The sequence below is a fragment of the Mizuhopecten yessoensis genome, unplaced genomic scaffold (assembly GCF_002113885.1).
Source record: "Mizuhopecten yessoensis strain PY_sf001 unplaced genomic scaffold, ASM211388v2 scaffold9253, whole genome shotgun sequence".
Taxonomy (NCBI): domain Eukaryota; kingdom Metazoa; phylum Mollusca; class Bivalvia; order Pectinida; family Pectinidae; genus Mizuhopecten; species Mizuhopecten yessoensis.
Genome location: NW_018407955.1, coordinates 371,125 through 515,303, shown reverse-complemented (window position 1 = coordinate 515,303; position 144,179 = coordinate 371,125). Strand labels below are relative to the sequence as shown.

At 35.9% G+C, this 144,179-nt stretch overlaps 5 protein-coding genes across 17 annotated transcripts in view; 3 read left to right on the top strand and 2 right to left on the bottom strand.

Moving 5' to 3' along the window:
- LOC110457597 (gamma-butyrobetaine dioxygenase-like) overlaps positions 1-9,661 on the top strand; it is a 21,145-nt gene extending 11,484 nt beyond the window's left edge. For both annotated transcript variants that reach the window (XM_021508933.1, XM_021508934.1), the window contains exons 7-16: positions 1,355-1,413; positions 2,153-2,228; positions 2,767-2,814; positions 3,382-3,506; positions 3,746-3,886; positions 4,457-4,517; positions 7,241-7,294; positions 7,640-7,708; positions 8,459-8,563; positions 8,813-9,661. In XM_021508933.1, the coding sequence (XP_021364608.1) occupies positions 1,355-1,413; positions 2,153-2,228; positions 2,767-2,814; positions 3,382-3,506; positions 3,746-3,886; positions 4,457-4,517; positions 7,241-7,294; positions 7,640-7,708; positions 8,459-8,563; positions 8,813-8,920 (846 nt within the window). In that variant the 3' untranslated portion in view covers positions 8,921-9,661. The remainder of the gene's footprint in view (positions 1-1,354; positions 1,414-2,152; positions 2,229-2,766; positions 2,815-3,381; positions 3,507-3,745; positions 3,887-4,456; positions 4,518-7,240; positions 7,295-7,639; positions 7,709-8,458; positions 8,564-8,812) is intronic.
- An 8,376-nt stretch (positions 9,662-18,037) lies between these two features.
- On the bottom strand, positions 18,038-41,645 carry LOC110457598 (gamma-butyrobetaine dioxygenase-like). Of its 4 annotated transcripts, none has more exons than XM_021508938.1 (16): positions 41,562-41,645; positions 37,593-37,711; positions 36,454-36,533; positions 36,254-36,345; positions 33,348-33,475; positions 30,442-30,578; positions 29,884-29,942; positions 27,812-27,887; positions 27,118-27,165; positions 25,111-25,235; positions 23,600-23,740; positions 21,915-21,975; positions 21,593-21,646; positions 20,795-20,863; positions 20,145-20,249; positions 18,038-19,423 (listed from the first exon to the last, which is right to left on the bottom strand). In XM_021508938.1, exons 2-16 carry the CDS (start codon positions 37,669-37,671, stop codon positions 19,316-19,318), a joined length of 1,362 nt encoding a protein of 453 aa, XP_021364613.1. In that variant the 5' UTR covers positions 37,672-37,711; positions 41,562-41,645; the 3' UTR covers positions 18,038-19,315. The 4 variants fall into 4 exon arrangements, with proteins under 4 accessions (XP_021364613.1, XP_021364611.1, XP_021364612.1 ...); XM_021508936.1 differs by lacking the exon at positions 41,562-41,645 and adding an exon at positions 39,254-39,358; XM_021508937.1 differs by lacking the exon at positions 41,562-41,645 and adding an exon at positions 39,260-39,358.
- Positions 41,646-55,478: 13,833 nt separating this feature from the next.
- LOC110457612 (serine/arginine repetitive matrix protein 1-like) lies at positions 55,479-75,377 on the top strand. Of its 6 annotated transcripts, XM_021508957.1 has the most exons (15): positions 55,479-55,588; positions 58,100-58,189; positions 58,779-58,904; positions 61,778-61,948; positions 64,205-64,323; positions 64,608-64,757; positions 65,018-65,194; positions 65,362-65,655; positions 65,790-65,862; positions 67,234-67,384; positions 67,961-68,060; positions 69,411-69,527; positions 70,304-71,975; positions 73,075-73,194; positions 73,954-75,377. In XM_021508957.1, the coding sequence occupies exons 1-15, from the start codon at positions 55,565-55,567 to the stop codon at positions 74,056-74,058; spliced, it is 3,489 nt and encodes a 1,162-aa protein (XP_021364632.1). In that variant the 5' UTR covers positions 55,479-55,564; the 3' UTR covers positions 74,059-75,377. The 6 variants fall into 6 exon arrangements, with proteins under 6 accessions (XP_021364632.1, XP_021364633.1, XP_021364638.1 ...); XM_021508958.1 differs by lacking the exon at positions 55,479-55,588 and having other exon boundaries at positions 58,779-60,526; positions 61,243-61,948; XM_021508963.1 differs by lacking the exon at positions 55,479-55,588 and having other exon boundaries at positions 58,779-61,354.
- Positions 75,378-77,761: 2,384 nt separating this feature from the next.
- LOC110457609 (solute carrier family 35 member F1-like) lies at positions 77,762-87,326 on the bottom strand. 3 transcript variants are annotated; one of them, XM_021508955.1, is made up of 9 exons: positions 87,284-87,326; positions 86,335-86,514; positions 85,401-85,507; positions 83,214-83,407; positions 82,855-83,026; positions 81,470-81,626; positions 80,703-80,758; positions 79,988-80,142; positions 77,762-79,586 (listed from the first exon to the last, which is right to left on the bottom strand). In XM_021508955.1, the coding sequence occupies exons 2-9, from the start codon at positions 86,469-86,471 to the stop codon at positions 79,416-79,418; spliced, it is 1,149 nt and encodes a 382-aa protein (XP_021364630.1). In that variant the 5' UTR covers positions 86,472-86,514; positions 87,284-87,326; the 3' UTR covers positions 77,762-79,415. The 3 variants fall into 3 exon arrangements, with proteins under 3 accessions (XP_021364630.1, XP_021364629.1, XP_021364631.1); XM_021508954.1 differs by having other exon boundaries at positions 87,208-87,313; XM_021508956.1 differs by lacking the exon at positions 87,284-87,326 and adding an exon at positions 86,941-87,114.
- Positions 87,327-87,534: 208 nt separating this feature from the next.
- On the top strand, positions 87,535-127,728 carry LOC110457613 (brefeldin A-inhibited guanine nucleotide-exchange protein 3-like). Of its 2 annotated transcripts, XM_021508964.1 has the most exons (33): positions 87,535-87,624; positions 91,301-91,469; positions 91,620-91,753; positions 92,711-92,845; positions 93,619-93,687; positions 98,924-98,966; positions 99,240-99,321; positions 99,693-99,803; positions 100,044-100,199; positions 100,837-100,969; positions 102,046-102,167; positions 102,435-102,607; positions 103,324-103,755; positions 104,213-104,388; positions 108,476-108,632; positions 108,809-108,928; positions 109,323-109,541; positions 110,066-110,300; positions 110,757-110,870; positions 111,558-111,746; positions 112,481-112,745; positions 113,103-113,282; positions 115,281-115,536; positions 115,944-116,118; positions 117,329-117,840; positions 117,955-118,125; positions 118,259-118,379; positions 119,818-120,046; positions 120,654-120,787; positions 122,255-122,418; positions 124,561-125,142; positions 125,852-126,168; positions 126,364-127,728. In XM_021508964.1, exons 2-33 carry the CDS (start codon positions 91,385-91,387, stop codon positions 126,583-126,585), a joined length of 6,213 nt encoding a protein of 2,070 aa, XP_021364639.1. In that variant the 5' UTR covers positions 87,535-87,624; positions 91,301-91,384; the 3' UTR covers positions 126,586-127,728. The 2 variants fall into 2 exon arrangements, with proteins under 2 accessions (XP_021364639.1, XP_021364640.1); XM_021508965.1 differs by lacking the exons at positions 87,535-87,624; positions 91,301-91,469; positions 91,620-91,753; positions 92,711-92,845; positions 93,619-93,687 and adding an exon at positions 95,197-95,347.
- Positions 127,729-144,179: the final 16,451 nt, after the last annotated feature.

Here is a 144,179-nt window from a genome sequence, read left to right as displayed (position 1 = left end):
GGAACATAGAATTGGAAAGAAATCTCGTTTGTTTTTGACAAATCTCGAGTAAAGGGTCCCAAGGGGTCTAGAAACCGTACCGGTGCCCAACTTTTGAAAGATTGTGCGAACAAGGGGGTGTCATAGAGAGTATTCACATCAAGTTTGATTAAGATTAAAATAGGCATTCACCCTGAGCCAGGACCAGGAACATAGAATTTGAACGAAATCTGATTTTTGACAATTCTCGAGTATAGGGTCCTAGGGGTCTAAAAACCGTGACGGTGCCAAATATTTGAATAATTGGGTGTACAGGGGGTGTCACAGAGAGTATTCACACCGAGTTTGATTAAGATGGACAAGGAACACAGAATTTGAACGAAATCTTATTTTTGACAATTCTCGAGTATAGGGTCCCAGAGGTCTAGAAACCGTGCCAAACTGTTGAAAGATTTTGCGTACAGAGGGTGCCACAGAGAGTATTCACATCGAATTTGATAAGGATTGATATAGGCATTCACCCCGAGCCAGGACCAGGAACATAGAATTTGAACGAAATTTGGCACCGGCACGGTTTCTTGACCTCCTAGGTCCTACTCGATAATTGTCAAAAATGTGATTTCGTTCAAATTCTTTGTACCTGGTCCTGGCTAGGGATGAATACCTATTTCTATCTTGATTATACTCGTTGTGAATACTCTCTGTGTCACCCCCTGTACGTGCAACCTTTCAAAAGTGGGGCACTGGCATCCTGTTTTTTCTGTTTAATTTTGAATAACGAATAACTTTCTAACTTTACTTTAAACCCCCGGAAAGTAAAATTAGAAAGATAATCGTTATTCTGAATAATGAATAACGAATAACTGTGCAACTTCACCTTGCTAAAATGCAATTTTTAAAAAAATACTTTGTAATTAGTTTTTGCGATAATGCGAAATCCTAATATGCTTTCATATAGTAAATTACTACGGAATATGTACTTTCGCAAAAGATGAACCGTCTCCTTTATGTTCAATAAAAAAAAAACATTTGCTATATGTTCTATAGCCTTAAGATTTATCATTCATCTTCTTAAATGAATTTAACTCACAACTAGAGATTTGAGACTCATCGTTTTCTAAATACGTTTAAATAAGGTTAAATTAATCGCGCTGTGTCATTTGCTGGATTTCAAATATACTCATCACAAAAAATATACCCGAAAAATGCTTTTGGTGGTTTAAAAAACCTCTGTCGTTATTAAGGGTTTACGGCTGGAATGTGCAATTGAGGACCGTTCCATAAGTTTTATAAACCAAACCTACCAATGTTATGGTGACGTTACATTAACAACGCTATATGTCCATGTTCTCACACAAATTTGCGTTTAATCTAGTCTGTCTTGCCGAGTGTCACGTATGCTGACTGCGAGGCAGATGAAAAACACGTATATAGGTAAGTACTTCAACTATAAAGTATATACTTGTTTTTATCAGGTTGGTATGACTATAACTTTCTCAAAAACTGATCGTGACAGTCATATACGCATACATTAGCCTATTATTATGTAACTGTCGTACTGTCGATGATATGATAGATACACTAACTAGTTAATTCGAGGGTGGTATATATTGGGATGATCTGTTGAGTATATTTGTGGTAATGGTACTTTATTCATTCGTCAATGGTGTAGTAGATGTTACGATTTGGGTTCATTTAATATCATGATGATAGGTTTTAAGTGATAATTTGACACGTTCTCAACTCGCAGACTCTATGCAATATGGATATTCTGAATTGCAAACGACGAAAAATAAAAATGCCTTGAAATTCACTGTAATAAAATATGTTAGTATGAGAGAAGAAGCAATTACGGCCACTAATTTGTTCAGTTTAGTTGTTCCAAAGTAACTTCAACAACGATAATTGAGGATAGCTGATTCTCGTCTCTTTGGGGCGAGAATACGACACAACGAAACTGTACAAATCAGCAACCAATTTAACACATTTTTAGATTTGTTAATCTAAAAAGAAACATTCGCGCGTGCAGATATTTTCTCGCTAATTTCCTCGAAGCAAAAAACGGTTACATGTCACACCGCGAATATATTTCACTCGTAACGTATTTGAACGATGAGGCGCCTTTCGGTGACCTGCGAGATGTAATGTCTTTTTCTTTAACGATCTTTTTCAGATGGTTAAAATATATAAATGAGCATGGCCTGGCAATGATTAAAGAGGCTCCAGCAACAAGGCATCTGTTGGCAGAGGTACATGTAACATGCAAAGAACGAAGTATAACATGTTCTACCAATGTAAAATTCTATTCTTGCCATTATTTTTCATTTATGATTTACAATTTTTATTTTCATTCCCGATGTTATAAGATAAGAAGATAATACAGGGTAAAGGACAAATGTATCCCTACGTAATTGCCACATGATGTAATTATATAGTTTTAGGATACCCACCTGCATTTTACTTATCATATGCTGCCCTAATTTAACCGGTTATCAGTTGAAACTACCGTTTTATTCTCAGTTTGGATGATTATTTTTTTCAGCCTTTAAGGACACTACTTTTTGTATCTATGAATTTTCTGCCTTTATTTTTGTCTCGTTCTTCTTTTCTCTCAACACCTAAGCTCGTTATTGCATTTTGACCATTTTCCTTTTATGATCTATTGTAGATTGACTTTTTAAGATATAATGAACGTGAGTTCGTTCGTCTCATCAAATGTCTTTGCCCAAACCATACCTTCTAATCAGCTCAATTTGCCTTAACGAAAAACTTATTTTTGAGTTGTAGTTCATCCCAAAACACGTGGCGCCTTTGTTTGATAATACATATGGAAAGGTATGGACATTTTAAAAGCTATTGCCATCCACTGATAATAAAACAATATTTGAAAAATGACTATATATATATATATATATATATGAATAACGATTAACATAATCAAATTGATAGATTGATATCATAAACTTGACGGAAGAAACCAGGAACCACATGTGGTCCAGATAAACACATTTAATTTCACATCCGGTTTGTTGTGGGTATTTATAATGTCTATTTGTTTTGTTGTGTTTTTCCTGTGTTATCTTTTCGTAAGACATTTTGACGATGGGATTTTCTTTTGATAAAGCCGCATACGCATAACATAAGATCAGATTTGGCGTAGTTTAAGTTTCATCGAAATATATTTTTTAATTAATATTTTCCAAATTAATAAATAAATGGAACAAAAATAAATAAACAAAAATAAAAAAATTCAATAAAAATGAATAAATAAAAATGAATAAATAAAACACATAAATAAACAAATATATACATGAAAAAATAATAACATGCCTCTTTTTACCTTATTCAAAAACAAATGATTATAGAAAAAAAGGGACTTGTGTTGCTAATTTTCGTTTCAAGGTTCAGGACGTGCTTGTCCTGGAAAAACCGACTAACCTGGCGTACACGCAGGATAAAATACAATTCCATATGGATTTAGTATACTACGAATCAGTGCCCGGAATTCAGGTTCTTCATGGCCTTAGGTATGTGTTGCAATTTTTACTTATTCTGGTGTGACTTTTGCAAAAAGTCGGCATGTCTTTCAAATTCTGTATATTGTACTGTAGCTCAGTAAGAGCACAACATCATAAAATCAACTGAAGGCTTAAAATTTTATTTGAATTAGTTGACGTATCATGGTATTATTCGTCATAAGTATTCAACTTAAACTCAACTAAATTGTATAGTGTTAAATGCTTGAAATTTTCTTTTTTTATTGCAGTTTTGACGATTGTATCATAGGTGGAGAAACATTATTTGTTGACATGTTCGCAGTTTGTGAAGAATTCAGACAAACAAATCCAGTCGAGTTTAAGACTCTTTGTACCGTCCCGTGTACATTTTCCAGGGAACATATGTCAAGGTAGGGTACTAGTTGCGCCTGGAGTTTTAACATAGAAGTGTTTCAATTAGAATGTTTATTTAATGCAATACTTATATTTACCTTTGTTGAGAATTATAAACTTAGCATCATGATAGAGAAGTTTGCTATTTTTATCGTGCAAAAATAACATTAGTTTTGTTAATGTGGTCATGTAATATCAAACATAACAAACGGACGTCGATGGCACATGATCATGACAACGAAGTCACAACATGGATTTATGAAACTATTAGCATGTTGATTGTCAACTCATGATTATTGTGCGGGAACTCAATGTCGTTGGAGTAATTCCAGATCAGCTGATTTTGAGCATACTAAGAAATAAAGAGACACAAAAAACAAGGAAAGACATTATGATTCGTATATAAAAGCAATGATTAAAGGTAAATCTGTAACAAGTGCTCTAGAAAGATAATGGTTATGTATTTGATGTAAGTAAAATAAAAGCCACAAAACCAGAGACATCATTTATAAATGTTGTTTTGTTGCTTTCGATGATGTAAAAAGCAAGTACGACTTAATTTTAAATGTATTGTCATCTATTCGCAGGGCCATCCCCATCCACCTGCTGATACAAAGACCAGTCATTTCTCTGAACAACGAGAATGAGGTTTAGATACGAGTCAATATAAAACTGACAAATTTGTAATACGACATTAATTCTAAAAAGAAAACTACTATTTTAAAACATTGTGATTTAACATGACCATTTATTTGTAGGCTCACATGAAATACTTTTGAAGGGTAAATGTTGTTTGCACCAAATATTATTAAGTAACGTTATACAGGTTTGTAGACGAATTTTCCTCTTTTCGACGTATTCTATCTTTATTTAACGAAACACTTTGGACTTCGATTCTTGATTCTTTTGACGTAGAGTATCTCTGATAAAGTGACGAATGGGTATATGATACAGTATAATGTTGGCTTCAACTCTCTGTATCTGATAAAGTGACGAATGGGTATATGATACAGTTTAATGTTGGCTTCAACTCTGTATCTGCTAGAGTGACGAATGGGTATATGATACAGTATAATGTTTGCTTCAAATCTCTGTATCTGATAAAGTTACGAATGGGTATTTTTACTTATTCTGGCGTGACTTTTGCAAATAGCCGGTATGTCTTTCAAATTCTGTCTATTGTACTGTAGCTATTGTCTATTGTAGTATATTGTTTGCTTCAACTTTCTGTATCTGATAAAGTGACGAATGGGTATTTGATACAGTATAATGTTGACTTCAACTCTCTGTATCTGATAATGTGACGAATGGGTATATGATACAGTATAATGTTTGCTTCAAATCTCTGTATCTGATAATGTGACGAATGGGTATATGATACAGTATAATGTTTGCTTCAAATCTCTGTATCTGATAAAGTTACGAATGGGTATTTTTACTTATTCTGGTGTGACTTTTGCAAATAGCCGGTATGTCTTTCAAATTCTGTCTATTGTACTGTAGCTATTGTCTATTGTAGTATATTGTTTTCTTCAACTTTTTGTATCTGATAAAGTGACAAATGGGGATATGTTCAGTATAATGCTGGCTTCAACTCTCTGGATCTGATAAAGTGACGAATGGGTATGTTTTCTTATTCTGGTGTGACTTTTGGAAATAGCCGGTATGTCTTTCAAATTCTGTCTTTTGTACTGTAGCTATTGTCTATTTTAGTATATTGTTTACTTCAACTTTTTGTATCTGATAAAGTGACTAATGGGTATATGATACAGTACAATGTTTGCTTCATCTCTCTGTATCTGATAAGGTGACGAATGGGTATATGGTACAGTTTAATGTTGGCTTCACCTCTGTATCTGATAAAGTTACGAATGGGGATTTTTACTTATTCTGGCGTGACTTTTGCAAATAGCCGGTATGTCTTTCAAATTCTGTCCATTGTACTGTAGCTATTGGCTATTGTAGTATATTGTTTTCTTCAACTTTTTGTATCTGATAAAGTGACGAATGGGTATTTCATACAGTATAATGTTGACTTCAACTCTCTGTTTCTGATGAAGTGACGAATGGGTATTTCATACAGTATAATGTTGACCTCACCTCTCTGTATCTGATAATGTGTCGAATGGGTATATGATACAGTTTAATTTTGGCTTCAACTCTCTGTATCTGATGAAGTGACGAATGGGTATATTTACTTATTCTGGTGTGACTTTTGGAAATAGCCGGTATGTCTTTCAAATTGTGTCTATTGTACTGTAGGTATTGTCTATTGTAGTATATTGTTTTCTTCAACTTTTTGTATCTGATAAAGTGACGAATGGGTCTATGATACAGTATAATGTTGGCTTCAACTTTCTGAATCTGATAAAGTGACGAATGGGTATTTCATACAGTATAATGTTGACTTCAACTCTCTGTTTCTGATGAAGTGACGAATGGGTATGTTTTCTTATTCTGGTGTGACTCTTGCAAATAGCCGGCATGTCTTTCAAGTTGTGTCTATTGTACTGTAGCTATTGTCTATTGTAGTATATTGTTTACTTCAACTTTTTGTATCTGATAAAGTGACAAATGGGTATATGTTCAGTATAATGTTGGCTTCAACTCTCTGGATCTGATAAAGTGACGAATGGGTATATGATACAGTATAATGTTTGCTTCAACCTTCTGTATCTGCAAACAAGATTTTCTGTTAGGTGCTTCCTTTTTTGTATCCATAGTGATAAGCGTACGCAATAAAGTAGATACCTGTGTTGCTGGACTATCAGTCCCGAGGTAGGCCGTAGCCTTGTAGCTGGGATTTATCATTCTCTATGACGGAAATTGCTGACGGATCCCGAATGGTAACGATAAAGTCAAACCTGACCTGTAAGGGCTCACCTGCATTAAGAGACTATTTTTTTCGGAATTCCCTAGAGTGGTCAAGTCTAACCGTTTGACTAGGGATATGATGTACATAACGTTGGTTCATACTGGCGTAATAATTCAATGAATGTTGAGATGGTACCTTCAGCCTGTATATAACGTGTCAACTTCCGGTTTTAACATTTGTCGTGTTTCAAAATGTCACAATATTATACAAGGATCCTCTTGATTTCACTAAGGTCACTTATGGAAAGAGTAGCTTTGGTGCAACTATACGAAATATTAGCTGAAATTCATTTTATTCATTTTTTAAGAAATGAAACTGACAGGAAAGCTGAAAGTAGAAACAGAATTTTCGTCTAAATAATTCAATGCGATTGTCTTAAAAATGCAAATGTAATTCATTGCTTTTTTCACATACATTTATTTATAACATATTTTCTAAAAATAAAGATAAAAATAATGTATTATTTCTATATGACTAATTAATATCTCTCCTGTAGATAATCGGAGTGTTCTGGAACCCTGGTGTAGTTGGTGTATTGGAGATACCAGAGGCGAGTTTTATTTGTTTGGCTAATACCCAAATGAAAGAAAGTCTTATACTTTAAACAAACTAAAAACTTGAGGATAGCAATGCCAGTATTGTCTACGGATATCTTTTTTCCATAGAGAAGAAGTATTTCATCGCTTGGCTATTTTGAGAGTTTAGCTCCTTTCCGGTAATCTTATTTATAATTTACTATGCTTTTTTGAATAAGAAAAAACTAATTGTACAAAGTTGCACTTATAAGTAGTAAATGATCATGCTTTTTAATACTATTGTGAGAGCAATTTGTTCAATTAACATTAAATATATATATAAATATACATTTAATATGTATCAACATCTTGTCCCACAGCATCACGTGACCGATTACTACAGGGCATACCAGTTGTTCGCAAGAGCAGTATCCAACTTTCACACAAAAGTAAGTGTTTTTGTATTAAGAACAAATTACATTTAAAACAAGAGGCCGATGCGGCTAACACTACTTCTAGCTCTAGTATCGCTGGTTATGTTCACCAGATCTGAATGGAGAAATGTCGTGCAAATGTGAATGTTAGTGACAGCAGGTACGCTGACAGTATCTATTCATTTTGACCAGGCTGCAGAGGTCAAGTTAATTAATGAGCATACTATAAAACAATGTATGGCCTACAATTTAGGTTTAGTCTTGTCTAGCCTCATTGGACCGGTCCCAAATTTTGGTTTGGTTTGGTCTGGTCTCATTGGTCCGGTCCAAAATTTCGGTTTTGTCATTTCCGCTTTCAGGGATCAGAGACCAGATAATCATTTCTATTTAGTCTTTTTGTTACATCATTGGCTATGGAATCGAGGTTTTGTCCTGTTTCCTTAAAACGGGAGATTCGCTTCATGTTCTGTGCTAAAATACTTACTGCGTTCCAACATATAGGCATAGAATGAACGAATGCTTCACCGGAATTAACCGACCATAATTCCCATATCACAACTTGTTTTCAGAGTATGAAGTCTCTGCCGAGAAGGAATAAAAAGCAATATTTGCAAGAAAAACTAGTTGTGTACATTTTTTAAGTTATCGTCATTTTATTGAAAAAAAATGAGAGATCACAAAGGAATATCAGATGAAGTGTAAATTAAAAAAAAAACACATAAATGGAAACTGCATTTTTCTGGTTGATTCATTAATATCTTTCAGCATGAAATTCGCCTCCAGCCTGGAGAAATCATTGCTTTCAACAACAGAAGAATGGCACACAGCCGGAGAGCGTTTACTTGCAGAGGTGGTGAGCGACACTTTCAGGTAAAAAAAAATTCATGCATTTTTTATTATATGTTCAGTAACGTGTATTCATTGGGAATCACTTTGAGGTTTATAACGTTTTTTTCAATGTAATTATCGACTGTACATTCAAAATACACATGACTAGTTCAGACCTCCTGATGTTGATAACTGCGAAGGATTACAAACTGTTTATAATGTTATGACGCTTTGATTTTAGTTGACGAAAACAAATAATTGTTTTTATTTGGTTTCTTTGTTATGTTTCAGGGGTGCTTTGTTAACATATGTGAATACAAAAGCCGTCTTGTCAGTCTGACAAGGAAGTACGGTGATGTATCAACCATCAAACGTGTCGGTAACATGGATTGGATGTAGAAGTTGATCTTACTTTGCACATGGGGCTATCCTTTTCTATTTGAGAACATCCACATATGTTGTTTTCAACTCAAGTTTATGAAAAAAAAGTCGTCATCAGCTTTAACAAGGATCTTTGATACGTGATACGATTACCATATATATATATTTTTTTTACCGAAAAAATAATGAAATAAAACCAGAAAAATACTTGTACATTCCAATGTCGGCAATTGCGTAGTAATCATTTTTGCTAAAACATATATTTTCCCTCTATATCTGATTATTGTAGTCCAATATTTGACACATTATGTTTAATTATATTTAATGTCAATAATGTAACATGATAGATACAAAACAAAATTCTGTACATTGAATTATAAAGCAATTTCAATCTATCTGAATTTGTTTTTCAGTTCTTCAAATTGAAACAATATGATTTTACATTTTTATCCTATTTTACACAGCTCGGAAGAAGCGTCCGGAAAGTCTTATTCAAATAAAATTTAAAAACATTCAGTCAATCTATCTGAATTTGTTTTTCAGTTCTTCAAATTGAAACAATATGATTTTACATTTTTATCCTATTTTACACAGCTCGAAAGAAGCGTCCGGAAAGTCTAATTCAAATAAAATTTAAAAACATTCACACCAACTAAAGACTCATCCTCACGTTATTCTTATTGCATCCCATTGATATCGACTTTCGCACGTGGTGTTTCGTTAATAATGTCAAAACTGAGAAAGAAAATAAACTGCATGAGATTGTTTAAAAACTGTTTGTTCTTCTTAAAGTTATCGCCATTTAATAAGNCCCCCCCCCCATAATATAACGTATTCAATTGATGTAACATCAACTGATATTTGAGTCTCCTTTTTTCGAAATCACTTCGAGATTAACGTGTTTATTATGTAGCAATATCTGGCATAAACAAGGTTATACAGTCAAGTCAAACTTAACAGCCAGCATGAACCACCGGCAAAATCATGTTTCGTTTCAACCTGGCAAAGCTTCTTTCAGAAGAAATACAATAGGGAATGATAACATAGAAATACTTGGTATTAATTGATCCTTTGTGTGTCAATTTGTTGTAATAAAGTATTTCAAATTGCATGGATATAAATAAATTAACGAATGAACTGTCAACCAGTAGTCTAGCGGTCATGTACTGTGTTTACTGCCATTTAAGTTAAGGGTACCACTGTTAAGGCTAAAATTACAAAGGAGAGTTCCACTACCATTAACATTATATGTGTACTGAGCAATAACTATTTCTGGATAACAGTGATGAGATATGTGATCGGCAGACGATACAGGTTCGCACACTTTCTAACATTTTATTGTTTTGATTACTCAAAATATGAACAACTGTAATTTTTTGAAATGTATCGATATTTTTGATTTATTGAGAAAACATTTGTTGAAAATGACTTCAATAATATCATTATAGAGAAATCGGCAGATACAAAAGTATATTAACTTGATGGTATTAATATAAGTCAAAAGGAAACATATATATTGATATCTCATTTTTTTATTACATATCTGGTGAACCTTTATTAAGTGATACAATCTTGTTGTTAATGTTAGTGGAATATCAGTTTGAAGTGCGACCCGGGCGCGGGTCGCATATTTCCCGCATATTATAGAGGGCCGGAGTTCTGACGTTAATCGACGACAGAACGATATGAAAAAAGTCGATAAAACGTCAGAATAATTCGGACTACATTCTGCCATTCTGTCATCGACGTCATTTGTCCACAATTGCTATTCAGATCAAGTTTCCGGAAAGCATAGACATCTCATTAAGAGATAATTGTAAGCAATGTTTTGAAGATAATTAAAAAAAAAACTTGACACGTTTAACACGTACATGGTTTTTGTGTAAAGAATTATTACTGCACAGATTTGTTCATCTGACAACCCAGAATGCACCTGTTCATCGGCGAAGGGAAGTAATTTGCAAAAGGAGACGTCATACATGTCGTATCATCTGCATGTACATATAAAAGATTTATAAGAAAACATAAACAGACCGATACCTGGTACACAATGAGAAGTGTAAACAATATTTAACTAACCTGTAACAAACAAGACACGTAGGACAGATACTGTTTACGTGTGCAAAACAAGTTATCGTGATACAAAATTAAATTCTCTATATAAAATATCTCTCTTTTATACAATTGTGAAATAAGTTTTTACTTATATTAATATCATTTGGCCAGGTGGAAGCGTTCTGGGGGTCTTCATGTTGGAGGAAACCAGACTATCCTGAGAAAACTCAAGTGGCGTGGTGGGATAGGTGACTTTATGCTTTTCACGTCCGATAGGAGACAAACGCCAACCGTCTTGGTGAAAGACGATTTCGCTATCTTTGATTGTCTTTTGTGATAACATAGTCGATACTTATATGTTCACTGTTCATTAATTGCATGGTGTTTGCTTTTGATTTGCATTAAAACATAATTATGCATGACGATACTTCTTTGATAAGTATCACACCACCTATAGTGGAGGAGGTCTAACGAGACCCCTTTACCTGTGAGTTTTCGAGCTTAAGCGAGTTTCATGAATTTCATATATAATGGAATTTATTAGTTACTCAAACATAACGCGCTCAATAAAACATTTTGCTATTATAAAAACAGGAAAAAGAAAAGGTAAAAATCACGAGTTTTACCATTGTTGTAAATGTGTGACGTCATCGTAAGGGGGATTTTAAGATAGGCTACACATTAACAACAGCAGTGTTAAAGTACCACTATAAGAAAATACACATTCCAACAAATCTCCCTATATGATATGCTATAATTTTTATACCTGATTATGATATAAAATGACTAGAAAATTACCAGGCTTATTGAACCTTCAACCAAAAGTATAAATACTCGTGTATGACGACATCCCCACGTCCCCCATCTCTACCTACGCACTCCTTCTTACAAGGTGGCTTAGTTCGTGGTTCTTTTTTAGCGAATTAATAGGTACTCATTTCTTTACTGAGAATTTAATTCAAAAAGGAATTTCATAGTATCAAATGATCAGTTCTAGATATCTCAATACACGGAGAATTCCTTTAACCTTTTAATTAATAAAGGTGACACAGCTATCGGTGCGTAGCATTATAGTCAATACGAAACATGTATTGTGTATTGTGTGCATATCTTAATACAGCTATTGTTTTAACATATGAGGTGACGTTTGTGACACAAGGAAAAGGTCGTCTCTAGCTGTTTGGTGAAACAAGTTAATATGTAAACAATGTGTGCGTGTTCTGTTATCAGGTATAACAAAACTTAAAGCGTTATTGAGGTAATACAAATTGTACCCGGATGTTCATACTACAGGCGTCATTGGAGTTAGTTGTGTTATAGCAAAGTAGACATGTAGGTTATAGATTCAAGTATGGCTTCCGAAAGCAGTACCCGACCACATCTACAGCCTAACGTGGAACCGGGATTCTACTGTCGAATAGCTAAGCTTCTTCCGTCTGTGTGGACACACAGGCTATGCTAGTTGTTTGTCCATGTTGTTGGAGACGTCGGCGCATTACTACGGGATCGACAGATTGTAAGGAAGTTAAAAGCAGCCAAGTATGTTTCTCAAGATGACAGGAAAAAACTATTTCCTTCGGGAGCTGAAGCTGACGTTAGGGAATTTGATATCACATTATTATCAGCCCTGCTTTTCAACGTTCGCAATTTATCAGATGGGCATAAGAATTATATCAGAGATATACACATAAATTATCTGTGTCATTCCCATGATGCCTGTATCACAAAGGCTGATTTTGACACAAAATGGAAAAAAGTTGCCGAAACATTATGTAACATCGCCCTGCTTTGTATTTCTGCTTTCCAAGACGGAATAAAAAGGAAGTTGCAGATTTAAAGAGCGCTCCAATAGATGTGAGCAGTGAGCAACATCACTTCCAGTTTTCACTAGAACACTGTGTGATTGATAGAGAGTTTCAACATGAAATCCGAACCAAACAAACGGAAGAAAACAGAATGTATCTTCAACAGATAATCAACCACCTTAGTTCAGCGTCTGGAGTCAAGTCATCTTATACAAATGCTCATTGAGTTAAACGATGCGATGGGGAACAATGTCCGAAGTAGCGAGGATAAACTTGCAATATGTTCTTCACTGAACGAAGACATGACTAGCATGTCATCATCACACAAAGGTGAGCGCCGTATGATATCGATGATTCATCATTCTTTAGGCATTTAAACCGCGTGATTAAACATCGGGATTAAACATCGTGATGTACTCATTACTTACACGTGGCAAGAATTAACAAGCATGGCATTGTCAGCTGTATATAGTCTATTTGAAAGATGTGTCGTTGATTGGACTTTAAATACCATGCACCACGAAACATTATTCTTAGCGTATTAATACAACACCGATCGGAACTAAAATATCCAATGTTAATAAACATGACAGCTGCTGAAATATCGTTGGGCATTGTGAGACTTGAAAATGTAATTGTTAATGTGTAAAAACAAAAAATATCAAAAAAAATACAAAATGAAAAAACCCCACCAAGGTCTGCAATATTGTACAAAATGCACATCGGTTAAAATAACCAAGGGAAACAATTTTAACACTCATGCAATTTATCAGAAATGTCTTATGTTACTGCACTGATCCACAAGGGTTCGTTACAAATGTCTACTGATATGAGTTACAGCACACGTAAACATACACAAGGCATATGTATATTATTTTAGACATTTGTAACGAACCCCTGCGCTCTGTCGCAAGATGTATGTGTGTATGTTTGCATGTATGTATGTAACATCGATATGCGCTGTGATTCTGTTTAATTGGAAGACAAAAGCTTAAAAAACCTTCCCAAAAGGCAGATGAAAAGAAGGAACCTGAGGGGAGACAACAGAACATGGACCACACAATGACGATCAACAGCTCGAATGTAAGTTTGAAATGATTTTGTAAAAAAACCCATAAATTATCAATAAATGAAATTTTGACAACCGAAGGAGCCGAAACAGGTTGTAATATGTGTTTATTGGCGGTTCATATGATTTTGGCTTGGACATGATCAGGTTGATCGCCAAACAGAATGAATGAAAATTACTAAGAGCGGCCGTTTCAGCAAAAATAATATAATGGCAAAAACCTTCTCATTTTAGTGCAAATTTGTCTGTATGTAGTAATCTGTTTACGTAATATACCTTAAAAATCATGTTCTAATGCTTTTTTTTTTTAAATCTTAAAAATTATTTAAGATTTCTTCATGTCCCTCTCGTCAAATGGTACATTGCGCATTCCCCGGATGTAATTTCTAATTCCAATATGGCGGCAGAGGTTAAGGTGATACCTTAGGCTTTTTTGCCTATGTTACTACGATTATCATGGGAATTGTCACCCAGGAAATCTTAACAGACGTCAAAAGGCAAACTTGGTGCGTCCATGGTCCACGATATATATGTGATGGATGTCAGCGTATTTATTGGTAAACTACACAATCTCACGAGGACCACGCTGACGGAGTTAGTCTGAATCTTGCGTCATACGAAGATAAATGATGTCACTTTACCGGGGTATTAGCAACAATTGGTTACTACCATTATGGCAACTTGTGTTGCTCTTTTTGTGGACGAAAAAACTGCGATAACGAAGCTTTAGACGACGAGACACGTATTATGATGTGCGGGACAGAGAAGGCCAGCCAGGATTTAAGTACTCCGGAAAAAGCGCAGTTCGACTGTTACATGTATAAAATTGTAAGTTGTAAATAAACTTGACGAACCAGCAAATGCAATGCCGTCCCTAAAATTCATTCCAATGCCGAACAGTCTGAACAGAGAGCAAATCAGTCTTTATAAGGTCGAGTTTAATATGCTAGTTAGTTTTTTCCCACTTAAGTGTTATTTAAAGGTCATATTTGCACTTCCACGCATACATTTTTTACTTCAGGGTTTTCACTTAAGTATGAAAAAGGCCTTTTTTTATAATTTAAAGCACAAACAAAGTGTAAGTCTCTTTTCATTTATGTATTCAAAAAATTGATTGTGCACTTAAGTACATCATTTTTTATTTTCTAAATGTTAAAAGTCATATTTTCACTTAGTGCAAAAAGGTTGTTCTGTTTATGTAATAAGTCTATTTTTCATTTAAGTATAAAAAGGGTTTTTACACTTATGTGGTTTTGTTTTCCTTAAGTGTTGAAAGTCTTTTTTCAAATCAAGGATCCCTGTCTTACTGCACTGTTGGTTTTCGTATATACAGTAACCTATATAATTTACGTATACTGTATTCTTCATCCAATAGATCACCATATTGCTTTGGGTGTTAGGTACCAAGAGTGGAGGCAGGACAAGTAAATGAATGAGGAATACAGAGAAGAAATCGAAACTGGTAAATAATGAGATAAATCAAGTAGATTGAAATTAAGAGATGCTATCATTTCAATAACTGTCATCGTCTGTTACAGCGTATTGCCGTGAGAAAGGGAGAAAAAGAAATGAAAACCGTAACATAACACAAGAGATTGACCCTATTGGTTCCCAGTCTTGATACATTACTGAATTCAATTGTGTTGACCTGAATACCAGTCATTATCCATTCAAGCCATGTTTAACTTTACTTTGAAGCGTCCGACATTTTGTATTGTTTGTATGTATATTTTACTTTTACAGGTGCTGCATTGGACCTGGCTCGAGGTGTTGGACCAGACACAGTGCTAATTCTGGACGTTTCTTGTAAATTGAAACGAGATGGAAATTTCTCAAACATGATGAAATTAACAAGACAAATTATTCAAGGTATCTAGTTAACGTATGTTGGATCTGTTTAAATATTGCTGATTCGCACAATGTGTTAAAATATATTGAATATTTGAGGAAGTTTTAATTGGAATAGTTATACACTACTTTTCAGGTATAGGCAAAGAAAGTATTCCGGGATTCTTATAAGAAAGCATCGCCATAGTAACATTTGGATGCGTGACAACTATATGGCAACACCTCACGAACAAACAAGACTACTGGGAGACTTGCTTAGGTATCGGTATATAAAATGGGAGCTTTTAAACTTCTTTTCAGATCATTCTTGTCATATGTATAAAAGCAATACCATGATGTTAACATACTGTTACACAATGCAAAACAGAAATTGTTACGCATATTGATTTAAACATATTTTATTGTTGAAACAGATGGATGATAGAGACAAGTTCTAACAACTTACAAGCTCTTCTCCACGAATACAGCATATGAATTACATTTACATCACGTGACGTACTATGTACACAGAGATAAATTTACAAAAATAATAATATGGTAGATATATTTGTTGTCTAAATCAACTTTATCACATAAAGTTAAGGGGATATACGCATATGCAAAACCAGTAAGCGCGCAGACACCGAAACAACAAAGAACAATACATCAGAAAAAAAAACCTAAAAGTAAAAAATGCAAGATTTCTTATGTCTTATCTAAAAATTATATAGATCTTCAATGATCTAAATCACAGTGAATACAGCCTCAGGCACGGTGTTTAAAGTCTTTTACTCAGTGAATATCGCTTCATACAAAGTGAACATAGCTTTTGACATAGAAAATATATATTTGAACATAGTGATTATAGCTTTAGACACCGTGAATATAGAGTGAGTATTGACTAAGATATAGTTAATATAAATTTTATACACATAGGCTTAAGGTTTTGGGCACAGTGAATGTAGCTTTAGACACAGAGAACATAGAGTTACGATCTGTATTATGATGAAATTTCTCTGAAATCTTAAATCTGACGTCAGAAATGTAAAGTAACATGTGATCAGAAAACACTTTTCTATTTTGTAGAGACACACACGTTACCGTTATAATTCATGTTTCAGACAATAGATTTTCATAAAGAACTTACTTTAAAGGTGATTTTGGTAATACTCCGAGAAACACAGCAGAGCGAAAATATGTTAAAAAATGTTTTGTGCCATATTTTAAACTTTCAAAAACGTGTTCTGCATTTTGTATATTTAATGTAGTTTGTATTGTAAACAACAAACATAAGTTCCGAAAAACATATGAAAAAAACCCAGTCATAAAGTTGATTGTTAAACAATTCATATTATGTGTTCAAATGACTTCTTTATTTTCCATAAACAGATCAAATTGAGGATGTGAGCCCGGATGTTCCTACATATTCATGCCAAGGACAACGCATGTGTGAAGCGCTGCATTACAGGTTAACAGGGAGTATTCACTGTACCACGAGCTTTTACCATGTAACGTAAATTATCTTAGCTATTTATTGCAGTTGAATGATGAAAGTATATATTTAAAATAAGATACATATTGACCTGCTGTTTGTTACAAAAATTAAGACCGAGTTAATATCACAAATCACCGAACTCCACGTGATTATGCTCCAGCCAATGAACATGTAGGGAGAATGTGTGTCATCTAATATTTCTTTTTATTACGTTCTTACTCGTGAAATATCAAAATGTATTAGTGTGATAAAATTATATACGATGTTTTTGCGTCAAGTATAAATATATGATATACAGATTCGTGAAAAATATCGATACTCGTGAAAAATATAATATTGTATTCATGGGGAAAACCATTAATTATTATCTATATACATTTGCTACACACTTTTTGAAATAGTAAGATTCGAACAGTAACTCAATAAGTAAAAGTGATTATAAAAATAATATAAGAAAACATTTACAGAAAATTTACATGCATGTTTTCGGAAAATTTTGTTCGATCTCAAACATAAATCAATAATTGAGCTTCCATTTATACCTTTATACATACATATGTTTATGAAAAATCACATTTAAGAAAAAAAAACATGGTCTTCGCATATCAACACGGGTAATACTGATATCCGATGGAAATATCTCCGACACATTCGATCCTTCAGAATTGTTTCAGGTATGTACGTTTGTAACATATTTTCAAGACTAAGCTAATGCATACAATATGAAATTCTTTTATAATATAAGAAAAAAATAATTATTCAGTGGTAAAGATTTCATTTATCCCAGAACGATAAACAAAATTGATATTTTTGACCTCTGAAATTTTATAAAATTGATAGCATTTTGAAAAAAAACCTCACAATTGTATATAACTGGACAAATAATTATGATAATAAATATATCACATTTTTTTTGCGAAGGAATTTATTGTATTAATTTGTTTTAATGATCGCAAAAGTAGATACATTATACCTTGTGTTTATATATTTTTAACAATATTTCGAATCATTATATTTTCGAGGAATGTATATTTATTCAAGAAAATTCCTTCGTGAGTATAAATCTTTACCGACTATTAGTTCAATCGAAAGTACTTTTAATATCTAAATTACATCGTCACAACCACAAAGTCAGCCAAAGAATGCGAAAATAAAGTATTTCATTGTATATCTGACTTTTTGCATTCCTTAAAAGGTGTTTTTCATTCTGATTAAATCTTATTTTTGTGCAAATCCATCACATTTATTATCTACAAAATTATTTAACATTCTGCAAACACAGAGTCGGAAGGATTCCCAACTGCTCGTGCATCAGATGGCCAGTAATAACCATAAAGTATTTTGTGTGCCGTTTTGCAATCATGGGTCGCCTTCATATGTAAGTCAAACGTTGCTATATCGCTTATTTAACTTCATGCTTTAAACTACTTAAGTTGTTAGGGTGTGTCGAGTACGTTAAACAAGCCGAGGGTCATTACCTTGATTGCTTTACCTGTGACTTGGCTGATCACTTAATCTACCTGTTCGCCTTAATGAATACATCATATGACAATCGAACGTCAAACACAAGGCAGGTCATTGTGGTCAGACTTTAGTCTGTGCTATTTGTTTGATATTTTCGTAGCTTTGTGATATGTGGTCTAAAGGTTACATGTTTGATAAACTTTTAAGTAGCAATTTCTGTTTAGAGTATGGTTGGGTCCACAATCAAAACAGCATTTATTTCACTATCATAACTGCAATTCACGTAGTTTGTTTATAACTTTTATGGACAAAGACACATAATGTATTAAATGAGTTGAAGTGCTTTGTAAATCTATTAATACATAGTAAAACACTTTCCTGATAGATTTGAAATTTGTGTCGAGGTTTAAATGAACATTTTGCCTGTTGTGTTATCTAAGTTTTGCGATACGTAAATGAATGTTTTACATGTATCGGTTTTTAAATGTTATAACCATGATAAGCCAGAAGCTTGAAAGTATTCTTAAAAAATATTTATATCGAATTATTAATATTTCCGTTTGACTACAGTTTGTCGTACTTAAAGTAAAGGTCACTAATGCATTAGCTTACATTACCAAAGAAGAATACCATTTTAGAGATGTATATTAAGAACTGGGGTATTATTCCTCCTATGTGTCGTCCATTCAGCACCCATTCTACATCCAATCCATGTTACCGACACGTTTGATGGTTGATACATCGCCATACTTCCTTGTCAGACTGACAAGACGGCTTTTATATTCACAGATGTTTACGTAGCAGCCCTGAAACATGACAGAGAACTTAATCAAAACATTCTTTAAACCATCTTATTAACATAGAGTCAATTAAGCAATTAACTATTTTAAGTTGGATTAATAGTCAATTTCCAAGCCTACTGGATATGACAAATTCCACGAAGCATGCTAACGTTTCAAGTTCAGTTTGTCCTGTCCATTCATATTGACTATGACTGCCATCTGGAAGCTGTTCAATACCATTTTTATTTAAATATTTAATTAGATAAATTTGTTAACTTTAGCAGTTATTTCAAATAAGTGTATGTATCTTGAATACTTGTTTATTAAATGGAACCACTACCTTCAAAAAAAGCCAAGTGGCAACATACGCATCCAGTACAATCCTTAAATATGGAGATTATTTCATAGCTGATATGAATGTTGTTCTCAATTTGTAGGGTTAATTCATGGCAGTTCCATAGAATTGTAAATATACTAAATTGTAAAAAAACTGTATACTTTTACCACCATCGTCAAAAATAGACCGATCATTTTCCTCTGAATTCAGTGGGAACTATCGCCACCTTGCAAATGAAGCACAGTAGTGAATAGCGACTTTGATAATATTTCTATCACGCTATATTTAACGTGTAACGTCATAGAGGAAGAAAATTACGCTTAACTATAAACGTTCTCTTGTTATGATTTTGCCTGTTAATATTACTTGAAATTAGTTTTGTAGGTTTTTATGAAAATGCAGGTTAACCTGAAAATGCCGTTCACCACTTCCATCAGTAAATGAATTACGACTGTGTGCCATCCTTCTGTTGTTGAACGTTACGATATCTCCAGGCTGAAGGCGAATTTCATTCTGAAAATTGTTAAGAAATAATTGTCTTTAGAGCATTTGAAGAAACATATTTTATGTTAGAAAAGTAACTAAATAACTGATACGGCATCATATTTAACTGACAGAAGAAGCATGTAAAGAACCTGAGGTCAGAACCAAGATCAGTATGAAAATGTCTTATGTAATTTGTTTGGTAATCTAAATCTTAATTTACAAGATGTATATCTTATATCAGTAACATTCAGTGAATTTATAAAAAAAATGGCGACCACTTTCCAAAACCTAACAATCACTTTAACAAGTAATTAAGTAATACTGTATCCGGGAAAATTTCGCCCAAAAAACTATTCGCCCATTTACGATAAAATCGATGTTCGCCCAGTGTCAATTTCGCCCGCCAGGTGTAATTACTATATATATTGCATGTTGCATGCTAAAAGTCGCTGTCATGACAAAATCGACTCATTGGGGAGGTCAAAATAGGCAAAAGTTAAACTGCGGTGAAAATTTTCCTGTATACAGTACTGTTATATTCCTCCTCCTTGCGGTAATAGGTTTACACTCACTTTTGTGTGGAAGTTAGATATTGATCTTGCAAACAACTGGTACGCCCTGTAGTACTCGGTCACGTGATCCTGTTAAGATAAGAATCGTCACCCATATATTTTGTATATCATGAAAAATATTGAAGATAAAAATAATAAACAAATAATCAATAATCTTTTCTCCCTTACCAAACTGAGCGTCATGCTTAATAATAGTACCATGACCAAATCGTGGACAGTTTAGTGTATGTGCGTCAAACTACATAACTAAAAGCCTTCCTTACATGGGGCGAACGCTCATCAAGGGAGACATTAGGTAGAAGAAAAATGTTAAGAAAGAAGAGAAAAGATAAGATCCCAAATATAGTCGCCTCTTACGATCATGCAATGGGGGCTACATTTCTTGCGCCCTACCTGAAGGGACATTAATGCAAGAATAAACATGGTTATTTATTGACTCAAGATAAAAGCATATCAAAAACTATTAAAAAACATAAATGAAGGGTGCCGATTTGGGCTTTCTGGTGGCTATATCCATTTTTTTTCAAATTTTGCATATACATTCATTGGAGTTATGCCGTCATGATATGATATGAAATTAATGTCAGCTTTAATTTGGGGATTTGAGGGGTTAAGTCGGGGTCTAAAATCACAAATGGCAATGGTATTTTCTTCATGCATTGATTCAAACATTTTTATTCATAGTTGCCAATTTATTTGGTCACAAAAGCCACACAACAACTGCAAACTTTGGTCACGCATTTGACAGCCCAGTTATCTGTATATTTGAAAGTTAGATGCATAAAACAAAATGTTTACCTCTGGTATCTCCGATACGCCAACTACGCCAGGGTTCCAGAACACTCCGATTATCTACAGGAAATAAAAGAACGTAGATGCATAAAGATTCACTTCAAAACAGATATAATATACTTGTTTTAAAGAAGACTGTTAAAGGTTACATTTATAATATGACGTCATAAGCAAACTCAAGCGGCAAAATATTGAATATAAATAAATGTATATTTAATAGAATTTATGCTTGATATTACATGGCAAATCGGTCTCAATTGTTGTGTTGTTTCAACTTGTTTTTGGTTTTTTTATTATTTATTAGGAGTTGTTTATAACTGGACAATACCTCTTTCTCATTGTTCAAGTTAATGACTGGTCGTCGTATCAACAAATGAATGGGGTTTTCTCTAGAAACAGAAAATGAAAAATGAAATAATACGAAAACAATTATCAGGTATACCTACATATATCAACAACGAAAGTAACCAATCATTATTGTAAAGGTGTGTTATAAAACAGTATGTGATGGTCTTGGTCCGGACTTTAAGTCCGGAATTCCGCAAATAGTTTTGTTTACAAAGTTCCTATGTCTACTATGTGGAAGCGTCACAGTCACGCTGCTATTGTGTTGGCTAAATGCGGGCCTCCCTAAGGCGTAAGTGTTTATAAAAACTGTATGATTTATTGCATAATGTATCTTTGATGCTAGTTTTTATGTTATATGCATATGTTTATTCTGTACGTTTGGTAAATCCGATGGTTTTGTTGGGCTTGGGTGAGTCCCGCCAAATTTCAATCGGTGTCGTCTGCTTGTTTGCTCGACACAATAACGTAGTCAAAAAGAATATATTTTTATTTTGTACTTCATTACCAGGTACCAACTGTATTAATATAAATAAAAGTTATGATCATATCGTGCAACTAACCATAATTTCGTCTGGTATGTGACTTGTGTTTTGAAGGATCTGGTTAGCACAGGGTCCTGTCTAATTTATTATCCGGTGGTATGGAGCAAATATAATTTTACTCTGTATGTAATTTTGATGGCATACTGTTCATATAAAAGAAGCCTAAACTTATAGATAAAGTGATATGGTTAATTTGTACTAGTAAAATGGCTATTGTTCAGCTCGGAACATTTATGTCAGTTTGAGATAATTACCATTGTTTGACCTAGTTAATTTTCAGTAATTTTATGAGTGTTTTATCTGTTTTTCTTTGAAGTTTTTCACCCTCTCTCGAGGTATGTGAAGTAAACTCCTCTACGAGATGGAAACAATAAAGGGAGTCTTCGTCGACTTTATTCGTCCTTTATTTATTAAACATCACACAGTATGAATGAATTGTTTTCAATTACCAGACATTGCCTTATGAAGAACTTCGTTTCACCTCTGGTCCTTTCTTGTACGAGCTCAAAAGTGTCCTTATTTACTTTGAGCCTGATTAAATATTTGTGTATTGAGATCGTTTTTTTCTGTTTTAATTTAACCCAAATGAAAGTTAACTGTTCAAATACTGTTTGAAAAAAACAATCTTTTATGACCTTTTCCGGCATTTTGCTTTACAATGATTTTCACTAACTTTTCATTTAGTATATTTCAAAAACCCATTGAAAATGTTTGTCTGCTAAAATACAATGATTCTTTTTGAACAAGTTAATAAAGTATTGAAAACAAACAGTTACCAACCATCAAGGCAAATATCTGACTCTAATTCGATAAAAAAAACCCACAACAAGATTAATGTTGGAGACACCATAACATAAACACCAGAGGAAACGGATTGCTTAGCTATTAAGCATTCATGCATTTGCTTCCAAACACATATTTACTAGTTACCAAATTGCATGTTAAATATCGCATAGCACTATTTTGACGTCATCATAGCTATCACGTGGTATCGACGTCAAAGGTGTAATATTGGATATGTCTGTGTACGTTGTCTGCTGCAATGGTAAATGTAACACGAAAAACATATTCTGCTTAAAGCAAACTTATATGTGTGCAGTATTTGTTTAGATTTTGATCTTACCTTGATAAATGATTTCTGGAAAATGTACAAGGAACAGAACAAAGGGTTTTAAACTCGACTGGATTTGTTTGCCTAAATTCTTCACAAACCGCGAACATATCAACGAAGAGGGTTTCTCCCCCAATAAGAGCATCATCAAATCTACAACAAATATAAATAATTCAACTAATAAGTATTATAAAACAATAATCAACAATTAATTTAGAAATATTCAAAAGCACATCCTACACATAATAGCAGTTCATTTAACAAGAACCAAAATTACCTACAACACATATAATTAGTTGATTTGACAAGTACCAAAATAAACAAAGCGCTTATTAATAGTTAAGTTGACTGGTACCAAAGGTAACTGCAGCACATATTAATAGTTTTATTAATAAATAAAAGTATTCTCAAACATTTAACATTCTAGCGGTATGATATGATACCGTAGCGTTTCACCAATCTGTACGCATATGTTACTACACGAGTTATGTCGCGCCAGCATGCAATTTGTATACCGGTAGTACTGGGTATATCATATGCAGCAAATGATTTATGATTGTATTGTATCCTCAGCGGTTTAAAAAAAATGTATGCAAAACCCCCCATAAAATTGTTGAATTAAAGAGATAACAATAACCTAAGATAAAAAAAATAATAATTATGCTATAACATTGTAGCATATGGTATTTTAGCCTAAATAAGTTTCATTTGAAGTACAATACTAAATAAGTTAAACGAACGTCATAATTTCAACATAAGGACCTTTTTTTGAGAGACTTAACAAAAAAAACAGGTGCTTTTGGAACAAATATTTGCATTCATGTGCAAAAAAAGTATCTTTCAAAAGGTTCAAAGTCATTTATATGAGAACCTAGAAATTAGATAACATTTGCATTTGTTTATTTTTGCAATAAGGAAGTCAATACAACGAACGGTAGCTTTAGACAATCATGAATTCTTATAACAGATATTCATGTATGTAGAAAATAAGGATTTATCAATTTCTTATCCAATTCAGTCAAACACTAGAAAATACGGCAGTATTTTTCGTACATCTTCATCAAAAATATAACCATGCTGGAAAAAATTTCAAATACATACTCACAATTTTTACAGAGAATGTTTGATTCTTCAAATCTACGCAATCTATGTTAGACCATTGTTTACTGTTGCGTATTTGTTGGCAAGGAATATAATTTTAGAATTATAGCTCCTCTTGTTATAGTCTGATATTCACAAGACAGCTATATGTTAGCTCAAATCTAGCAGAAATTAAGATTGCATTTGTATTCAACCAACATATTAATCATTAAAACTATAAGGTATGCAGAAAAATCAAAAGGTGAACATTGCGAAACAATATAGCACACTACGGGATTAAATCTTATTTTTTTTATTAATGATAATTATGATATTGTTGTGTTTTTCTTTAGCTGTCCCAGTTTACAAAGCACAGTAAGGTAAAAGATATGGCAGTCATTTGCAAGCACGTTTGGTCGGCAAATGTAGAAATTAACTCGTACTTAAGGCAGTGAAGAAACTGTATTCCAGGCATTGACTCATAGTAGGGCAAATCCATGTGGAACTGTAACTTATTTCTCGTGTATGCCAAATTGGTTGGCTCTTCCATCACAATCACGTCATAAATCTGAAAACAATATGACAAGCAAGATAAACAAACGGAAACAAAATCGAAAGTTATTGTGATTGTTAAAGTAAAGACGTACCACAGTGTCCACGATCGAAGGAAAAACTGAAAGTTAGCAATTGTACAAGATTAGACATATCACAGCGTCAATAAAGGACTCACACAACTAAATCAGCCAATAAGCAAATGTTTCCTACGATTGTAATCCCTTCCTAAAATTTGTTCCGGTTAGATAAAGTGCCTCTGAGTAATTTTAATAGGTAGTTGTAGACATATTTTAAATTAAATGAAATCTACAGATATTGATCTTTTGGAAAATTTATAGTTTTAATAGATTTTATAATATGGTGGCGGATTGATATGGGGTCAAATGTCAGGGGCAGTTCCTGTCTCGCTTTGCCGGTTTGGCTTATACACTTCCGGTTATCAAAAGCAGACGCCTGTAGCGCTCATACATGCCACCACACTCAACAAAAAATGCCTGTTGAAGCCTTTGTCAGGTATGTATCTGTGAATCTAGACAGTTGTCACTAGTAATGAACTTCAAATATTAAGGCTTTTAGCTCAAAAGCGTAGTAATAACATATACTAAATTATTTAGTTGTGCGAGTCCTAAACGGGAACGAAAAAACCGAAAGTGACATCAGATGCGTTCCCTACCCCACATGTTGTACAGGTTGTCCTCTGTCAAATCAAGAAAAGTGTGTCGGTCACAAACGATCGAACAAAAGGTAGACATTAAGATGTGTCTATTAGAACTCTCAGGTCCCGATGTAATTGAAATATAAGGATTGTTTGGCACTAAGGTACATATTACAAACATAAACGATTTTACGCGTAGTTTTAAATATCATGAGTTCATGGTTTGTTTGGTTTGTTTGGTTTGTTTGGGGTTTAACGTCATCGCAACAGCCAGGGTCATATAAGGACGGATGACTAAGGAGACACCGCCTGATACAACACGTGGACAGGAAAAGTCAGGAAAGATTGGAAACGAAAAGGATCCTAAGTGTTACAATGGGGGCAGCAGATCAATTTTAGTCTTTTCCATGTCCCCTTCGTAGGAGATACGGAATAAAACCCTCGATTCTGCCCCACATCAGTCCACATGCAGTGGGATATATCAGCTCTATTCTTGATTTCTTCAATGTCCCCTTGATAAAAGACAAGGAAGAAAGCACCACCGAATCTCCAATTAGTCACCGCTTACACTCATGCAGTGGGATACAGCAGACCTATTCTTTTTTCTCTATCAAAAATAAGGTTTTCATTTTTGAAATACCATTCTGTTTAACAAATGTAAATTGAGAGGATATTTAACCAAAGTAGTGTAATCAACTAGTGTTCACACATTAGTTTCGGTGTTTATTAATTTTCAGTTTGAAACCTGTCTTAGTCAGTCCCTAAGAATTTTCAACATAATTTGAACCTTGATTCCTGGTTAATATGACTTATTTATTCCAGCATCCATACTTATATGTTTTGTTCCAAAATGCTTCCGATAAGACAGGTTAATCTAACCAATATGTCGTGTTCCACAGGGCGTCAGGTTTAAGAAGTTAATCTAACCAATATGTCGTGTTCCACAGGGCGTCAGGTTTAAGAAGTTAATCTGACCAATATGTCGTATAACACCGGGTGCTTGATTAGCAAAATTTCATTGTTCATGTAATGATCTAATTATGGAAATATTCGCAGTGTGTAAAATATTCGCGTTGAGTAGAAATTAGCGCGAATATATCCACTCGCAAATAAAAAGGTCAATTTCAGACTATTGCCAACGCGAACATTTCCACACCGCGATTAAAAGGTCACAACGCGAGCATTTCCACAAGTAAAATTTTGTGAACTTTTACAGCAAAATACCTTTAACTATTCATACCTTTCCATACGTATTGTCAAGCAATGGCGCCATATGTTTTGGAATGAACTAAAAATAATAAAAAAGAAACAATGTTGAAGTTTCATGAAAACAACTTCAGACATAGACACAATATGAGACGGGATGAACAAACCAACGTATCTCCGATGGTTGCTTACAGCAAACCTTATTTTGCTTCTTATTTTTCATAATATCATTCGACTTTAAAGTTCCATGGTTGGCTATTGGTTGACTGAACATGATTTATTTGTGACATCCATGGAAACACAAAATGGATTTAAGATGACTTTAGCATATCGCAATAAAGATGCTGAATTCAAATGATTAAAACATACGGACCACAAATACTGATTGACTGTCTTTTTTAAATCAAATTTTGTAGTACATACAGTATGTATCCCTTTCAACAGTAAGTTGTGTAAGAGGTTCATGACCCTCCACAAATTATTATGGTTACACGCTTACAAAGATTAAAAAAAACTGCCTATATTCTTTAAATGTCTTATTGTTTGCAATAATTCTTTATACATTTTCGTTTGACTACTCCACTTTAGTTCATTTCAAAGTTTTGACATTAAAACCTACTGTCCTTTACTATTGGAAAGTAATAATGGTTTATCAGCTGAAAATGTTATAACAAGAATAACGTTTCATACACTGTAGATAATCTGTATGCTAAGCGCATTGCCTTTACCTCTGTCAAAAGGTTATTTGTGACTGGAGCTCCTTTAACCATTGCTAGGCCATTTTCATTAACATCTGTCAACCACCTGCAAGAAACATGCATTACTGAAGCAAAGGAGGGCGAAGATGTATATATATGTATAGGTTTCCTCACACATGACTCATTGGATATAGGTTTCCTCACACACGGCTCATTGGATATAGGTTTCCTCACACACGACTCATTAGATATAGGTTTCCTCACACATGACTCATTAGATATAGTAAGTAACACCTTGCCCGTGATATCATTTGGTAACATTCTAATTATGACGTTTTGTGAAGTCTTCGTCCATTGTGACGTCATAGTTCATGGCAATTGTTCCCCGATCGGAAACAGGAATAATGTATTCCGAAGAGAAGCATATACAAAATGTAGTTTTCTAGGTATAATATCTTAGCGTTGTGGGAGAAATAGGTCCACACACTCGTGATGGTTGATTATCATGTTTATCTAAATCTCGTTAGATAATTACAAACTGTAAAAGACACTCGGTAAACCTCGTGCCCAATTCAAGTAACCTCCATATACATTATCACTTCAGTTTAACTTAAAGGTAGATACTAATATTTTGTGTTATCTTTGCTCACATTATATCACTTGAATATTTGCAAGAGCTATTTGAAATATTTGATATCAATTTATTAGTATAGATTTGTCTTACACACCTTCTAATTAGGACTATTACGTTAAAGAAAAAATATTGAGGACGACTTGGCGTAATTCTAAAACATATTTAAATAAGATTTTAATAATGTCTTTTGTTTTGAGTTGTAGGTCAACATTTAATTTCAAATACTTGAACCAGATCATCCATTCACTATAGCACCCATAAATTGAATATATAGATAAATAAACAAAATATTTTGATAAATATACAAAATATCATTTTCTATATGTTCATTTAAAAAATTCACAAGATAATTTGATTTACAAAAAGTATAACCATTTTTAAGACATCACATTTTGTGGATTCAAAATCATTTGCCATTTATTATCATGACCTTGCATAATTGTTATCACTCATCTAATTTACCATTGACCAAGGACCGGGGATCAGAATGTTAAGGACTAATACAACTAAATCAAGTGTTTCTTACGTAGATCCCATCTTAAACCTTATAAGTTACTGTGCCACAGAAACTTTTAATTAGGAACAGAGACAGATGTTTAAATTAACGAAATCTTTAGGTATTTAACATTTGAAAAAAGTTTTCTATTGATACATTTCAATACATGTGAGTGGCTTTGCACAGGAGCAAAACGTATTTGGGCATTTGTTTGGTCACCTTTTTCTTGTATACTTCCGGTTGTCAACTTCATGACATTGTGACACTCCTATATGCCATAAAACCAGCATGACAGCCATATAACTCTGTAGTTTCGTTTAATAGCTTAAACAGTATTGAACATTATATAGCCGAAAGGGATAACATATGTTGTGCATAGGTACATGGGGTCAAGTTTTTTTGCATCACCTGGAGTGCATCGCTGCATCAAAAAAACAATAGAAGAAAATCATTTCTTTTGTTTTAAAAAAACCCTGTTTTTTGTGATTGTAGACATTTTGTTGCCTTTCTAAGTTATATATCTATGCACCTGGGTAGTTGTTACTGGTGTTGAACTTCAAATATTAGAGCTATTATCTAACATATTCAGTAATAGCACATAGTAATTGCTTTCTTTGTTTGAGTCTTTTTAACGTTGTATAAAATGTATTGCTGCATCGAAACAACAGTACAATCACAAAAAACAGGTTTTTTTTAAAAACAAAAGAAATGACTTTCTTCTATTGTTTTTTTGATGCAGCGATGCACTACAGGTGATGCAAAAAAACTTGACCCCATGTACCTATGCACAACATATTTTATCCCTTTCGGCTATAAAATGTTCAATACTGTTTAAGCTATTAAACGAAACTACAGAGTTATATGGCTGTCATGACATGTTAACAGGAATTTTACTTGCATACGCACGTTGTTAAAGATGATTATGTACCCTGCTGTTGGTTGTATTGTTCAGTGATATAATGAAGTACTTACTTGTACACGTGCTTCTCATCTGCCTCACAGTCAGCATACGTGACACTTGGTTTGACAGACTAGATAAAAAATGAAAACTTTGTGAGAACACGTGCGTATACGTTACAGTATAACGTTCCAATACAATTGAAAGATTTGGTTTATGAAGCTTGTCAAAAGAGTCCACGAACGCACATGATGTCGGGTGCACTTATCCTAAAAATGATACACAGTTTTCATTCGAACCTCTCGATATCGCCAATTCTGTTTATTCTATCTGATAAACACGTACTGAACTTAAATACCAAATCAGAAACAAAATATCCGAATACAAGGGACTTGATATAGATTTAATACCCCCTCTGTTTGTCACAAACGAAAAAGAAATGAACTGAATACCATCATAAAACTTAGTAAATTAAACTCGGACTATATTAGTCCCAAAACAGTGTCAAGGTACGCGACAATTTTATGTCGGTTGAAGTGAACGGGACAGCAAGTTGAGGAAGCCGGAGAGAATCTAGAAATCGGTTGTTATTTTAGTGATGTGAGAATAATTTAATTAATTAGAACCAGTACCTCCTTGCACAACATCGTCTTCATGGAATCTTTCTTCTGTTGTAAACTGTTTTGTGAGTAACAATATTTCTTCAGGAAGGCTGAGCTAAACTCTCCAGCATGATTGTCATCCCACTGTATCCGAACTCTGCCATTTTCTGCAAAGGTGTATTCAGTTATATAATAGGGCCTAACAGAATCCCGAGAGCCAAGAATGGCTTAGTTGGAGAAACTTCTTTTTGAAATTTAATTTTTGTCATGGTAACAAAAGTTTTATTGTTTTCATTTTTTACGGTTGTAATAGGATGTGAAAGGACTTTTAACACGTGCGAAAACCTTCGTGATATTTGTAGAGAGAAAAAAGGGGAAAAAGAGAAAAAGGGAAAATGTAGAAACGGATAAAAAGACCACTTTTGACAATTTTCAAGGAAGCACTGTTTAAGTCATGATCACTCTCTTATATAAACCCTTTACAAAGGAAAAATTAAATTTACTTTCTCAGACACGTATCCGAAAAATACAAGACTTTTTGTTTGGCTTAACCTTGGTCTAAAAAGGATTTGAATTTATTGTTTTTATTAAATAACACCCACAATTTAAACATCAAACTGTATTTATTTATATGGATTCGAAAAAGAAAATTAAGGTAAATAGGTATGGGCTCGACAATTTATTGTCTTCAAACTACATAAATACACTTACAATGGGAAACCATAATAGGAAAGATACGAGATGTTATTGTCTTTTTAAAGCGTAATATATTTATAAAGTATGGCTTTTGATGTATTGAGTGTTACTTTGATATTTTATGTGATACTATTGTATATTACCTGTTACTGTTACGTCCGTTACTTTGGTATTTTATATTATACTGCTGTATTTTATATGTTACTTTGACGTCTGTTACTTTGGTATTTTGACTTTTCGTTATACCGTTGTACATTACCTGTTACTGTGACGTCCGTAACTTTGTTATTTAACGTTATACTGTGGTATATTACCTGTTACTGTGACGTCCATTACTTTGGTATTTTGACTTTTCGTTATACCGTTGTATATTACCTGTTACTGTGACGTCCGTTACTTTGGTATTTTGACGTTTCGTTATACCGTTGTACATTACCTGTTATTGTGACGTCCGTAACTTTGGTATTTTGACGTTTCATTATACCGTTGTACATTACCTGTTATTGTGACGCCTGTAACTTTGTTATTTTTCGTTATACTACGGTATATTACCTGTCACTGTGACGTCCGTAACTTTGTTATTTTACGTTATACTTTGGTATATTACCTGTTATTGTGACGTCCGTAACTTTGTTATTTTACGTTATACTACGGTATATTACCTGTTACTGTGACGTCCGTTACTTTGTTATATTACGTTATACTGTGGTGTATTACCTGTCACTGTGGCGTCCTTTACTTTAATATTTTATGGTATACTGTTGTATATTGTCTGTTACTGAGATGTTCATAACTTCGTTATTTCACATCATTCCGTTGTATGTTACCTGTTAACGTGACGTCCGTTACGTTGATATTATATGAAGTACTGTTGTATATTACCTGTTACTGTGACGTCCGTTACTTTGATAATTTATGTTATACTGTTGTATATTGTCTGCTACTGAGAAGTCCGTTATGTTGATGTTTTATTTTATACTATTGTATATTACCTGTAAATGTGATTCCCGTTACTTTGGTAATAATGTATTACTGTTGTATATAACGTGTTACTCTGATGTCCGTTACTTTGATATTGTATGTAGATGTGTCGTAAATTACATGTTACTGCGAAGTTCGTTACGATGCTCTTTTATGTTATACTGTTGTANATTTTGACGTTTCGTTATACCGTTGTACATTACCTGTTATTGTGACTTCCGTAACTTTGGTATTTTGACGTTTCGTTATACCGTTGTACATTACCTGTTATTGTGACGTCCGTAACTTTGGTATTTTGACGTTTCATTATACCGTTGTACATTACCTGTTATTGTGACGCCTGTAACTTTGTTATTTTTCGTTATACTACGGTATATTACCTGTCACTGTGACGTCCGTAACTTTGTTATTTTACGTTATACTTTGGTATATTACCTGTTATTGTGACGTCCGTAACTTTGTTATTTTACGTTATACTACGGTATATTACCTGTTACTGTGACGTCCGTTACTTTGTTATATTACGTTATACTGTGGTGTATTACCTGTCACTGTGGCGTCCTTTACTTTAATATTTTATGGTATACTGTTGTATATTGTCTGTTACTGAGATGTTCATAACTTCGTTATTTCACATCATTCCGTTGTATGTTACCTGTTAACGTGACGTCCGTTACGTTGATATTATATGAAGTACTGTTGTATATTACCTGTTACTGTGACGTCCGTTACTTTGATAATTTATGTTATACTGTTGTATATTGTCTGCTACTGAGAAGTCCGTTATGTTGATGTTTTATTTTATACTATTGTATATTACCTGTAAATGTGATTCCCGTTACTTTGGTAATAATGTATTACTGTTGTATATAACGTGTTACTCTGATGTCCGTTACTTTGATATTGTATGTAGATGTGTCGTAAATTACATGTTACTGCGAAGTTCGTTACGATGCTCTTTTATGTTATACTGTTGTATATTACCTATTAAAGTGACTTCCGTGACGTTATTATTTTATGTTATACTGTGGTATATTACCTGTAACTGTGACGTTTGTTACTTTGTTATTTTATGTTATACTGTTGTATATTACCTATTAAAGTGACTTCCGTTACTTTATTATTTTATGTTATACTGTGGTAAATGACCTGTTACTGCGACGTCTGTTACTTTTATATTTTTTGTTATACTGTGGTATATTACCTGTAACTGTGACGTTTGTTACTTTGTTATTTTATGTTTTACTGTTGTATATTACCTGTTACTGTGACGTCCGTCACTTTGATGTCAAGCGGCAGTTTGTCTATATCTATTAACACCTGGCTGATTTCGTCGGAATAACATTCTCGACAGGGACAATGATGTCTCAGCCACACTGCATGGAATCTGGAAGGAAAAATATGATCCATGATTATCTATACAGTTACTTTTATTTAATTCATCATTTCCTGATATAGGAGAAAACTTGTCGGGTCCCCAAACATTAGAACTGTATTTCAAAATATGTTTACTCAAAGACAAAATATGATTCATTTGATGGCAAATATAGGTACGTTCAACCAACTATTCCAGTTATCACAGCAAACATGTTTTACTGTTTGTGTTTCATTTGAAATAATACCAAGCTTATGAGCTACTTACTTTTTAAAATTTAGGTGAACGTTTCAGGTTCTAGTGAATTGGAATAACGAGCTTTATTATAGTCATATCATTATATTGATATGGGTATTTAAATGAAAGAAAATGTACATTTGCTTTATTTTTTATTTTTCATTAAACATCAGTAAATATCTGCAAGTACTTTTTTTGTATCTTTGATTGGAAAGATAAGATGTGCCATGCAATCTTAGTAATCCCAGAATTAACTTCAAGAAGGAACGAAGAAGATTTCTTTTTAATTAACACAGACATCGTTTTCATCAGGTGATAGAATGCATTTTGAATAAAGTTGTTAAGGTAACAACCTTACACATTAACAGGTATGTCCTGTTTAACATATACCACTTAGTATCTAAGTCTAACAAGATATCATTATAAACAAAACGTGTTCGCTTTATACTGTATTCAGTTTTGTAAAAATACACATGTATAATTTGTGTCAGCGTAAGTTATTATGTCTGTGTGTCAATGTATACTATAGTATACACAAGCGTGTACTTGTATCAATGCATACTATTATATATATGTATCATTGTATACTTTTATATATATGTATCATTGTATACTTTTATGTATATGTATCATTGTATACTTTTATGTATATGTATCATTGTATACTTCTATGTATATGTATCATTGTATACTATTATGTATATGTATCATTGTATACTTTTATGTATATGTATCATTGTATACTTTTATGTATGTGTATCATTGTATACTTCTATGTATATGTATCATTGTATACTATTATGCATATGTATCATTGTATACTTTTATGTATATGTATCATTGTATAATTTTATGTATATGTATCATTGTATACTTTTATGTATATGTATCATTGTATACTTTTATGTATATGTATAATTGCATACTTTTATGTATATGTATCATTGTATAATATTACATGTATATGAGTCATTGTATATCAGTATGTATATGTGCCATTGTACGCTATTGTTTATCTTTGTCAATGCATACTATAATGTGTATGTGTCAATGTATACTATTATGCATATGAATCAATGTATAGAAGTATGTACATTGTATATGTGTCATGTATGCTTTTGTTTATTTTTGCCAATGCAAACTATTATGTTTAAAAATATATGATAATGTATTTGTGTTAATGTATATTATTATGTGTTTGTGTTAATGTACACTATTGTGTCTATGTGAGAATGTATACTATTATGTATATGTATCAATACAAACTATGCATATGTGAAAATTTATACTATTATGCATATGTATCCCAGACTGCAGTGATCTCGACCTTGTTCCAAAGAGGCCCCCGAGGTGCAACTGTCAGCTACTTGCTTTTATACGCTTTGTGCGACTACTGAACAAAGTGAGTTATGTTTTCGAAAATAATGAAAGTGTTGGGTTGATTATCCAACATACATTTCTATACTTTGTGCGTGATATAATAAGACTTCTGAGTACAGTATATTATGTTTTCGGTGACATTCAAAGTGTTAAGTTGAGACCGCAGCTGCAGAGATCAAAGTCACCATGGCGGATTTCGTCAATATCGACTATGAAGTTATTAACACGACGGAGATGTGCGATATTGAGGTTGATCAGGATTGACTCAATTTTTTCTAACAGTGAGGAGGTGGAGGAAGTGGAGGTTTAGGGAGAGGAGGTAGTAGATTCGGTAATCAATGTCGCTAGCGCGAGTGCTAATACTAACGAAATGCCTTGTTTTCCCGAGGCCGTGGTCGGTACAGGTATAGATTTTCCGTTGTTTCAAGTTGTTTCAAGCGATAACAGACTTGTTCAAATATGTACCATGCTGTGAGGATAGTGTGCAAATAAGATATGTAGAGATAAAAAAATCACTCCCGATGAGTTGTGTTTACGTTGTTAAATATATATATAAATTATATTCATACAGCGATGTTTTTTTTTTTTTTTTTAAATAACTTAAACGTTTGCATTACACTAAATACGAACTACCTTTATAACGAAATGATTCAGTGGGATTTGTTATAACCGTGTTTTGCTGTATTTTGTATATCTGTCAATGTTTACTATTATACATGTGTATCAATGTATCCTTTTTAAGTACACGTGTTTATGTACATTATTATACATGTGTATCAATGTATCCCATTATGTACACAATTATGTCAATGATACTATTATGCATTTGTGTTAAAGCATCAATTTATCCTAGTATGTACATGTGCCAAAGTATACCTACATGTATATACATGACTGTATGTTTTTATGTGTGTGTGTCATTAAGAAAAAAAACTATATTTTTTTGTGTTGTCTGCTTTCGTCTTTCAAAAATGTATTATAAAATATTCAAATGTGCAATGGTATTTAGAAGCAATATTTAATATCTTATCATTGCTTGTCTAAAATCAGTTTCAAAACATCAATGTAGACACCAAAAGTAATGAAGGTTGTGAAAAGATAACAATAATAGCTGTATATTACTACATTGTGTTACCTGTTCATACCTCGAGATTGTTTATGTTATATACATACCTCGACGATTTGCCATCATTCCAAACAATTTCCACTTTTCGTCCGTCGTCGACAGCCCTGACAGTTTCGGCAACTGTTTCAGATACAATTTTCTACAACAAAAGTCTCATAGACCGTCATGATACATTATTCCATGGAATACTTTTGTGAAATTTTCAAATGCATTCAACTTAGGACATATGACCAGAAAAGATACGTACCCGTGATGAAAACGACTGATAACGGTTGAGACGTTGCCCAAAAACACAGGTTGGTGAGGTGTTCAAGGGAACAGCAGGGCCTTTGGAGTACACAGAGTTCAGTGCATAACAAAAATGGTTCTAACATTTGTTAAAAAAAATGTATATCGGCCAAAAACAATTGTCTCTTTGTGATATATTTAGTACTTAAAGAGAGAATTATTTTAAATGACTGCACAGGTAAATGTAAATGCACTTCAAACAAATATTTGTTTGCTTATTTATTTCAATGACAGTAAGAATTTAAAACTTAGTCTAGGCGCATGTTTACGGTAAGAAACGTCTTTCTTTTATCCTGGACANAAAACAAACATAATCATATTTAAACATAAGTTTAGCAAAGATCACTTACTTTGAAATCCGGACAATGTAACGGTAGAGATAGCCCAAAATATGTTACTTCTGAACGGCAATCAATTTCTTCGATGTTTGAAGCGGCGGGTTTTTTCCCCGAATCACGTAAATTCTCACGCTTTCTCGTAGTTTCTCGCAACATCAAGTGCACGGCACATATTTCATATGCCGAAGAGGCAGTTGCCTTTCCCTCTATTCTAATTCCGTGGTAATAGGTATGCTGGTTACAAGGTAGTAACAGATATTTTTATATATTTGCAACTGTAGTATAGTTATAATTAAGCTTACAGCACAGGGATCCTTAGAAGTGACTAGGGTACGGACCCCGGAACGTTACAGATGTACGGCCAATCTGATTAAAAGCATCTGTTACATTGCTCCGCCTGAACATCGTTCAGGCGTAGTACGAAGTTAACGAAGCCATGTAACATATGATTTTAATCAGATTGATGTACGGCCTTCTTTTAATGTGTTTGTGGGAGCTCGTTGTTGAAAGGGGCCGCATACTAAAATTTAAATGATTTAATAATTTAAATTTAAATGACAGTCTTTATGAGATTCCTGTACAGTGAGTCGCCGTGGAAAGTTTCAACACGTCACTGATGAGCGGTGTTGTATGACACAGAGATCCAGAATACTATTGCTTAACACTCATATTTTTACCTTGAAGTAGATCTCTCTTGTACAGAGAAATAGAGTTCCAAATAACAGTTTATCAACTTCAATCATAATGAACAAAATCTCACCTTTCTGTAGTGAAAATCCAACAGATGAACATCTAGAAATCATGGTCAACAGACGTTTACGGCAAAGACTTTTCAACATTTTGACTCCCGGTCACAATCTGTGTTATCCTCTCTGTCTGCTGTGTAGAAATGATAACATATATCTTGTGTATCATGTACACACTAGACTTTCTCAAGTCCCTATGTTTGAATGTAATGCGACATACTCCAACAGTAGTCTAGGACATACATATAGGTCATTTTTCCCTTCTTAGTCTTTGTATGGCCGCCATTTTGTTTGGGAGGAGAGAAACCGGAAGTGATAGGTTTTGATATGAAAATATGGATTATGGGTCAATTGTAATGATGTGTGATTGTTTGTAATTTAAAGGTCCCTTTATGAAAAAACACACCTGTTCCGGGTGATTGATATCATCACTATTGAAAAGAATTCATTTTGGCGGAAGAAATAACAACAAGGTATAAAATACAACCCAAATTAAGTAAACAATCTTTTGAATGTGGACTGATATGGGACATTGAATACAACTTCAAATCAGTAAATATAACAAAGCGGAAGTGAATATGACTACAAATAATTTTGACATGTACAAGTTAGTACAACCACTATTTATTATAATAAATAAGAGCTATGCATGCAAATATTAAACGATGAATACAACTTCAATGCATTAAATATAACAACAAATACTTGTCAACAGCTACAACCACAATTCAGTTAGAATAACTGGGAGTTATGTACAACTATGAGTGCGATGAATACAGCTTAAGGTTAGGAAATCCAAACACAGATCAGAAGCGGTTGAATACAACTACGAGACGATGAATACAGCTTCAGGTCATTCAATACAAGCACGTTGATAGCAGCAGTCGGGAACAGTTTTCCTTGAATTACTTTGTATAGACGCCCTCTTCAATACGCGGTGAACCGAAAGGGTTAAGTGGTACAATGTAATGAAAAGTAAAATAAAGTTCTATTAATCAAAATATAAAGAATACTTTGCATCGAACATTCTACAGTAATTTTGAGTATTATTTTGTATTTTTCTGATGCCTTTGTTAATTATTATTATTTCTTTCACTTCAGTCGTTGCTATTGGATTGGTCTCATGTAAAAACACCTGACCAATCATTAGGCTGATACCTGTCCTTTGAAGATCACAGAAGAACGACGTCCGACTTTATAGCCAGTATTTTTAACCGTTACGCGACCGCAAGATTCTGTTGATGTACATTAAAGGATCGAACTATTATTCTTGTCTCATCAACAAGGTGGCGCACACCGAGCCTTTAATTGTGCTATGATATATTCTAGGGGTGAAGAGAGCGTAAGTGGGCGTAACCCCTGGATATCGATGATGTGAATGACCGGGTAGAGAGCAAGCCTGATAACCTCTGTAAGGTTCGCGCGGAGGTCGTGAAGAGATCAAGCCGATAGATGACAGTGTTTATGAGAGTTCCGGTACAATGAATAGCAGTTGAAAGTTTTAAACATGTCGGTGTTTTATGACATCCCATAATAAAGATATTTTGTGGAGAGTTCATGAATGCTATTGCTTATATTGCTATATAGTGTACATGAACATTGAAGTAGATATTTCATACATAGAGATATAACGAGTTTAAAATATTTAAATTGACTATTATTATAACAAACAAACTTTCACTTTTCTGAAGAGTAAGTCCAATAGATGAACATCTAGAATCCAAGGTCAACAGACGTTAGGGCAAAGACTTGTTAGCATATCGCCTCCCGGTCACAATCAGTGTTGTCAATCAACTATCTGTAGCTTGTGTATATATACTACTATGGCGATGAACTCTGACGTCCTATTTCTGTAAACACTTTAGTCTGTGTATCATGCACAGTGTAGTGTGTACTCGTATATTAGACTTGTTCTAGTCCCTATGGATTGGTTGTATTTGTTATGTCCAAAATATAATACGACAGACAACGACTAATGACCGAATCTATCACCAATTAACCTATATAGAGGTTGTTTCCCTGGTTTACTATTATCGATACATTGATAACTCATCAAAATGCAACAAAGAGGCAGCGAAAATAACAATAAAGAATTATAGACTGTTCCGAGTAGTACCTATAGCCCTGGTCGATACCACCATGCACGAGGCGGTGAATACAACCACAACGTTTTAAAACAACCAAAATACAGTAAAGAAAATTTGTGCGAGTACATAAATACAAAAACACAGCGATTGATATTACAACAAAGAGTTGAAAGCAACTACAAGTTAGAAATATAACGAAAATACATTAAAATCAATATAGGAGCGAGGCAGTGGCTAATGTTTGAGGTCAGACAACTTAATCACAGGTTAGAAGCAGTTGCACACAATCACGAGACAATACAACTTCAAGTCAGTTGATACAAAGACAAGTGATTAAACGTAGCAGTCTTGAATACTTTTCCTTCAATTACTTTGCAAAGGCATTAGCTTGGATTTTCGTTGACTTCTGAAGCGGTTAATTGATTCAATGAAATAACTCCAAAAAAATGATCACAGCATCACCAGATAATTTTTCATATAAATTAACGATATTTAATATTAATTTCTTTTTATGATTATGTTATCCGAATGATATTCTATAGCTTGCGTACGAATCTATGACAATACAATTGTAGGAGTGTCAATCAAATGTCTGGTAAAGTATATACCGTGAAACCTGTCTAAAGAGACCAACTTTATTACTATATTACCTGTCTTAAGATACCACCTCTATAACTAGATCGACTGTTTGAAGAGACCACCTCTATTGCTATATCACCTGTCTTAAAAGACAAACTATATTACTAGACAACCTGTATTAAGAGACCCCACAATTACAAGATCACCTATCTTAAGGGACCACCTCTATTACTAAGCAACCTGTTGTAAGAGACCATCTCTATTTCTAGAACACCTGTTTTAAGAGACCACTTTTGAAACTTACCTTTGCAATTTTCAAGCAAACTAATCCTGTAATAAGAGACCACCTTCAATAAGAGGCCACCTTCTATAAGACACCACCTTCAATAAGAGACAACTTTATGGACTTTTAAAAGGTTGTCTCTGAATATTGGTTTGAATGTACGTTTACCAAAAGCTAGAACGACCAGGTAAACAAAGAAAACTATTTTTTCGCCAAAGTAACAAATTACCTATATCACGTTTCACGTCGACTCATTGTTGTCAATTTTGCTTTTATACAGTAGTATCTGGTTCACATTCCATAATCCTAAAGTCTGTAGCTAACCCCGTCATTCAGCTGATATTTTGAAATAGCCATTCACAGATATATGTCAATGTCTTCGTTAGTGCGTATAGGTTATAATATAATGTATCACAATATTGCTGCCTTTGTGTTTAAGAGCAGCAAATACTCACTGACCCGCTACACGAATTTTGAATCTGAAAATCTATTTTGTTTGCTATCTGTTTTACCTTTTATATCAATATACAAATAAATCTGACTATGTTAGTTTTCCTAGACTGTACATGTGTGCCAGATGTAGACAAGTGATAAAATATCACTTGTGTTTAATCGTAATTTAAAAAATAAATAAATCTAAAATTCAAAGTAAGTTACTTTTGATTTATCGCCAGGATACATAAATGACAGTTAGCTATGTTATGTAATGGCCATCTGTGATAGCAGATATCATTACCATCCATCGGAGCCGGAAAGTTCGGAGTCACTGTTAAAAGAAACACAATTTTTCCTGGTATACATCCTTACCTTTTATTATTAGACTCTGCGACGCGTGACACACGGGAAAATACTATATTACGATACTGCTTGACAAATCATGAACAGAAATCTGTAACAGTATATCATTCAAATCATTTAAACCCCTGTTATCTATTTGAAAATTCATTGGACAAAATATTATGCAAACCTGATAGATAGATATCACCAATACTAGAATTTGTGCTACTTATCCTTACAAGCTTGGGAGTACTTACCTGGTGTTGATATTAAAGTTGTTACTCACTTCAAGATCATTTTTAATCCATCATCATCTGATCAACTGCCCAGTCCAATGTTATTGCTGTTGTTCACAAAGCTTGTCGTTTCCAGCTATTTTTAGTGAAGTCAGTGTCACGTAATGTCTGTTAAATGAGGTCACTGTGATATACATTTGTGTATAGATTTATTTTCTATATATTGCATATCCTTCAATACTCTAATAACAGCTCTATAAACAATTTTCTATTTACACACAAAATGTAAATTTACATTCACATGATTTTTTTTAATTTTTTTTAATCAAACGATGGTACAATAAACGCTATTATCGCTTGTACTTACCCATAAACTTATCTTTTTTCTTTGCTTTTGTGTCCAGCTATTCCCTCTGGCCATTTTCACAGATATTAAATGTGCCTCGTCGTCTTTGTCATAGGTTACATCGGATATTACAGCAGCGGTTTCTATCTGTCTCATCTTCTTCCAACACAACTGTACGCATCATGAGCTTTATGAGTGCACTACTTTCATTTAATAGACAATTTCCATAAGCTCTCTGCAATACACAATGTCTGTGATGATGTAATTTTAATGATATCATGTTGTGAATATTGTACATCTAACTGTCGACCACTTGTTAGAAGAGTCTTTGACTCAAAGTGTTATCGACCTGAAATAAAGTCTTTTATTATTATTATTATAATTCTTGGACACAACTTCATTCGAACATTACACCAGAACCGTCACAGGTGTACATATCTGACACTTCACATAGATAAGTTCTCAGATTCTGTTCTAGTGTTACATATATAATTATGCATCTGCAGAATTGATGGTATTTTCGCAGGTTGATCAATATCTATCGGAGGCTGTTCAGAAGTAGGCAACATGTTCAGGGGGGACCCAGGAATTAATTTTTGGTGTTGCCCAAAATTTTCAACTCAGAAAGAGACTCAAAAAAACCGAATAAATTATAATTGTCATGTCGGTTGTACATGTATACTACTTTCTGGCACCAAAGATTATGACAATCATAATTTCCCTGCTGAGCAGAGCGAGTCGATTTTTTTTCTGAAGATGTAATACTAAACTTGTTCAAGCACTGCTAAGCGTAGAAAGCTAGAATTTATCGGACATTATTTCCATTGTCAAACAGATCGAATAAGGCATAGAATAGTTTTCTGAGTTTGCGGTATTATTCCAGGTTATATTTTATAATATAGAGTATTTATATTTTATGATGGCCGAGTGGAGCGAGTGTTAACAAATTCTCCGAAACAATGGTAGAAATGTAGGTTTTTGGTTAAAATGTTGATGTTTGTGTCATGCCTTTCATGTGCATGTAGTTTAGGCGAGTATTTTGGCAATTAAATATTGATTTATTTTGTCATAAATATGAATTATGATTTGATTGTTTGTCTTTTATTGTTAATTTGTATGCATGCATATGTACAAGGGCAACACCTGTTAAAAAGGATATATATATACATGCCAGGCTTTTATGTTAACATTGGTTATTATTCACCTGATAACGTGATGCTAAGGCGGATGCTTTATTGTCTTTGAAATTTTTGAAATTTACATTTTTTAACAGGTATAATAAATAATTCCTGGTGATCATGTGTACATGAAACCACAGGTGAAAATACAGGTTTATCTATCATGAAATGGACTCTACCTTTGAAGTAATAATTAACATATATACCTAATTCCAACAGATGGTTTTATCCTTTAAAGAAGAAAAAGAAGCTATATTGTTGTTTCATAGATTAAAAGAAAGCTTTCGATTTTGTTAACAGACAGAATTTGTGGTTTAAACTAATTAAGGAAGGAGTAGAAGGTAAACTGTTAAATATGATACGTTTTTTATAAAACGATGTAAAATGTTGTGTTAAATTCAACAATTCAATGTCTAATTTCTTCGAATGCAGGAATGGTTTGTTCCAAGGCGAAATATTGTCACCGATTTTATTTTCTCCTTGTTTTCTCTTTAATAATTCAATAATCAATTAAACATTCATGTCTAAATCTTGGATTTTATGTCTTCTAGATTCCATGCAGTGTGGCCGAGACATCATTGTCTCTGTCGAGAATGTTATTCCGACGAAATCAGCGAGATGTTAATAGACATAGATAAACTGCTACTTGACATCAAAGTGACGGACGTTACTTTAACAGGTACAGTAATATACAATAGTATAACATAATATACCAAAGTAACGGACGTCACAGTAATAAGTAATATACAACAGTATTACATAAAATTCCAAAGTACATACGTCACAATAACAGGTAATATACCACAGTATTACATAAAATACAAAAGTTACGGATTTCACTGTGACAGGTGATATACAACAATATTGCATAACATACCAAAGTAACGGACGTCACAGTAACAGGTAATATACAAAAAGAATACCGTAATATACCAAAGTAACGAATGTCATAGTAACAGATGATTTACAACAGTATTACATAATATACCTAAGTAAAACGTTTTTCTTAAAAATAAAATAAAATGACGTTGATAACCATTATTGCTGAAAAAATAACATACACATCATATACATTTCTGAAATTTATTTGATTATGGCATATTTTGTGGCCACGGCTGTAGGTGAAATATTTTATGTTTAGGAGCCACACCAGTTTCATAAATTTAAACACCACTTGTGGAGCCACACCACTCCATGCAAGCATCAATTGTTCAAAGTCACACAATCTGTGAACATATATACACAAGTCATTGTTTCATTTTCACCAAATTCCGAATATTGTGAAATATAATTGATGTGCACTAAACCCCGGAAACGGCGATAAAGTGCATCTTAAGGTAAACTGATTGGATATGCCGCGCGAGGCCAACTGATCCCAGCATGAAACCTTTTGTCATGTTGGGAGCACCGCCACCTTTTAGGGGGTGGGCGCGGCCACATTATCCTACATGCCGGGTCACAATATTTCTAGGACTCTGGTGGAAACACTTTCCCTCCTTTTGACAATACCCATTCTAACCCCCCTTTTGACAATACCCATTCTAACCCACCTTGCAACCCATTAATGAAAATATCATTCCCGGTTTCGGACAAATGTATACCATCATAAAAGAGTTCTGGATATTTAGCTTTGATGTTTGGATGCTTAATGTAGGCTCCACCAAAACCCAGAACAGCCTTCGCACAAATCCCATTTAATTTCGGACGTGCCCTCTCAATCGCCTTGGTATTTGCAGAGTATCTATAATGAAGGCGATGCAAAATCTGGGACCAAATAATAAGACTGTCTGGGAATTGCTCCTTCACCCAAATAAACGTGCTTTTTGCCAACCTGCATAAGTCACCAATAGCCATCATCCCGATGTCATTTCCACCGCAGTGTATCAACAAGACAGATGGGGTATCCCTCACCTTTAACAACACATTCAGTTTTGCCTTCATTTTCTGTAGGGTCAAACCACAATACCCCCTGCCACCAGATATGGACACCAAGTCTACAATCCAGCGTCAGATTTGGTTCCCCATGTATAGTGCAAGCCGCCAGATGACCATACCGTACAAGCGAGGATCCAACAAACCAGACTGAAAGGCTTAAACTTCCAATGAGTATTTCTTCAATGAAAAATTATCAGTGCTATTATACAACTACAATGTGATAGTTAAGTCGATATGGTACCCCACTTTCCCGAAATCTGAAACTTTAACAGTTAATATGTTCAATGGAATGGACAACCGGCATGCGATTGTAAGTTTTAAACGCCCCTGAACTCCATCTTCCGGCTGTCTGAATATACGAGTCTGAATACCATGCAACAGCTGCAGCCGAAGCTGCCCTAAACGAAAGGAAAGGAATGTGATGTATATCGTTGAGACCATTTACCTTAAAATGTCAAGGTCTTACACAACACCGTAGAAAATTGATACCTTGTACAAACCAATGACGTAACAATCCATACCTGCTCCCAAGAGAAGATAACTCTGCATTACACAAAGACGGAATAGCGAAAAGATAAAGAAATACGTGAAGAAAATCGGTGAAGTTCAGACATACCTATGATCAGTGATCAGTATGTGGAAATTGATGTTGATGGTGATCAGCTTCCCGTAATTCTACTAACAGATGGACATTGGTACCACTCGCCTAGTTCACCTTTACATGACGAGCTGTACGGATGGAATGCTGACGCTCGTTCGGTGGGGCTGTATAGTTCGTCAGACACCTTACCAGCTAGCTTGTGACGGGTTTTTTCACAAAGGTGTCAGTGATTATATTATTTGTGAGAAAGCACTGAAATATTGGGAACATAAAACTTTTCTGTAGAGTGCAGTGATCGTCATTCCATCCTATCCTCCAAGTGTGATAGAAAGCACATTAGCATGGAGCGTGAAATGAATGCTACACTTTTGAATTAGTCAGTCGTCAGTATGGACAACGTATTAGAACTGACATATGCAAACCATATTCGAGAAATCACGAGTGAAAGACAATGTGATGTAAAGGACGCATTTATTTATGTAGATGACGTCAGAGTGATTCGTGACTTTATTCGAGAGACTGTTTGTTTTGAAGTCCAGAGAAGTGTTAGAAATGCTTTCATATCACATTATGTAATGCCGAATGGAGAGTAAATGAACTAAAAACAGGAAAATGGAAAGAGAGAGTTGGTAAAATGGTCACGTCCATGAATCGTGTAGAAGACTGGTTTCATAAAACATTATAATAAAAGAGTGTATATAAATATTTTGTCTGTATTGTCATTTAAAATGTTGACCGAGGAAGAGAAGCGACTTGTTGACGTATTACAATTTCGAGAACGGAGGTAGTTTTATGAGTCCAACGAAAGTTCTGCAAGTATTGAAATACCGATGATTCACCTCGCCAGGTCTATACAAGATTAGAAGAAATATCCAGAGATTAGACGATTATAGCTTACAAAAACCTGTCAAACGTTCTTTTAAGAGAGCACGAGTAGAAGTCTCGGGTCCTTACGAGTAATTCCAAGCCGATCGTGCAAACATGTCGAACGTCTCTAAACAGAATGGTGGTATTCGGTTCCTTCTCGTTGTCATAGACGTATTCAGGCGCTTCTTATTGGTGGAACCTACAAAAACGAAAACGACAAAAGACGTGTTAGATGCTTTTAGAAAGATCGTCAGACACAACAAAAAAAACCGTTTGTGTACCGATGCAGGTAAAGAATTTACTGGGAAATTGATGAGACAGTATTGTGAAGACAATGACATTAAATACTTTACTAGCCACAATGAACAGAAAGCTTCTGTGGTCGAGCGCGTCATAAGAACGCTAAAGACCACGATGTAGGGGTATTTCACGAAATACAGAACCTATGTCATGCAGACAAATTGCACGATTTCGTCAAGAGTGACAATGCTACACCTCACAGATCGTTAAATGGTACCGCTCCCAAAGAGTTAACCAAAACCAACGAAGCCTATCTCTTCGCCTAAATGTATCTCAGAAATAAACAGAAAAGGGAAACAACCGTCACGTTAAAACAGAAACAAAAGAGTTTATGTTTAAAATTGGAAGCCTGGTGAGAATCTCACACTTAACCGTTTAAACGAGCTTATCAAAAACAATGGTCTTCAGGGTATACCAGAGTACCAGTTAATAGATTTTTTAAACGAGCCAATCACAGGGAACTTTTATCAATCCGAACTACAGAGAGCGGACAAGGACGAAAACGCGTTATGGTTCATCGAATAAAATTTGAAAAAGCGTAAGAGAGCTGACCAAATCGAATGGTTGGCAAAATTCGAAGGGTGGCCGTCTAAATATAACCAGTGGATAGCAGAGAAAGACATCAGAGACGTAAGCAAAGTCTAAGATGTCACATTACGTAGTAATTCACAGTGATGAAAGTAAGAATTACTTTCCACAAAACAAACCTTACCATTTCGGTGCACACTTCTAAACACCGCTAAATCTATATACATGGAAATCGGAAAGTGGCCTTAGTCGACATAACTACGAGTGGCAGGAAGACGAGACAGAACTTATACCTACACAGCGACGTATGTGACGAAAGCTTTGTTGATGGTGTAACGGAAATTCTTCTCCATCTGAAAAGAGCCTTGAAAGTAGCAAACTGGTCCCAATCGTTCGATGTTCCATACTATGTACCTGTGAAAAAGTCAGAAGTTAGAGACATAGAATTGCATATAAAGACGGGAAATGGTGATCCAGCTTCATTTTTAAAAGATCAATCGACGATCACACTTCACTCTAAACAATATCCTTTTCTATCATAAACGTTTCAAAGATGTACGTTCCCAACGGGGGGAAATAGATTAAACATTATCAGGAGGTGGCACGTGAAAAGGAAAATGCTTATGAAGACAATACGAAACGAAACGTGAAGCAATTCGGTGGAGGATTGTCACAGAATTCGAACGAATTCATGATTCCCATTGACAAAAACGACAAAGTGGGAGAAAAATCCTTACCTTCGAGAGAGGTAAACGTAAACATGAGCTCTCCAGCTCAACAAGTTGTAGAACAATCCAAATCCAAGATGAAAAGGAAACGGACTCCAAATCGTCGTCAGTCTGCCAGGAAACGCCGACGTCTAAACACTCCACGAACGCATCTGAAGAAACGAAAAACAAATAAAGCAAAACGGAAGGCGAGTAAAGTGAATAGAAAAACAGTGAAAAGGAATTCAAACAAAAAGAGGATTCATAAGAGTCTAATATCACAATGGCTGCGTTAAACAAAGATTCTTCAGAGAAGCACAACCGTCAGAATTAGCGGTATTTGACCTTCCACCGACAAAGACAGCAATAGAACACATTTACTATCAAGACGTGTTACCGTTATCTCAGATCACGAGTGACTCCGTCATAGAATTCGTCGTTTCCGGACAAAACGGATTAGAATTACTAGATTTACGGAACAGTCTAATCTATGCAAAGGTGAAAATAACAAAAGCAGACGGAACCGCCATAGCCCTTACAGATGACGTGGGACCCGTCAATTTGTTTTTACCTTCGTTATTTTCACAAGTGGACGTTTACTCTACAGGGAAGACTAGTTATTATTCATACAAGGCTTACATACAGAGTCTTTTGAAATACAGTACTGAAGCAAAGACGACTCAGTTGACTACCCAAATATAGAATCGGGACGACGAGGGAGCTATGGGTGAACATAGTCCTAGGACCGGATCAAACAACGCGCTCTTGAAAAGACCTCAAATGTTTGAAGGTGGAAAAGTGGAAGATGTGATCGGTCCGCTTTATCACGATTTGTTCAAGATGGACAGATATATATTGAACCAAGTCAATGTCAACGTCAAACTTTATCGTTCCAAACCAAATGTTTGTCTCCTGTCCGGTACAAGGTAGCATTCGAAGACATTCGATTACGTGTGAGCAAAGTCAAGGTCAACCCAGCCGTCATCTATGCACAAAGTCAAGCTCTCGACGTGACCAATTTACACAGACCATGGTCAAGCAGATGACCATCCCTAAAGGAACCACAAATTTCACTTACGATAATATATTCCAAGGGATTAGACCAAACCCCATCGTAGTTGGATTCGTGAACACCACCAGTACCACCGGTGACTACGAGCAGAACCCCTGGTTTTTCAATCCTATGACGTCACATCCATAGGAGTCTACGTAGATGGAATACCAGTCGGTGGAAACCCCCATAAAACTCAAGTACGGCACTACCGGTGATCAGACTACCATTCCCGGGAACAAACAAGGGAACGTCAGACTAGAGGCCATCTTTGGGACGGCATTGACGACAGCAGTGTCCTGCATCATTTACTGTGAATATCCGTGTTACTTCGAAATCAACGCCGCGAGTGATATAGTGTTGCCATGAACACCTCACAGTTGCGTTGCATCATAGACTGAGATCCTGTTATGAGAGAAACCGTGATAGGGGTTTACGCACGTGACGAGGTACCGGGTGAAATGGAAACATTTCCAATTGGCTACATCGTCAAGACGGACAATAGCGATAGTCCGGGAAGACGCTGGTTGGCTTTCTATTGTGAATCAAAGGAAAAGAAGGAATTCTTCGACAGTTATGGACATTCACCGAGTTATTTCTAATTTGAAACTAACAAGTACAACGACAGACGGTTGCAGAGCAACACATCGAGAGTGTGTGGGCAATATTATTTGTATTATCTATTGAATCGCTGTAGAGGGGTACCGATGGAATCCACCCAAAGACCTTTTGGAAATAACTTAGAAGCAAATGACAATTATGTATACGAATTCATCCAGAGATCCTTTCCTTACTGTTTTCATAACATAAATAGTCATCAAACATGTTGTACGGAATTGAAAATAGTCCGTAAAAGTATACAAGAAAAAATGTTTATATTCAGACAAAAAAAAGTTGTAGAAAAAGAAAGAAAAAACTTGTAAATAGCAAGGTATCGTGTTTGTGTTGTCATTTTACAATTAACGATGGCATGGTATACCAGAGAAAGTCTCATCAAATTTCAATCCCCATGGCCCATGCAGAATTATGATATGTGGCGCATCCAGTTCCGGAAAAACATTCCTGACCAAAACGATATTGGAGAACGTCAGTGGTATGTTAAGCGACCCACCCCCACCCCCAAAAAAACATTCTATGTTACGACACGTGGCAGCCCACATTTGACGAGTTAAGGCAAATCACGTTTCATCAAGGTTTACCAAACGAAGATCAGTTTAACGAATGGGGGATATAGAAGTTCATAAACTTTTGGTGAAAGACGACTGTATGGCAGCGGGAGTGGACAGCCCACGTCTGATGAAAATGTTTTGCTTGAAATCTCATCATCAAAACTTTACCGTCATGTTTTTAGTACAGAACGTATTCCAGAAAAGGAAAAGTCAAGCGCACATTGAGTCTAAATACGCAATATTTCGTTCTGTTTAGAAACTACATAGATCAATCGCAAGTAGAGGCATTGGGGCGACAGATATTTCCTAGACAGAGCCTTATTTCAGAGAAGCCAATCAATTGGCAACGTCAAACAGATTCGATTATTTGTTAATCAATGTCTCACCTTCCACTCCAGACGTAAATACCATCGACCTACGCTCCGAAGTTCCACCACTCCGCACCAGGATCTTACCGGGAGAAGATACGGTGTTGTATTTCCCTAAAAAACAATGAAAAGTTTAGTGGAATTCTGGTCGATAGCATCGGACAAGCAGAAGAAAGGCATCTTGTTGACCTTAACAGATCAACAACTCAAGTTTCTGATAGAAATAATTCATAACGTTGCAGTAGATAGCATTACAATTTCTGACAGGATAAAATGAATATAGCTAAACATAAAGTGGTCATACGTGGCGTATTGACGGAGGGATCAGTAGACGTCAGAGAAGACGGAGACTACTTGCAGTGAGTAAAAGATTACCCGTATTCTTCGGAAATTACTTGACATGGCTAGAGCAATGATATTGACATCAAAGACAAAATATGACGACATCATCAGACATGAAAAACCCTACGATTCATTGATCACCCCACCGGATACCGATATTACCTCTAATAAGTCGGAGGATGATGTCACCCCATCTAATGAAAGTCGGTAAGTCCATAAGTCCAGTGTGGATCAACCAATCAGGCGGATCAACCCACGTCACTCAGACGGAGCATGCGTAGCAAAGCAAAGAGTCAACGAGGTGTAAAACTTTTTGTGAAGACCACGCCTCTTCAATTTGAGAACAAAATGAAACAAACCAAGCGAAAATGGTTGCCATTCAGGATATAAAACCTTTACATTTGGACGAAAGTGAGGGAACACTTGAACGAGAAGCATGACAGTACGATATGTTGAGGATTTACTTAGTCCAATGTCCAGTGGAAACGAAAATGCCATAGAAACTGCGAGAAAGTTGAAAAGGATATTGGATGCAGTGGATTTATCTCCGACTAAAAAATTCAGACATGAAAATAGTGGTGAACAAAATAACGTGCTTAAAGACAGTAATAGTGACGTGTGTGAGAAGTCATTTCCTACATAAAACAAACTGGATAATCACATGAAGACGCATTACCAACAGTTAAGGTGTAATGTATGTGGGAAGATGTTTAACGATTCAAGTAACCTGAGGATACACGTGAATAACGTGCAAAAAAAGAGAAATCACAAATGTCACGTATGCAATAAGACGTTCAAAGGGAAATATATCATGAAAGCACATGTGAACAAGAGTCATGGGTTAACACAGACTGGTGGTAAAAGCTATTCAATCATCTCTACCTGAACCCTCAAGGACACCACCACCAATGCGAGATCAGTCGCCGCTGCCGGGGCCTTCCGTTGTTCAGTCGCCGCTGTTGGGATCATCTGTGCAAGAAGGACATACTTTTTCGGACGATGTGAGTTTGGGAGGAAATGCTAATGTCAGATATATTTTTCCGAATTTCGAGGACAATACTGACATACTCACATTTTTTACTATTTCAAAAATGGAAGTGATGGAACATGTACAAAATCTGTGTGAGAGTTTGAATGGGATTAAATGGAACTTAAACATTCGTACATCATTGGAAAAAGAAGATCGAGAATGTAATGTAGTGCAGACCACACCACATTTCTTGAGTAAAACATACATATTGATGCCAAATGAATCGGGTCTAGAACACGATATTAATGACGCTTATCAGAAAATGTTGCCTCATTGGAGGAATTCGTTCGACAAGGGTCTGCATGGGTACTCAAGAAAATCATCAAGCTAGAAATACACGTTGCAAATTACTCACCTCTGAATAGTTCCTCTTACATACCGCCTCCATCCACTTTTCATACACACCATTTGATCAATGTCCTTAATCGTGACGAAAAGTGCTTCTTATGGTCGGTTTTGGCGTCTCTCCATCCGGTCGTTGCCCTACCCGAACGCGTTTCTCATTACGAGAAGTACGAATGTGAATTAGATATGACAGGTATCAAGTATCCCGTCTCCATTTCTCAAATCGACAAATTCGAAAGACAGAACGATATAGCAGTAAACGTATTTGGGGTTGAGGATAAAACCGTTTATCCCATGTACGTGACAAAGACGAAACAGTCCCGTCATCACGTCAATCTGCTCTTTTTACAAGAAGGTGTAAAAACACATTACTGCCGCATTCCAAATTTAAACACATTTTAAGTAGAACGAAAAAAACGAAACATCAAACACATTTTTGTCAGCATTGTTTGCAATGTTTCACAAGTAACGTACTGTTAAACAAACACGTGGAACTATATTCCAATCACAAAACACAGAGAATAGAATTTCCCAGTGAAGACGATGCTCTCTTATCATTTCAGGACTTTCAGAAACAAATGAAAGTACCTTTCATCATCTATGCCGATTTCGAAACATGTGAAGATCAAATGGATTCTTGTGAGCCAAACCCAGACTATTCAAGCACGACCAAGAGTGCAAAATTCGAACCCTGTGGGTTTGGATACCAAGTGGAAGACAGATATACGAAACCACCCGTCATTTACAGGTGGGACAACGTTAGTAAAAAGTTTTTTTGTAATGTATCATAGAGGAAGAAAAACAAATCAAAGATATTTAGATCATCCAGAACCGCTCGTCATGACTCTTCAGGACGAGCAGTCTTTCATGACAAGTAGTCGATGTCACATATGCGGCAAACACTTCACGGACAGCAGTACAGTGATGCGAGATCACTGCCATTTGAGTGGTAAATTTCGCGGCGCTGCCCATACCGAGTGTAATTTGAAGTACAAATATCCTAGTCACATACCGTGTGTTTTTCACAACTTAAAACGGTTCGATGCACACATTCTAACGGAAAGCGTAGTGAAATTTAAAAAAACAGGTAGCTAAGGGTGTTGCAAAGACGACCATCAGACGCGATCTAAGGCAAGAAATGTACATGGACTGTTTATTCGAAAACAAAATTGAAATATGTAAAATGAATTCGATTAGAAGCGATAAATACCAACTGTACGTTTATGCCGTCAACAAGTTGGGTCTGTGTGCCTTCGATGACAAACGTTGGGTCTTGCCAAATCGGCGTGATACGCTTGCGTTTGGTCATTACATAATTTCTGCAATGAGTTGGCATTAAAAAATGAAACAGAAGTGAAGTTTTACAAGTATTTATTCAAATGTGTTATCATACAGAAGTCGTCATGAATGATAAATGATTGAAAAAATATGTTCATATGTATACAGATTACATGGTAATTGTATATTGTTGAATTTCAAATTGAAAAAAAAATAGAGTTTAAAAGTCAAAGTTAAAGCGACTTCATACGTACATGTTGATATATTGTCAAAACTAAATTCAAGTTTAAAATTATTTTAAGTTGTAAAACTGAATTTAAAGTGGAAGCATGAATTGTACCTCTATCCCCCAAGAGTGACCAGCTATTTGTTTGTTGCCCTTGGCTTCTGACATACTGACCACCCTTAGGTGTAGTCAGTTGCATAGTGGCTGGATTAGAGGTCTTCTTTGGAGGCGAGGCAGCCATGCTCTCTTCTGATTTTTTAAGAGCCTCTGTCTCCAGTGTTACCACTAAGTCTCTAAACTGGACCTGCAGCTCCTTAAATTGATGCTGCATGTCCATCACTGCGTCCTCTTGTCTATTAAGCCTATCTGCCTGTGATGAGGTTGATAGGCATGGTGATTGCACCTCTACGGGAGCGGTGACCATTATGCCCGTGATAACCCCATCACATAGCCATTTCTGCCACCTTTCCATGCCTATCCTCGAAAGAGACACCAGTTTTTGTAGAGTGAGGTCGCCCTCATCTCTCATCTCCAAGACTTTCTGTGCCGTCGCAGGGCCTAAACCCTCCAACGTGCACCAAGGTCATCCTGTGTAGCTGACCGTAAATTGATAGCAGCCATTCTCAACTATGAGACACCGATCAAGATACGGAAAAGTTTCTAAGTTATAATAAAGAAACAAGTCAAAACACTTAACTAAACATTTACAAAATTATGCACAAGGACAGTATACTAACGTTGCTACAAGTAGACACGTGTATATGTCCCGTACAAAATTCAAACGACTACAAATTAACAGTTTACAAAACGATTTCGAATTCCTAAAATACTTAATTCCTAATCTAATGTAATATATAACTAGCTGTATAAAGCTAACAGTACATATAATAAATATCCTACAATATTATTTTACTAACAGTTCTAACCTAACGAAAACTCAAGTCTCGCCTGTCATATGTATTCCGCCAATATGGGAGGCCCTCAATACAGGCGAATGGAGCTCCGTACAAAGTACAAAGTAACAAGTAAACTAAATTAAATTAAATATAAATATCAGAACGGCAGCGAACCGCCGACTCTGAATTATCCCTAATAAATAATTAAATAAATAACAATAAACCACGGAATATCTGTTATCTAAGTCCGTGAATAAACTAATAGAACTGTCCCAAATTCTCTCACTCGTAATTCGCGCACTGGTCAATTAGGCTAGCACACGTGGCGAGCCAGAGGGAACTTTGACACCAAATGTCGTGAATTTGGTGTGTGGCTACACACCGTCACAACATGTTGTTGGGAACTGCTCTCAGGTTCCAAACTATAAGACTATGCGGAGGAAAATCACCCACGTGTCATCAGTTTGATTTCAGGATGTTAAGAGACCGCGCCGAGATTAACGGTCTAAGGGAAATAACTCTCCCCTAAATTCACCACACTGTCTAGCTGTTACTTATTATTTTAATGTAAAATAAATCAACTGCTTGCAACATTATCCCTCGGGTCTATAACAACCTTTATGATTTCACATTAGCCTTTACCAACGTTTTCGGAGCTAGTGGTATAAAATTAAGTCTTTAATTTGCGAGAGATTACAGAGCGATACAGGCCCATATGCCTCTTCTTCATTTGGAGTTGCCACGTGTTTTCTGTACATCCGGTATATTGCATTGTGGGACACGCCGAATCTTGTCGCCATATTATTCCCGATTCCTGGCGTACAAGCGAATTGCACAGCGTAAACGCACCTGCAAATATGACAGACGCAGGGTTCTTCAAGGTAGTGTGTTATAGCCAGAAATAGGCAATTGAAGTATTTTGTTAAAAAGAGAACCAGTCGCTTGAAATGTACGACACAAAATATTGAAATATACTTCGCAAAATTTCAGTTTCGATTCCATGTGCAATACTGTATCGGATATTCAGTGTAATTTGTATCAATCAGAAGACATGCTTTTTCGAACGAATATCCCCTGATATAAACTATATTAGCACTTTTGATTCTAATTTGTCAATTAAAAACATGTTGTGTCGGCGCTGACGTTGCAGTCGCATAGTCGGATCAGAAACAAGACAAAAAAAACCGCACGTCTCACGATTGATATATACAAAATTCAAAACGAGCTTGTAGCAATTGATCCTAGTAACAAGTTACAACCAACTCGACTATCTAGAAATGATGACATGTTTCTCCACTCCATCGTTCAATTCTGCCCTACAAAATTTCCCAAAACCTTTAAAAAGAAATGTTTGTTTTTAATCATCTGAAAAATCCAGAAAAAAACATTACTCTGTTATTATATGCACTATAGTATATGCGCACTCACCAGTGTCATAATATTTGGTACGTCGAATGAGGACACTTAATTCGAGCATTTCTCATCAGTCGGCACAATCAATCAGATAATAAAATCGGCTGGCCTCTTATGCTACACGAGTAGGTCATTTAAACCGATTATCGATCTTGAATATTTGACCGATTCCCAGCACTAGTAGCACAGAGGTCAAGCAATTGCGACAGCCCCTTCCTGCAAGACCATCTGCCCTGGTAGCGTTCATTTTGGCTGTTAAATTAATATACACGGTAAAATGCTCATTGACAGTACACACATAAGGCATGTATACACATAAATAAAAGCACAACCATAGCGTGGATGGAAGTGGTTAGGCCAATCCCTACCAGCAAGCCCTCATGTTTTGATAAACGCATTGCACATTCATTTATAGCACTATCTACTATGCACTTATTTGCTAAAGCACATACATAGCATGGATGGCCAGCGGTTTGACCAATTCCTACCAGCAATTCCTCCTGCTTTAATAAACACATTGCACATACATAGCAGGGATGAAGAGATGTATGGCCAATCCCTACCAGCAAGCCCTCCTGCTTTGATAAACATATAACACAACTATCTACCATGCACTTTGCACATACATGTAGTCATATATATAACGTTATAGCACTAGATTAATAAAAAAAAATTCGAAGAAAGTACACAACACGCATAAACCAGACTATATTTTGTTAGAAAATTTACAAGATGAACTTTTACAGGAAACACCATTCCAATCTTCCAAACACTTTTTGAAACTGATGAGATCTACTGCGTGTCTTGCATTTTCAGGTAGATTTTGCGCAAGTTTTGCTGATAGGTATGAACAGCTGTTTCGGTCGTACCTTTCTGTTCTTACCGATGGTAATTTCAGCATATTTCCGTATCTAAAAGAGAAGTTATCATCATAAACATGAATTGGATCTGTCGGATAATTCTAAAAGTTTCTATTGCTTTTTTTCGTAATCTGTCTATGTAACATTTATATTGGGCAAAAATTGGAAATTTGACAAAACGAAGGCATTGTGAAATTGCTTTTCTCCCTTTGAAAGTGAGGTGGTGACCTATTCGTTTTAGAACATTTATCATTGTGATGCCTTTGAACAAATATTGGAAATATGTTTTGAAAAATCTATCAAATAATCAATTTCCACCCCAAAAAGTTTGACTGATTCTTCACATTTTATGTCAGTTTCTCCTATAGAGAAGATTGGTTTCTGGTTAGAAGTTTTTTTCCCTAACGAAAGCACTTGAAACTTATCTGGGTTAGCTTGCATCTGGTTGTCATCAAACCATTTTCTAATTTTAGACTTTCTCTTTCAAGAGTTTGTTATGAAACTTGATAACATTAGTGAATATATGAAAGATTGTTATCGTCTGCATAATTAAGAAGGGTAGTGTCATTTATGGAGTAAAATATATCATTGCTAAAAATGTGAAATAGTAGGGGACCTAGGATATATCCCCGAGGTATTCCCTTTGTAAGCGTACGTGTGATGTACATGTCTCACGATATCACTGAAAGTCTCCTGATTTCGAGCTTCAAAACAGCCATCACTTGTTTTGACATGAGAGTCTCTCAATATTTTTCTGCGTGTGGCGTAAGCCATTTTCGACCGGTTGGTTTTTCCCTGACTAACCTAAACAAAGAGGATGGCATTTACTCCGTTTGCTTCAAATGCATAAACCGAAAAAGAGGGGACACCGTTTACATACGAAGAATGTCATAAAATCAAGAACAATGTAGTTGTGTGGAAGTATTTATTGTTTTCGAAACATTGTGAATGTAACGTTAGCTTAAGCTAGAAACTTAATTAAATTAAGCATTAGAGTTAATCATACTTGCCTGCCTTATTACTTTTTGGAAAAATGGCCTGAAAAACTAATTCATGAAATTTGACCCAAAAAATGAAATTTTCAAGATTAACTTAATTTTGTTATTTTATGTGTTTTAGGGTACTAGTGCCGATCAGGATAACAGATTCTCAGACAAAAAGAAGAAGCTGATGAAATCTATGAAGTTTTCAGATGAATTGGAAAAGAAGGTATGTTATGATTATAAATTTGCTGCATAAAATGAACGGTGGTAAATATTTAAATAGATGTTATAAAGTCACTTTATATAGTTGATATAACATCAAAATAGTGTTGTGATGTTGGTGTCCTTACATCTAAACAATATTTTGGTTGACAAAGATACAGGCAGAACTACTTTTACATAGAAAATTCAAGGCCCTCTACTAGTACTGTACCTTGATAGTAGTTCTTGTCTAGGGCCTTGAGAATAGACTATTTCTTCTGTTTTGAGTTTTGTAAGTGCCCAATATGACTTGAACGAACTAACAATAGACCACAAATATAGGCCCTTATATAATTAACAGTTTTAAACAGGAGAACTCACTCAGGCTCTTACTGGTAACTGTAGACCATCTACACCCTTAACAGTGTAGAACTCACCTGGTCTCTAAACTGTAGACCTAATCTAGGCCTCGTACTGTGTATCTAATCTCAACATTAAACAGTAGACAGAGCTACCCAAGGTGCTTAACTGTAGTTGAAGCGTAGATCCATAAACCTATTATTTGGGGGGATACAGTTAAATTGTTCAGAAATATAACGCAAGGTATTTTGTAGGTGGACATGTCCAAAGTGAATGTTGACATCATCAAGCCCTGGATAGCACAGAAAGTCACAGACTCGCTCGGTGGATACGAGGATGATGTCATTGTGGAATTTGTTTACAACCAGTTGGAAGAAAGGGTAATGAATAGTCGTCGATATTTTGTAATATTAAACAGAATGTCTTGCCTTCAATTTGGTAACATATGTATATATATGTTTGTAACAATGTGAAAACATTGAAAAATAATTGTAACCTTGCTTGTTTGAAATATTGTTTTTGTTTTGTGGGATGGCCTTGTAGCAAACTACATACCAATAATTTAGGTTCACTTGATCTTGGAAGTGTTATGGTTCCAATAACAACTTTGAATTGTGATATAAGTTTTACTTCTGTTTATTAGTTTCTTCTTTTCACTTTTTGAGGGTTCATTTGTGAGTGGTTTTTAATGTTACCTTAAGTGCAGTATTTACAGATAAATATAATCCGTCATTTGCTATTGTAATGTGTTGATTCTTTCTGAATTGTATATCACTAGAACCAGAATTGACTTGTTGACATTCAGGGTCAAGTTGTTCAATAACTGATATGTTTGCTTTAAAAAGTGTTCTAATTTCAAAATAGTTAAAAATGTATGTCGATTCAAAATATTGGACAGAAGATTTGTCAGAAACAAAGGTACCAAACAACTCGTTCAAGAAATTTTAAGAAAAAGGAAATTGTAAAATTGCAGCTAATGATTTGCAAGAAAAGTTTTGAACAACCAGGTCTTGGAAGTAATTAATGATATGAATGTACATGTATGCAAGGGAACTTTGGAGTATTGCACATATGGGGTGGGGAAATTAACATTTGATGTGAATAGGGAGTGATACGTATACAGGGTACGTTCTTGGGTGTGGGGGCAGAATCGACATCAAAAGTATGTATGTTGCAGGTCCTTTGTGAAATTTGTATTTTATTGATGCACATGTTCAGATTTTATATGATCAATTTGCTTGCTTGAAGGTTGTTAAAATATTCTACTTGTCATTTTTAAAATTATAATTATTTGTTATGCTATCCTTTACCTATAAGGCAGTATATACACATGTATTTGTTCAGTTATTTTTTACCAGTACTATTGGTTCAAATTTCACAGTTTTCCATCAAATTAATGTTTAAAAAAATGATCATGGTATCAGTATGGTATTATTTATGATTTGTATTTTAAGAAACGAGTGAAAGCATTTAAGCCAGGTATAAACATATTTATTGCTTTCTATTTTTAAGTCATTTGAGGGTGTTTGCTTGCTACATTTGGAAAAGGTATAGATCTAGAGTTAACCAATATCTGATGTGTCAGTTAAAAGTCATACATAAAATGTAGGAGTGATATCTATCATTTCAATAAGTCAGATATATTGTAGCATATTTTTTCTTTAGAATTGTTTGATTGTTTTTGTTTTTGTTTTTTGTTGTTATTTTAATATACCTGTCACATACAAGTCTGAGTTGTTTGATAAAAAGTTGTGTACATTTTGAAATGAAGTATGTGCCATTTTCTTGTGTCCAGTAACTTATACGATCTGTTTCCTCTCACAATCAGAGATATCATTAAAAAATCGCCTCCCCTGATTGAAATCAGTCAAAGAACGGCTTCGTAGCAGGGTACACTCTACGGGTAATAAGCTAAAATCTTAAATGTCTCGGAACCAAAGGATCCAAGAACAGGCCCATGAACGCACTCACAAATGAGTGATTGCTCATAAGAGGTGTTTTGGTTAGTATTCCTTTCGTAAAGTTAAGTATATGCAACTACAGAAAATACTATGCTGTCCTTTTCTTGGTCTTGCTGGAATTTAGAATTTTGGGAGGATAGAACAAGATGTACTGTAGTTTATTTGACAAATTGCATGCTCTCTTTGTAAAGACTAAATATAGCTTTTCTGAAAAAGTAATGACAAAATAATGAAACTGCATATTTTGTGCAAGATGATTCGTCAGTTACTGATGGGCTTCTTAGTGTATCACACAAATTTTTCTGTCAGATAGTGTGTTATTTTAGATGCACTTAAATGTAGAATAAAGTTGTAATTTTAAACATTTAAAGCGGTTTGCAGTACTTGAAATGTTGATTTTTTTTTAATGATATTAAATAAATATACCTTCTTTTCTGGAATTTTGAACATGTAACAACTCCACCAAAACGCTTTCTTGTTTTGTTGTACTTGTTTTGATATTTCAGTTTAGATGGCATATACATTAATTTAGATGACACCCAAGTGTTGCTGTATTTAACAAGCACACTCAAATTGAGACTTGGTCTAAAAATGATTCATATACCCTATTTGGAATGAAAGCATGTCCAAGTTTAAGTTGATTATTTAGGGAGTGTAAACAATGATAGTAATGAGTAAGGTCTAAATGTGGTTACATGCTGTCACTATTTGGAGAATATAATCGTGATATCTGATGGTTACATTTCTAATTTTACAGCTTTTGTTCATATTGGGAACTTTTCATCGATTCACGGAGGATTCACCTTCATTGCAGGCAGAGATCTTGCTCCATCGGAAAGGAATAAAGTTCTAACTGAAAGCCTCAAACAGTGTGTTTAATGCACTAAGTGTATTCTATCGGTCAATTCCATGGATTTTTACCGGGACTGTTCATACTTTACAGTCACACTTTCACCTTGAAATACTGGGATTGTTGCCAATTTGTCAAATGTCTTTCTCTTACAATCTGGTTTTGTTACTGGCACAAGATGATGCAGACACATGTGTGCATAGATATCAAGTTAGTTACTTTACAGCTGATAAATTAGTGACTTCATCTGAAAAACATGCAGTTGTCTTTATTAATTTCAAAATTTTGTGAAATTGTTGCATTTCAGTCTCTATTCTATTTAATCTCTTAGAAATAACTTTAAAATAATAACAATAAAATGAAAATGTTTCATTGCAATAATATCAACTCGTTTGAAGCAAATTTGTCTGAACGCCTGGACTTCCCTGTTTGTACACTGCAGTATCCGGATCCAAAAGAAATGCAGATCAACCTGACTGGCTTCCTCAACCCAAAGAATTCCCGTACCTTCATGCATGAATTGTGGGAGCTTCTATGCAGTGCTCAGGAGAACATTGGGGGGATTCCAGAGAAGTTCATAGCTCAGAAAAAGGAGGAAATTAAAAAAAGACAAGTAAGTACATTGGAAGTGAATGTCTGGGTTTTTTCTGCATTCCCTGTAATAAGCTGTGTCATTTGAGAATGACCTGAGAATTTCTGTGTAAATGAACTGCGTCTTATGTCATAAATGAAGTTTATAATCTCTGTTTTCATTTTGCCAATCACATTTGCTGACAAAAATGATTTTAAAATTATCTTTCTGGTGCTTAAATCCGATTTTCCCTAGGCACTGTATTAAGTTCTTAAATTAAACAGGACTAAAATTCAGCTTGAAATACCTATTTTTCCTTCCTACCCACCTTTTTTTTCTGGTCAGTCGCAGGAAACAAGACTATATATTTTTTGGGCCTGTAACCTAAAGATGGCCCAGTATGAATCGGACACCTTTGAGGTTTCCGAAGGGGTAAACTGTCGTATTATACTTTGCTATTTACTGATTCAGATATTTTTTGTCTGACCAACGACTACCGTTAATATTTGCATATAGTGCACACTTTTTTAAGGAAAAATGAAGTGTTAAGAAAGGGGTGTACACGATACTCAAGAACAGTCCAAAACCAGTCCTTGGTCGCGACCATTTCTTGTAAAATTTTCGAGTATTTTTTACGGAAATGTTTTGAAATATGCTCGCAGCAATAAAACTGCTAACCTTTGTTGAATAATCCCCGATTGCATTGCCAATTTAACAATTACAAAAAGTTGCAAGTTTAAGTCATATTATATGATAGGATAAATAAACTAGAGTAAAGTAGGTCCAACTTTTCAGGACGCTACATTGTGAATTGATAAATCCAACGTATCAGGAAACATAACGAAAAATTGCATCGCGTTTATCACTCTGTGGTTAAAATGTCGTTCTTGGGTAAAATCATGCTGAACTCTTCAATCTTGACAGTAGGAATGTGTCAAAACGACATGGGTAAGGTGATGAAGTTAGCAAGTTTGTGTACCGCAAAGAGTCAAAGAATTGCTGAAATCACAATTGTTTGGTTTCTTCGATATCAGCAGAATGTGTACGCTTAAAGGCAGTCACACAAACAGGTTTCAGAATGCATGTACAAAATCTGATGCAAAAACTGCGACGCGTCATATATTGGAGAGACTGGAAGGCGATTTTGGGTCCGTCTTGGTGAACACTGGAAAGACACAGAAACACAAGAAGGTAGGAAATTCACCAGATCTGAAAGAAAACAGTCGGAGTCCCAGATAAATAAATCGGCAATCACAGATCATGCCACACAGAAAAACCATATGATTGACTGGGATAACTCCAAAGTTTTAGACAGAGAGAGCAATCTGTTCAAGCGGCAGATAAAGGAAGCCATCTGGATACGCAGCAGTGGACCAGTTCTAAATTGAGACGAGGGGGCTCAAAGACTCGCGCACATCTATGACCAAGTGTAAACAAAGCGTAGCTGAATTGAGTCATTTCGGTACATATATAACAACTATTGTACCTACGTTTCCAGCTTAGTCGACATCAATTTTATGGACAACTCGTACACATTTTACACCTTTGTGTGCATACGCTTCATGGGTCATTTGTCTGATGAAGGTGACAAGTGTACATATCGTGCTAGTCATCGAAACGTCACATAGAAAATGTTATTGGTTATGTAAAAAGAACTTCTCATAATCCATACTTACCAACCTGAAGAAAATGTTTAGAAACAATTGTTTGGTGTTCTTCATGTCTCGCGAATTCGGCTGTTGGCGGTCCTCGTCGGACCTGTTTGAGTGACTGCCTTTAAGCATACACATTCTGCCGATATTGAAGACCGATTCAGTCGGATTTGCAGACGATCAGAAAACTACTTGGAAAGTGTATTTCATAAGCAAAAGATTTATCCGTATATAAGATTGAATCTTTTCTGAAACTTATTGAACACTGTGAAAACAACATCGTTATATTCAAATTACCTGTTTGCCCAAGCCAGGTGACCGTGTCAGCGCGCAGATCTCCCCGTACTCAAGGTGTCGGTCAACGCTAACGTTATATTTGCGACATGCTTTCTTATTAATTCTATGTGTTGGCATTGCTACCTGAACAGCATGTATGTATTTACACCTGGTTATTGTTTACCATTTTGATTGACATGTGGAAATATATCCGTTGTAGCTTGGTCAATGATTTATCAGAAAATGATCATACAGAATGATGCGGTGACTTTCATGTCATTCTGACATATTTCTAGTTTATTTATATATGTTGTAACATCTATAGGTATACAATATACTGGTTCTTTATGTGAATATTTTTTTATCTAAGGCTGAAAAAGAACGTATTCAGGCCAGTCTAAAGAAGAGTGAAGAACAAATCAAGGAAGCACTGATGAAGGAAAGAAAGGAGCAAGATAACAAGGAAAAAGACAGGTCACCATCACGCAGGTAAGTTTTCAGTAAATCGGACACAGAAAATGCACAATTCAGAATTAAATCGAAGAACTTGCAGACAAATGTTATACTGAATATTGTTAGATATGGCAGCACACAGTCCTACTCATCAAAGTAAATGTGAACAAGGTATTGTGGAAGATACCTCTGATATAATTAATAATCAATATTAATGAGCGTGTTTCACTTTTCATCGTAAAATTGTTACTTTTGTGCGGGATTCTGTTACACAGGTTAGTTTGATTTTGGGTGCTAAAATTTCACAATATATTTCATAGGAAATCAAGAAGCACCTCACCTAAACCAAGTAAAAGTAGCACTGATAAGAATGACTCTACAAACAAAGAATCGGTATCGGAGATAAAGGGAGGAAATGATGCAGCACCATCAGAGATCAAAGCAGTACAGGAAAATGGAGAGAAGAAAGAGTAAGTACTTACGTGAATTGGTTGTCAGCATGTGTCTGAAAAACATCTTTGATAGATTTTTTTTTGATTTTTTTATTATTATGTCTTATCTACCATTATGTTTTTTCAAGGTGAGTTACATCTTGTCTGAAAGTGCAGAATTTTCTGTTAAAGTAAAGTTTTGCTCTTTAGCGGAGGACAGTTTATCAATATTACAGAATCTGATGTCAGAAAACAGTATGTTATACATGAAACATGATTGTCGGACACTTTTTTTACAGTGATGACGACAAGGGGAAAGAAAAAGATGCTGTAAATCATAAAGATGGTGACAAAGAGGTGATTAAAGATGAATCTAAGGAGGCAGAAAAGAAAAGGAAATCCCGAAGTGCCAGTCCAAGCCGCAAGAAAAGGTCAAGATCTGGTGATCGTCATAGGCGAAGAAAATCAAGGTCAAGGTGGGGGAAATCATATATTATTCACTATTTTAAAATAAATTGTTCGTGAAAATAAAGTTTCAATGAAATATCATGACAAAACAGAGATTGTCTTTGATAAGTTTTAAATGTTCCGTAATAGGAAAGACATCATTTTTAAATTCCTTGATAATTTCCAATATTTAAAGGTCAAACAGACGGTCCCCAGGGAGAAAAAGATCCAGATCTCGATCTAGGCATAGATCACCTCGACGTTCAAGGCCATCTCCGAGGCGCAGATCATCCCCCTATCACAGAAGGGGTTCATCTCCAAGGCGCCGACGGTCACTATCACCAAGACGCCGTAGGAGACCATCACCACGAAGATCACCTTCACCCAGACGTCGATCTCCTCGCCGACGCCCTCCATCCCCAAGGAGAGACAGGTCCCCAATTCGGCGAAGGCGCTCACCTAGTCCAGACCGCAAAAAACGTGCCCAAAGGTAAACCATACCAAGAGATGCGTTTCAGAAACCTTTCTCTTAAAGCATGTATTCAATAAGTTCCTGTCGAGTAAATTTGTATACAATTACATAACACTATCTTACCTCATCTTTTTAAAATTTCACTTTTACAGTAACAGCTCTGGTTCCTCCAGTGATTCAGATGATTCGTCGCCTCGTAAACCATCTGGGAGACGATCTTCTTCTGTAAGTATTCACATTTCTTTTCCTGCATTTATCCCTGATAATATATAGCAAAGAAGACTATCACTATTTCTCCGGAAGTACTGCAGAATTTTCTTATTTCATAAGTTTGATCCTCTTGGTCCTTAGGGCTATTCCAGTTAAAATTTCACCCACTAGGGGACTTCCCTTTTTTCAAAGGGGTACCACCAACAGAAGCGATTTCTTTCAGATTGCCAGATGGAATAGAAGTGTTTTATTCCCTTAAAACACCACTCATAGAAGCAATATTTTTAAGTCAATGAAACAACTACCCACAGAAGTGATTTTTTAATCGATGAAGCAACCACCCACAGCAGTTATTTTTTTTATAATCAGATTGTCATTATATGGGTGGTACCACGACTGATATCGCCGTCATTTGGCGACAAACAACTCCAAACTCCAATGGATGAATTTGATTTAGGCCTATGTATTTGAATAGTGTGTGAAAAAGGTATCTTGAAGACATGTAACGTCAAAATATGACACAGATTGGTTTTTATAAATTTTCAGTAATTGTTACCTGGAACAGAAGTGATTTTTTTCATTTTATGACATGGTATATGAGTGATTTTCTGTTGACACCTACCTGGAATGGAAGTTTTTTTCATGAAAGTCTGCTAGTGGGTGACATTTTTAACTGGAATAGCCCTTAGTTGTAAATTTTTCGATTTCGAAACTGATCATAAGAATTCCAAGAAGATAGTATTTTACTAATTTGACTGTTAAAATTAGTTACCTCTATTTCTCAAAGCACTGAAGTGATTTGCCTTGAATTCCTTCTCATAGCAACGAAGCCTCCTTATTGTTCTTAGTTGTTCATGTTTCATTTTTATCGGATTGAAAAAAAGATAAGTACTATGCAGACATCTTTAATTTTATCATTGAAGTAAGCTACAGAACAGATATTTCTGATATTTCATAAGTAGGTTCTTCCTGATCCCTATTTTGTTGGTGCATTTTTAGCTCCAGGCTTCTTGACCAGAATATATAGATGGCTGCCAAAAGTCTCTTCCCTTTTTTTTACAAATCACTATTCTAGTAAATAGGTCAGACAACAACCTCACTTTGAAAGGACAAAAGTGAAATTTTGATATCCAAAATTATATAATATATTTGCTCTTGACTTCTTGACTAGAAGATGAAAGATAAAACTAATGTGGGTACCTGGAACTAACAAATAATTTAAAGTGGTCCCAAAGATTTCTCTTGGGTCTCTTGTTAAAATTTCTTGTGTTCAATTGAAAACAAATTTACTGTTTGGTTATAGCTTTCACACCATCTGATTCATCCATAGTGTTTAAGCTTATCATCTTTTTATTGATGTGATGTTTATGTTTATGCACTTGACAGGCAGACAAAGATGACAGCAGTGCTGACAATGCTGATTCTCCTGGCAAGCAAGGAGTACAAAAACGAAGAAATTATCGCACACATGGCCCAGATGCTAATTCTGATTCTTCCTCATCATCAGATGATTCGTCTTCAGAGGATGAAGCACCAGGTGACTACATAAATCTTGCCGTGAAAATACACTGTTATATACCCAATGAATCTTTATATAGTAAAGTGATACACAGATGGTTTTTATGCCATACACTGTTAAATTCCATACTTTTTGACTGGAACTGATCAGTTATCTACCAATCAAATTGCCAAATTTAAACAAAAATGAGATCCCAAAAGTAATTGTTCAGACCTCAGTGCTTTTTCTGTTGCAAGTTTTACAGAAGCCTCTTGAACATTAATATTGGTTAATGACTAGTAATGCTTTTCAGGAAATATGTTATGCATATAAAGAACAATCCGAGATGTCAGATAACCACATGTGTTGTACTGTTTTTATTGCATAGCTACATTGCACATGGTTGTTACTCATTTGGATATATTTTATTAAGGTTGAAGTCCTTGTGAAATATATCAATATGCTCTCATGCAATGTAAGATGTCCAATGGACATGTGTGGGAATTTTGCATTTCCTCCGTAAACACATTATTGTACCTTGGTTCTTGTTAGGCAAAAAAAGTAAATTTTTATACTTGTGACTTACATGTATAAATTTCTTTCCACTTTGTCAAGCTGTGAGAGGTCAACAACGTAAACGTTCACCACCTTATGGTCGTCCAATGCGCAGGTCAATGTCCAGAGAAAGGAGGCGCCCTTCGCCCTATTCCAGGAGGTAATATATACAGTGGAACCCACTTATTGTGATATTCTATTTGCCAGAGAAAAATAGCATAATAACCGATATATCATAATATTAAACCGATCAAGCTGTTTTCAATCGTTTTTATGTTGTCTGAACCAGAAGTGAGATAATCAGACATAGATTGATATGGAAACATAGAAAAATACAAAGTAATAATTGAAATAATTTGTTCATTGTTATTTATATCAGCGTGTTGGAAAAATTTGAGAAGATTTTGTTTTGTCGTCGAAATGATCAGTTTGTATAAATTCTACTTTCACTTTCAAATAACTAGAGCATATTCCGAAGAACTATATTTATACTACATCCTACACTTGTAGCTAACGATATCGTAATGTTACAGTCAAAAGAATGAAAGAAGTGATATAAATAGTCATGATTTACCTATTTTGCAACGAAGAAGTTGAGTTACATTTTGTCCCATAAGCGTAAAACATTTTGCAGCGTTATGTCAATTACAATCACGTGACAATCACATGCCTCACAAGTCGTGTGGTGAGATCAACATGCAAAGAAACAATTAAAAAAATACAAAATTGTCAAGGCGGTATGTCCCGATTTTGACATTTTATCAACAGAGACATGGGGAGATCAACTTCTAATGCAATAGAGAAGCTATTGCTTAAATTATTCAAAACACATGTCTTCTTTCTGAAGTAATATTTTTTTTGAAATCGGCATGATTTTCACACATGACGTGTTAATGTAGACCGTGAATATTTGTGAAAGGCATGCTCGTTTTCTTATGGGAATTTGTGTTAGAAAATGTTGGTGGGCCTAATTATTTCAGTTTTAGATAGCAATTAACTGCACCACATATTTTGTTAAGACTAAAATGTATGACCAGCAAGCGATGGTCGATCTATCATTTTCCGCTGACTGAGGTGAAGCGAGGTGTGAAAAATTTACCTGGAGTGGACAGGTGATCACCTTGGGTGATGTACAGTCATCCGGACCTATTGTTCAATTGTCCAGGTGTTTCACACGAACAACTTACCTGAGTTTTTACCTTATACAATCCATTCACTGCAGAAAAAAATATAATAAGCGGGGTTCCAACTTTGACCATATCATAATAAACGATTGGTTTTTGCTTAGTTAAAGAAGGAAAAAATTGGTACATGGGAAAAACTATAATGAAATCATGGATGCAGTTTTAAGAATAGGAGTATTTCTACAATTTTCAATAATTGGTGTTATTGCAGAAAGAAAATGAAAAAATTGACAGAAATATTTCTTCGGTATTATTTATGACTCTTCTATGAATATGTTTATATTCTCTTGAGCCAGGAAACGTAATCGTACATTATTTTGTTATAGGTTCTCTCCCCCTAGACGACAAAGTCCAGGTCCTTGGTACGGCAACAGGAGATCTCCACCTCGGTTTTCCCCACCCTGGCGACAGTATCGCAGGTCTCCCTCACCACCTCCTCTAAGGTATCTTATTTCTCTCTCCTTTTCAACCAGTGAGCATGCAAAGAAATAATTCTTGTTCTTCAAAGTCTTGATATAAGTAGAAAAACAATATATTATTATTATTCCTAAGATTAGCTTCATCGTTGCAAGTGATTTATCATTACTGATAGACATATTTATAGTGAAGATAATATTTTGATGTTGTATTTCATTGACAAGGTTAAGCAGTAATTTTTCATTGGAAAATGTGATTTGAGAAGGGTAGAACTCAACTAGTTCATTATTATTTGAAACAAGACATTAATTGCTGTATAGACTGTCTCTTGTGACTTAAAAATATAGATGACTGGTGTATGTGCTTTCAAGAATATTTGGAGTAGGTTGTCGTTCAGAAAAAGTAGTATGTAATTTACAGTGACATTCCAAGACTTTCCAGGTAAAGTGTATAGCTTATGAACCTGACACAAATGTCAAAAGTACTTGATGAGAAATTGCTGGCTGCCTACCTGTATTGACAGCAACGAACTGGATGTATTATGTATTTATTCAGAAACTGATGCAGATACAGTTATTATGAAAATGGTAAAATGCTATTGATTTTTTTGAATTTAAATATTTTGACTAGGGATTTTAAAGCTAAGGGTCACTGATTTGTTAGAATTCAATCCTGTTCAAAGTCTTGACATAGACAAGGGTCTTGCATGTTCTAATATGAATAATAGGGCTTGGGAAAGTACTGATTTACCCAGATGAGCATAGATATTTATAATAAATCCGAAACATTTTTAAAATTTCAGGATGGACAGGCGCAGAATGGGCCACTCTCTCTCTAGATCACCACCTCCCTACCAGGGTAGGAGGATGAGGTCACCACCAGGCAGATTCGGTGGTGAGATGAACAGACGAAGATCTCCGCCTCCTGACCGTCGTCGCCAGTTCTCTCCATCACCTCCACCTCAGCGTCGACGAAGGATGTCCCCTGACTCTCCTCCACGCCAGAGGAGGATGCACCCAGAAGATTCCCCACCACCCAGAAGGAGAGGGAATATATCCAATTCCCCAGAGCCAACCAGATGGCATTTGGACAGGGAAGAATCTTCATCTTCACCTCCTCAGCTAAAGAAGGAACGCTCCCCACCAGCTGCAAGAAGGAAGAGATCCCCAGATTCACCCCCAAGAAAGAGAAAAGTCATCCCGAAAAAAGAAAGAGTCTCTGATTCAGAGTCTCCACCACCATTATCGAGAGAACAACAGTCTGAGTCTGAATCATCATCTTGGTCACCAGAGCCTCAACCACAGAGGCAGAAAGCCTCTACATCACCACAACGTATGGCACGTAGGAAGCCATCACCATCCCCCCAGCAGCGGAAGATCAGAGAGCAAGGTTCACCACAGCAAAAGAGACGTAAACATGAATCACCTCCACCCAAAATGAGGAAGAAAGATTCATCAGATGATTCCTCTTCCTCATCAGAGGAAGGAGAGGAGTCTTCAGTCTCTCCTCCACCACCTCGTCAAACAAAGCGATCTAGGAAGTCTTCATCACCTGGTCCTCAGAAGTCACCAGTTCCAAAAAGAAGGCAAAGATCTCCTTCCCCTGAAGTGCAACAAAGACGTAGACGCTCACCACAGTCAAAGCAACGTTCTTCTCCTCCCCGTAGTCTAAAAAAGCGTCAACAGATGTCACCCAGTCCTTCACCATCACCTCCACCAAAGCGCCGTGACTCTCGTGTAAGAGACTCTCCTGAAAGAACCAGGCATCAAAGACAGCAGTCTCCTAGTCTGAGAAGAAAACAATCAGGATCTCCTACTCGGCAAAGGAGAAAGCAATCTGGATCTCCTCCCCCACAAAGAAGGAGACAATCTGGATCTCCTCCCCCACAAAGGAAAAAACCATCTGTATCTCCAGTTCCGCAAAGAAGGAGAGAATCTGGCTCTCCACCTAGACAGAAGAGAAGACAACCATCTGATTCTCCTTCGCAAAAAAGGAGACAAAAGTCTGGATCCCCCTCCCCTCCAAGGCAAGGGGAGTTGGAATCAGCTCCCTTACAGAGGAGAAGACAATCAGGATCTCCTCCCCAAAGAAGAAGAAAACAATCGGACTCTCCTCCTGCTCAACGAGGAAGACCATCTCTCTCTCCTCCCTATCAAAGAGGTAAACAAATCCGCTCTCCTGCTCGACGACAATGGGAATCGCCCTCCCCAGATGGTCCACGCCAAAGAAGGGGTAGGCCAAGTCCTGAACCAGCACACAGAGGTAGAGGAGATGAGAGAAGGCCAAGTCATGGGAGGGACTGCAGAGATGAGGACGTTCAAAGGACCATCACTATCAACCAATTCAAGAGAGAGCGTGATGGAGAAGCTTCTCCAGGATCACACCAGGGCAGGGACGACAGTTTTATGGATGGTGAGGACAGTCTCAAGAGGAAGGTCAAGGACAAGAGCCCACCATCAGGGAGTGACTTTGAGGTAGTTATTCACATAAATAAAGCAGTTACTTAATATCCAATAACAATATTTTGTCAACACATGTCTTTGTAACACCTCCATTTAAGAAGTAATTTAAAGGTCATGTAATAATTCATTGTTGATAAAAAAAGCTACCAAAAATGACAAAAATTCTACTTGATCAAAACATGTTAGGGATTTGATAATGTGATCTTTGTTGTTTCTGATAATATTTGATTGAATACAAAATATGCATTTTGTTGGTAGATAAATGTCTAGTTCTAAGTTGTATGTAGGAAAAATGTACCAAAACAACCCCTTATTCTATACCGTTGCTTGCATCTGACAAGGAAATAAAAGTGACTTTGGATGCAGTGTAAAGGAAGGACCAAGTGTTATATATGTTACAATGTGAAAGATGTCAGTTTTATAAAATAGATAGAATTCAATATCTCAATTAATACAAAAATGTAATAATAAACATTAGTCATAAAAGAATCAAACTTTCCCCAGATCATGCAGCTAGTACTTAAGATTAGGACAAAGAGGTTTAACCCAAAAGGGAATGTTTTAGACAATTTTTACTAAACTTCTCAAGATCTAGAAAAAGCTGTACTTAGCTATTTATTTTGTGAAAACTTGTAGCAGCAAGAAATAGTTACCTCATATCAAGTCCCTCTGACTTTAAATAGGGCCGCACCAATGAGCCAAAGTTCACATAGGTTTAACATAAATGGAGAGAAATTTGTTGACTGCAAGTATTTTAAATGCAGGAGAAATAATTTTACCAGAGGCCTCTACTGTTTCTGCATTGTGTTGGTTTCAAACCAGACATATAGTTGGGTACAAAAGGGAATAATTTTTGACAATTGTATAAGGCAACTGCTGCAAAAAAAAGTTAATATAAATAAATAAAATAACCTCATATCATGACCCTTCGACTCAAAGTGTGACCTGCCAAACATGAAATGCTTCTTCTTTAAAAACTAGTCAAATTTTAACTAAAACTGGCTCGAAGGGTCCTTGTGACATTGTTATGTGTTAATTAAAAGTATCCCTGTCTCTCAAATGTTCATACCTGTTAATAGCCCTAAGAATATTATACTTTTGAATATTCTAGGGGTCAGACGATGCTGCAGGCAAGAAAAAGAAGAAGAAGGAAAAGAAAAAGCACAAAAAACACAAGAAGCATAAAAAACACAAGCACAAGAAAAACAAGGACGGTGAAATTGAAGATGAGGTAAGATTATTACAGGCAACAAATACACAAAATTTTATTAGATAATTTACACCATATTAGTTATACCCTCTGCTTCAACCAAAGCCAGGGGTCTATAATATTTGCTATGTCTGTCTTTCTTTCAATGTTAACTTGTTTCTGGAGCATATTTATGCAAGAACGAAAATAGTTATTTCTGGAGTATATCTCAGCTGCTGTTTCATGAATTGGCGTCATATGAAATTTAGATACTGTAGAACACACAAGATTTTTGTCCACTGTCACAATGGGTCAATATTGGAAATTAAAGATATAGTATGCCAGACTTGATTTTCATACTGTAGTGTAAAGACCACTTTATAGTAAACTTTATTTTAAAACAATAACAAAACGATGATCATCTTCTATGAATCTTATTGGCTTGGATGGAATGTCAGATGGAAACTTGAGTACCCATATGGTTAGGCATGTGGTACAGTGGATAACACCTTTACCCTCACCAAGTTGGCAACATTTTCACTCCCCAAGTGGATGTGGAAAGGTAATGGATCACCTGCCCAACCACTTGGGGGTTTTTCCGGGTCCTTTGGGTTTCCTCACACATCAAGACTTCCTGGGCGCTTCAATATGGGTCAGCAAGAGTGATTAATGCAAGTTGAGTTGAATGTTCATATTTACTGTGAACATAAGGAATAAGAGAATGCTGCTTTAAAATTATTTTTCATTGGCCAATATGTGCCCACTAATATTTGTAGTGAACATAATATTTGATGTTGACAGGGATCGGACAGTGAGGATGACACTGCTGAGCTAGAGGAGAGAAAGCTGAGGGAGAGAGCTCTACAGTCTATGCAGAAGGCCAAGGCATCTGAATTCTCCAACTGATCATCACTCCTATACATGTGGGAAGATGTTGAAAATCTAGTGCAATTGCTATAGACTTCAATAAGTTTTTTAATGGACTTTTTCCTTGGACTGGATTTCATTTTTCATTTGAACAAATCAATAATGTAACCAATGATCATAACATTTCAAGATCAACGAATAACAACCATGGGATGAAACAATATTAAGTGTAATTTAACTTTATTCATTGTAAAAATACTGTGTATCATATTGCCAATATGCTTTTTATTTGAAATATTATATGTCATGCATCCTTTGCCGACACATATAAATGTGTTAAAACCTTCAGTGCTCTGGTGTACAGCTTTTAGCGTTATAATATAGCCAGATATTTGTAAATTACTATGTGTGCTGGTGGCTCATGATTAAAAAATGTTCATCTAATTTCATCAAAAACTGCACAATTGAAGCATGCATCAAATGCAAATGTTAATTTGAAATTGGATACAAATTCATCTGTAAATGTGATGTAAACTATTTTATCTTTAACAAGAAGAGCTCTTTTCTCATAGAGTGTGTGGAATTATTGGATGTTGAATGTGTATATAGTGCTTTGTCATTTGATATCTTATTATTGTTAGTGATAATTTTGATGCCATACTTGATTATCCCCCAGCTTTTTAATCGATACGGGGGATATTAATTTGGGTTTGTCCGTCTGTCTGTCTGTCTGTCTATCACGCTTCGTTTCCGTGCAATAATTACAACAAATGTTAACCAATTTTCTTCCAACTTGGTCACATGGTTAAATGCCTTAAGGACTCGGCCAAGTTTGACAACCTCTTTAATCGGACTCCATTTGGCAGAGAAATGGCCCCTTGATTAACGAAAAACGTCATTATTTACAGTTTCTGCTTTATAACTCTAGCAAATATTAGCCAAATTCCTTCCAACTTGATAACAATGTTTGTGTTCCTCGGTCTTTTCACCCATCTTGGCCACTCTTGGTTTTCGTGTGACAAATGCTGTAGATATTGTTCAGATGTTTCAACCAAAGTCTGATGCACATTCGACTCCTGCTAAGTTTGCCAACTGATGTGATTTGTGCATATTTACGCATAATCAATGAGGTATAGGGTGTGTTTTTTTCTTCAAGTTTCAAGCTATACATTATGTCTCAACAGCACGATACTCACATGTTTAAACCTAACCTCAATAATGTTAACCTACAATATGTCCTGCAAGTGGGGGATATAAATTGCACGAATTTACTTGTTTGGTTTATATTAGATGAATACCTTTGATAACATACAGAAGCAAACTGATGAAAAAATAAAATAATAAAAAAATGGTGTGAATTTCATGTTTCTGTTTTAATGTTTAAAAAATGTGTTGCTTTTCACCGTCTAATGAAGCGTATTTCTGACAGTGCTATATTGCAATCATTTTACCCATTTTAGTTATTTGACTGGTTAAAATTAAATGCCTGTGAGCTTATGGTATGGTACAGCATCCATCGTCTGTTGGAGTCAATTTTTACTTTTAAAGAACTTTAATACTGGAAAACCCAGGGTCCTGATATTTGACTATTAGTTACCTGGGATGAAGTGCTATAAAGTTTCCTCATATATACTACTTACACTTTGCTAAGGTTCACTTTAATTTTTGGGCATATGTGAAAATAAATATTATATTGGTTTATACTGAGATTATTTTGGAAAAAATGATTGTTCTGTTTATTCATCAGCTTGCAAAAATTCCAAAAATCGTAATTGAGCCACAGAAAAAGGGTTATCTTTAACATTGGTAACAACGAGGTATTCACTAAAAAAGTGAAATTGCACAAACTCATCCTAAATAAACAGAAACTGTTAAAGTATTGAGTGTGTCGCCCATGACCATCAATTACAGCTTCACAACGTCTGAACGTGGCCCGAATGAGATACGTATCCTGTTTTGTGGGTTAGCGTTCCACTCGGCTACCAAAGCTGTTCCCAGCTCCTGGAGCCGCCTTGGCTGAACATTTCTGGCAGAGAGCTGTCTGCAGCATGTCCCACACATGCTCGATGGGATTTAGATCCGGTGAGCGGTCATGCCAATCCATTCGTTGAATAGTCCTTGCTGTAGATACTGCTCTTTGTGGCCTAGCATTATTGTCCATAAGGATGAAGTCGGGGCCGATAGCGCCAGCGTAGGGTCTGACATAGGCATCGAGGGTTTCATCGCAGTAAATCCGGGGCGGTAACAGTACCATTATGGAAGACATTGTTAGTTTTCCCACGAAGGCTTATGCCTCCCTACACCATCACTGAACCTCTGCCATATCGATCACGTTCCCAAGGTTGTCTACATACTCTAACGCGCCTGTTTGTAAAGTCGAGACAAAATCTGGGCTCGTCAGTAAAAAGTACAGTTTCCCATTCCTGAAGTGCTGTGAGCTTGGGCCCAATCCAATCTAATCGGTCACTTATAGGTAGGCAGCTAAGGGAACTTGTATTGCTGGTCTGCGTGACCTTCAACCAGTATCATGAAGACGGTTCCTAACTGTCTGAGTGGCTACCTGGGTACCAGAAGCATTTAGGAGGTTATTTCGTAAACCTGTGACAGTCTGGAACCTGTGACGCCGTGCCTGTATGAGCAAAAATCGCCCTAGAACGACCTCTAGCATGACGTCTGGAAGGGTTTCCGTTAGTTTGGAAACGATTCCAAATTCTTGCCACATACTTTGAATACTGGCCAGGGTCTAATGGGAACCTAGTAAGTGACTTTACAAAACCAACTCCTTTTGTTCGAAAGGCCCAGGGACATGCATGACTTGTAGACCAGTAGTGCAAAGCTTTGCTTAGTCCTTGGAACATAACTTAAAAATGGTTGATGTTCCCATCATATCTTTGCTTTAATTTCTAGGCATAAGAAAACAAAACAAGTATGCTACCAAGTTTAGCTCGGGAATTTGACCCTGCCCGTGGAGAAATAATAGTACTACAGTACTACTTTTAATGAATTTTTTAAGTATCCAAGCCAGTGATGTATCTAACTTGAGTTATCATTATGGACATCATGAGGATTCACAAACACTACCCTACTTGGCAAAACAGACAAGTTTGGACTTACTGTTGTGTTCAAGGACAGGAAAGAATATGTCCAAATACTCAAGGGTACAAATGTTTTCCATTCATGAATACAGTTAAAAATAATTCAATGAAATGTGATGTCTGAATGTCAGAGCTGAGAAAATTATAAAGTTGAACGCTATAGGACCTTAGATTTTGATTTAATTACTAGGCAATATATGCTTGTGGCCGATGAAAGGAAGTTCCCCATAGCACATTCAAAATTACACCAAGCATCGTTTAGAGAGTCTTTTTTATGTATGATTTGTAATGATCATTGATTCACGATTAATTTGGTGTACATCCTACAGGACAGCTACGAGTGATCAGAACCACCATTGCAATAAAGCGGTCAACTATTCACCGGGACACAGTAGTTTGGCAGCACACAAAGCACCTACAAGCCCTTGGCACACACTCCACAGAGCAAGATATCTTAAGATACTAGGCCATGGTGAAAGCAAAACCACTGAGGAAGGTCTTGGGATTCGAATTGTTTCTACCTCTCGTAGTTCTGGCATTCCAACAGGCTAGCTACCATATGGAGTTAGGAATATGCACTGTCTGGAGTATGTTCTATTACAGAAGCTTGTAAGAAAAACAAACAAACACTTGGAAAAAATGTGACTTAAATTTAATGTTTAACATGATAAATCGAATTGAAGCTTAAACATAATTATTTAAAAATTCCTAAAATAAATTACATAAGGTCAGCTAAATTATTCACAATAAAACTTCAAATGAAAAGTGACCTTAAATTCATGAAATGTTATCTACTGGTACTTAAAAAAAAATTGGTAAGATTGTTCATCATTGTATAAAATTTATAGGAATTTTCTGTACTTTGTATTGTCCTTGAGTCTGGTGATTTAACCCCTCAGCAATTGTTAAATGTTCATAAGACCAATAATTAAAATTGAAAGGATTTCATATTACATTGCATATACCCTGAGGTAACCAGCTTGCACCCTCCATACCATGCACATCCACACAAGCCCTTATATTGTTAATGAGAGCCACTCCAACTGAAATTGTTGAATCAAATTTAAAAATTAAATTCAAAAAATTAATCTTTTTAAAAAAATCAAAAAAAGCTTTAAAAAAGCTTTATTATACAATTAATGTATATAAATCCATTATATACACACCTTCGAATATTCATCAATGCCCAAGTCTATCAAAAAATGAAGAGCATAATAAAAATACAGAGTATGTAAACATGAAAAAACTTGGAATAACTGATAAATACAATTGTCAATTACTGTTGAAAAATGTATAACAATTAACTCTTCAAATTCCAAACATGGCTCTTCACAACCTTGAACTAAAAAAAGTAGATTTTTTCAGGTCATATAGGCCAGGTGCATCTGTTACATTAAAATTACAAATAATAAAAACTTGCCCAGAATATAAAGTTGTGGACAGAGAGCACTACAATATTATTAAATGCAAAAAATCAGCATACCATACTAAAATATAACCATTGGAATATATCTCTTGCATTTGAGAATGCATATAATGTATGTAAGTTTATATTTATTTACATGATAGTCTGGTAATATCAAATGATAGATCTGATTAGTATATTTTGTGGTGATCGGTCAAGGTAAAAGATCACACCTGACAACTTTTGAAGTAAAATGATTGTGAAGAAGACATCTCAAGAACCCCTCAACAAATTTAGTTCATATTTACACCTTAGTATGGTAACATTGAGTTCTGCCCCTAACTAAAAGGAGTTTTATCAAAACAATTGTGTCAAATTTGAAAATGACTATATTTAGTGTATCCGAGCAGGCGGATGGGGTGGGGCACATTGGGTTCCTTATAAGGGTGTTCATTATTGTTTCTGTGTGCTCTTTTTATGTAATAAAGTGGTTGTAGACCTTTTTTCATAAAAATTAAAACATATATAATTAAAAGTATAATCGCACTGTTCACATACCAGTGCATGGTATATTACTGACATACACAGTACATGGATATAGTCCTATTGAGCACCAAAGTTTGGATCGACTGAGATGTTTTAAATCCCTTTAAAGCACCAGAATTATTACAGGTAATATTGAACAATTCTCTCCTGGATACAAGGATGAGTGACACTAAAATCAATCGAGGAAATTGTGACACTAAAATACTTGTATAATTTGTGTCTCCTTGCCAAAAGAACAAGTTTCAAGCAGGTTAAAAACAATAAATGAAAATTTCAACAAAGATTAATTAAGTTAAAACATTCAATAATAGTCAATGACAGTACTGGTCTCCAATCAGCTCAGCCTCTCCTCAATCATCCACACTTGATTCTTCCATTTCTTCATAGGAGTCTCTGGAGGGTGTACCGTCTATAGTACGGTTTATAGTGATGTCTGCCCCTTGTGATTCCGTCGACTGGCAAGAATATATAGCGATCCCACTAAGAATTAGTACGAAGGACACAAAGTACAGGATGTGGAACTACAAAGGAAAGAGAAATACTCAAGACATATGATTGGGTTTAAGATGAAAGTTCAAGTTACAGTATTGAAAGAGTCGGAAAGACATTTAAAGTTGTTCAACCTTTGTTTATGTAATGATAACTTTTGATACTACTGTAAAAGGATTGAAACATGTCAGTAATTAACATAATATGTCCTTTCTAGTCTACCCATCTATATAAAAGTAGCAGCATATATAGAGAAATTATCCTGCAAAACACCAGCAGTAAAATATTGACTCCCAGTGGATTTTCACCAGAGATACAAAGTTCAGCATGAGATAGGCGAACCAATAATTTTGCAAATACATGCTCTCTACAGCAAGCTTCTTAATCAAAACAATAAATATAATCAATATGAAATTCCAAATTAAGGACTTACTTCATATTTAAACAGGTAAAGACCAAATAGCAGAGTGTAGAAATCTGCAGACAGGATGGAGATGTTGACGGCCGTGGCGCTAGTCTGTTGAATCACTACAGTCATACAGGTGTACATGAGGAACTGGAAAACTGTGAAACCTATCAGAGGCAGCACTGTAAAACAACAGGTGTTGTTAGTAACAAACAATACAGACATTTTAAACAACAACGAACAGGTATTGTAAACGATAAGGAATTTTAACACAACAGGTATTGTAAACAATAAAGAATTTTAACACAACAGGTATTGTGAACAAAACAACAATTATGACATTGTAAGCAACAAACAATATAGATAATGTAAACAACAGCACACAGGTATTGTTTGACAGATTTTGTAAAACACAACAGGTATTAGAAACAACAACAATACAGATAGTGTAAGACAACACAGATACTACCAACCAACACCAGTATCGTAAAACATCTATCATGTAGGAAGAAGGTTCAATTGTATGCAACTCTTGTTTAACAAAGTTGTATTGTTACTGTAAGGGTAAAGGGTTCTATCATAGTACACAGTATCTGGATTTATAGCAAGGTTCTATAGTTCAGTGTTGACAGGGTTATTAGATATACAATCTTTGAATCTCATAGATAGTCATTTAAAGATTTTCATTGTATGCATTGAAAGTCAACATTTAGGAGGTTTACTGTATATATATCATACTTACATATATGGTAAGAAGAGAAGTCAATTTCTGCAACTCTATCCCGTTCTGTGACGACGCTAAGGAAACAAATTAATGAAGGCTAGTTATTGTTCTGTTCCTTATATTTTCTTAAGTATTCTGATCTAACTATTTGCTAATTATTCCTACCAGGTTTCAGTTGATTCTCCTAAATAGAACTAGGGTAAGGTTTTTTTCAGCGATTTTGTAAACTGGTACAAAAGTAACAAAGGTCAGTCACAGAATGAATGAACACCAAGAATGACCCCCAAAGTAATAAAATCACTTACCGGTAGTCAAGAGCATATTGTTTTGGTATATTTCATCAAAATTCGCCAAGCATATCATTCTAATTACCGGTATACACAAATGTTTTTAAAGATGGAAGCCATGATGGTTATCTTATATTACAGATCCACTTGGATGAAACCAGATTTGGTCCCGGCGAAACGTTTCTGAAATTGACGGTCTGATTACTAAGGCAAAAGCTCACATAAGCTTACCTCAAGTGAGAAAAAAAATCTGTTCAGATTATTTTGAGTATATAGATGACTGCACTGATAACTTTTTATGAGGATAAACAAAGGAGCTAAAACCAACCACGCTCAGGCGTACCTGGTATGTACAATTCTGACATTACAATCATCAATGGTTACATTGGGGTTTTCTGTGAGAGATCAGACGGTGAACAGACAACAGAGTATAGATAAGGTATTATACTGAACTTTATGTGGTTTAAGGTATCATGTCTTATTCTATATATTACTCACAATTGTATTCCATTGACAAAACTCCCGAACAGACCGACCATGCCCAGGAAGTCTGCCTTATCATGAAACTTGACGACATACTCCTCAGCCACGTTAGACACGCCGTACAGGGAGGCGCCTGCGATACACAGCAGGTCTCCTAACAGCTTGTTGGGTGCTTCACGAGAAACAAAAATAGCATGAAATCGGTTGAACAAGCTATAGGTGAGCAGGGTAATATATAAAGTAACAGATCATAGAATTAATGATACCCTGGCACTATTTATTACATACCATGTGAATCTTACTACCTATATATATATATTTTAATTAGATTTACATGGTTACATGAAAATATTTAGCACATAAAAGGCTCCTTATTTCACACTGTCGAAATACAGATGTTTTATTACCCAAGTTAAGAGTGGGGTTTTTTCTGTATTACTCCTTTATTTACAGCAATGTATCAAAATAAGAATGGTTTCCAAAAAACAATGACACTATGAGTCAATGTAATGCGACATCATTATCCTTCTCCACCATTGTTTTGATGGTCATGGCTCCCTACACTTGGGTCTTCAAACAGTAAAATTAAGCATACATCTAAGATAAACCTGTATGACTGCTGAGCAGGATTTTTAGAGAGAAAAAATACATAAATACCCACACAGGCTCATGTTATATGAGATAATCAGTGAGCAGATATGGATGGTATTGCATAATGTCTGAATGACCTTGATACAGTAAACAACATTACTTCACTCTGACTCTTAACGGAACAGACAGAGAGACAGATGGACATGACACAAACATATATTATCAAGCATACTACACACTTTCTAATCATGAAGCACACATCTTTAAAATTTCATAAAACAACTTAAACTGTATGAACAGGAAGATGAGACTTAAATTGAACGGTACAGGAATAATACACTTTGTTCAACTGCATCTTTATGCATCAATATGATATAATAGAATTTAATTCTAAGATTAATTTTGTTTTTTAAAGTCCTGAAAATTTAATCAAAATATTGGACATGATATGACCCTGGTGTAAATGCATGAATTAACTCTGTTGCTGGATTCAGTTGTATAACCCTCTGTTGCTGGACTCACAGTTGTATAACTCTCTGTTGCTGGACTCACAGTTGTATAACCATCTGTTGCTGGACTCACAGTTGTATAATCCTCTGTTGCTGGACTCAAAGTTGTATAACCCTCTGTTGCTGGACTCAAAGTTGTATAACAAGGCCAAAGTTAAACTGCAGTGAAAATTTTAAACACTATACTCTTCTCATGATGTCAACTACCTTTATGTAACCAGATTGAGATTAAGGCCAGTCTATACCCCTCACCTCATCTCTATCATCACAAAAGTTAGGCAGTAAATGAACTTAGGTTACCTTTCCCAGCGTCCTTGACATTTGCATTGCCAGACAGGAAATCAGTAAGGATCAGTCCACCCATGCCCAGGAGACAAACAACAATTCCTACGAAGTTGAGTGGTTTGTACCGAATACGGAGGATGAGACATGACAACAGTAAAACCATAGGTATACTGAAACAGTCCAGCAGCTGTAAGGGAACAGAGACGGTAAAGTATAAATATAAGACAATGGCTTTGTTTCATCATCATTTAAGCTAAAAGAATTTGTTCCTCTGTATCAGATAATTATATTTAAAAAAATATCTATAGACATTTCACTTTTAATTCACTTTTTTTTTTGATATCTATAAAAATTCCATTTGACTTATGACCTACCTGTACACTGGTGACAGTTGTGTACTGATAGGCACTGACCACCAGAAAGTTGGCCTCTACGTCAGCAATGGCGATGAGGATATACTTCCAGCCCCATGTCTTCAGGCGTTGACACAGATTCCTCTCGCCAGAGCGACATGCCAGGACAGGCGTGAACACCACACACAGCAATAAGTAGTTGAGGAAACATTGGGCTACATAAAGGGAACAACTTTATTATATAGATTTTATTGTTGATTTATTAATATTGAGTAAAAAAAACACAACACCTACTGTTAATATTGATCTATTTTGGGGTGTTATTTCCCAGGTGTTCTATAATGCGTTTTTGGATGGCTGCATTGGCTGGGCCAACTGTCGTTAAATATAATATAGAAAAATCCCTGTTTATAGTTTACATGAGTGGTCATTTTCTTTTAATCTAAACATGTCAAACATGGTACATGTATTGTATATCAAAAGAGTACAATAGACATATGGCAAAATTTTGGTAATGACAGCCTTATATGAAACCCTTTTGAACCAGGCCCCTCTCCTTAGACAAACTGTTTATTCATACATTGTACTGTTCCCTTAGTCCAGGAATCCTCTCAACCAAATAAGGTAGTCCTGTTTTCCATGAAGAGAAGAGTATAGGCATTTAAATATTTATCTCTATTTTCCCTATACTATGTTCAGTCCCAAGGGCCAAGTTTGCTCTATTCCGTCTTTGCATATTGCAGAGTTATCTTCTCTTGTGAGCAGGGATTGATTGTTACGTCATTGGTTTGTGAGAGGAACGTCATCAAATTTTGAGAAAACGACACATTTTTTTGACACAAACCAATGACGGAACAATCAATACCTGCTCACAAGAGAAGACAACTCTGCAATATGCAAAGACGGAATACCAAATTAAGTCGAAACCTTTTTTATTTACCCATACTCAAAGAGTAGGGTTTAAAGATTATTTAATCAACATTGAGGCACTGGCTCAACAATGCTCCAGACCAAAATATAGTCAAAACCATTCAGTCATTCTTAACTATTAGTATTCCAAAGGAAAAGTTGAAGTGAGATGCCAGCCGGAATACAATGGTCGGAACAACACACACCAAACCATGGCATAAGTTTACTTTACCTTTCAGGACAGGTGAACTACAAATCCTATTAATGTGATGGTCTAACTACGGTCCCAAAGACATTCAGCAGAAGTAACCTCACTTTTACTATCTCAATGTTCATGGGTGATATTAAGCGTATATATATATATGTAGGTTACAGACAGTTATTGTGTGGTTACTGGTAAAAATAAGTAAATATATATTAGATCAATCAAATTGTAGATGATGGTGATAATGATATAAAACATAGTCACCTACCTGTTGTTATGATAACATTGACCTTGTAACTATGGGGCTGTACCTGTTGTTATGATAACATTGACCTTGTAATTATGGTGCTGTACCTGTTGTTATGATAACATTGAAGTTGTAACTATGGTGCCGTACCTGTTGTTATGATAACATTGACCTTGTGACTATGGTGCTGTACCTGTTGTCATGATAACATTGACCTTGTAACTATGGTGCTGTACCTGTTGTCATGATAACATTGACATTGTAACTATGGTGCCATACCTGTTGTTATGATAACATTGACCTTGTAACTATGGTGCTGTACCTGTTGTTATGATAACATTGACCTTGTACCTATGGCATCGTACCTGTTGTTATGATAACATTGACCTTGTAACTATGGTGCCATAACTGTTGTTATGATAACATTAACCTTGTAACTATGGTGCCGTAGTTGTTATGATAACATTGACCTTGTAACTATGGTTCCATTACTGTTGTTATGATAACATTGACCTTGTAACTAAGGTTCCATTACTGTTGTTATGATAACATTGACCTTGTAACTATGGTGACATACCTGTTGTTATGATAACATTGACCTTGCAACTATGGTTCCACACCTGTTGTTATGATGACACGTACTGACCTTACCATTATGGTCACCTACCTGTGGTTATGATGACCTTGACCTTTTGAACTATGATCACCCCATTGTGGTTGTGATGACCTTGGCCCACTTATATAAAACATCTCAAAGTTAAGGAAAATTCTCAAGCAATATATTGTCTATTGGAAATTTTAGACTTGAGGAAATCTAATTTAAAACAGTGTAATTATATGAACTCACCAGTTGGGATATTCACTCCCTGGTTAGACAAAAGACCACTAGTGACTGCTAGTCCACACAGGAGAAGAGATATAAATTGTCCCAATAAAACAGCTTTCCAGAAAATTCTGAAAAATCAGACAAATAATACAAACTATATTTTTACTGTATGTTCTACCAGGGACGTCTATATACTGTCCCTGGTTCTACGTCTTAAAAATCGGTCCAAAATATCAATCCAGTAATGATTTTATTGTTGTGAAATTTCAAAAACAGGTACCAGGTATTTTCTGTTTTATTAGTAAAAAAATAAATAAGTTATGCTAAAACATTTATAATGTCATGTCATACTGATATCCCCCAACTACTAGCCAACTTGGCATGTGCAGCAAGCTTGATGATAAATATCACAGAAAGAAAACCCTAATTAAGGTCTGATGGCCTGGGTCCAGTATATTTTGTTCTGCAGGAAAGTGAAAAGTTTTGTTTATACTTGCTGGATGAGCTTGCACAATTTGTTTTAATTTCTATTTCTTTTTACTTTGTTCACATCATACAGATTTATTAGTTAAACAACTGACAGGAGAAAGAGCTTTGTTTCTGTTAAAAAAAAAGAAACATAAGGTTAGGCTTATTCCATTAATCGTATATTTTATGTACATGACTATCTCTAAGTAGTACAATATTTTATCTCCAGCCAAAGACTACAGTGCTTTCGAAAACTATGATCTTGCCTACTTATTTTTGGTCAGGGATATCAAATCTACGTAGATGCTTTTAATGCATAAAGTACACCTACAACCTGGATAAAGGGTTTCTATATATATACATGCACCTACCAAATGTTCCAAGAATGGTGGCAATGATGGACAATCATGTTAAATTTGAGAAAAAGTTATGTATTGTCATTAAGTTCTGTATTGTCACTAAATTCTACTCATTTACTAACACAGACCTTGCCCTAAGAGCTTTGCGAGCCCCATTGATAAGTTGTGTACACTTGTTCCCACAGGTCTGTTCCTCGTCACCATGTTCATCGTAATTCAAATTAGAAGTTAAATTCTCACTATCGGTGCCAGATAAACAGCCCATAGTCCTTATAGTGTACAACTTGACTCATCACAACTCTATTCACCTGCAAACAAAAAAGGAAAGATTCAATGGACATATTGACCCGGTAATAATAATCATTATGAAAAAAATATATTAATGCAGCTGCTGGTTTAGGATTCAATGAAGTATCTTCAGGCTACAAAAGATATTATATCCATTTTTTTTTTTTTATATTACAATGCGGCTGGCAATATCACTATATATATATGGCAATTTCAGTTTTTAATTCAACTTAATCTGCGAGTGACACTGGCTTAACATGAAAGTAATTGTGCAACATCTGTGTTAATAGCATATATTGCTAATATATATATATATACCACTGCTTCACCACGTGTTCAGTATGTCCTGCAATAGCCTAATTATACAATTTCTGATGTCACTCATCATGTCATCTATACAGTTTGAAAACTTCGACACTTGTCAAAATTTTAAACTTTTGACTTACCAATGATAAATTATTGACCTTCGCACTAAATGAAAACAAGTAGATTTGAGAAATATTGAATAGATCACAGTATGTCTGTCAACAGCATGGCATTGTAGTGAGGTCACTGATCAAGGATACCCTAGTGTCAATATATTGTGATAGTCACTCATCATAGTGTAAGTGATAAGATGTCAGATAAAGATCTTTTTATTTCATATTGACATCCACTGAGCAATGCAAAACAACCAAATAGAAAGTTTGAATTCAATCCATACGATAACTTACACATAGGTCAGGCCCAATCTCCCCAATTCTATGAGTATGATTGTAATGAATATGTATTATCGGAAGACATGTTTACATTTCGATGGCTCTGGCTTCCCCGACTTTCCACTCGAATGCACCCGTAGAACACAGAAATGTTATAAGCGGCACAGATGTATAATTTCTATTTTCGCCTTAACAACAAATGTAAGTGAGCTTTAAGGTATTTTACATTTAAATCTATGTTTTTCTCTAGCAAATTTCTAGCAGTGCTTATTTAATATCAGGAGATAGAAATCTATGTACGTGGGTGTTATTATTGACAAATTTGTAAGTGTGTAAGCGACCTAATTTGGAACTGTCGTGTTGTAAAAAAACGAAAAAAATGAGAAAGGCATATGTAGCTGACGTGTAAGTTGATTATTTGGAGAAAACAAGGTAAATATGTTGTTTCCCGATTGGAAAGCAAAAGAAAAGAAACCTTTTCAAAAATGTAATCAAATGGGACAGACATATGTTCATGAAACCGTGTTCTCCAGTTCTCAGCTTCAGCAGCTGTTCGCGACTGTGTGCACCTGTTGCACAGGCCTAGGGCTGTTTTCGTGTAAACGGTCAAACCGGCCAGGCCACTGTTATTCGTTTATTAAATAAGGTCGGTCCTAGTAATCTGATGCTGCTTTTAGGCGAGCCTTGCAAGGCCTGCATATATATATATACATATTTGCAGGTCCGCCAGGGTTTATACCCGAAATTGTTACATTTATAAACGGTCAAACCGGTTGTTCCGCATAAACGAACAGGCCCATGGTGTTTGAAATTCTGACTGTAAATTGAGATAAAAACCATGCTATAAAAAAAGTAGTAATACCCTTATGATTTTTATCTCAATTTACAGTCAGAATTTCAAAAACCTTTGCTTGTCGTAAATGTCAATGCACCAACCAAACCGGCATCGATGTAAACTGCGGGATTATTACCGATACAATGTAGACATATGTCAAATGAAAGGCCTCGGGCCATTTTCATTCATCATTTCTCACAGTTTGAATAGAGGAATTATAATTTTGCCAAGTGTAAATTATATATAGAGTGATCTAGTTACTATACTGTAGTACTAGTAACACTACTGTCAGTACTGATCTAAACATTTCAAAATAACGTTTTCAAAGATAATTGTCTACAATCATCATAGTTTGGTCAGATTGTTCTTACGAAATCAAAGTTTTAGCTTTTTGTTTTCATGTGTATCGCTTTTCTATGATTTAGATTAAACACTTATGATTTAGATCAGACGCTCTACCACTGAGCTAAAGGGAAATTCCCTCCAGTTCAAAGCTAGAAGGCGACCGTAATTCTATGTACAGTTAAAATCTGCCACACTACTCTGCCCTATTTAAATTTGTTCACCCTCAAACAACACAACCCAGGTTCTAACTCCAAGCTGTCACCACAGGGAGGGCCACAAACACCATTTGTAATTAACAGGAAAGAGAATAGTATGCTCCTAATTTGGATTGAACCTGCGATCCTATACTTCCTAGTCAGACGCTCTACCACTGAGCTAAAGGGAAATTCCCTCTAGCTAGAAGGTGACTGTAATCCTATGCAAAATTAAAATCTACCTCACATACAAAAGTAACACATTGTTTCTGTTAACACTGATACTGTATTGCTACTTAAACAATGATTATAAATATCACTAATATACCTCACACAAATAATAACAACAATTTACAACATTTGTATAACGCCCTATATAATTTGTAAGCACTTTACATCATATGGATAATAGTATTAGTTATAAAATTGTTCAACAAAAAGGCTAGCACTCATCATTTTATATTAAGCAAGAAGATAGTCATCTCAATGTGCACATAAATGAATAAATAAAAGGTGGTATTTACATGACGTCTATGCAAAGAGCCTAGAATGCAGACATAAAGAGGTGAATTTTTATGACCTTTTTTAATTTGGCCAGGGTATTTTACTTTCTAAAAGCAGATGGTATGCTATTCCACACCAAAATTTTGTACTGCGACCTGTATCGTACAGGTAACCAGTGCAATGAATATAGCACAGGTGTGATGTGCTTTTGAGTACGAGTAACCAGATGTGCTGCAGTGGTCTGGACCCTCTGCATATGACTAGTTAGTTTGTCGGATATACCACAAAGCACGGCATTACCATAATCCAACCGAGAGGTAACAAGTGAATGCACCAAAATCTTGCATGCACCTGCAGTTATAAACTGCTAGATACAGCCGATGTTCCTGATCTGGTAGTAAAAGGATTTGGCAATAGCGTTCACTTGTTTCTCCATGTTCAGTGTACCTTTGAAATATACCCTCAGGTTTTTAACAGCTGGGTCAGTCTCAATAGTTCTGGCACTGACCTTGAGCTGGAGAGTCATTGGGGAAAAGACGATTAGTTTCATCTTTTCCTGATTAAGCTTCAGCATGTTGGCGTTCATCAAGGAACTCATGTCTTCCAGACAAGCTTCCAGATTTTCTGATGACAATGAACTCTTGGATGTGACCAACATTCACACTCAATTACACAAATACACAAAATATCAATTACATGCAAGGGCGGATCTAGGAAAATTGATCTTTATATATTATATACATAAATAAATAGCGCTAATAAATGGCAATAATAATTTGTATGAGAAAAATATTGATAATATAATTTAGATTAAATATCTAAAGAACCCGTGTCAAGCGTGATTTTGCTGATTGACTGTACGGTACCCTACACCAATCCAGTAAATCCGATAAACACACGTTTGACCAAGAAATACGTCTGTGGAAGAGGAAATGGAGCTAGAGCCTGACAGCGACACGACCATCCACGCTTCACGATGCACTGGAAACTACAAACAAGCACATGTACCCAAATATTCACACCATTTCTCAGTATCTTGCTCATAATGCCAGTGTCCAGTGCTACTGTTGAGCGAGGAAACTCTGCCTTGAAACACATCAAGACGTCGCTCAGGAGCAGCATGGGACAGAGCAGATTGTCGAACTTGACACTGATGTGTTCGTTCACAAAGACATACCACTATGTTACTCGCAGATTGTGAAACTAATTTTCAAGAAGTTCCCGAGACGAATGACAAGCGGAAATATGTTTTATGATTGAGTGACATATTTGCGCTTATGAGTGGGTTTGGGTGCATATGGACTTTGTATGGTTATATTATTGATTGTATCAAAAGTAGGGTGATCATATATATAATATATGCTGTACTCTTGTGTTACTGTATATATGTTATGTTGTATTTTGAACCCATGAACCGTAAGCCTCAAGTTAATTTTAAAAGTACTTGAACTTGAAGACAACTGCTTTAATTTTGAGACTCTCCTTAATGTTGATTTGCATTTCTCAAACCTCTGTTAAAATTATGGTATTATCACACTTATTTTTGTACGAATTTCCACTTCAGTATAATAATGTACCAGTTTCATAAGGATTAAAAAAAAACGAAATCGAGTTTCTTTTGATGTCTCGTTTTTCAACGGCTTCCAAAGTCGTGAAATGCTTTCAAAAACGAAAACTGTTCAACCAACAGTTTTTTATAATTACCAATAGATATAGCGATTTTCAAAAACGAAAATTAATCCATTTTTTTTATAGAGGTAAATTAAAGTAGATTAGAAGTGCATTCAGCAATAACATACAAAGGAATTACGCAACTGTGTGGTAGTCATGAATATACGGAAGTGTGCCAAGATGCTTAAAAAACATCACATTAAAACTGAAAAAAAGAGACTTTACAGGGTAATATACACCAATCTGAGACCAGATAATTTGTTGATTTCATGATGGAAAAGTACTGAAATGCAACCTCCGGCCATCGACATATTCAAAAAAATCAGGGGGAGACCCCCCGTACCCCCCTTACCGTTGGGCGGCCTGTGGCCGCCCGCATCGCCTGCGGCGCTCCACCGCGCTGCGCTCGGCGAACACTTTTACCGGGAGCGCGCCCCCCCGTTCAAAACATCCTGTATCCGCCCCTGACATGTACATATACTTTCTGTAATTTGATGACTTTAGTGCCAAATATGAAATATCCTTGATTAATTGATTTATTACTGTAAAACTATTTCAGGTGTACTTGAGACATGGCAATTGTACAAAGGTAGAATTTGTGCTGCTAGAGATATCCAGTAACTCATTTTAAGACATCTTCACAATGGAGGATCTCTTAACACAGCTGATGAAAGATGCCTCGTCTCAGAAGCATGCAGGAATCAGGAAAGCATCACAGACAGCTCTGGGTAAATAGCAAACATTCTGTGACTCCTCAATGCAAACACACCAAATATTGGCTAAAACCAAATGTATGCATGTACTCTGTGTCGTTTGTACTTAATATAAGGTAAAAATGTATGTGTTATTTGTGAATATATCTGATAGTTTTGTTTCAGACTTATTGGAGAATCCCACTTTGATAACACAGACTCCTGCATACATCTTAAGAGAAAAGTGCTTAGAACCATTACAACTGGCGTTAGAATCTAAAACAAAGAAGTTAGCAACATATGCAATTGGAGGAATACAGGTAAAATGTACATTATGTCTCTACCATTTTATGAGTGACACATGGCATATCTTCCTAAATCATAGTCATTGCACACTATTGACTTAATTCCCTTACAGATTTTGATCAAACTTTATACAAAAGTTCAGTTTGAGAACACATCCAATGTGTTCTGTTTCAAGGTTCAAGTATCATGCTTACAGTACATGTTGCTATTTATGGAAAAGAACAAATAATGGGTCAAAGGTAAAATCACTTTAAGTAGTGTTTTGCTTTCCTTTGCCATAAGTTTTGAATGGCTCCATATCTTTTTTATGAGGCACGGTAGTCTAGTGGTAGGACGCCGGGCTCATGACTGACATGGTTGGGCAGTGCTAGAAATGTAGAATACTAGCTGTGAGCGCCGAAATGGCAGCACCGGCTGTATGCTCCCAAAGGAGTTGAAAAAGATATTGGCTGGTTGCAAGGGCCCTATAACCACGGATAATAATTTGTGAACCGCTTTGAGACAACCTACGAACTAGATTGTGATAAAACGGTATATAAGAACCTCAAATTATAATTATATTATTATTGTTATGAATCTTCATATATGGATGTATCATGACTGAATGATGTGTCACATCCTGAGTCAATACTTCACAGCAGAGGTCAACTAAAGGTTAAATCATTGTGAGCATTTTGGTGCATTTTATGACAAATCAGTGTGTGTTCTTGTAGCAAACATGTGTTGCACTCAGAACTTCATTGTGATTATTATTTCAGGTTCTCTGTTTTGTTATTCAAGATATGGAATTGCCATTGTATATCTGTATGGTGAAAGCATCAGTGTGGATTTTATCACTTTAAGACATCAATTAATTTGTCTTCTTTTTCATTCTTTTAATCCTGTACGATGCAATTTATTTATGTAAAAATGGCTACAAATAATGTCAGTTCATACATATGTAATATTTATAACAATTTTGGCATTTCCAGCAAATACTGAAGGATGAGAAATTCCAGTCGAGTATGGAGAGTGACAAGGAGGAACACTGGATGCCCATCCAGATCCTCAACACAGTATTCAGCACACCCTCCCTACCCGAGGACACCCAGGTGGAGATTATGAAGGTATATCTCAAAAGGCTTTGGCAGAATTGTTCCAGCATGGTTTTCTGGCCACAATTGTTCATGTTTTAGATAGAAGATTGTTTCTGCTGATTTTTGGCATTTGTAAGGATTATTATGATGATTTCTTCTGCCCTGAATTAGCTTAAGTCAAGATAATGAAAATACATGTATGTAGTGTATTGTGAATGAGATAATGTTGTTTTTATTTTCATGATTTTAAAAACCCATCATGATGATTTGTGGGCTGTATCAGATCATGAAATGAAATACATGGATAAAGGACTACTATTGAACCCTCCCAAAGTACAGCACTATTTCAAGTGATATTTGGTACACAAAATCCTTACATTGATGGGTGTGTTAATAATGTATATAAATTAGAGATTCCTCACCTATTTTTGGGGTAATGCCCCATTATTTTAAAACTCTTGAAAGAACTATTCCTAGTGTTCTTGGCACAGGCGAAGGGTGTTAGTCTGCCATTCTTGTGACTGTTTAGTGAACAATGTAAAAGGAATGGATAACAGGCTGAATAGTATTTTGACAATGACAACAATTGTGATAGATATACTATGCACTATGCAGTGTCTTTGCTATGAAAATGTTGCATGAAAATTGATCCACTATTGATTAAGAATTATCAGAATACATGTAATGCTGATTAAGCTAAAGTGAGGTTTCCTAATCTAGATGGTCTATAACAGTGACAGAATGATGCTTACACCCTATATAGATAAATAAACACTGTGTTACTTTTGCATCCTCTGTTGTAGTTGCTACTAAAGATGACATTTTCCACGGCTTGGTGTATGAATGCAGGAGTTATCACTAAAGTGTCCCAGGTAAATGATATTCTTAACAAACAATTTCTTTAGTGGGTGTTTATATTATCCAGTAAATTTCTGCTTCAGGTTAATGGGAATTTTGTATGTTCATGTAGTTAAATCAGATAATTGCATACAACTTTTTTCTGGTATGGTGGTCTGATCAGTGAAAGCCTGCAGGTAGCACTCTTTCTTGTATCAGTATTCTTTCTAAAAACGATGAAAGAAAAAGATCTTTTTCTTTTAATTGTAAAGATGTATTAACTCATTCACCCCTAAGGACTCAATTGAACTCTTCCAATTCAAAGGTTGAAATAGTTCATTATGAAATTTCAGGGGTGAATAAGTTAATATAATGCTTACTTCAGATGATGGCTGCAATTTTCTTACATTTATAACTAATACTAATTATAAGTTCAGGTATTGTATGGTTCTTCAAGAAATGTATGATAAGTGAATTTATAAAAGAACTGATTAGAAATGTAGTGAGCACGCAGATCAGTACAAAATTAACGATATATATGATCAATAAACATTAGATTAAATATATTTTAACTAATAATTGAAAATAAACAGTAATTACAACACTGATGTGTATATTATATACCCAGAATATACAAAATCATCAGGTTGCACACACATATACACTCATGTACTATAGAACAGATTAAGTAAACACATTTTCATGTTTTATACTAAGAGAGGTACATGTATTTCACAAAAGCATTCTTATAATGTTGTACACATGTTTAAAGCACATTCTACATGCATTCCCAAAACATAGTACACATCTGTTATCAGTGTATTGTTCAACATTCCCTATTTTATTGTACATGTGTTTCCATTATAATGTTGTACACATGTTTAAAGCACATTCTACATGTATTCCCAAAACATAGTACACATCTGTTATCAGTGTATTGTTCAACATTCCCATTTATATTGTAAATGTGTTTCCATTATAATGTACACATGTGTTTCCAGTGTATTTTGTTCCCAGTACAATATAAATGCACTCACAGAATACTATGTATAGCGTTTCCAGAATGTAGCACACATGTATTTTAAGTGAACGGTACACATGAGTTCCAGGTATGTTGTACATGTGGCGAGTTTTGTAAATGTGTGTGCCATGTGTTGACAGGTGTACATAGACACCTACATGGCTAGCACCCACAGTGTGCGAGGGGCGGTGAAGGCTGCCCTCACAAAGCTGTTGAGCAGTTTTACAGAAAAGCTCCAACAGGGGCAGAATGTAGCACACATGTATTTTAAGTGAACGGTACACATGAGTAACAGGTATGTTGTACATGTGGCGAGTTTTGTAAATGTGTGTGCCATGTGTTGACAGGTCTACATAGACACATACATGGCTAGCACCCACAGTGTGCGAGGGGCGGTGAAGGCTGCCCTCACACAGCTGTTGAGCAGTTTTACAGAAAAGCTCCAACAGGGGCAGAATGTAGCACACATGTATTTTAAGTGAACGGTACACATGAGTAACAGGTATGTTGTACATGTGGCGAGTTGTGTAAATGTATGTGCCATGTGTTGACAGGTCTACATAGACACATACATGGCTAGCACCCACAGTGTGCGAGGGGCGGTGAAGGCTGCCCTCACACAGCTGTTGAGCAGTTTTACAGAGAAGCTCCAACAGGGGCACAATGATGAGGTGGTAAGATTACACATCGTCTCTGCACGCTTTGTGTAATTTGTGTGGTTTTAATTTACTTTTATTATTTAACTATTTATCCAGAGCTGCATCTTGTGTTTTTAGTTTTTAGTTTATTTTACACTGTTCTTCCCAGGACTTGTCATAGTTTTAACAAAAATATAACTATTTTGATGCAAAAGCTATTAATGCAATTTGTGTTTTGTTATATAAAGAACCTTTTTCTTAATACATTCTATCAAATATGTACTTTGTGTCAAAAAAACCCACTTTGTAAAATGATGCATGATTTTGTTTTTCCTATACCAGTTACAAGTATATCCAATAGTTGCATGCAGAATACACACTACAGGAGCCTGGGGAGAACTCTGATTTCATTAAGATGTTGGATAATTAATTATTATTTATTGCTTATGCTCAACATGATTGTTACAGTTCATGCATACAAATTTCCAGGTAAATTCATCTTTATATATATTTTTTCATCCTAGACAAAATCTCCTTGTATTGCATTTGTCTTTAACATAACATCATAAGGTAGTATACATAACTATCTTATAATACATTTAACATTCATAATTAGTATTTATCTTTCATTTTGTTCCTTAACAACCTTCACATGAAAGCTTGGTAATTTAATGTGTAATAAGTATAACTTTTCTTTGAATTACAATTATACTGTTTATGCTAGGGTATGCTAAGTATTTGATTGATTAGTGGGAATAATTTCCTTCAACCAAATCAACTTTCAAATTATATTCAAATAGCCTCCTACGGCTTACACGTGTTCTTAAAGTTTGTATCTCATTTTAGTTATTAAAATATTTTAAGAATAAAATCTGGTTGTTGACTTGACTTTAACAAAAAAAAATATCACATTGTATATCCCAGATAGTAATACAATGTATATATCTGAAACAATTGTTGTAAGTCACAAGAAAATTAATCTTTGGGTTGCAAGGGTCTCAAAAATATGTCATCTGCACCACTCGCACTCTGCATACTTCTGGATTAGCCCTCAGCCTTAAGATAACATTTTAATACACTTCACAATCCTTAAGTACTGTCATAATAAATTTGTCTGTTTATTTATTTAAATTGGAAGTTTTTATCACTTCTCTTGTTAAGCACACACTATCACATTGTCCTGACAAAACCTCTATTTGTGTTGGAGTTTACCATTGTTTCCGTTACGGATCAAGATTGAATTGTAACAATCATGAAGAATGCATTTTGATATTTACTCTATTAATGTTTTCACGAAATGCCTCACACTACTAATTCATGTCTAAGTAACCTTAACTTAATACGCTTTAAATGTTTTCAGGCTTACTTGCAGTGCTTAGAATTGTGTATTTCTTTAGTTTGTATGGAATGAATTTTGAAGATTCGTTCATTTTAATGTAACTTCTTTGTAAAATAACCTCTTTGTGTAATTAAGAAATGTTTTTGATGTCTAGTAGTACATTTAGTAAACTCAGCATAGTATAAATATATATATGTCAGTTTGCTTGAAAACAGCTGTATGCTTTATCACAACTTTTATTATAATCTCCATTTTTCGATTGTTGTAATTCATATATTGACATTACATTATAAATACTGGTATATATATGAAAAGGATATAAGTTATACTACTCAGTAAGAACTGAATGAGTTCCAGATTATAAAGGATCATACTGTCACATTGCACCACACGCCTCTCCTGTATGTATTCACAAAGACGTTTTGGGCACTTTATCAATCAGACTGATCATAACTTGTCGTTAGGTCAGGATAAAGTCAGTTTGGTTACATTACATATATACAATGTCTGGGATAAAATTGATGATGAAAATATTATGCCATGATAAATGGACCTTATGTTACTTGGTAGTGTCCTATGTTGAATAAAACGTTTTTTACAGGCGATAGAATCTTCCCCTACCCTGAGGGTGTGACAGAGAAATCTCAAACCCGAGGGGGGATGTTTTTTGGTTGTCTAGAGCCTCGGGTTAGACAACAACAAAAATCACCCCCAGAGGGTTGGAGATTTCTCTGTTACACCCTTAAGGTAGGGGAGGATTATGTTTCTCCCATCCTATTATGCCGGTCACAACTCCACCGATAGTAGCGTAAACAAAAACACATGTGGGGTATGAATATTGTTATTAACATTTGATGACATCACAATTACCGGTGACGCATTTTATTGACGTCACAATTGAACACTGCACGAGGCTATCTCCCCTTAGGGGGTGACAAGCTGATCTTTCCCGGCTAAAACGGGAGACACACCTGTGAAGGGTTGGAGAAATGTACACCTACCGGTGATAGAAAAATCAGGCATCACTCTCTAAGCATTATCAGATTACAGAATATTACAGTAACACTTCAATATATACAATGGGTATTATGGTACAATGATTTTTTTTTTAAATCACAAATGGATAAGTGTATGGATACAGTTTGTCATCTTAAACTTCTTCCAAAGTATACGTAGTAAGTCTATATGTTTGTTTGCATATATTTGTATTTCTTGACCCAAGTTTCTTTAATTTTCCTTTATATAGCTTCAGTTGATTCCTTTTCTTTACTTGAAAGCATACTTTTCCTATGGGGAAAGTTAAGGAAAACATCTGAATTAAGTTATTTAAAACAAAAACTAATCCAGGAAGTCCTTTTCCTACTAATTTCTGTCCATCAGGTCATTTGACCTGCATCTTGCATAATTTCTGCAATAGGCTAGAGATGGTTCAATCATCATTTAGTCATATATATATGTTCATGTTTTTTATTTCAGAGTTTTTTATGTATCTTCTTTCTTTTTGTTCACATTTATACCATATTGATCATTCAGATATATACTGAAAACATGGGATAAAAACGCAGATTTTTTTTGAAAATGAAAAATATTTCTGTTATTTCAGTAGTAGTGATGTATACTTTTAGAATTATTTTCAGTAAGATACTAATACTGAATGGGTACATGTAACTGACTAGCATGTTATGATGAGTGGGTGGAGTACATATATTGTATAATCATAGCACTCTCAGTTGACGTTGGCTGTATTTTCGGTGTGTATGGGCATCATAACATGTAAAATGGGATATGTGGTACATTAATGTTAATTTACAAAGCTAGCATGTGATTTCGTCATATATTCTGCATCCAGACCATATAAGATACAGTAACTTCATAAATATAGACATATGTTTAATCTAAAACTATGTCAAGGTTCTTATGATATACATGGTGTCATGTACAGGAAAACTTCGAGCATCAAAAAGACAACAAAATACAATGAGAGGCTAACTATATTATATTTTTAATTCCAATTGATATCAAAGTGTTGGATTTAATGTTAATGTATAAAAGATAGCTTGTTTTCTTTAAAATAATAATGATTTTTAATTATGTATTGTTCAAGATAGTAGCAATATGGGTTGTGAGCTTTATTTAAGAAAGAAGTGAAAACAAGTCTGTATAATATACATTTATCAGCTGATTTAAATTTATGCTTATTCATAATCACTTTCTTTATTATTTTTATTTTGAAGCTCATTATTTTGGCTAATGCAAGTTTGTTATAATTTTAGACCAAGGAGAGAAATGATGTGCTTGCTGACTTCATGGCCAAAGGTTTGTTTCCAGAATGTGTCAATAATAGTGTTTCTTTTCCCATGTTTTGTCCTTTAGAAAGCAACATTCAATTGTCAAGACAGGTACAATGACCTCATCTGAAACCATTTGCTCATGATAAATTTGTCTAGTCAGACAGATATAAGTTTTTTAGGAGTTTGAAGGATAAACAAAAGTAACATTGGAGGAAATTAATAGTGTATGATGGCTCAAGGTATGCAATACAGTACGTATCTGATAATGATAATTTATTTGTTCTGTGATTACTTTCAGACACACCAAGCTATGAAAGTCTGTTTAAAGATGTGGTTGCCATACTCAAGTTCTTCACAGCTAAACTGGAACAGGCACCCAGGTGGGAGCAGTTCTTATACATTTGTATGCTATGCCTGTTTAACAAAAAACCAATCAAGCAAAGAGTGCAAATGACCGATGTCTTGACTTTAAACTTCTGAAAACAACTCTCTAAGCCACAATATGCCAAGACAGTAAAGTCGGCTGTCAGAAAATATTACAACATTTTGTTTAACTAGCACTCTAATACTGCAGGACTGGTAATATGTCCACTTATCAGATAAGATTATTTTATATCTTTTTCAATCACCAAAATGTTCCTTCCATGGTCGACAGTCTGTATAAAAATTATTGGTTATGAAATAGGAGTATAAGTTATGCTATATCTGTGTTAACTATGTATAGGTAATACACTGTATTACTGTCTTTCAGTTCCAATCAGACTCGCCAGTCTATACCACTCCTCCTGGAGGGGGTCTATACTGTCATCTCCAACTCACCAGTCTCCATCAGGGAATACAAACCTTTCCAGGAAGTCCTCTGGTAAGTTTCAGTTTGGAAACACAAGCCTCTCCAGGAAGTCTTTGTTGGTGCAAATATGGGAGCACCAACATTTTCAGGAAATAGTCCAAAGTTGTTTTTAGCTCAAAACTTACATTGAATCTCCTTATAACTTTCCATAGAATGTCTTATAGCTATTAGTGTTAGCCTATTTTCTAAATAGTTCATATATCTTTAGCTTCTTTTCCTATTGTTACCCTTTAGTATGTTTTCTTAATCTAGGAAGTTCCTGTGTCCATGCCTGATATCACTACTGGGCACTCCCAAGTCAGAGAGGAGTGCCGTCATTCCCAAATCTCTGGAGGATTTAGGGAGAGGCTCTGGTTGTTCCCTAACTGCCCCAAACCTCCAGGTGTCCACTGCCAAGACCATTTATAGGTAACTGTTAGCCAGCAAAATTTCATCTAGTAATCACTCAAATCACTCTAAAGTCATGCAGGTATTTAATAATTATCACTATGTCTAGTTGATTTGTGTTAATATGCACTTCTGACACTGAATCGAACCATTCACATGTTATCTAGATAAATTAGGAAACAAAGCCTCATGATTTTCAATCCTTCTTTTGAGTATATTATAAAACTTTTATAAGATATACCGTATTGAACAGTTTATAAGATATACCTTATTGAATAGTTTAATGATGATCCCAATCTAATAAGTTCTACAAATCAATAGACAATTTGGTTTCAGAAGAAGCAGAAAAAAATGAGTTACATTAGTATCAAGAAACATGTCTTTTAGATTATGAAGTGTCTGGAATGGTCAGGCCAGAAATTGAATGTACATATGGTGTTGTCTAATAGGGAAAGTAGAATCTGACACCAAGGAGGAGGTCAGCTGTTAATAGAAATGTCCATAATGGGTAAACGAGGATATCACAACTAATGAGTTACATTGTGTATGGAATGTTCTGATGATTGTGATCATTGAATGGTGTATGATATGTTGTAATGACCATTGAATGGTTTAAAGTATGTTTTAATCATCACTAATTGGTAAATGACATGTTCAGTATTGCAGTTCGTCTAGTGGACCTGATGGGCCCTGTGACATCACTGCGACCAGTGCTGGAGTCCTTGTTCCACCGAATGTTACTGTACCCACCCCCTCAGCACAGGCTGGATGCACTTAAGGCTGTCAAGGAGGTACACAATAATTAATTACTTATCAGCAAATAAATGTTTATTTTTACATTCATGATGAGCACATTTGGTGAAAAATACTTTAAGGAAGATTAATAAATTTAAATAAAATATTTATTTCCTTTAATATTTAAATTTAGACTAAATTATATTTTATTGATATGATGCTTACTTGAATTTGAACATTATAATATGGTAAGGCTAATAATGCATGGTACATTTTTCATTTCTAGTCACAGTTTTATATTAAGGATTGTCTGTATGTGTTATATTAAACATTCATATTTACATTTGCTCTGCATCTTTCAATTGCAATGCATTGAGAAGGCAAATGTTGTTGTGAGACTATAACAGCATTTGTTATTTTAACATCATCATTCTATATTGTGACGTCATCAATCTCTATTGTAACATCATCGTTATATTAAACATTCATATTTACATTTGCTCTGCATCTTTCAATTGCAATGCATTGAGAAGGCAAATGTTGTTGTGAGACTACAACAGCATTTGCTATTTTAACATCATCATTCTATATTGTGACGTCATCAATCTCTATTGTGACATCATCAATCTCTATTGCGACATCATCAATCTCTATTGTAACATCATCAATCTCTATTTTAACATCATCATTCTCTATTGTAACATCATCAATCTCTATTGTAACATCATCAATCTCTATTGTAACCTCATCAATCTCTATTGTAACATCATCAATCTCTATTGTAACATCATCAATCTCAATTGTGACATCATCAATCTCTTTGTTGTCGAGACTTAACTTGCTGTTTCGAAGACCTGTTCGAAATAACTAAATAAAGCGTAACTACTCTACCAAAATGTAAATATAAATAATGAATGTTTTAGCAAATATTGTTATGGTCATTTAACACACATTTCTATTGCTGACAAACTTACATAAAGCTCTGCCAGGCTTTATTAAGTTTGTCATCAATAACAATGTGTGTTATAGGACCATAACAACATTTCCTAAAATATTCATTGCTTAAATAATTTACCTACTGATTGTATTGATATAGTGTTGATTTATGACATGAACTTTATTTTGTGTCCAGTTGCTGAAGACTCCAGAAGGCCTGTACAAGTTAGCGTGTCCATTGTTTGATCAGGAATCGCAGGACGGTGACCTGAAATCTGGGACAAAGAACCCAAACTCTGATATTGCCTTACTCAAGTTGTAAGTATACGTATATGCAAACCTCTTATTGTTTCAACTTTTTATTTATGCATATTTGAGTTCATGACAGTGATAAACTAAAACTTGTCTTAATGCAGTCAGTGTGGCAAGTTTGCTTGTTTTAAACCTTCTGACTTCCTGTATTGTATTTGAAGGTAGACATGGTTTAGTGGAAAACCTTTTTAAAGATGATTTTTTTGTGTCATTATTTTTTACTCTTTTTGTATAAAATAATGTTTCAAAAAATGTGTTGATGTATTTGGACAGAATTGTGGATGCACTACAGGAGAGCTGTCACTGTAATGACTCAGCAGTGTGTATCACCAGTGTCACCTGTGTAGATGTCATGCTTGGCGCCCTAGAACAGGTGTGTAAGGGAGTGGGCATGACGGACAAAGTCTGCAAGTCTATCACCAAATACCACACTGCTCTGGAAAGAGGTAATTATTAAAAGGTTTTGATTGATTTTGATTTGATTAAAAAAAAAAAAAAAAAAATTAAGAAAGTAACCAACACAAAATATTACCATTGTACTTGGTATTGCCTAAGTACACACTGTTTACTGTCACAGTGTGGGATCAAGCTTTTATCAATTTGATTGTTGATCCACTTCAATAGAAAAATACATGAAACTGGACCACATATTAAATCATAATTTAACAAGCAATACATAATTTATTACATCCCTATATGGTTTCAATTCATGTAGATTGTGTGTCTAATCTCAGTAACTAATGAATATTTATGCATTCTATATAATTATTCAAGCACATGTAAATAATTTTGTTTTTCAGTATCAATAAGTCAAATACAGCATTAACATAAACTTTTGGACTATGAATAAATGAAAAAGAATGTACTGGACTTGAAATTGAAACAATCCTAGATAGTATTTATGGGCTATTACAAAAATGTACTTGATATTAAGGATAGAAACACTAATAGAACAATTTGAAAAACAATCACATTATTTTTCTAAAAAACTTTAGGACCATTCAGATATGTTAAGTTTGTACTTTATGTGGTAAATCATATAAGCTAAAACTCAAAATGATCCCTTAATAGTTAAACAAGAAATCAGTTTGAAATTTTGTTGTTATTTTTATCTTCTTGATAATTAAGAAGCTTCAAGGTGAAGACCTTTTTTCCTTTATAGAATTTTCTAGGTCAGACAGTTTGACGATGTCAGAGACAGATGCTCGAGAGTACAGTTACCGAGGCAGTGTTTCAGAGCCTCGTGTTGAGGCGAGTGACAGTGAAGATACAGATACTGATGTGGAGGACATGAATGCTCCTAATCATACAGAGGGCAGTACTGATGTGTTCGTCACAGACCATAACAACTCCAACCCTACACTGTTACACCAGCGTAGCACTCGCCCAAACAGAAAGGAAAGCCAAAGTCTGATCAAAGATGAAATCCAGCGTCGTTACAAAACACTGGGTAGTGAGTATGAGATGGTGGAGCGACAGAACGCCCGACTATTCATTGCCGAGCTTAGTCGGACACTCCCCCACATTGCCAGAATGTATACAGTGTGTGAAGTGGATGAAGCTCTCCAGAACTTTTCTTCTAACTTCTGTTCAGGTGTGTACTTACACAGATTATTTTGTGACTTAATTTTTTAAATCAGGCTATACAAGGACCTGTAGCTAGTTTGTTATGATTATAAATGTAATTTCAGAGTAAAAAGGATCTATTTCCCTATTATTTCAGGATGTTTTGTTGAAAAAAATATTTACAAGTAAATTACATCTCCCAGTTTGACAAAATTTATATATTTTTGGCCTTATAACAGTACAAATTAGTAACCACAGAAAAAGGCGAATGGATAGATTTTTATTCTAAATGGCAATTATACAATTTCTTTAACATGATAAATGTACAGCTGTGTATGTCTTAGAAACAAAAAATTAAGTGGTTTTTTTTCATAATGGCTAATTAAAGAAGTTCTTTTTTGAACGCTTCATATGAAAGATAACACAGTGAGAGTGTTTACTAGGTAGTACACTGATAGTTGATTAAAGTTCTTGTTGTTCTCTAGCCTTGTATGACCAGCAGTACAAGTCATCCGAGGAAAATTCTTCATCATGTCAGATGGCCATACTGAATGCTGATGGTGTGTACGTCGCTACCATTACTGCTCTTCTCCTCAACCTCAAACTGGAAGTCGATGGTGCCTACAGCACAGCAGACAGTATGAGCTGTCCTCTGTCGGAGGTAAGGAACTGTGGCACAATAGAGAGTATTAGCTGTTCTCTGTCTGAGGTAAGGTAATGTGACACAACAGACAGTATTAGCTGTCCTCTGTCTGAGGTAAGGAACTGTGGCACAACAGACAGTATTAGCAGTCCTCTGTCAGAGGTAAGGAACTGTGGCACAACACAGAATATCTGTTGTCCTCTGTCAAAGGTAAGGTAATGTGGCACAACAGACAGTATTAGCAGTCCTCTGTCAGAGGTAAGGAACTGTGGCACAACACAGAGTATCTGTTGTCCTCTGTCAAAGGTAAGGTAATGTGGCACAACAGAGAGTATCAGCTGTCCTCTGTCTGAGGTAAGGTAATGTGACACAGGGGAGGTTATTAACTGTCCTCTGTTAGAGGTAAGATACTATGACACAGGTGAGGGTATCAGCTGTTCTCTGTCAGAGGTTAAGTACTGTAACACTGGAGGGTAAGGAACTGTGGCACAACACAGAATATCTGTTGTCCTCTGTCAAAGGTAAGGTAATGTGGCACAACAGACAGTATTAGCAGTCCTCTGTCAGAGGTAATGAGACACAGGGGAGGTTATTAGCTGTCCTCTGTCAGAGATAAGGGTAAGATACTATGACACAGGGAATGGTATCAGCTGTCCTCTTTCAGAGGTAAGGAACTGGGGCACAGCAGAGAGAATCAGCTGTCCTCTGTCTGAGGTAAGGAACTGTGGCACTGCAGACAGTATTAGCTGTCCTCTGTCTGAGGTAAGGTAATGCGACACAGGGGAGGTTATTAGCTGTCCTCTGTCTGAGGTGAGGTAATGTGACACAGGGGAGGTTATTAACTGTCCTCTGTTAGAGGTAAGATACTATGACACAGGAACTGTGGCACAACCCAGAGTATCAGCTGTCCTCTGACAGAGGTAAGGAACTGTGGCACAGCAGAGAGTATCAGATGTCCTCTGTCAGAGGTAAGGCACTGTGGCACAGCAGAGAGTATCAGCTGGCCTCTGTCAGAGGTAAGGCACTGTGGCACAGCAGAGAGTAGCAGCTGTCCTCTGTCAGAAGTAAGTTACTGTAATACAGGGGAGGGTATCAGCCGTCCTCTGTCAGAGGTAAGATACTATGACACAGGGAATGGTATCAGCTGTCCTCTTTCAGAGGTAAGGAACTGTGTCAGAGGGGAGGGTATCAGCTGTCCTCTGACAGAGGTAAGGAACTGTAATACAGGGGAGGGTATCAGTCGTCCTCTGTCAGAACTAAGGTACTGTAACACAGGTGAGGGTAAAAGCTGTCCTCTGTAAGAGGTAACGTAATGTGACACAGGGTAGGATCTCAGCTGTCCTCTGTCAGAGGGAAGGAACTGTGTCATAGGGGAGGGTATCAGCTGTCCTCTGTCAGAGGTAAGGAACTGTGGCACAGCAGAGAGTATCAGCTGTCCTCTGTCAGAGGTAAGGAACTGTGGCACGACAGACAGTATTAGCTGTCCTCTGTCAGAGGTAAGGAACTGTGGCACAACACAGAGTATCAGCTGTCCTCTATCAGAGGTAAAGAACTGTGGCCCTACAGACAGTATTAGCTGTCCTCTGTCAGAGGTAAGGAACTGTGGCACAACGCAGAGTATCAGCTGTCCTCTGTCAGAGGAAAGGTACTGTAACACAAGGGAGGGTAGCAGCCGTCCTCTGTCAGAGGTAAGGTACTGTAACACAGCGGAGAGTATCAACTGTCCTCTGTCTGAGGTAAGGTAATGTGACACAGGGGAGGGTACCAGTCGTCCTCTGTCAGAAGTCAGGTACTGTAACACAGGTGAGGGTAACAGCTGTCCTCTGTCAGAGGTAAAGAACTGTGGCACAACACAGAGTATCAGTTGTTCTCTGTCAGAGGTAAGATACTGTCACACAGGGGAGGGTATCAGCTCTGTCCTCTGTCAGAGGTAAGGACCTGTGGCACAACACAGAGTATCAGTTGTTCTCTGTCAGAGGTAAGGAACTGTTTCATAGGGGAGGGTATCAGCTGTCCTGTGTCAGAGGTAAGATACTGTGACACAGGGAATGGTATCAACTGTCCTCTGTCAGAGGTAAGGACCTGTGGCACAACACAGAGTATCAGCTGTCCTCTGTCTGAGGTAAGGAACTGTGGCACAACACAGAGCATCAGCTGTCCTCTATCAGAGGTAAAGAACTGTGTCCCTACAGACAGTATTAGCTGTCCTCTGTCAGAGGGAAGGAACTGTGGCACAACACAGAGGATCAGCTGTCCTCTGTCTGAGGTAAGGTAAGTGAGGAACTGTGGCACAACAGACAGTATTAGCTGTCCTCTGTCAGGGGTAAGGAACTGTGGCACAACACAGAGTATCAGTTGTTCTCTGTCAGAGGTAAGATACTGTCACACCGGGGAGGGTATCAGCTGTCCTTTGTCAGAGATAAGGTATTGTAACATAGGGGAAGGCATAGGCTTTAGTATCAGCTGTCCTCTGTCAGAGCTAAGATACTGTGACATAGGGGAGGCTATCAGCTGTCCTCTGTCAGAGGGAAGGTGCGGTAACACAGGAGAGGGTATCAGCTGTCCTCTACCAGAGGTAAGGTGCTCTGTCCTCTGTTAGAGGTAAGATACTGTGAGACAGGGAATGGTATCAGCTGTGGATATCAGCTGTCCTCTGTCAGAGGAAAGGTACTGTAACACAAGGGAGGGTAGCAGCCGTCCTCTGTCAGAGGTAAGGTACTGTAGCACAGGAGAGGGTATCAGCTGTCCTCTGCCAGAGGTAAGGTGCTGTAACACAAGGGAGGGTATCAGCAGTCCTCTGTCAGAGGCAAGGTACTGTAACACAGGGGATAGTATCAACTGTCCTCTGTGAGAGGTAAGGAACTGTGTCATAGGGGAGGGTATCAGTTGTTCTCTGTCAGAGGTAAGGAACTGTTTCATAGGGGAGGGTATCAGCTGTCCTCTGTCAGAGGTAAGATACTGTGACATAGGGGAGGGTATCAGCTGTCCTCTGTCAGAGGTAAGGTGCTGTAACACAGGAGAGGGTATCAGCTGTCCTCTACCAGAGGTAAGGTGCTGTAACACAAGGGAGGGTATCAGCTGTCCTCTGTCAGAGGTAAGGTGCTGTTACACAGGGGAGGATATCAGCTGTCCTCTGTCAGAGATAAGGTAATGTGACACAGACGAGGGTATCAGCTGTCCTCTGTCAGAGGTAAGGTACTGTAACACAAGGGGGGTACCAGCTGTCCTCTGTCAGAGGAAAGGTGCTGTAACACAGGAGAGGGTATCAGCTGTCCTCTGCCAGATGTAAGGTACTGTGACACTGGGGAGGATATCAGCTGTCCTCTGTCAGAGTTTAAGTACTGTAACACTTGAGAGGATATCAGCTGTCCTCTGTCAGAGGTTAAGTACTGTAACACTGGAGAGGATATCAGCTGTCCTCTGTGAGAGGTAAGATACTATGACACAGGGGAAAGTATCAGCTGTCCTCTGTCAGAGGTAAGATACTATGACACAGGGAGTGGTATCAGCTGTCCTCTGTTAGAGGTAAGGTACTGTGACGCAGGGGAGAGTATCAGCTGTCCTCTGTTAGAGGTAAGGTACTTTGACACAAGGGAGGGTATCAGCTGTCCTCTGTCAGATGTAAGGTACTGTGACACAGGGGAGAGTATCAGCTGTCCTCTGTTAGAGGTAAGCTACTATGACACAGGGAATGGTATCAGCTGTCCTCTGTCAGAGGTAAGATACTGTCACACAGGGGAGGGTATCAGCTGTCCTCTGTTAGAGGTAAGATACTATGACACAGGAAATGGTATCAGCTGTCCTCTGTCAGAGGTAAGATACTGTGACACAGGGAATGGTATCAGCTGTCCTCTGTCAGAGGTAAGATACTGTCACACCGGGGAGGGTATCAGCTGTCCTTTGTCAGAGATAAGGTATTGTAACATAGGGGAAGGCATATGCTTTAGATCTAGCAGGCTATAAAACATATAATTTGTTCTAGTATGAACTTTTAAAAGATAGAGTAAAAGGTTTTGATTTGTGTTGCCTTTATAAACAGTACATTGATGAGGTTGGTACTGGTCTGTCAGAATGTGATGTTTGTTGTTTATATTGTTTTGTACAGAAGCAGTATGTGGATGAGGTCCTGGGTACTGGTCTGTTGCTGTTCCTGTCCCCGGCCTGGCTTAGTGAGGTATACAGACAAATTACTGCCACCAGCATACTACAGGCTGCAGGCTGTCACAGCGACAGTGACTCCCCCCTCTTACAGATCCTTAAAGGTAATATAGACCATCATACACAGCTTTTAAATATAATTGGGGATAGACAGGTGTCATTTTAATTACAACATCTAAAAAAAACAAATTCCATCTTTTTACACCCTTTCAACTTATATGTTTTACACACTTTATGCTTAGAATTTTCCATATGTTGAATGTAACCTCAATCTTTGTAGATGTGGATGGGCTTGGGAGCAATGGTCGGGGTGGTCAGCTTCTGAGTGGCATGTGTAATAGTGAAGAAGTATTGGACTCTGACCAGGAGCCTCCCGACAACCAGCTCTACGCAGACATGGGTATGTGGAGTGTTGTTACTATTGTCAGTGTTGTCATAATCATCATCTGAATGGCTGAAGGAAGTGCATCAGTGAAAAGGTTTTGTTTTTGATGTTAACTTTAATTAGAACCATATTTATCTGGCAGTAAGCCCATGCTTGATAATAAGCCCACCAATATATATTGCTGTTAGGAAGAAATGCCAACAAAATCTTTATCTTTATCCTGTAATAAGCCAAACCCCCTAAGTTCAGAAAGAAATCATGTGTTGGCCCCCTGGACATAGAACAATGTGCAACAGTTTAAAAAAGAATAAAAAAAATCTGCAAAGGTTTTATGGATTTAGTTCAGAATGAAAAATCTCCATTCAGAAGAGGATCCAGTACACTGTGACATCCTTTTCTCCTACTATAGGTAAGAAGTTCTCCAAGCGTGTACTGTCCCGTTGTTGGGACGGGGTTCTAGATGTTCTTTCTGTCCTTCTAAATGGGAAGAGTTCCTGTGGGATCACCAGTAGCCTTGGACTGATGTTGGGAACAGAAGGAGCCAAGGAGGAGAGTCTGCGTGCCCGTGAGGCCATCTGTATGAGTCTGGATGGACTACAGAAAGCTGCTCGGCTGTGCTGTGCTTTAGGTTGGTTTTGAAAATCTGTACATGTCTAAACACAATAAAGGTCTGTAGAAAGAAATACCTATTGGGGAATTATGGTTAACCTTATACACTGCATACAGTCCTTTGTAATAAGTCTTTGGTTAGAATAACAGTGCAGTAAATTCAGAGTGTTACCCTTAATTTTGATGCAATATTATCCTGATATAATTAAAACCTTTTGAGTTTTAAAATTAGCCATGAACTGCTCTGTGATCAATATTAAACATCATCATGATACCTGTGGTTTAAATTAACACAAAACATGTTTTATGCAAATGTTTTCCAGTGTAACTGCTAATTGACTCCTTCAGTCCTACATAAGAACTGCTGGATGCTACTGTCGGGACTGAGAAGTCCGTGTAAATATGTTACTTCTCCTATTGCTTATTTGAACATCTATAAAAATATATCTAGAGATAATTATCTACCCACCGAGCACATTCTGTATTTCTCCTTCAAGACTGAATCTTTGTTACTGTTGATATCCTGATCATGTCTGAACACAGGTCTGCAGCAGCGCTGTGGCAGAGTGTTCTCCCAGCTGGCCAGCACCTCCTGTGTACTGATTGACACTCAGAGGTCACCCAGTGCTGACCCAAAGTCGTCCACCAAGCCGGTGATGTCCAGTAAAATCAAGCCTGTACGACTGCATGCCTCTCACATCCTCAGTATGGACGTAGTAATGACTAATGGACTGGAGATGGGCAGTCACTCCGCAGACTGCTGGAGACATGTCTTCAGGTAAGAAATGTACAGGTCTTTTCATTAAGAGGACCACAGTTGTTCAATTCAGAATTAGGGACAGATCAGGTTTGATATTCCTTTTTGGGAAATCTTTTATCAAAGCTGTGACAATGTTGGTTCACTTTTATTTATTCCTGAAAAAAAACTTGTGTGGAGGAAAGAAGTTTTAATTACAAATACAAATACAGCATTGGATTATTGAAAAAAGAAGGAGAAATGTAAATGTTTGTAAATGTATGATTGAGTTACATCAAATCCATTGGTGTGCATATTTCATAGTGAACAGTTATTTTCAATGAATTCTGTGTCCTTTGTTATATTATCCCTTCCCCACTGATCAGTAAGCATTTAACAATCTTCAGTTACATAGGTATTTTCAATTTGAAGTAAGATGTGTTAAATTTTTGTTGTGTTTTGTATGTATTCTATTTTATCATTGTTATAAATTCACAGGTGTTCTGCATTTATATCCAAGTTGGAGCACACCTACTTCAGCAGTGGAAACAACCAGTTCAGTCTACCCAAGGTCCAGCAGGAACAGTCTGTCGGACCAGACAATCATGACGAGTAAGTCAGCATCATAGGCATGTATACATGTAAGCTGTTCCTTTGACTTTGTAATGTTAACTTGGGAAAAGGCACTGATTTTAAATTAAAGTTACTTGTGTCAGACAAGTCCACAGGACCAAGGTGAGCTTAAAATATATTGCACCATCTATCAGTCCATCTGCATTTTCATCAAACATCTTCTTTTAAACACAAAACAACAAAACATTCATCAAATTTAACTGGAAACATCTTAACTAGGTGGTAGGAGTTTAAAATTGTACAAATGGAGGTTCTGACCCATGGGATGGATGGGTTGGGGAGGGGGGGGGACTGAGTGGCAAGACCAAAAAAAGAGCATTTTTTGCTGTTTTGCTTTACACAAGTTTTTGCAACCAAGGGTATTTAACAGATATAGACCAAATTGGTTTTTGTTGGGCATTATTGCTTGAAGCAAGTTAATATTTTGCTATGATGGCTTATATATCCAAGATGAGCAATGTAGGCCCTCTGAACTTCTTTTTACCTTTTCTGTTATGGCATGCTACACTTATTCTGAAATTTTCTAAAAATGAACAAAGCATATCTTGTTTAATTTATTAGTTAAAACCAGTGAACATTTGTGCTAGAAATACAACTCTGAGGAGTTGATGAACAAATATTTCCACAACATACCTCATGTTACAGAATTTGTTTTGATTTGTGTAGATGTGACATGCCAATCTACACCATTCCTGTGGTTGCTCCAGTGCCAGTAGCCCCCCGTATCAACATTCCAGACCTTATTCGACAAAGCAGTAAAGAGTCAGGCTGGGAACGCTCATTGACAGGAGGAGGAGTGCTCAATGCTGCTCAGGCCTCCCAGGCACTATGTTGTCTGTCACAGGAAGTGGACAGGTGAGTGGAGGGTTGTCTGCCACAGGAGGTGGACAGGTGAGTGGAGGGTTGTCTGTCACAGGATGTGGACAGGTGAGTGGAGGGTTGTTTGGCATAGGAGGTGGACAGGTGAGTGGAGGGTTGTCTTGTCACAGGATGTGGACAGGTGAGTGGAGGTTTGTTTGTCATAGGAGGTGGACAGGGGAGTGGAGGGTTGTCGGGCACAGGAGGTAGACAGGTGAGGGAAACAGGAGATAGCAAGGTGAGTGGAAAGGAGATTGTCACAGGAGGTAGCCAGGTGAGTGGTAAGGAGATTGTCACAGGAGGTAGCCAGGGGAGTGGTAAGGAGATTGTCACAGGAGGTAGCCAGGTGAGTGGTAAGGAGATTGTCACAGGAGGTAGCCAGGTGAGTGGTAAGGAGATTGTCACAAGAAGTAGACAGGTTAGTGGAAGGGAGATTGTCACAAGAAGTAGACAGGTGAGTGGAGGTTTGTCTGTCACAGGAGATGGAGCATGCATCCTTGACAGTGGACAGACTCCTATACTTATGCTACAATGAACATACAATAACGGGTCCTTTGTATAACAAGCAAAATTTGTGGACATCTGAAAGAGAGATAACACATTGTGATGACACATGAGTAATGGATATTTTCATAAGATATACATTTGAATGTGCTTGAGAGATCACCCCTTTTGAGCAATCCTTTCTCATAAGCGAGATAAGCAATTAATGTGGTTATTTCCATTTTTAGGTTGTTCGAAGATGCTGCTCAGAAGCTCAACTTTTGTGCAATAGTAAACTTCCTGTCAGAACTCTGTGAAGCAAGTCAGTATCAGCTCAACAAAATGGTCAAGCTTTTGGATGATAATGACTCCCTGTCTGACTCACATCAGCTTCCAATGAATGCTTTACACTTATACAGACTACAGGAGGTGCTGATGAAGATCGTCCACAGTGACCGTCCCCTGATCCACCTGATGCGGACATGGAGCACAGTGTCTACACACCTGGTAGAGGTGAGTCTAGGCATGTGTGCAATACCACTGGTGTATGCAGAAACATCATGTACATACGATGGCCTTAAAATTTGAATTAAATCATTCTATTCCAAAAGACATTCATATGATGGCTATTTCTACTACCGTATTTTACCGCAAATAAGTAGGTAGGTAACTTTTGACCAACATTAATTTTTGTCTTGACATTGGAGTAAGTGAAGAAACAATGGATCAATACAGAGATCTGAGAGCTTGAAGGTTTATTGTGTTAAATTAGNTTCATTAAAAAAAAAACGCCTTTTCACGTGATGTCCCTTTAAGCACAAATGTAAAATTTGCAAATAAAACTGTTTTCTGTAACAACTTTACTTTCAGGCTGCTGGTCACCATGACAGAAGTGTGTCGAAGATGGCTGTGACTTGTGTTCATGACTTTATCCTGGCAATGCTGGGTGACCGGCCAGAGCTGGCCCACTTCCATGTGAATGAGCTGCTGTGTAAGACATTTGAGAACATGCTGTGTCTGGAGTTGTGTGATGGCGATGTGCAGGACCAGGTCAGTCTAGCGGGGTGGTCAGTCTAGTGGGTAGGGGTGTCCATCTATGTCATGTTCAGTTATTATGGCAGTCTAAACAGTGGTCACTCTGATATAGTTCAGATGTTGATATGAATTGATTGCAAGACCTTTCAACAACCAGTGGTTGGAAAGCTGACCTTTATTAGTTAAAAAAAAGAGGATTACAACTATAGCTAAAATTCTCTTGCTTAGCAATAGTATCTAGTTAAAATAATTCCATGACAGGAAGCAAAAAAAACTGTTTTCTTACCATGAAGCTTTCATTTTGATCATTTACAACAGAACTAGCAAGATTGGTTTCTAGCTGGTACACTGTAAAAGATGGTCAGAATCTCAGTCCTGTTGTGGTGGAAGAAAGTTGTTTCTGATTAAATCTTGATTGCCTCTTTCACCTGTGTTTTGATGATGTTTCAATATCAAAGATTGACATATATGACATTTCAGCTTTTACTAAAACCATATGCACTTATGTTACATTTCAAGACCAATAAGTCTCTTTCTCAAAGCAAGACTGAGTGACCGTTTGGATATTTTTAACTTGATGTATGATGCGATGAAACTGTAAACTTCTAAGTCATTTGCCTACTGGACAGTTCAATTAACCCACATAGTGTTTATTTACACTGTATTTCATAGACCACTAGCTAGGTAAATATCTCACCTCTGTCGCTCTGTGTTAGCCGACAGTGGTTCATAACGGTGATTTTGTCTTCCCATTCTGAAATTGTATTATAATTTGGATAGAATAATTGTCACAGAGTAACCTTACAACCTAATTGAAGGTGTTGCTGTTTCCCTCAATGCGAACACCCAAGGTTTAGCTCCTTTGATTTACAAATTCAATTCAATTCAACTTTATTCTCTTTCACAATACAGTGTATAGAGAAACATATTTACAATATATTATATAGTAATTGTAGTGTTCGTAGTCGGTAGTACACAGTACTGTTTCATAATATATACACATTTATATCGAGGAGGTCAAATATTGTTATTAATTATTCTAATAAAGGTACAAAGTTTCTTCAGTGTTTTTATATTAATAGTATTCATCAATTCATAAAACTTAATTACATTTGGTCTCGTCCAAAAATATTTGTCTAAAATTTGAAACCCAGATAGTGGCGGACACTCAAGCAAGTAATGGAATTCGTCACCAATTTGCTGACTGTTACAGTGTGGACATTTTCTTTCATTATACTCTATATTATGCCATCTGCCGGTTTCAACAATGAACAACGATTAGTAGTCTTAAATTTACAAAATGTAACTCTATCTGTATCACTTAAAATATCTAAGTAATTTTCAAAATGACAATTATTTTTAAAAATCCTATAACATGTAGCTTTTGATGAAGTGTGTACATCACTCTGCCATTTCTGTAAATACTGGTCGTACAATCTTTGTTTAATAACATGCTTTAGCCATGTGATATTACATTCTGAAGTATATTGGACATTCCATAGATAACTCATACCACATACATTTAAAATACGTTTAATAAAGCTTATATATGGAACCGGTTTATCATCAACATTATGTTGATGGCAAAGAAATTTATACAATATAATATTAATTTGATTTCCTTTAGAATGAGCCAGTTGTGACCAATATGATATTATTCTTGTTTTTACTGTAAAAAGACTTAACTACTGTTGTCTCAGTTGTTTTGATAGATAAGTCTGCTTGTCTTCATGTTAACAGAAAATAGGATAATCCTATCTGTAATGAAATTTGTACTATTAACCGTAGTAAAGAAATGTTATAATTGTTTTGAAGTTATGTATTATCCCATTGTTATAACGACAGTGTATAACTTGGTCAGAGGTGGTTATTATACAAAACAAAGGAGACCCAACGTCCGTGTTCCATTAGTTCCAAAAGTTTGGAAGGAATTCTAATGGAATTCAGTAGTCCAGCACAAAAAGTATCATCTTCGATTAAAATTAAGATGGTTATTGTGCCTTTTTCCCTCAGATTGTATGCTCCATCTGTGAGCTGGTGGAAGCCTGCACAGCGGACATAAGGTCTGGTTGGCGGCCACTGTTTGGCGCTCTGAGGGCCGTGAAGATTGAGTATACCACCAATGAGGAAATCAATGAAGCCAGACAGCGACATGTTGCAGCTGTCCTCGACGTGTTTGAGGTGTACCTGGGTACTGACAACATCTTAGTGTTCGCCAATGCCACGGTCGACTGCATCCTTTGTTTACTCAAGTATATACGAGGACCAGGTAAGTTACCTGTTTTGTAGGAGTTGTCAATGGCTTTCTCAGAGAAACATTTTATGTACAAGTGATGGAGGGGGGTGCTGCAGTAATGGTATCAAATTATTCCATGCAAATCTAATTTGCATTTCATTTGAAAATTTCAAAACACAATATAAGAACTATCTTTGTGTGGTAATTCAGGTTTAGAGTGGTGAAATGTTCCTCTATGTGTACTACAATACATACTTCATAGTTTCTCAATAATAAAATTTCTTCAAATTCTTGACTTCCGTATTTTCAAATTTGCATTTCAATAAAATGTAGGGCACCTGTGCATGTTTTACTTTCATTGTTCAAAATAGGGTAATGGTAAGTGTATAAGAGTGAGAATGAGTAAAAACAATGTCAGCCAGCTATGTTTTTGTTTACAGGAGAGTTTGAGGAAGGTAGTGATGACGACTCGGACTCGGGAAGTGACTGTGGTATGGTATCAACAGACAATGAGAACCTGTGTATCCCTGCTCTCCGCTACCTGAAGCGCTGCTGTGAAATACTGCAAACCATGTGGAAGATGCCAGCTTGTCCAGTTTTCAATGGGGCATTCAGGTAATAGATGAAAAAAAGTATTCTGGTTAATTTAGTCAAGAGATTCTCAGGCCATTTTGCTTTAAAAGTAATGCAGCAAAAAACATTTCGTTATATAATGCACAAGATTCTTCTTCTATTCTATCTTATTTCTGAATTTGTTCGGATTACACACCTCAGATTTCCCACCATGGTAGAAACTGGAATGTCTCTTAATTCCATTCCCAAGTTGAATTCCTTAATAATACATGTACCCGGTATAGCAATATATGATTCCTAAAAAAATGCATTGATCACTGTATCTGCAGTTAAAGTTCCATGTCAGCTTTGTTTTCATCAAATCACTCCTAACTGAAGTATTACCCATTAAATAAAAGGCATTATACTGTTGTCGGATTCATCCAAAATTTGTGAAACTCCACTGATGTAATTACCAAACACTGAGGCTACATTCGCGTATCCCGGTTGAAACGGTACGTGTGGCGCAGAAATAAAAAACAATGTATCAAGAATATTATGCCCTTCTCTCATGCGTCCACTAAATTACATAACGTATTTTAAAAATTACATGTGACTTAACATTGTTTAAGAACGATATAACGCAAATTGACAATATTCAGCAGTTTAGTTTCGGCCAGGTACGTCTGGACCCCTCAATTTACATGTACCAAATTTTCCTGAGNTGCGTCCACTAAATTACATAACGTATTTTAAAAATTACATGTGACTTAACATTGTTTAAGAACGATATAACGCAAATTGACAATATTCAGCAGTTTAGTTTCGGCCAGGTACGTCTGGACCCCTCAATTTACATGTACCAAATTTTCCTGAGGTCAGCCTCGGTCCAAATCTCTACCTGTCGTTTTCTTTACAGGTTCAACCGGTTCAACTGTTTCAACCGGATACGCGAATGTAGCCTAGGGTTTTGCAAATGTCCTTACTTTTTTCATCCGGCTATTTTTATGGGAGTTATGCCCCTTTTACAAAATAATAAGCTCATTATTGTCCGAAACAACTTTTGGAACTATTCAAATCTGAAAGTAACAGCATCTGGAATTTCTGACAATGGGTTCATTATTTCATTTTCGGTTGGTTTTTTTTGTCATATGTATCCATGTTCTTTGAAATAATCATTTTACACTATAATTATAGTGAAGTAATGGAGTAATTTAATGTATCAAGTTTGTTAATTAAACCCACATATAACATGCTATCTGACTATCAACAGAATCCATACGGATTCATCACAACAGACAGTGGACCCAGTCCTACCTCACATGGACATGGAGGAGTTCACCCAGCATTTCAACACTCCAACCCAAACAACCATCCCTGATGGGGACACCAGACCCAAGGTTGTTGGGGAACAGACAGGGACATCCGTCCTGTCCTCACAGAGATCCCTGGAGGATGAGGAGCGGACATACGACAGTGGTAGCATTACATCAAATGACTCTGGGATAACTGTAGTTCCTGGTGAAAAGTTAGTTAATTCTGGGTCAAACCAGACCAAGCTCACTGCTGTAGAAAGGACAGACAATTCAGTGACAAAGACAACATCAGTGTCCGATCATGCGGAGGACACACTGGAGTCCATGGACAACCAGTCTGGCATTCTCCATGTGTGGTTCTTGGTAGTCGATGGTCTAGCTGGATCTGTGTCTTCCTGTCCGAAGATCTACCAGTCTGACACGCTGGAAATGCTTTTTTCCATCCTTAAATCTGCTGCCAATATTCCTGGTAAGGTTTCATTACACTATTAAATTTTTACAGCATTTACATAAAAGAAACTGTAGTTGAAAGTTTTTTGGCATTCATCAAAAGTACAATATAGAATGTCATGTTATTTGACAGGTCCAACATTTGCCCTCTACTGTGTGAACCGGCTGTTGCTGCCGATGCTGCAGGCCTGGCTACGTGCAGGGGTGAGGAAGTATGGCTACTGGGAAGCTGGCGCCACTAACTTCAAGCAATGCTGTGGACTCTGTACTGATCTCATCGTTGACTTCACACAGCAGTTTGCAGGTAAATAGTCATAGAAAAATGATGATGATGAGTACAGTATGTGTGCAAGTTATGAATTTTAACTAATAACTACTTCTGTTTATATTGTTTAACTCAAACTAAGACTCATCACCAGTATTGTTTGATTATACAGATTGTAAAGGGAAGACTGGAAGCCTAGTTGAGGTGATGCTGAAACAACTTCTGGACATAATGATAGAGTGTATAGCCCAGCCCATAGAGCTTATTTCTAGACTCGGCTGTTCTTGTATCAGGTAAGACATCGTGATAAAGTGTATAGCCCAGCCCATAAAGCTTATTTCTAGACTCGGCTGTTATTGTATCAGGTAAGACATCATGATAAAGTGTAAAGAAAAGCCAATATAGTTTATTTCTAGACTCAGCTGTTCTTTTATCGGGTAAGACATCATGATATATTGTATAGCCAAGCCAATAGTGATTATTTCTAGACTCTGCTGTTCTTTTATTGGGTAGGACATCATAATAAAGTGTAAAGAAAAGCCAATAGAGTTTATTTCTAGCCTCAGCTGTTTTTTTATTGGCAAAAGCATCAAGATAAAGTGGTTGGACAAGCCAATAGAGTTTATTTCTAGACTCAGCTTTTTTTTTATTGGGTAAGCCATCATGATAAAGTGTATAGCCCAGACCATAAAGCTTATTTCTAGACTCGTCTGTTATTGTATCAGGTAAGACACCATGATATAGTGTATAGCCACGCCAATAGAGGTTATTTCTAGAATCAGCTGTTCATTTATTGGGTAAGACATTATGATAAAGTGTATAGCCCAGCCCATAGAGCTTATTTCTAGACTCAGCTGGTCTTTTATTGGGTAAGACATTATGATAAAGTGTACAGCCAAGCCAATAGAGGTTATTTCTAGACTCGGCTGTTCTTGTATCAGGTAAGACATAGTGATAAAGTGTATAGCCCAGCCCATAGAGCTTATTTCTAGACTCAGCTGTTTTTTTATTGGCAAAAGCATCAAGATAAAGTGGTTGGACAAGCCAATAGAGTTTATTTCTAGACTCAGCTGTTCTTTTTTTGGGTAAGACATTATGATAAAGTGTATAGCAAAGCCAATAGAGTTTATTTCTAGACTCGGCTGTTTTTGTATCAGGTAAGACATCATGATAAAGTGTATAGCCCAGACCATAAAGCTTATTTCTAGTCTCGGCTGTTATTGTATCAGGTAAGACACCATGATATAGTGTATAGCCACGCCAATAGAGGTTATTTCTAGAATCAGCTGTTCATTTATTGGGTAAGACATTATAATAAAGTTTATAGCCAAGCCAATAGAGTTTATTACTAGACTCTGCTGTTCTTTTATTGGGTAAGACATCATGATAAAGTGTATAGACCGGCCTGGGGAGGTCATATTCAGTCAAAAGTTTTCAGCTAACAGTAATGAAGTTTAATGCCTTGGGTAGTCACACACACAGTAATAGATTGACCGTTGGAGGTTACACAAAGCATCAGTATCAGTATCAAACAAGGTATCAGTTTGGGAAATTTTGAAGAATTTGATAGAACTGTGTAATGATATAGTCATTACATGTATAACTCAATTATTTTTTTTCATTTTGACATGCAAACGCTGGTACTTAAAATATAACACACCACATTTCTCTCACATTGATTTAGTTTTAACTATGACCTTGACCCAAAAACATGTTCGTTTCCACCCACAGACACATGTTACTTAGTGCAGGCGAGTCTTTCACTGAAAACATGTGGCAGATCAGTGCCTCGGCCATGCAGAGGGCACTGGATGTCACTACCTTTCATCTCCGCCAGCTCATGATTCTGTTTGAGGTCAACTCTGAAAACTTCTATGGGGACAAAGGTCAAGTAAAGGTGGCCATGAGGAGAGACAGTTCATCTGCTGAGTGTAAACGGCTGCAGCACCTGGCACATCAGGTCAGCTACAGTTTGATGTCACAAGTTTTCATTTTTTGTGTAAAACCCATTTCTTCAGTTGATACACTGACATTTTTGTAATATATGTTATACTTTGTATGGAATAATTGAAATGTGACCTGAGAAGGATGTATCTATAGAGCGACTAGAAGAGCTTGGGTTATCATTTTCAGCAGTTCTGTTTTTTAAGATATCAAAGTTGGAACAATGAAAACAGTTCTTTCAATTTGGTTCAGTTTGTATGATCAGACTGATATCTGCCGATAGTCCACCATGAGACATTTTAATCTACTCTGTATAATCCACCATGAGACATTTTAATCTACTCTGTATAATCCACTATGAGATATTTTGAAAAGTCTTTAGTTGATCCACTATAAGATACAGATACTCACTCTTCACAGGTAAACTCCCTATTCATCCATTGTTAATTTTGCCATTTTCATGGTTTTTGCGATGCATGCTTTACTGTGTACTAATAATCACAGACAAGATAACCTTGCCCCTATTGTGGAGGATGAAAGACTGAAAGCATTTGTCATTTTACAGTATATTTCTGACACTATGAGTGATTCTGTATGAACATGGCCATCTTTTACCTGTACAGGTGTTCCTGCTGGACAGCCAGGTATCGGGAGACACTGCCCTGATCAGCGAGGTGGATGAGGACAAGTCGTTTGTGTTCCTTCTCTACCCTCCAGGTCAGGAGAATAGCCTCAACCCTGACGACATAGTAGCCAGGTAATTGCTTTTTATTGCAAATATGTATTCTAATAGGGATGTTGAAGAGTGGTTGCCAGGCCTGATGTCTGATCCAAAGGCTGAGGAGAACATTTTATTGATGATAAACAGACTAGATTTGGAGGCACGGTAGTCTAGTGGTGGGACGCCGGGACCAAAGGGTTGCGGGTTCAAGTCACGCCACGGCACGGTGTTGTATCTTTGAGCAAGATACTTTACTCCGCTTGTTCCAGTCTACTCAGCTGTAAATGAGTACGTGGTTGGGCAGTGGTAGAACTGTTGAATGCTAGCTGTGAGCGCCGAAATGGCAGCACTGCCTGTATGCTCCCCAGGGAATTGAGAAAGATGTTGGCTAGTTGCAAATGCCCTATAACCACGGATAATAATTTGTGAACCGCTTTGAGATGACCTACGGACTAGGTTGTGATAAAGCCTCGAACCTCGAATGATTATTAATTAATTATTATAGATTGCCAATGAACTTGGCTATTTAAAAACTATTTTATGTTATCAATTTATTACATGTTCTTTATCAAACACTTGACATTGTGGTTTCAAATATTGCACCTTTTTATACACCCGCCAAATTTTGACGGGAGTATTATGGTATAGGGTCCGTCCGTCTGTCCGATGTAAACTTTTGTTTGTCCGGCAATCTTCTCCTACATTTTTCGACCGATCTCTTTGAAACTTGATATACATTATAATCATGATATGAAGTTGTGTCTCCCTTCAAAGAATTTAGACTCAAAATTTTTTCCAAAAGTTATTTCCCCTTGTTCATTTCAGTATTTGATTTTTTGTCCGGAGATCTCCTCCTACATTTTTTGACGGATTTCTTTGAAACTTAGTAGGCTAATAATCATGATATGTTGTTGTGTTTTCTTGAAAAGAATTTTGATTCGACAAGTTTTGCAAAAGTTATTGCCCTTTGTTTATTTCAGTATTTGATTTTTGTCCAGCAATCTCCTCCTACATTTTTCAACGGATCTCTTTGAAATTTGGTATATATACATTATAATCATGATATGAAGTTGTGTCTACCTTAAAAGAATTTCGATTCGACGATTTTTGCAAAAGTTATTGCCCTTTGTTCATTTCAGTATTTGATTTTTTGTCCAGTGATTTTCTCCTGCATTTTTTATAGCATGTCAGCTAACCACTCTTAGAATGATGCAGATCTTATTTCAATGTAAGAAAGTATATAACACTATATGGCATTTGACGGGTGTATATTGTCCTGCCCCGCGGTACTCTTGTTTTATGGAGGAAAAGCGTTGGGGTTAGAGTTATACATTTATACCAGGTAATTTTCTACTGCTGATCAACATTAGAAACTTAACTGCTGCCTTAATTTCTGTGCCTACCAGTTTCCAGAACGTGTGTATCTGGTTGGTCTAATCTACAGATGTAAAACTGACTAATTACATATGTAATACAGCTGTAGAGTGATTTGTACCTTTCCAGGATATCATTCCGTGGTGTGGTCGTTGGACTCCTGTCTCACCAGCTGCTGTTACAGACTGTAGGCAGTGTACTGCTGAACCCCGCCCACCACCCTCAGGCCAATCCCTCTAAACCAACGGATCACAAGGGAGAGAAGACCATGGATGATGCGACCTCCAAACTAGGTAAATATATCAGTTTTATTCTTAAATTTGTATCTAACCTTCAGAAGTGTAGAGGCAGAGAAGGGATAATCCACAAATCTAATTTTTTTTTAATTTTCTAGAATACAAAAAACCAACCTTTTTGTGTTTTTATTTTTGAAAGATAGCTGTCTGTTTTAGTGTTTTAATCTTCCTTATTTGGAAATATTTCATACATAAGAATAAGATTGGTGTAGTAAGAGTTTTTACTCCATCTTACTTTTTCACACACTTTATGAGCAAGGTATTGATGTATTATTTCAACAGGAGAAAATACAGAAATTGAATAGCACATAAAACAGCTTTATGGGCAACTATCCTTTAGTTTATCTCCCCCTTATAATGAAAGGAGCCGCTTGGCCAAGTGGTTAAAGAGTGTGACATTCTGCTACCACTAACCCTCCACCACTGGGTCGTGTGTTCGAGACCTACGTGGGGCAGTCGCCAGGTACTGGCCGTAGGTCAGCAATTTTTCTCAGGGAACTTGGGCTTAATTCCTCCACCACCAAAACCTGGCATGTCCTTCTTCTTCTTTCTTGTCCAAGATGTAACTTTTAAACCATTAAAGATATCTTTATGAAATTGCAGTATACTTGCATCATCCACAGAAACTTGCAGTAGAATTGCATCACCTGCAGATGAAGTGCAATGCACTGGCAATAGGTCACTGTGATATTGACCTTAAGGTCAAATGTCAAATAAGTGCAAACTTTTCAGTTGTTACTTTTTAGCTCACCAGGTCTGAACGACCAAGGTGAGCTTATGCCATACCGTGGCGTCCGTTGTCTGTCCGTCGTCCGTCCGTCAACAATTTCTTTAAACGACTTCCTCTTCTTAACCACTGATTGGAATTTAACTAAATTTGACTGGAAGCATCCCTAAGTGGTGGGGATTCAAAATTGTACAAATGGTGGGGCTGACCCCCCAGGGGGCTGAGGGTCTGGACAAAAAGGGGGCAATTTGACTATACTGCTTTAAGTGACTTCTCCTCTGGAACTAAGAGATGGATATCAACCATATTTGACTGGAAGCATCCCTAGGTGGTGGAGATTCAAAATTGTACAAATGGTTAGGCTGACCCCCCAGGGGGCTGAGGGGCGGGGCCAAAAGGGGACAATTTGGCTATTTTGCTACAAACAACTTCCTCTGTAGAACTATGCACTGGATATCAATCATATTTAATTAAAAGCATTCATGGGAGGCAGGGATTCAAAATTGTACAAATGGTGTGGGTGACCCCCCAGGTGGCTGAGGGGCGAGGCCAAAAAGGGTTATTTGGCTATGTTGCTATAAATGACTTCTTCTGTAGAGCTATGCCATGGATATCGATCATATTTGGTCAGAAGCATTCATTAGAGGCAGGGATTCAAAATTGTGCAAACNCAGGATGGCCCTAGAGTCTGGCCCCACCCTTGGAGACATAGTCCCTAGGCCATTACTTTAAAACGGTTCAGATTCCCATCCCGAAACTATATATACAAATGCTGGGCATAAAGAGACGAATGCAGTCATTATATTAGAATAGACCCTGGGATCTGACAAACTCTTAGGGACCTAGTTTCTTAGTCACAGCTTGGAAACAGTTGAGATTCCCACCCCATAACCATACATAAAATTGCTGGGTGTGAAAAATCTAATACAGATATATATGCTGCAAGGATTGGCCTTGGGGTCTGGCATATTCCCTTCGATCTCATTTGGAGAATATTTTGCCATGATTGCTTAGATATCCAGATGAGTGATACAGGCCCTCTGGGCCTCTTGTTATACTTTTTAGGTACTGTGACTTTTCACATCATAGGTTTTTACTTGCATTGATTCATAAAGTTCATAAGTAGGCAGTTCTTCTAATAAGATATTTCAGCAAATTGTAGACACAGTTATTTTATTTTATTTGCATATTTTTATTTTGCAAGTGAAAGGGAAAGAATTTTGGTTAATGTTTTTATTCACAAAAACAAATGAGTCTTCACAAATTTTCAAGAGGAAGCTGTAGAGTTTAAATCTAAGGATAAGCGTTCATTTAATCATAAAGTACATGTGTAACACAGTTTTATCAGTAAGTACATAGACAACCTTTAATTGTAAACATTGAAGTAACAACAACTATATCTTATTTTCCAGGTATGGTTCCAATCATGTCAACTCGTAATATCTTGACGTTATTGAAATGTCTTTGGTGCTCTAACAAACTAGCAGGAGAATTTGATTCCCGTCCGGGTTTGAAGTTTCTCATCCAGAAAGTGGCACGAACTGAGGTCGCTGTGAATCTATACAAACAAGCCGGTGCGAGCATGATTTTCTACATGAATACATTACTTCAAATCTGTACTTGTTTTAACGATCTGTCACGACCAGAAACACGGACTTGCTTGGCCAGTCCTAATGTGGACAAACTGGACATTGGTCAGGCACTGAGTTCACACGTATCAGACATGAGTGGTATGAGTAGTAATAAGGTGCTGTTTATACAGCTACTGTGGGGCGTGTGTAACGACTTGTGTCAGATGTACGTAGACATGTTGTCAGACGAGTACCTAGAGAAGGCTGACCAGATGGCAGAACGCGAGCTGTTCTTCTTGATAGCCCAGCCTGACAACATCACAGATATTGTACACTGCAAGGACAGGCACAAGCAAGGGCATGATACCGAAGCTGTCATTCAGCTCCAGGGTGTCATGGCAACGGAAGCAGTTGCTCTCCAAGGTAATCCTTGCTTGTTTGTTGAAAATAAAAATGCATAAATTCATAACATTTAAGATGGTTTTTGATGATAAGAATGCAAGCATTCTATTATTTAGACAGGGTAACACATCTAGACTTTCATCTTATTTACAATTTGACTCAGTATGAAACCCAGTTGCTTATAAACATATTCAATGATGCTCTGTCTCCAAGTCTTAGAGGATATGCTTCTACGCAGCTATAGCTAGGTGTCATCCTATCCTAAATGATGAGAACATGCATTTTAATCCTTATGCTTATATTCAAAACATAAAATGTTAGTTAGTTGGTAGGGTTATTTAGAGGATATACAGTATATGATGTAAATGTATTATAATGTTATGTTGTAATGCAAAGAATTGTCATCTTGTAAGTTAGTTTTTATGTAGATATAGAAATCTGTGTATATCACATAAATATCAGTCCTCTAAATGTGAAAAAATAGCACACTAATATGTTTGAAATGAAAATTTCAATGTGATGTTTTTTTAAAAAAAAATAATTCATATTTATGTTTACAAGTTCTGTATCAATTAAGTTATTTTTTAAGCTAATCTGTTGTGTATTTAGCATCGCTGAATACTTTTAGAAACTACCCCCTGTAATACTGTGAGATTTGTTTATAATAGATCATTATGAACAGGTGATTGAGAATTGACAAGTTAAATCATTTGGTGTTATGACTTTGCAGAAGAACCATTAAACGAAGGATTTGAGGATGTCCTAGGTCTAACAGAGGAAACATGTGAATCTCAAGAACAGGAAATAAAAGGCGTGATGGGTAAAAGTAAGCGAGAGTTGAGGGAGGAACAGGATAGCCGAGTGTACACCTTGGCTACAGACACGCTCATCAGGTCCCTCATGACAGAGTATAAAAAACGTAAACAGCATCATGCAATGCCAGCATTTGTCAAACTAACCAAACAAAAGAAGGGCAGTGCTCCTCAGCAAAAGAGGGAAGTCATTGATGACGTGATTGAGAAACAGCAAAAAACTTCTTTAATGAAGGTATGTTATTTAATATTGTTTTTCTAAGATTTTATCTGTTTGCTTTTCTTGATGCTTGCATTTTAAAATATCTTTGTGTTCAGTCAAAATTTTGGGTAGACAAATTCATGATTTACAGACATCGTAAATCATAGAAATCGTTATAGTCAGTCATATGTTATCTCTATAAATGTGTTCCTGTGTGTTTATTTATAGGACAGTGAAGCACGGGCACAGTCACTGACGGAGTTACTGTGTACCATCCTCGGTTTGTTCCAACAGTTGTCTGACCAAAAGTTTGAAGCTCTTCTCCCATCAATCTACAACTGTGCCAACCAGCTGGTGTGTCATGCCCAGGATCCCCGCCTCAAGGAGGCACTTGGCCAGTGGACACACAGAATTGGAGTCATCCTCCAACTCATGCCCTCCTCTCCGTAATAACTGTTAGTGTTATTTTAATTGACCAGTGGTTCAGATGTAAAAGTCACCCTTCATCTCCATAGTAATGTGTGATTGTTATTAAAATATGATCAGTGGTACACAAGTAAGAGGCATCCCTCATCTCCATGGTAACTGTGATTGTAACTTATGTAAGCTTAGCCAGTGGTTCGCAGAAAAGAGGTCATCCCTCTTTGTCATAGGAATTGTGGCTGTAAGTTTTGCCAATGGTTCAATAGATTAGGGTCACCCAAGCAATTTGTTATTTTTCACATGATCATTGGTTATTCAGAATAGAGGTCATACGTATACATGGCCACATATCCATAGCAACCAGTTCACTTGATTTTTCTTGTGAGTATACATGAAGGGCACTGCTTCCATCAAGGATCAGGTGGTGTGTGGTTTAGCAGTTGATACATGTACTCCTTTCAATGTTTTAGGTTACAGCTTGTCAAACAAGTGAGAACAGACAAACAGTGATAGAGTTGTGAGGAAATTCCTTTCAGGTGTAATAAATTAATAAATTAATGGTAAAGATTTATTGAGTGGATAACCTACCATATCAGGGAATCTCCTTCAATGAGTAAACTAGTAATAAAAATGTATAGAGAAAATTAATTTATAGAGTGGGTATGGATCTTCTTAGGTGTAGTAAGCAAGTGGTAGAGATTTATGTATGATCTGTCTGGGAATCGCCTGTTGTAGTAAATTAGGTTAAGATTAGTGCATTGGGGTATTAGAACTAGTGATACAGGATCATATACACTCATGTTCATGTATTGCTTATACAAAAATGTAGGCTGGCATAATCAGTTTCAAAGTAAAAGATTGTAAAGGAGTAATGTATTATGATTCCGAGTATCTTGTTGCCTTGTTAAATTTAATTGACAGTCCTAGGGCGGTATCCTTACTCTCTGATACCTTGTTTGTTACTGGCAAGTGGATTTTGTTATGTTTCATGGCAGTACCTATCTCTCTGATTGCTGCTAATTACCTGGCAAGTTTATCCGTGGATATAGTGACATGGACAAGCTCAGGTGAAAAGACACAATCATAAATATTCTTTTACCTAGAGAAGGTAGATATTGTAAACAGTGTAACTTCCCCTCTCAATTAGAGGATGAATTTCATTTTTTATTGGTCTGTTCTAAATTCCAAAATCTCAGATCTCGTTTTATCAAAAGCTATCATTGGAAAAAAACATCTGTGTTTAAAGTCGTCCAGTTATTGAGTGTCCATAATATTAAAGAATTGTGTGAAATAGGAAAATTCATCTATGAGGCAAACAAATTAAGGGTATTATGAAGGAATAAGATTGTCTTCATTCTCTGTACGTTGTCCATGATTTGTGTAAAATATGTTTTGTATACTGATGGGCCAATGGCCCAAAGTTTGAATAAAACTTGAAACTTGATGACATGACAGTTACTTGAGACCTGTCACAACAAAAGCAAAGCATGTCAAACCAGAAGGTCACAAATTTGTTATGAATTGTTGTTTGGTAAGATAGCACCATTAATGATGAGTTGTTTAAATCATCCAGAGCTGATTGGGTCTAAGTGTGTTGATTGTCAACTCCTGTATATATACACATAACTGTGTAGAAGGTCTACATTGCTACTGTATATTTCCATAACTTTTGACAGGATGCATGTATGAAAATGAAACATTTCTGAAGATAAATCAAATTTGTTAAATATCTAATTAATCTGTTTCATTTGCTAGTTACATTGGTGTATGTGTATACTCAATACATAGTTATGATACTTAGTTTGGTTAATTCCCCCCTATATCAGATTTTATTGCTGATGTGCATTATTTTTAAATTGTTGAGACATGACATATAGTCAGTCAGATTCATTATACAAGATAAAGTCCCCAGTAATGTTGTTCAGCCAAAAAAAAGTTTATTTTGCTCAAAATTACTGCTTTAATGTCACTTTAATTTCATTTCAAGAGATGTTTTCCATATACTAGGATTTTAACCTACTTGAGGTTTATCTTTTGCTATAAGCTACAAGTTTTCTTATCTATCGTTTCTACAGCCAATGTTGTGGTTGTGATGTATCTAAGTGAATCTTGTGATTTGCATGGTGTTGCCAAATTCGTTGTTATTGTGACTATTGGAAAGCTTTTGATTTCCATTGACTCCATGAATCAAGCAGTATAAAAGTAGTGTTGAATATTTTGTTTTATTGTAAGTGTTGACAAAGTTAAACATAATATAATTAGTTTTAGGTATATATCCTATATGTAACCATAATGTATGAGGTGGGTTGGTTAATGTTTGTGTAATCAACGTTTCTGTTGAGTAATACATTGAGTTCTATTCAGCAAGTAAGGCGACGTATACTGAATCCTTGTAACTAATGATGATACTTTTGTTCAATTAATACATGCCAATTTATTTGGTGCTAACTCATAATCTTTTATTTATGATAACTTTTACTCCTATAAGTAACGCTCCTGCCCATTAGTGCAATACCGTATTGTGATTTGTTGTATTTTACTTTCCCTGATGTTGGGAAGGAAGAGAATATTGTTATAGAGCGCTCCTCCATCTGTCTCACGTTGGTACCCAGACATTTTAACTCTCCTGATTGTGACAAAACTTATCAAGTCTCTATACAAGTGACTTACAACAAAAGGTTACTTTGATACTTTACAGGTATTATTGCTTGGCCTATGAACAGCTTAATGTTATGGCTGGATCAGAATCACATTCCATGAAATACTGTATTTTCATCAATTTTTCTCCAGTTCCTTTATTTTTTATTATGAACTAATTCCTTTTTAGATATACCATACAGAAATGAGGATTTTAATCTACTGCCATTGTATAGCTAAAACCTTTGAAATTTTCAAAGGTTTACATTTTACATTTGTTGATCTAGTTATGACAATACTATGGGATGTCCCATATGGAAATGGTTGTCTTTTACAATGAAGTTGTATTTATTATAAAAGGTATGTTGACAATTTTATATAATGAGTAAAATTAAATTCGCGTTTTTTATTTTATTTAGGATATCAAATAGAATATGCTAAATTGAAGTGAAGGTTAAAAACCAATTAAGATTTGTTTATTTTATTTTGTTTGTGATAACTACCTACCCACCCAAACTTACCTGGCTCTAGGGAGCTGTAGACGTGATCACAATATGTTGATTTATAAGGTGGCTACCTGTATACATGTTGTTAAGTTTTTGTGCTCAGATTTTTTTTAGATATTGTTATTTATTTGAGATGTTTTTTATTTGTTTATTACATAAATCTATTCTGTTTCCCAGATCTGTGTATATAATTTATTGTTTAATATATATATATACACTTTATTCTCTATCAATATTTTGGTAGAGAGTAAATAAGTTACAATTTTGTTTGTAATTAACCATAACTCTTTTTTGTTACGATCTTATCATAAACAACTGTTTATTTTGCAATATAATATAAACAATACCAACTCTTTTCTCACAATGTTAGTATAATTAATGCTAACTCTTGCAATGTTGTAACTTTTCTTAGAAAAATATCTCATTACAGAAGTATACGCTATTATTTGAAGCTTCTATGAATGGAAGGAATTGTATCTAATATTAGGGTAAAGAAATCCTCATTCAGTCGTCACAGATATGTGTCCTATATGTACTCCTCTCTATCCGGTATGCTGCTTACTTTTCTAGCGAGTTAAGTTAAGTTTTGCGCCAGAACATATAAATCTGCAATATGTGCTTGATCTGCAAAGACATTATTTAGACTATTAAGATCTACAAAGACATTATTAAGATCTACAAAGACATTATTTAGACTATTAAGAATCTCAAAATTTCTATGATTCATTATGTTAGTGCAATGATAAAGTATTGGAATTTGATGTTGATGTATATCAATTGTTCATTTCATGTTTCTAAGTTTGTAAAGTTAAGCCTTCCATAAAAAAACATCATTTATCTTTGCATTAGTGTTAGATATAAGTCATACTACCTACTATTACAGGAAGGGAAATGTCAAATTCCAGGATATAAACATACCAAATTTCATTTGTTGTAAGTGAAGTCATGTGCATTATAGCTTCACTGAATTAGGTAGCACAAAGTACCTTTCTTAGTTTAGATAACATTGACATATTTCATAACTACCCATGACACTGTAGATGTTTTCAAACTTTCGTGACAACAGTCCATTTCATAGAAGGTTCGCGAAAATTACAGGCATTCAACATACATGTAAATCACTGTCATCAGACGGAATGTAACATGTACAACAAAGTGATACCTGATGCATTCCTCATTTAACAGAACGCCTGACACTAATCAAATGCAAACGAAATTGCATCATTTTACATTCATAATGTTTGACATGCCTAACAACGAAAATTTGGTGCTCCTCAAGACATTTTTATCCTTGCACTGTCAAACTATTGGACGAGAAAGGTTATCTTTTTGAAGATGACATGCAAGGCTCGCTGAGCTCGCACGTTGCAGACGTGAATTTCGTAGTTCCTGATGTGTCTGTTAGAATAAGACTGCACTTAGGCTATATTGTTTTGTGAATTTGACCTGAACCATATTTCATCCATTTTAATCTAATCTCGGATCATTTTTCCTTATCAGCGATGTTTGTGTCGGAACTGTTTCATTTGTGGTGATATTGCCTCCTCTACGTTACACTTTTTGATTTTGGATGAGAGGTTGGTGTCACCTCCCATATTGACACTGACGGTGAAGGCTAGAACCCAACATCTTATGACGGAAAAGGTGAACTAACTTTGGTGTTTTTAGTACTTATTTGGCGAATTCACACCATTAGACGATGTATTAGGAGAAATGTCTTGAGGAGCACCGTATTCGGGGCGGTAAGGCCTGGAATGATATTAATGTAAGATGTATGCAGACATCCCGTTTCATAACAAGTGCGCAACTATCTTTTTGATAAACATGTTTTCACGTTGTCTGTTGATAGCAGTATATGTCGAAATTCAGTTATTTTCAAATACATGTACTAATGAATTACTTAAAGATTTATTTTACAAAAACATGTAAATATCAGACCTAAGTAACTGACATTTTTGAAAAATATTTGTATGGGCACCCCAGGAAAACATTTAAAAGTTAATAAAGAGTCGGTTATTTTGGACTAGAAAGTGTGTTGCTATGCAATGGATAGTTGTCGCAATGTAGAAAGCGTGTTGTTACACAACATACAGTTGTCGCAATGTAGAAAGCGTGTTACACAACGTACAGTTGTCGCAATGTAGAAAGCGTGTTGTTACACAACGTACCGTTGTCGCAATGTAAAAAGCGTGTTGTTACACAACGTACAGTTGTCGCAATGTAGAAAGCGTGTTGTTAAACAACGTACAAGTTGTTACAATGTAGAAAGCGTGTTGTTACACAACGGATAGTTGCCAAGAATGTTTGGGGAAATGTAGAAGTATTTTATGGAAGGCTGGTACCCAATGTCAAATGCCAATTTGCACTACCCTGAAACAAGTATACACAAAAGTGATTTATCGGAGATGGGGATCTCTTTCTGGAATCTTTGATTTTTCTCCAACTATTAATCCATAATAGGTTTTCTTTACCATTACATTAAGAATTTTAACTTGCTTATCTATACACAAAATATTCAAGTTTATATACTGAATTGCACTGCCGTTATAACCAAGATTAAGTAATAATATCCATGTTTACGCAGATACTATGTAACACATATTTAGGGATAAGGGCCTAGATTATTACGTGTTTACGCTACAATTTCGATTTATATGCCATTATTTATCATGCTGTGTTTGTTTACTTTATTGAGTACTGTAATTGCCAAACCTACACATTTCATCATTCCTGGTACATCCATTGATACTTCTCTCTCCGATGTTGGTAGCAAACAAAAGGCAGAGTAATGTATAGCATTAATATTACAATTTCATAAATTATTCTTAGATCGCAAAATCTCTATCTGTGATAGGGTTATAACTATTTCTTCTTCTTATATACCACTTTATGTAGTAAGCTTTACTGCAATAAGTCTGCTTTAGCCAATTAGATAGCATTTATTAAGAGAGTAAAGTTACTAACCCCATTCCGTATATATGAACTGCTGGGCTTGTTCCTGTAATGCCTTTATTGTGTTTTGTAGTGGTGATCATGTTACAGGTGAGGTGTTGGTTGTAGATATAGCCATACTTTGTGTTGTAGTTACAACTTTATTATGTCACCTCCACTTTGGCAGGTCATGCTTAATGATTTATTGCAGGTTATTTATGAAAAATATATTTTCTTGGAACCAACATTCCAAATAAATGTACATCGTTGTTCAGCCATTTAATTTGTTGTTTTCTATTTTTGGCCCGATTGCAACGCAATCAGGGCTTATAGATTGGCGATTTCCGTCCGTCCGTTTGTCTGTCTGCACTAAGGTTAAGAAGAAGGGTTAAGCTCAGTTTCCAAGTTATTAATTATCCCACATCATCAAGAAGATTGGTTGAGGTCAGGCCCCATCTGCACTATGGTTAAGCAGATTGTTTTAGGTCAATTACCAAGTAACTATTTGTCCTACATGAACGAAACTTGCACGGTTTATGTATCTAAGGATGTTTATCACATGCGAAGCTTCAGATGCTGGTTATGACCAGGGACAGTATACGTCCCTGTTATGACCTACATTTTCTGCTTCAATGACCAGGTTAAGAAGATTGGTCAAAGTCAGTTACTAAGAAACTACTTGTTATATATCGACTAAAGATGCTTATCTCATGTGATGAACTGTTGCAATCCAGCCATAAAAGAGATTTCATTATTTTCTAATTCATATCGGCATCAAAAAGCTGTTTGTTTTTATCATTATTATTTGAAAGATGGCTAACCATCTACCGATTTCACCAACTTTGCCGACCCGTCGACCAGAAAGATCGCTAGATTGGAAGCCGGATTTATACTCCGTTACCAGTTTGCACGACGTTGTCATATAACGAGTTTTTACTTGCATCAATATTACGCTAGTATTTAGTGCTCTATGTAATCGATCTTCTCATAGGAAACACCGTTTTCAGATTATAGTATAGAATCGGTCTGTCTGTAGTATATATATACAAAGGTGAGGAAACGTTCAGAGATAGTATGTGAGGACATTGGACACACCCTTAAACAGAATTTGTAAATAACCTGTCCCATTTTAATACAATATGAGTATTGTTGTCGATCATTTCTCGAATTGAAATCCTCATGTACGTCCAGGTGCACATCGTGTTGAGGTAAGGAATTGGAAACCGATACCGCGCAAGGGGAAGTGTATATGTGATGCTTGTTTGGTGAACCATGGTTATGGTCATCTCTGTTAACGATAGAAAGAGCACACCGGAAAAGTTATTTATTGAGATCCGTTTCTTTTTTATAAAACAATGTTTAAACAGGGACGACTGGGGGTCAAATATGTATACAGGATGTGTTAGTTAAAGATACGTGTTATACTACATTTCTAAAGGATCCTAATAATCCCTGAAGTATTTGAATTTTACGTTTTTTACCATAGCCTCATTTACTACCCAAACATTTCACACACCTGCCATGTGGTTTGGTACGTTTTCTATTCATTGACAGGAACAAATGTCAGAATGTGTATTTACGATCTCATTTAACCGTATGTTTTGGGTAGATACATCCATATGTCCTGCGATAAAATAACAAGATAAAACTCTATAACCCTCCAGGAGAGCGGGTCATTCAGTAGTTCAAGTGCAATATTTCATACTTAAAACACCTGAACACCAGAACAGCGGTCATTGTTTTCTCAGACGTAGCGTGCCCTACAATAAGTAACACCTTAAGCACTGAAACACACGTGTTCCCATTCAGAGTTCAAACAGACTTTGGGTCCTAGAGCCCTATCTGTACACATAATCCCCATAGCTCTCACATACATGTATACAATCATGAGGGTTGAGTAAATAACGATTACCTATCTAGATCTTAAATCACCAGGCAGTCCATACGAAAACGTTATCACACAGCCGTTCAATGGACAGGAGATATTTAAACGGTCGATGGACACTGATCTATAATACAGGATTAAGTGTAAAAATCGGGCACAGAAATGTTTGGCCTAATGATTCACCAATTATTGTGACTAAGACGGTTAGAATCTTTGTTCAGAGTTTACATGTTTTGGATAGTAGGTACTGATTGTCCTTTAAAGGTGACTAAGATGGTTAGGTTCTTTTGTTACTCTGTTTACTGTTTAAGTTATTACTTGAACAATACGCGCGTGTGACAATATGTAACAATGTATAAAATCTGATCGGGATGGATTCGGTGAATATTCAATGCCGATTATATCTCATTAATTAATTGTATATAATGACAGGCGGAAAATCTTTCTGATACAGTTTAAACTTGCTAACGGGGTAAGATTAGAGAATCTAGCGGTATCTGTTGCCTGTTGTGTTGTGACATGACTAACGCATGATTATTTAAGCCTACATTAGGTTATGTATGGTATACCTCAGTTGGGTATACCTGTACCTCTGCTGTGTATATACTTGTAAGGTGTTCACTACCCTCACCAAACTGGGCAAAACACACAAACATAGAAAGGAAGGACACATGTAAGGTATAGTCAAACAAAGATTGAATAACTCACATGTATGCTAATTAAACTGTGTATGTACGACCAATCTACGAGTGAAAGGGACAGAACTAAGACTGTTAGTTCCATGTTGGTTCAGGGATACTGTGAAGTGTTGAGTAAATAAACAGTAGAATAGGAACATTGTAGACAAACCAAGTCCATCAACACCTCTTCATTCACAACCTTTATTTGGACAAAAGCAGATGTGTGTTATAGTACTGGAGTATTTCCAGCCGTACTTGTATGGTTTTCTATCGGCATTAGTTAAACCTAACAAAATCCACAGACGCTGAATGTACGGCCCGACCAATACAGCAATGGTCATGTATAGGGCCTTACAGACATCAATGAAGACACGATTGCGCGTTCAACCTTAATCTACACAAACCATAATAAACTGTAGATATATTGTAACATGACGGTCTAATTTTACGATATTTCGGTAAAAAAATATTTCAAACGCCAATAAATGAAAATGTATGTAATCACTTTATCTTATACTAGTAATGACCATTATAATAATACTTCCACGTGCATTTTCTATGTATGACGGGTAATGACAGAAAGGTCGACACGTCATAGGTAGCAATAAGATGACGTTTGCATGTATTTTGCCGAAAATATTTAAAAATAAAAAAAAAATGTGTCTGTTTTGATCAATTCACTACACTCGGTGCACAGTTGTTCAAACCTTTTCGAGCTTAACGAAACATTAATTTCAAAATGAGATATTAACGGGAAAACGTGGTTTGTTTTAATGGAAATTTGTGTATATTTTCACTTTTTGTTGTCTTTCTAATCGCTTAGTATGTAAGTCTAACGCTTGGTAGACATGTTGTTTTGCTATATCGTTAATTAAGCAAACCGGTTTTGGATAACTGGCCCCTGAGAGATAACACAATTATGTATGTAAATACAATAAATAGACAAATAATGTTTAACTGTAAAAATGTTAATACATTTGTACAGTAGCAATGTCTGGACAGAGACTCGTATACATATAAAAATCAACATGATTCAAATACCTCACTTCATTCCTCTGTGATACAATAAGGTACGATATTACGGGGGATTTCTTTTGAATCAAATTGTATCAAGGTTTACACAATATAAAAACAAATCATAGATACAGGAACAAATTGCAGTGTATCATTTATACATAACATACCTTAAAGCGAATAAAAAACAACCATCACCATCTAATTAAAATATATGATAATTAATACAAAACATATCAGGATATATCACTAACATCAAACACATGTGATTCTGGTCAGTATTCTGTATCAAGGAGACAAGACCTCAACGTTCATAACGTTTTGCACAATTCATTTCTCATTTTCAATTCTCAATTGTATACAGAGAGATAAAGCTATTAAAGGGACGTATTGTAAACCCAACATGTCATACAAAATATCAAATGTTGAGATATATTATAAAAGTGTTAAAGACATGCGTATAAATTAATACATTAATGGTATCTGTTCTTTGATTTCCACAAATAAGAGAAGTTAGATAAATGGAACGAGGTACTATATCTTATTTATTACAATTCAACAAAAGCAATATCAGCAGTATGAAGCTATAGTCAACAGTAGTATTGATATATGACTGGATTAACTCGAAGGCAGTAATGCTAGGTTTACTCTACGTTATGAAGGGGGAGAATTGCAAGTCCATAAAACGGACCTTCGTATACAAAATATTACCCAACATCATAAGTAGTCTGTCGGATTTCATTTAATAATTTTAAGGTGCTTGCACATGTGTATATTATATATGTTTCGTTTTTATTGCAAGAGGTTAAACCTTCATTATCGAAAACTGTACTACAATAACACTGATTATAAACCTTCTATAAAGTATGCCACAGCACTTACTTACAACACTGTCTATAAAGTATGTCACAGCACTTACTTACAACACTGTCTATAAACCCTCTATAAAGTATGCCACAGCACTTACTTACAAAACTCACAATCTACAGCTAGAACCCAGCGATATAAACCCGACACAACCTATTAGTGTAATAGTGCCACTAAACACGTCTGTTAGTAGAGCCATATTACCACGGACTTAGATAACCTAATCTAATTCCGTGATATTACCAATCATTATTGGAGGATAATACCGCTATTCTTAATCCGAGGGGTTTAAGGGGTATTTATGATATTAGTTCTTTTATTTTGTAAAATCTAGGCATGTATAATGGCGTACTGTGTTGCATCGCTAGACCGATACTTTCTGACACCTTAATAGGTTCACGCCTCATTTTGCTAATATACATATTGTACTTCTAGTTAATGTGACTTTAGGAATGTTTAAGACTTTTAAAGTATTAGGAATTGGGATTAAGGTGTTCGGTCCCTAATCAGGCTTACGTGTACATGTATATCTAAAATACAGACTGTTACACTTCGTTTGAAAAAAGACGTAAAATCCAATTGATCGGTAGTATTTTTGCAAGGAAAGCACCATTTACACTACTTTTTCAGTTTACAGAAATATATTTATATATTTCAGACGCAAATAAATCGCCTTTATTCTGCTTGTATTCAATAGCTTACAAGTTTATTTATGACAAGAAGTAATTTATATCAGATTTCATTTTATGGTCAGACAAACAGTTAGATTTGCTTTATATACCTGTGTGCTGTATAAACCGAGATACATATCCTTATATGAACTAGATCTTGCAGTCATAAACTTCACCAAGTCCATGCCACCATGGACCTTTGACACTGACAAACTAATACAGGGTGCATTGTTTTTGAACATCTGGTGACATTTTTAAGTACTCAAAAGACACCAAATAGAAAAATAACACTAAATTTCTGGTGACTCAATGAAAATAAAGGCTTGAAAATGCACTGGTACCTATACTCCGTGCCTTTTCCTAGCTAAGAGACACGATCGTTGTTATTTGAATCAAAACACTTGTTTATCTGTGCATGGCAGTGTGCTCTACAGTCGAATGTGAGTACATGGGACTTGGGCTTCAACACACTCTTGTTTTAATACCCCTATTCTAGGACATTTTCAAAGCTACAAAAAAAAATACAAACATCCATATGATAGCAAGCAAACAATTAATCACAGCATTAAAGACAAAATGAAAACATAAATACAGAAAACGCCATCATAAAAACTAATTCATAATACCATAACATGTTTAATCCATTCTGTAATATTTGATGCACCCTTGAAATATATATACATACAAAATACATGTATTCAAACTGGACAGTTAAAATATAGCTGATCACAATTACAGACTGAATAATACCAACAGACAACTATCAGATTCTGAAGTGTGTGATTGTGGTCAGCGTTAAGGATAACATACAATATCATCTAGTCCTAACATCAAGCCTGGGACATTCTATAGAATCTCCATACCCGTGTTCCCTTTACACAAGAGCGTTGATATTTTGTGCATTGTTTTTAACGGAAAGATCCTTCTTACAGAGACTGAAGTTATGAGGATAAAGAAATGCCCCAGACTTCTGTGTTGAACCGACATGATATAAGCATGGCACAAATCTAAAGGAAACTAGTAGGACCCTTGCCTCCAGTACGTTATATAGTTTGTAATCGGTACCTTGGTTTTTATTATAGATATATAAAACAGTTATCTATGCACCGACCTATATATGGGCTAGGTAATGCAGTCCTTTACCATCAGACAAGGGACCAGACAGATGTTTGTTTGTGGCACCTCTAGCTATGACGGTAAACAACCATATTACTACGGCAACACATGAACAGTATTATACATTATATAAGATAAGCATATGATTTCAACATTCTAAAGTACTTTCATATATATTCCAAAAAATATCTTACTGAACACAAACACAAATGCTGAGAGAAAAAATATAATTTACGAACAGGTTACCCCTGAGATAATCTGCTTCGTTTACACGAATATGTCTTTGATACTTCGATACTCCGTTTTGGTGATTAATTAGCGATGTTCTCCATTACGTTGCTATTATTAACAAATACTCACCACTGGATATTTTTCTTTACACTTTGTCCATATCGCATCCAAAAGTTTACCACATATTGCACGTATATGCTTGCAATAATCATGAAACACAGATCCAGGGTTAATCTTAGATTCCGTCAACTAGTAAAAGTAAGAGTGTTATAACAATGCATAGTGTTCAGATCTGTATAATTACTTACCTACTTACAACATTTATATCGCTTAAGAACGATTTAATGCCAGATTACTATTACTTTTCTGTGTTACTGAAAGGCAGAAACAGTTTATAAGTGACATTTTTGACATTTTGATGGAAATCGATCCTGCATTAAATGTAAGACGATACATTGTTATCACTTATACATTTGACCTTGTGTTGTTGAATATTGACACTTATACACACATTCACATTCACCACGTGCAAGTAAAACTTATAAGTATATAAAAATATGCATAATTACCATCACCATGAAATTCAACAATATGTGCAGTTCAAATACACGTGTTCAGTTACCACCACCATGCTTATGTAATACAGCCCTAAATACGAGCAAATCAACGCAACATTATACATACACGTCTAGAAGAAAATTTGCTCTTATTAAATAGGTAAAAATTAATACACCTGTAATCAAGTTATTTGCCCCTAGAACTAGTCTAAACGAGCAATGTATAAATATATATAACTACAAATCATACAATCGAGTTATATGTCCCTAACACCGATCCAAACGTGCAATGTATAAATATATATAACTACAAATCATACAATCGAGTTATATCTCCCTAACACCGATCCAAACGTGCAATGTATAAATATATATAACTCCTAACCATGCACTCGAGTTATATGTCCCTAACAACAATCCAATCGTGCAATGTATAAATATATTTAACTCCTAACCACGCATTCGAGTTATATGTCCCTAACAACAATCCAAACGTGCAATGTATAAATATATATAACTCCTAACCATGCATTCGAGTTATATGTCCCTAACACTGATCCAAACGTGCAATGTATAAATATATATATAACTCCTAGCCATGCATTCGAGTTATATGTCCCTAACAACAATCCAAACGTGCAATGTATAAATCTATATAACTCCTAACCATGCATTCGAGTTATATGTCCCTAACACAAACCCAATCGTGCAATGTATAAATATATACAACTCCTAACCATGCATTCGAGTTATATGTCCCTAACACCGATCCGAACGTGCAATGTATAAATATATATAACTCCTAACCATGCATTTGAGTTATATGTCCCTAACACAAACCCAATCGTGCAATGTATAAATATATACAACTCCTGACCATGCATTCGAGTTATATGTCCCTAACACCGATCCAAACGTGCAATGAATAAATATATATAACTCCTAACCATGCATTCGAGTTATATGTCCCTAACACAAACCAAATCGTGCAATATATAAATATATATAACTCCTAACCATGCATTCGAGTTATATGTCCCTAACACCAATCCAATCGTGCAATGTATAAATATATATATAACTCCTAGCCATGCATTCGAGTTATATGTCCCTAACAACAATCCAAACGTGCTATGAATAAATATATATAACTCCTAACCATGCATTCGAGTTATATGTTCCTAGCACCGATCCAAACGTGCAATGTATAAATATATATAACTCCTAACCATGCATTCGAGTTAAATGTCTCTAACACCGATCCAAACGTGCAATGTATAAATATATATAACTCCTAACCATGCATTCGAGTTATGTGTCCCTAACAACAATCCAAACGTACAATGTATAAATATATATAACTCCTAACCATGCATTCGAGTTATATGTCTCTAACACCGATCCAAACGTGCAATATATAATTTAAAGAACTTCTTACCATGCAAATGAGTTGTATGTTATAACACTTGGCAAACCATACACTGAATACGTACATTTAACTTCAACACATCGGTTGATTTACGCGTCCGTGTCGACGCAACCAACTTGGCATGCATCATTCAGTATGGTGCCAGAATTTGACAAACTTTGTGGAATACAGAACTGCCAAGAAAACACTATATAGGATCACTAGAGTTTCACTCATGCAAAATATAGCCATATCACGTGACAATAGAGACAACCAATCAACACGGGACATACAAAGGTCAATACTCCAATGTACCAACACATCCAGTTCTAGTAACAGTAGTGACATCAGTTGTCCGAGTGGTACTGCTTGCTTCATCTCCTACATCAACAACTTTCACCGATCTGGACACACAAAGGATGTAATTGGTTGCGTTTTAACGTAAATAATAAGTCCGCGACTTATAATATAGCAAAATATAGCACTCACCGCCACCAAGAATATAATAACATGCACCACCACCCAAAATATAATATTAACATTCACCGCTAACAAAAAAATAATAACATGCACCACCACCCAATATATAGCATGCACCGCCACCAAAAAATAATAGCATGCACCACCACCCAAAATATAGCATGCACCGCCACCAAAAATATAATAACATGCACCACCACCCAAAATATATAGCATGCACCGCCACCAAACATATAATAACATGCACCACCACCCAATATATAGCATGCACCGCCACCTAAAAAAAACCCAAAAAACATGCACCACCACCCAAAATATAACCATGCACCGCCACCTAAAAAGAAAACGAAGTCCGTCACTTAAAATAAAATATTTGTCGTCATTTAAATAAATACATGCACTACCACCTATATCATAAAATGCGCACTAATCGGTTAAAAGGCCGTCTATTGGGTGCAATTATTGTCATTTCTAAACAAGCATATTAAATAAACAATGACGCGTAAGTGCAGATTTTGATGTATTTCTCTTTCGTTAATAATTTTGCTTTAATTCCTATCTAATAACAGATCTTACAGGTAAGGTTATAGAACGATCTAGCAAGTGTGACTTCAGATTCCCCATACACGAAATTTCAGTAAAAGTCTAGCATTAAACAGTAAGGTTATCATTACTTCGTCACATATATTTACAATCGATTTGAAGACGAATCTCTCTCATCTTTTAATATTATTAATACGACTCCAACAAGTAACATCATTTCGGCAACTGACTCGCAAGTAAGATTATCTTTCAGAAGACGTTATCACCAATCAATAAACGTCCACTTTACATGCATAGAACTACACATTCCCAGTACACCCACAACATTCGTTTCTACCATGTACTCTAATAAAATTGTTTATAAGTTATAACACAATAATGTTTTCGTATGTGTAACCAAATATTCACGAGTTGTCGCATCCATGGCGGGTGTATGCATTGTTTAGTAGAATATCCTAGTGTATAATCGTTATAGTGTAAATTCGACTTTCATCATAAACATTCGTGAAAAAACTAACGATTTTAAACAATTGTTGTTTTTTGCCCATGTGCTATCGTCGGAACAAATTTTCTTATTAGATTTCCGTTTAATACTTTATTAAAACAAACCATGATGTGAAACATCACTCTGGTTAAAATACAGCTAATCATTATACTCTTGCACGAACTCGCATTAAAATAATGTAACGATATATAACACCAGCGCGTAAACAGATTTGAGAGGTACTTATACTTGCATACCGACGATAGAACAGTGCAGTGACCTTTTTACATAAGTTTTACGTTCACGTCCAGGGAATACGTTACAGATAGACTGTGTAAAATGGAAAACATTTCAACATAACAATGACATGTTTTAATTGATCACCGCTTAAAAATTGATTCGATTTAGTTCCTAAACCATACAAAAACATTTGAGTCTTTTGCTAGTATCGTGTGTTCAATACCAGTGGATTAGTAGCAATCTACACAATAAGTGCTGTAGTAGAAGGTATAGGGTTGACCAACAACCTTTGCCATGCACAATCACCAAAGCCGTTACACAGAAGTTAGACCATCCTAACAGTGCCTGCATTCACAACATTAAGCATTCTACAAAATTTCGGCCATGCACCATCACCAAAGCTAGTTTGTATGCATTCACGCCATTTCTACTTGCATCATATTTCATAAAAATAAGCATACAATATCACTAATGCCATGCGCCATCACCAAAGCTAGTTCTTATTCATTCATCCCTTCTATACATACAACATCACTAATGCCACGCGCAATCACCAAAGCTAGTTCTTATTCATTCATCCCTTCTATACATACAACATCACTAATGCCATGCGCCATCACCAAAGCTATTTTCATGCATTAACGCCATTATACATCCATCAGATTTCATTAAGTCAAGCATACAAAATCACGTCTGCCATGCGCCATCACCAAAGCCATTTTCGTGCATTAACGCCATTTATACATAAATCAGATTTCATTCAGTTAAGCGTACAAAATCACGTCTGCCATGTGCCATCACCAAAGCAATTTTTCATGCATTAACGCCATTTATACATAAATCAGATTTCATTCAGTTAAGCGTACAAAATCACGTCTGCCATGAGCCATAACCAAAGCTATTTTCCTGCATTAACGCCATTTATACAGCCATCAGATTTCATTCAGTAAAGCACACAAAATCACGTCTGCCATGCCCCATCACCAAAGCTATTTTTCATGCATTCACGCCATTTATACATCCATCAGACTTCATTCAGTTAAGCATACAATATCACGTCTGCCATGCGCCATAACCAAAGCTATTTTTCATGCATTCACGCCATTTATACATGCATCAGATTTCATTCAGTTAAGCGTACAAAATCACGTCTGCCATGCACCATCACCAAAGCTAGTTTGTATGCATTCACGCCATTTCTACTTGCATCATATTTCATAAAAATAAGCATACAATATCACTAATGCCACGCGCGATCACCAAAGCTAGTTCTTATTCATTCATCCCTTCTATACATACAACATCACTAATGCCGCGCGCAATCACCAAAGCTAGTTCTTATTCATTCATCCCTTCTATACATACAACATC

Excerpts from the sequence above, each read along its gene's own strand:
- LOC110457598 (XM_021508938.1), bottom strand. The coding sequence starts at position 37,671 with ATGTTGAAAAGTCTTTGCCGTAAACGTCTGTTGACCATGATTTCTAGA. Across the intron at positions 25,236-27,117 it reads TTGACAATACGTATGGAAAG|ATTTATGACGTGATTGTGAT; the intron begins GTATGAATAGTT and ends TATTGTTTTCAG. Across the intron at positions 20,864-21,592 it reads GCGTATCGGAGATACCAGAG|GATCACGTGACCGAGTACTA; the intron begins GTAAACATTTTG and ends TTATCTTAACAG.
- LOC110457612 (XM_021508957.1), top strand. The coding sequence starts at position 55,565 with ATGACAGACGCAGGGTTCTTCAAG. Across the intron at positions 65,195-65,361 it reads CGAAGAAAATCAAGGTCAAG|GTCAAACAGACGGTCCCCAG; the intron begins GTGGGGGAAATC and ends CAATATTTAAAG. Across the intron at positions 69,528-70,303 it reads CCCTCACCACCTCCTCTAAG|GATGGACAGGCGCAGAATGG; the intron begins GTATCTTATTTC and ends TTAAAATTTCAG.
- LOC110457609 (XM_021508955.1), bottom strand. The coding sequence starts at position 86,471 with ATGGGCTGTTTATCTGGCACCGATAGTGAGAATTTAACTTCTAATTTG. Across the intron at positions 81,627-82,854 it reads TGTCAAGGACGCTGGGAAAG|CACCCAACAAGCTGTTAGGA; the intron begins GTAACCTAAGTT and ends TTTCTCGTGAAG. Across the intron at positions 80,759-81,469 it reads TTTGTCAATGGAATACAATT|CGTCGTCACAGAACGGGATA; the intron begins GTGAGTAATATA and ends TTGTTTCCTTAG.
- LOC110457613 (XM_021508964.1), top strand. The coding sequence starts at position 91,385 with ATGGAGGATCTCTTAACACAGCTGATGAAAGATGCCTCGTCTCAGAAG. Across the intron at positions 93,688-98,923 it reads TTATCACTAAAGTGTCCCAG|ACCAAGGAGAGAAATGATGT; the intron begins GTAAATGATATT and ends TTATAATTTTAG. Across the intron at positions 117,841-117,954 it reads ATCTGCTGCCAATATTCCTG|GTCCAACATTTGCCCTCTAC; the intron begins GTAAGGTTTCAT and ends GTTATTTGACAG.